Below are 143,518 nucleotides of genomic sequence, written 5' to 3' on the forward strand. Positions count from 1 at the left end.
CCCCGGTCCCTGGCACTGTGAGACAGTAGTGTTAACCCGGGTCCCTGGCACTGTGAGACAGCAGTGTTAACCCGGGTCCCTGGCACTGTGAGGCAGCAGTGTTAACCCGGGTCCCTGGCACTGTGAGACAGCAGTGTTAACCCGGGTCCCTGGCACTGTGAGACAGCAGTGTTAACACGGGTCCCTGGCACTGTGAGACAGCAGTGCTAACCTGGGTCCCTGTCACTGTGAGACAGCAGTGTTAACCCGGGTCCCTGGCACTGTGAGACAGCAGTGTTAACACAGGTCCCTGGCACTGTGAGGCAGCAGTGCTAACCTGGGTCCCTGGCAATGTGAGACAGCAGTGTTAACCCGGGTCCCTGGCACTGTGAGACAGCAGTGTTAACCCGGGTCCCTGGCACTGTGAGGCAGCAGTGTTAACCCGGGTCCCTGGCACTGTGAGACAGCAGTGCTAACCCGGGTCCCTGGCACTGTGAGGCAGCAGTGTTAACCCTGTGTTCCTGGCACTGTGAGACAGCAGTGTTAACCCGGGACCCTGGCACTGTGAGACAGCAGTGTTAGCCGGGTCCCTGTCACTGAGAGACAGCAGTGTTAACCCGGGTCCCTGGCACTGTGAGACAGCAGTGTTAGCCCGGTCCCTGTCACTGAGAGACAGCAGTGTTAACCGGGTCCCTGGCACTGTGAACAGCAGTGTGTAACCCCGGGTCCCTGGCACTGTGAGGACAGCAGTGCTAACCTGGGTCCCTGTCACTGTAGACAGCAGTGGTTAACACAGGTCCATGACACTGTGAGATGGCAGTGTTAACCCGGGTCCCTGGCACTGTGAGACAGCAGTGTTAACCCGGGTCCCTGGCACTGTGAGACAGCAGTGTTCACCCGGGTCCCTGGTGCTGTGAGGCAGCAGTGCTAACCCAGGTCTCTGGCTCTGTGAGGCAGCAGTGCTAACCCGGGTCTCTGACACTGTGAGACAGCAGTGTTAACCCGGGTTCCTGGAGCTGTGAGGCAGCAGTGTTAACCCGGGTCTCTGGCACTGTGAGACAGCAGTGTTAACCCGGGTCCCTGGCACTGTGAGGCAGCAGTGTTAACCCGGGTCCCTGGCACTGTGAGACAGTAGTGTTAACCCGGGTCCCTGGCACTGTGAGACAGCAGCGCTAACCCGGGTCCCTGGCACGGTGAGGCAGCAGTGTTAACCCGGGTCCCTGGTGCTGTGAGACAGCAGTGTTAACCCGGGTCCCTGGCACAGTGAGGCAGCAGTGTTAACCCGGGTCCCTGGTGCTGTGAGACAGCTGGGAGACACAAGTAATTGTTCCATTAAGCAAAGTGGTTCTGGGGTAAACATTATATGAACATTTCCTCCAAATACTCCGAAAACTATCCGGGGTTGTGGGCAGGGGCTTTGTGAGGGGAGGAGAGGAGTGGGGCATGACGTTGGCCTCCTGGTAGCCGATTCAAATGGTCGAAGATCTGCAGGAACCCTGGCAATGTTTTGAAAGCTTTGATGGAAGGAAGATAGAAATAATTTCCAGAGAAATATTGATGGGTTTAGTGAGGGGGCAGAAAATTGGCAAATGGAATTCAATGTGAGGAAGTTGTGAGATTGTTCATTTTGGAAGAAAGAGTGAGAAGGTGGTTTATTATTTAAATTGAGAGAAATTTTAGAAAGCTGCAGTGCAAAGGGATGTTGGCGCAATAGTTAGCACTGCTGCCTCACAGCACCTGGGACCTCAGCTGACTGTCTGCGTGGGTTTCCTCTGGGTGCTCCGGTTTCCTCCCACAGTCCAAAGATGTGCAGGTTAGGTGGATTGGCCATGCTAAATTGCCCTTAGGGTGGGGTACCGGGCAGGGGATTGGGTAGTCTTTCAAAGTGTTTGTGCAGAGTCGATGGGCCAAATGGCCTCTTTCAGCACTGTAGGGTTTCTATGGTTCTATGATTAATGAGGTCACGTTTAGAATACTGAGTACAGTTTTGTTTCCCTTATTTAAGAAAGATGTATTATTGGATTGGATTTGTTTATTGTCACGTGTACCGAGGTACAGTGAAAAGTATTTTTCTGCGAGCAGCTCAACAGATCATTCAGTACATGGGAAGAAAAGGGAATAAAAGAAAATACACAATAGGGCAACACAAGGTACACAATGTAACTACATAAGCACCGGCATCGGATGAAGCATACAGGGTGTAGTGTTAATGACGTCAGTCCATCAGAGGGTTGTTTAGGAATCTAATAACAGCGGGGAAGAAGCTGTTTTTGAGTCTGTCCGTGCGTGTTCTCAGACTTCTGTATCTCCTGCCCGGTGGAAGAAGTTGGAAGAGTGAGTAAGCTGGATGGGAGGGGTCTTTGATTATGCGGCCCGCTTTCCCCTGGCAGCGGGAGGTGTAGATGGAATCAATGGATGGGAGGCAGGTTTGTGTGATGGACTGGGCGGTGTTCACGAATCTCTGAAGTTTCTTGCGGTCTTGGGCCGAGCAGTTGCCATACCCAGGCTGTGATGCAGCCCGATAGGATGCTTTCTGTGGTGCATCTGTAAAAGTTGGTAAGGGTTAATGTGGACATGCCGAATTTCCTTAGTTTCCTGAGGAAATATCAGCGCTGTTGTGCTTTCTTGGTGATAGCGTCAATGTGGTTGGACCAGGACAGATTATCATCTGATGTGATACAGAGGAGGTTTACTGGGATGATGTCGGATGTAGAATCACTACAGTGCTTAAGGCGCCCATTCGGCCCATCGAGTCTGCATTGACCCTCTGAAAGAGCACCCTACCTCGGTACAATCACCTGCCCTTACCCATAACCTGCCTCGGGGCAATTTAGCTTGGCCAATCCACTCAACCTACACATCTTTGGGCTGTAGATGGAAACCAGAGCACCTCATGTCTTGCACTAAAGGTACTGAAGGTTGGAGGTCAATCATCTCAGCTCCAGGACATCACTGCAGGAGTTCCTCAGGGTCGTGTCCTCGGCCCAACCATCTTCAGCTGCTTCATCAATGACCTCCATTCCATCATAAGGTCTGAAGTGGGGATGCTTGTGGATGGCTGCACAATGTTCAGCACCGTTTGCGACTCCTCAGATAATGAAGCAGTCCATGTCCAAATGCAGCAAGACCTGGACAATGTGGCAAGTTACATTCGCACCACACAATTGTCAGGCAATGACCATCTCCTACAAGAGAGGATCTAACCACCGCCCATTGACATTCAATGGCATTACCATCGCTGAATCCCCCACAATCAACATCTGGGGGGTGAACATTGACTAGAAGTTGAACTGGGCTAGCCATATTAATACTGTGACTACCAGGGCAGGTCAGAGGCAAGGAATCCCTCAGCGAATAACTCACCTCACCTCCCAAAACCTGTCCATCATCGATAAGACACAAGTCAGGAGTGTAATGGAATACTCTCCACTTGCCTGGATGAGTGCAGCTCCAACAACACTCGAAAAGCTCGACAACATCCAGGATAAAGCAGCCCGCTTGATTGCTCCTCCGTCCACAAACATTCACTCCCTCCATCACTAACAGTGGCAGCCGTGTGGACCATCTACAAGATGCACTGCAGGAACTCACCAAGGTTCCTGAGACAGCACCTTCCAAACTAGCATCTAGGACAAGAGCAGCAGATACCTGGGAACCCCACCACCTGGAGGTTCCCCTCCAAGTTGCTCACCACCCTGACTGGGAAATATATCGGCCGTTCCTTCACTGTCACTGGGACAACATTGTGGAACTCCCTCCCTAACAGCACAGTGGGTGTACCGACACCTCAAAGATTGCAGCGGTTCAAGAAGGCAACTCACCACCACCTTTGAAGGGCAACTAGGGATGGGCAACAAATGCTGGCCTAACAGATCCCAGACCCGTGTTATGCTCCTCGTGCTCAATGTGGGAGTTCAGGGACGCGGTCGATGCCCCTGACTCCTTCAGGTGCAGGAAGTGTGTCCAGCTGCAGCTCCTGTTAGACCACATGACGGCTCTAAAGCTGCAGATGGACTCACTTTGGAGCATCCGCGATGCTGAGGAGGTCGTGGATAGAACGTTCAGTGAGTTGGTCACACCGCAGATTAGGATTGGTGAGGGAGACAGGGAATGGGTGACCAAAAGGCAGAGAAAGAGCAGGAAGGCAGTGCAGGTGGCCCCTGCGGTCATCTCCCTCCAAAACAGGTATACCGTTTTGGATACTGTTGGGGGAGATGACTCACCAGGGGAAGGCAGTAGTAGCCAGGCTCATGGCACCATGGCTGGCTCTGCTGCACAGAAGGGCGGGAAAAAGATTGGCAGGGCTATAGTCATAGGGATTCAATTGTAAGGGGAGGAGACAGGCGCTTTTGTGGTTGAAAATGAGACTCCCAAATGGTATGTTGCCTCTCGGGTGCACGGGTCAGGGATGTCTCAGATCGGCTGCAGGACATACTGAAGGGGGAGGATGAACAGCCAGTTGTCATGGTGCATATAGGCACCAACGATATAGGTAAAAACGGGATGAGGTCCTACAATCAGAATTTAGGGAGTTTAGGAGATAAGTTAAAAAGTAGGACCTCAAAGGTAGTAATCTCAGGATTGCTACCAGTGCCACGGGACAGTCAGAGTAGAAATTCAAGAATAGTCAGAATGAATACGTGGCTTGAGAGATGGTGCAGGAGGGAGGGGTTCAGATTTTTGGGGCAATGGAACTGGTTCTGGGGGTGGTGGGACCACTACAAACCGGATGGTCTACACCTGGGCAGGACTGGAACCAATGTCCTAGGGGATGCTTTTGCTAACACTGTTGGGGAGGTTTTAAACTAATGTGACAGGGGGATGGGAGTCAGATTAGGAAGTTAGAGGTCAGTAAAGAGGCAGCAACTAAAGCCAGTAAGGTACTGGATAATAAACTCAATGTGACTAAGGGGAAGAGTAGACAGGGAAGAGATGATTAACGCAAAGGGACACGTGATCTGAGGTGCATTTGTTTTAATGCGAGAAGTGTAGCAGGTAAGGCAGATTAACTTAGGGCTTGGATCAGTACCTGGGAATATGATGTTATTGGTATTACTGAGATTTAGTTGAGGGAAGGGCAAGACTGGCAACTAAATATCCCAGGGTATAGATGCTTCAGGAGGGATAGAGAGGGAGGTAAAAGGGGTGGAGGAGTTGCATTACTGGTTAGAGATGATATCACAGCTGTGATTAAGGAGGTCACGATGGAGGATTCGAGCACTGAGGCAATATGGGTAGAGCTAAGAAATAGGAAGGGTGCAGTAACATTGTTGGGACTTTACTACAGGCCTCCCAAAAGCGAGCGTGAAATAGAGGTAAAAATATGTAGACAGATTATAGAAAAATGTAGGAGCAATAGGGTGGTCGTGTTGGGAGATTTTAACTTCTCCAATATTGAATGGGACTCATGTAGTGTTGGAGGCGTAGATGGAGCAGAGTTTGTAAGGAGCATCCAGGAGAGTTTTTTAGAGCAGTATGTAAATAGTCCAACTCGGGAAGGGGCCATTCTGGACCTGGTATTGGGGAATGATCCCAGCCAGGTGGTTGATGTTTCAGTCGGTGATTACTTTGGAAAATAGACTTATCAGTGATAGGCAGCATGGTTTTGTGCAGGGAAGGTCATGTCTTGCAAACCTAATAGAATTCCTTGAGGGAGTGACAAAGTTAATTGATGAGGGAAGGGCTGTAGATGTCATATACATGGACTTTAGTAAAGCATTTGATAAAGTTTCCCATGGCAGGTTGATGGAAAAAGTGAAGTCGTATGGGGTTCAGGGTGTACTAGCTAGATGGATAAAGAACTGGCTGGGTAACAGGAGACAGAGAGTAGTGGTGGAAGGGAGTGTCTCAAAATGGAGAAGGGTGACTCGTGGTGTTCCACAGGGATCTGTGTTCGGACCACTGTTGTTTGTGATATACATAAATGATCTGGACGAAGGTATAGGTGGTCTGATTAGCAAGTTTGCAGATGATACTAAGATTGGTGGAGTTGCAGATATCAAGGAGGACTGTCAGAGAATACAGCAAAATATAGATAGATTGGAGAGTTGGGCAGAGAAATGGCAGATGGAGTTCAATCCAGGCAAATGCGAGCTGATGCATTTTGGACGATCTAATTCAAGAGCGGACTATACGGTCGATGGAAGAGGCGCACCCCGCCTGGACACTCCCCCCTGCCCCCCCCCCCCCCCCCTCCCCGGACAACCCCCTCCCCCCACAAAAGCATCATTTCCCTTCATGTGAACACTGTGAATTTGGTAATTAAGCAACATGTGGAGCAGAAAGGGAGAGAGAGGTTGCTGACGGCGAGGGATGTCAGTAAATAGCTCAAACGTCTCAGACATGCCATGGTTTGTTTGTGCTGAATCGGTTAACACTTTCAGTTCAGCGGAGGTTGTGGGTTGTGGTGAGGCAGAATGTGTTGTCAGGTCTGTATCTAGGCCAGGCTGACATAGCAGGCTCCCTGCCCCAGGGACAGTGTGTAGGGGGCTTTTGGTAAAACCCCCGTCCTGCAGCGCTCGTCCCGCCCATCCAGCTTCCTGGCAGGCAGGAGGCAGGCCGGAGGCAGGCAGGCAGGAGGCAGGCAGGCAGGAGGCAGGCCGGAGGCAGGCAGGCAGGAGGCAGGCCGGAGGCAGGCAGGCAGGAGGCAGGCAGGCAGGCAGGCAGGCAGGAGGCAGGCCGGAGGCAGGCAGGCAGGAGGCAGGCAGGCAGGAGGCAGGAGGCAGGAGGTAGGCAGGCAGGAGGCAGGAGGCAGGCAGGAGACAGGAGGCAGGAGGTAGGCAGGCAGGAGGTAGACAGGCAGGAGGCTGGCAGGAGGCAGGCAGGCAGGAGGCAGGCAGGCAGGAGGCAGGCCGGAGGCAGGAGGCAGGAGGTAGGCAGGCAGGAGGTAGGCAGGCAGGAGGCAGGCAGGAGGCAGGCAGGCAGGAGGCAGGCAGGCAGGAGGCAGGCCGGAGGCAGGCAGGCAGGCAGGCAGGCAGGCAGGCAGGAGGCAGGCAGGAGGCAGGCAGGCAGGCAGGCAGGAGGCAGGCAGGCAGGAGGCAGGAGGTAGGCAGGCAGGCAGGAGGCAGGCAGGCAGGAGATAGGAGGCAGGCAGGAGGCAGGCAGGCAGGCAGGAGGCAGGCAGGAGGCAGGCAGGCAGGAGGCAGGCAGGAGGCAGGCCGGAGGCAGGCAGGCAGGAGGCAGGCAGGCAGGAGGCAGGAGGTAGGCAGGCAGGAGGCAGGCAGGCAGGAGGCAGGCAGGCAGGAGGCAGGCAGGCAGGCAGCAGGAGGCAGGCAGGAGGCAGGCAGGCAGGCAGCAGGAGGCAGGCAGGCAGGAGGCAGGCAGGAGGCAGGCAGGCAGGAGGCAGGCAGGAGGCAGGCAGGAGGCAGGCAGGAGGCAGGCAGGTGGCAGGCAGGAGGCAGGCAGGCAGGAGGCAGGAGGCAGGAGACAGGCAGGCAGGAGGCAGGCAGGCAGGAGGCAGGCAGGAGGCAGGCAGGCAGGCAGGAGGTAGGTAGGAGGCAGGCAGGCAGGAGGCAGGCAGGCAGGAGGCAGGCAGGCAGGAGGCAGGCAGGCAGGCAGGCAAGCAGGAGGCAGGCAGGCAGGAGGTAGGCAGGAGGCAGGCAGGCAAGAGGCAGGCCGGCAGGAGGCAGGCAGGCAGGAGGCAGGCAGGCAGGAGGCAGGCAGGCAGGCAGGAGGCAGGCAGGAGGCAGGCAGGAGGCAGGAGGCAGGCAGACAGGAGGCAGGAGGCAGGCAGGAGGCAAGAGGCAGGCAGGCAGGAGGCAGGCAGGAGGCAGGAAGGCAAGAGGCAGGAAGGAAACAGGCAGGCAGCAGGCAGGCAGGCAGGAGACAGGAAGGCTGGAGGCAGGCAATGCTCTGGAGTTGGTTGCCTGGAGGGATGGAGAGATGACAACTGACCACTTTCGGATTGCTAGATCCCCACCACCTGGAGGTTCCCCTCCAAGTCACTCACCATCCTGACTCGGAAATATATCGGCCGTTCCTTCACTGCTGCTGGGGAAAAATCGTGGAACTCTCTCCCTAACAGCACAGTGGGTGCACCTACACCTCATGGATTACAGCGGTCCAAGAAGTCAGCTCACCATCGCCTTCAAGGGTAATTAGGGATGGACACCAAATGCCGGCCTAATCAGCGAAGCCCACATCCCATAACTGAATAAAAAAAGCACACTCACGGATACACTCAGTAAAGTCACCACAGTCCCAGATGACCATCGGCTGCTTTCCCCTTTGAGGGGGGAGAGCTGACTGGTGGTGATTTAACCTGAGGGTCACCCACACCTCAGGCGAGGGGTAAGGTTGGGAAGGCGGGGCCTTCATGAATAACCCCAGCCAGTACGGGAATTGAACCCACGCTGCTGGCCTCGCTCTGCATCACAAACCAGCTGTCTGGCCCACTGAGCTAAACCAGCCCCCACAGATATGTATGCATCTGCACCGGTACGCAAACAGGTATACACACACAGATGCACACAAACATGCACATGCGCATAGATGCACACTCACACACCGATACATATACACACACACATATTGAAACATATACACACATATACATACATTGGGGCCTCACGGTAGCATGGTGGTTAGCATCAATGCTTCACAGCTCCAGGGTCCCAGGTTCGATTCCCGGCTGGGTCACTGTCTGTGTGGAGTCTGCACGTTCTCCCCGTGTGTGCGTGGGTTTCCTCCGGGTGCTCCGGTTTCCTCCCACAGTCCAAAGATGTGCAGGTTAGGTGGATTGGCCATGCTAAATTGCCCGTAGTGAAAGTTACGTGGGTTTAAGTAGGGTGATCATTGCTCGGCACAACATCGAGGGCCGAAGGGCCTGTTCTGTGCTGTACTGTTCTATGTTCTATTACCATCACTTCTCAAAGGGCAATTAGAGATGGACAATAAATGCTGGCCCAGCCTGCAACACCCACACCCCATGATTGAAAACAAATACAGACACATAGACAAACAGATACATACATAGAGATAAAGGGGTATATGTACAGAGGGGTATGTTCAGCATCCCCGGGGTGAACAGGAACCAGCTTGGCTGGGTAAGGGTATCGTTCCGAGACCGTGTGGACATTTCAGTCTCCTGGGTGAGATAACGAGAGAGGGCCTGGGGCGAAAGAGACCGGTCGCCCCTCTGTCGGTTAACGCTAGGAGATTGCAGAGTCACACTGGGGACTGTGCGGATGATTCAGCTTTGTAAATCTTTGATCTGAGAGGGACAGGGAGCTGGGTGAGACGGGCCAATTGTCCTGGAGTTTAAAAGAAAAAACACAAACTGGATTGGGAGGATTCTGCCTCCGTCGGTTATTTAAAAATGGGGACACAACTGGCTGGAAGGGAAACAGTTTGGAAGTTCTGTTTTTCTTTGATGATCACTGCACGGTGATTTTTACTATTCATCAGCTTTCAGGCTGATACTCCTATCCTCCTGATTTCAAAACACACCGCACTGAAATTAGTTCAGGTATTTTATAATCCGTACCTTTGCCAGGTGTCATTATTTATTGTGTTTAAACCTGAACCCTGGTACAGGTTCTCATGCTGCAGACATGTTACAGACATGGGTTCCTCGCCCTGTTGTCCTCTGGGGCACGGCTTGTTCAATCTCAGCTGGCAGCCAACGGTGTGTTCACCGTCCTGGCTTTCATCCCAATTCGAATCGTAACAAAACACGAATCAATGGGCGGCACGGTAACATAATGGTTAGCCCATTTGCTTCACAGCGCCAGGGTCCCAGGTACGATTCCCGGCTGGGGTCACCGTCTGTGCGGATCTGCACGTTCTTGCCGTGTCTGCGTGGGTTTCCTCCGGGTGCTCCCTTTTCCTCCCACAAGTCTCGAAAGACGTGCTGTTAGGTGAATCGGACATTCTGAATTCTCCCTCCGTGTACCCGAACAGGCGCCGGAATGTGGCGACTAGGGGCTTTTCACAGTGACCTCATTGCAGTGTTAATGTCAGCCTACTTGTGACAATAAAGATTATTATTAAAAAAGGGAGAAATTTCTTCACCCAGAGAGTGGTGAATCTGTGGAATAATTTCAAGAAGAAATTAGACATAGCTCTTGGGGCGAAAGGGATCAAGGTATATAAGGGAAGTCAATAAAAGATTATTATTAAAAATCTGCGGTGAATTCGTTTTTTCTAGTCAAGGCGCCATTTTTAGTGTGGAAATGCTTTGTTGACAGTGAGAAGTCGTTCTGCGGAGGGGCTGTCAACATTCAGGCTCTTTCTGAGGTCATCTTTGTTTGGTAGAATTCTGTGTTGGCGAAACGGCCAGGTGAACCCGATGACAGTGGAGAAAACCTCAGTCTAGAGCCATCCGGATTATAACAATTCAGCAGTGGGCCCTGAGTGTGGCTGTGCAGTCACGTCCAGTTTAAACACCACGCTTAAAGGAACAGTCCAGTGAGGGTTTGCAGAGCTGAATGTTCTTTTTGGTTTAGCTCACTCGGCTAATTCGCTGGCTTTTAAAGCAGACCAAGCAGGCCAGCAGCACGGTTCGATTCCCGTACCAGCCTCCCCGAACAGGCGCCGGAATGTGGCGACTAGGGGCTTTTCACAGTAACTTCATTGAAGCCTACTCGTGACAATAAGCGATTTTCATTTCATTTCAGTACGTCGGAACGCGCAATTTCTTGTCAATATTCTGGGGGTACAATGACTGTCAGAGCCCCTCCTGTTTCCATGGAACTCCTGGTGTGTGTGTGTTTGGATGTGTGTGAGTGGGTTTGCGTGAGTGTGTGTGAGTGAGTGAATTTGTGTGTGTGAGTGAGTGTGTTTGTGAGTGAGTGAGTTTGTGAGTGTCTGTACGTGGATGAGTGGGTATGTGTGAGTGAGTTTGCGTGAGTGTGAGTGTTTCTGAGTGTGCATGACTTAACCTGTGTGTATATGTGTTTGGGTGTGTGTGTGTGTGAAAGTGTGTGACTGAGTGAGTGTGTGAGTGAGTGAGTTTGCATGAATGTGTGTGAGTGTTTGAGTGTGTGTGTGTGTTTGGGTGTGAGTGTGTTTGTGTGTGTGTTTAGATGTGTGTGCGTGAGAGTGAGTTTGCGTGAATGTGTTTGAGTGTGCGTGTGTGTAAATGAGTGTGTGTGTTTGGGTGTGAGTGTTTGTATGTGTGTTTGGATGTGTGTGTGAGTGAGTTTGCGTGAATGTGTTTGAGTGTGTGTAAGTGTGTGAATGAGTGTGTGTGTTTGGGTGTGAGTGAGTTTGTGAGTGTGTGTCTGAGTGACTTTGAATGTGAGTGAATTTGAGTATGAATGGGTTTGTGAGTGTGTGAGTTTGTGAGCGTGTGAGTTTGTGAGTGTGAGTGTGTGAGTTTGTGAGTGTGTATGTGTGTGAGTGTGAGTGCGTTTGTGAGTGTTGAGTGTGAGGTGTGTGTACACTGATTCATGCTTTATATTTTTATTTGTTGTTGATTTGTATTAGATTGTTTTTTGCCTGACCATGTTCAGTGGGTAACACTCTCACCTCCGAGTCAGTAAGTTGTGGGTTTGAGTTCCCTTCCAGACACATGAGCACAGAGCTACAGGCTGACAGTCCCAGTGCAGTCCTATGGGGGTGCTACCCTGCCCGTGTAATGGGGGTACTAAAAGCAAGGCCCCTTCTGCCCCCCAGGGACGGGGGAATTCAGTGGCATGCTATGCCCAACAACAGAGCTGGAAGTGAGCACCTCCTCCACTCACTTCCTTTTACCCATTTCCAATGTGGTTCCAATTAAAGTTTGAAATACCGGCAGCTTGGGTGGGAAACGTGGAATTCTGTATCGGAGAAGGGTTTCCATTGGTGAGACCCACCCTCAGCTGTTTACGAGGGGATTCTCAAAGAAGAGAAGAGGTTAAAAGAGGAATGTTCCTGCCCAGCAACATTCCCATTGACATAGAACAGTGAGAGCTCTGGAGACCGGCCTGTTTAGCTCAGTGGGCTGGACAGCTGGTTCCTGATGCACAGCGAGGCCAGCAACGTGGGTTCAATTCCCGTACCGGCTAAGGTTATTCATGAAGGCCCTGCCTTCCCAACCTTGCCCTTCGCCTGAGGTGTGGTGACCCTCAGGTTAAATGACCACCAGTCAGCTCCCCCCCCCTCAATGGGGAAAGCAGCCTATGGTCATCTGGGACTATGGGGACTTCACCTTTATTGTGATTCACCTGAGGAAGGAGCTGGGCTCCAAAAGCTAGTGATTTGAAACAAACCTGTTGGACTTTAACCTGGTGTTGGAAGACTTCTTACTGTGCTCACCTTTATTGAAAGCAAGGGTGTAGTTTCAAATTTAAATTTCACTTCAAAATATTCCCTCATCCACATGTACATCACTGCTCTATGGGCAGCACTGTTGCTTCACAGTGCCAGTATGCCAGGTTCGATTCCCGGCTTGGGTCACTGTCTGTGCGGAGCCTGCACGTTCTCCCCGTGTCTGCGTGGGTTTCCTCCGGGGGCTCCGGTTTCCTCCCACAAGTCCCAAAAGACGAGCTGATAGGTGAATTGGACATTCTGAATTCTCCCTCTGCGTACCCGAACAGGCGCCAGAGTATTGGGACTAGTGGCTTTTCGCAGTAACTTCATTGCAGTGTTTATGTAAGCCTACTTGTGGTAATAATAAAGATTGATTTATTTGTTGAAATTAGTTTGGTCAGAGACTTAAATGCACCTTGTGTGGTTGGCGCACATTGCTGGTTTCAGGGGAATTCGGGACACTTCCCTGTTTGTGGAAGGTACAATGTTGTGTTTTTTGTTCACTCTTTAATGAATGTCCACGTTAGTGTCCAGTGTTGTACTCGCCAATCTGTGGGACATGGTGGAGCTGGCTGATTCAGCTGGCTCTCCATTCTATACCGTGTGAAGCACATTGTCAGACATCACCCTCAGTGGGGGTCATTGGAATGTTGTTGGTGAACTCAAAGCCCCAGAGACAACACCCTGAGATGGACACACGTGTGGACGGTTTTAATATTTGCACCGTAGGCTCCTCGTTCCCTCACCTTGACTGACTGATTTCACTATCCCCCCAACACACTCAGAATGCCAGATCCTTCCCACCTCACTCCTCCATGTCCCTGACCCCATCCTCTGACCTCCCCCTTCCATTTTTTCATGCACCCTGACTTCAATCTTTCAGCCCCCAGCTCCAGCTCCCCCCACCCCTCTACCCCCCTTTGCTGCTCTTGGGTTGCCATGCAAACCACCTTTCTCCAGCTCCCTTCCCTTGTAGAGTTCGACAAGGAAAAGCACTGATTCCCATCTTGGATCACTGTCTGTGCGGAGTCTGCACGCTCTCCCCGTGTGTGCGTGGGTTTCCTCCGGGTGCTCAGGTTTCCTCCCACAGTCCAAGGACGTGCAGATTAGGTGGATTGGCCATGATAAATTGCCCTTAGTGTCCAAAAAAGGTTAGGTGGGGTTACTGGGTTAGGGGGATAGGGTGGAGGTGTGGGCTTCAGTGGGCTGCTCTTTCCAAGGGCTGGTGCAGACCCGATGGGCCGATTGGCCTCCCTCTGTGCTGTAAATTCTATGATTCTATGACCCCAGTCACAACTGCACAGTCACCTTACACCAGAGGTGAATCTGGTGCCATCAGATTCTCACTCACCGCTGACTGTATCTTGATGGTAAGATTTAATTTTGTCAGGTTTTATGCTAATGAGTATCCATGTCATGCAAATATTAGCAATATGAACTCATCACAGATTGGCGTAATGCTCACATGTCATAAGCACACCGCTGACTTTATCTCTCCATCTCAGTCTGCTGTCAGGAAACTGAGGTTTCACATCCCTGCTCATTAACTCCCCCCCACCCACCCCACACGGCGTGTTGCCTGATTGTCAAGGCTTCACAAAATCCCCCCGCCCGTCCCACCAAGCTCATGACACTATTCTGTCAAAGAGCAGGAGAACTCGCCTGGGAGTGTCGGCCAATTTTTATCCAGCATCCTTCATTAACATTCCAAAAGCGGGGGGGCGGGGGGGGGGGGGCGAAATCCTCCGCCTCGCCCCATCGGTAGCGGAGTTCCCGGTCAGGCAGAGAATCCGGCATCGTGATAGAAAACAGGAACGCTGCCGGGTGCCAACCTATTTCCCATCCTCTGCCCCTCCCTCCCCCCCTCCCGACGGTGGGCTCGAGGTCTGTGCTCCGTGCCAGCTGGAGCATGTAAATCGGTCGTTACGATCCATCCACTTACCGTGCCAGGCACCGTATTCCGCGGTCCTTTGGGCCAGAACCCCATGGGTGGGATCCCGGTGGGGTAACTATTGAAGGGTGTTGACCCCAAAGTCCATCCAAGGGCCACCCCCTCTCCCCCCCCCCCCACCCCCACAATTCCACATCTTCCCACCCCACCCTCACCTGACCTCCCCTCCACCCCTGCGAGAGCCCCTAAATAAGGAGACCCCCAAAATAAAGAGACCACCCTCAGGGATAAGGGGGGTGTCTTCATATAGGGAGTCTCGAAGAGGGGGGGTCTCTACAGTTAGGGGGTCTCGAAGGGGTGCCTTTATTCAGGGGATCTCTGTGTGGGGGGGGGGGGTGGGCAAGACAATTTGGGTCACTGAGAGGGAACCTGTAAAATCCAGGGGTGGGGGGCTGAATTGCGCTGTGGGGGGACGGGGGGTTTGCATGATAACCAACCTTGCCACTGGGCCGCCTGCTCAAAATGGCGGATCAATAGCGGGTTCCCTAGAGAACACCTCGCAATAATTTGCATGGCTAAGGATTGGGAATCGCTCCCTGATTTTCACTCCCAGCGTCAGTGCGAATCAGGGTGCAATTTAGCTCCGACGGGATAACATAGTCTCCCAAATGGAATGTTTTGCCAGGATGGTCTGCTCATTACCACATTGCTGGCTGTGAGTACATTGGCTTCTGGAATTACTGCCTCAAAACAGTGACTAGACTTCAAAAACAGTCCATTCACTGTAAAAAGCAATTAGATCAAGGTGAAATAAAAATCTTTGGCAGTGTCTTCAATCTGTTAAATGGATCTCGTCTTGTGGGCGTGAGTTCAAGCAATTGAGTTCAGTGACGAGGGCTGTCTATTCGACGGCAGGTTCATTCTACTCCCCCAAACATTGGAGCCACCTGAAGGAGAATTCTGGGTCACAGGGGACCCTGAGAGTCACTCCAGAAGAATGGGCAATGCCTGATCTAAAGGAATAAGAGATAGCGGTGACCCAGGGGTGCGCCTGACTCCGAGGAGAGCGAGGTCAAGTCTCATAGTGCAGAATGGAACTTTCCATTGGGGTCACTGAGTGAGTGACTGGAGCTCACGGAGTGGAAATTAATGATTGTTTCGGAACAGATCATTTTCGGTCAACACACACATAAACCTCTCGGCACCATCACCCTCGGAGTTAACCCTCGACACCGCCCACTCAGAGTTAACCCTCGCAACGCCATCACCCTCGGAGTTAACCCTCGACACCATCCCACTCAGAGTTAACCCTCTCGGCACCATCACCCTCGGAGTTAACCCTCGACACCATCACCTTCGGAGTTAACCCTCGACACCATCCCACTCAGAGTTAACCCTCGCAACGCCATCACCCTCGGAGTTAACCCTCAACACCATCACCCTCGGAGTTAACCCTCAACACCATCACCCTCGGAGTTAACCCTCAACACCATCACCCTCGGAGTTAACCCTCGACACCATCACCCTCGGAGTTAACCCTCGACACCATCACCCTCGGAGTTAACCCTCAACACCATTACCCTCGGAGTTAACCCTCGACACCATCCCACTCAGAGTTAACCCTCTCGACACCATCACCCTCGGAGTTAACCCTCGACACCATCACCCTCGGAGTTAACCCTCTCAACACCATCACCCTCGGAGTTAACCCCCTCGACACCATCACCCTCGGAGTTAACCCTCGACACCATCGCCCTCGGAGTTAACCCCCTCAACACCATCACCCTCAGAGTTAACCCTCGACACCATCGCCCTCGGAGTTAACCCCCTCAACACCATCACCCTCGGAGTTAACCCTCAACACCATCACTCTCGGAGTTAACCCTCAACACCATCACCCTCGGAGTTAACCCTCGACACCATCACCCTCGGAGTTAACCCCCTCGACACCATCACCCTCGGAGTTAACCCTCGACACCATCACCCTCCGAGTTAACCCTCGACACCATCACCCTCGGAGTTAACCCTCGACACCATCACCCTCCGAGTTAACCCTCGACACCATCACCCTCGGAGTTAACCCTCGACACCATCACCCTCCGGGTTAACCCTCAACACCATCACCCTCGGAGTTAACCCTCGCAACGCCATCACCCTCGGAGTGAACCCTCGACACCATCACCCTCGGAGTGAACCCTCGACACTATCACCCTCGGAGTTAACCCTCGACACCATCCCACTCAGAGTTAACCCTCGCAACGCCATCACCCTCGGAGTTAACCCTCGACACCATCACCCTCGGAGTGAACCCTCGACACTATCACCCTCGGAGTTAACCCTCAACACCATCACCCTCGTAGTTAACCCTCGACACCATCACCCTCGGAGTTAACCCTCGACACCATCACCCTCGGAGTTAACCCTCGACACTATCACCGTCGGAGTTAACCCTCGACACCATCACCCTCGGAGTTAACCCTCAACACCATCACCCTCGGAATTAACCCTCGACACCATCACCCTCGGAGTTAACCCTCGACACCATCACCCTCGGAGTTAACCCCCTCGACACCATCACCCTCGGAGTTAACTCTCTCAACACCATCACCCTCGGAGTTAACCCCCTCGATACCATCACCCTTGGAGTTAACCCTCAACGCCATCACCCTCGGAGTTAACCCTCAACGCCATCACCCTCGGAGTTAATCCTCTCAACACCATCACCCTCGGAGTTAACCCTCAACACCATCACCCTCCGAGTTAACCCTCGACACCATCACCCTCGGAGTTAACCCTCAACACCATCACCCTCGGAGTGAACCCTCGACACTATCACCGTCGGAGTTAACCCTCGACACCATCACCCTCGGAGTTAACCCTCAACACCATCACCCTCGGAGTTAACCCTCAACACCATCACCCTCGGAGTTAACCCTCGACACCATCACCCTCGGAGTTAACCCTCGACACTATCACCCTCGGAGTTAACCCTCGACACCATCACCCTCAGAGTTAACCCTGTCAACACCATCACATTTGGAGTTAACCCTCTCAACACCACTTGGGACTTAATCCCTGAAATGTATTGGACACCTTTAATTGCCTCTTCGTCCATGATAATTGGACTGAAAATCTTCTTACACTCAAAATAAAGCTGGCACGATGGCACAAGTGGTTAGCACTGTGGCTTCACAGGGCCAGGGTCCCAGGTTCGATTCCTATCTTGGGTCACTGTCTGTGTGCAGTCTGCACGTTCTCCCCTTGTCTGTGTGGGTTTCCTCCGGGTGCTCCGGTTTCCTCCCACAGTCCAAAGATGTGCAGGTTAGGTGGATTGGCCATGATAAATTGCCCTTAGTGTCCAAAAAAGGTTAGGGGGGGTTATTGGGTTACGGGGATAGGGTGGAAGTGAGGGCTTAAGTGGGTCGGTGCAGACTGGATGGGCCGAATGGCCTCCTTCTGCACTGTATGTTCTATAAAATACCAGACACAATCTTATCTTTGGAAATGCTTTTCCAGTTACATATGGATTTAGGAAGCAGATAAGCCACAATTTCATTGAATTCCAAAACAGACTTCAAGGATTAAAGTTGAGTCCAAAGTTGACTCAGGGGCAGGAAATATAGGTTAACGATTGAGGGGCATTTTTTGGACTGGATGGTTGTTTCCAGTAGGGTTCCTCAGCGCACATGGTTTTTATGGTATATATTAATTTTTTTGAAAATTTAGAGTCCCCAATTCTTTTTTCCCAATTAAGAGGCAATTTTAGCGTGGCCAGTTCACCTACCCTGCACATCTTTGGGATGCAGGGGTGAGACCCACGCAGACACGGACAGTGGCCCAGGGCCAGAACCAAACCCAGGTCCTCGGTGCTGTGAGGCAGCAGTGCTAACCACTAACCGTGCCACCCCCGTGGTACATATTAATGATTTGCATTTGAAGGTAGAGGCGATGATACAAGAAGTGTTCATGAGGTTGAGAATGAGGATAACAGCTGTGTGCAGCAGGAGGATATCAATGGGCTGGTCATGTGGGTGGATCTATGACCAATGGAGTTCACTCTGAAACAAAGAACCCGATTGAATGGCCACTCGCGAGATCTGCCATGCTCGGGAAGTCCTTGAAGGACCTAATGAAGGTAAGTGCGGTCTTATAACCCCAGTGGGGGGCACGGGAAACCTGATGGTTCCTATCCCGTGCCCCCATGAGAATATGAAGCCGGGGGGGCCAGGGAGAAGGTCCAAGTTCTCCGCCAAGCCCTGTGCCGGGGGGGGGGGGGGGGGGGGGGGGGGGGGGGCAGGGAGAAGGTCCAGTTTCTCCGCCAAGCCCTGTGCCAGGGGACGAGGGAGAAGGTCCAAGTTCTCCGCCAAGCCCTGTGCCAGGGGGCGAGGGAGAAGATCCAGATTCTCCACCAAGCCCTGTGCCAGGGGACGAGGGAGAAGGTCCAAGTTCTCCGCCAAGCCCTGTGCCAGGGGGCCAGGGAGAAGATCCAGATTCTCCACCAAGCCCTGTGCCAGGGGACGAGGGAGAAGGTCCAAGTTCTCCGCCAAGCCCTGTGCCAGGGGGCGAGGGAGAAGATCCAGATTCTCCACCAAGCCCTGTGCCAGGTGGCCAGGGAGAAGGTCCAGGTTCTCCGCCAAGCCCCGGTACTGGGATCCACACCGCTCCGGGGGACACACACCTCTCCGGGATCCACACCGCTTGGCGGCCCCCGCTCTGAGATCCACATACCCTACATGGATGCTTTGAGCCGTTACCGCTGCCCACTAAACCACTGGCTCCCACCGTGGCTGATGGGGTCACAGCTGCCTCCATTTCACTGCCGGTCACAGCATCTGGGATCTGTGGATGGATTCGGACCAACCCACAGCTCTCTTGGGTCAGGCACATGGTGCAGTTTGGGGCCCAGCCCCAGGCTTTGCCCGAGGACCCGCAGGCTCACACAGGGAAGATATAAGAAGTGAGCATCGAAGACGGTGTGTTTGCATGGGACACCCACGAGGTGGTCTCCGAGTGTGGACGTGTGGCACTGGGACCTCCACAATAGGTCCAGGAGTGTCTCAAACAAAGATGCTCGCTGGCTCAGAGCCACGTCTAGAGTTCTGCCATTGGCACGGACATTGAACGGGTAGGCCAGCGATGCCACCAATGTCAAACGCAGCAACGATTACCCCCGGCATCCCCGCTTCGCCCTTGGGAATGGTCTGGAAGGCCTTGGACCCGGGTCCATGTCGCATTTGCAGCCCTTCCCCAGGGGCAGCGTTACTCCTCCTGGCCGACACTCGCTCAAAGTGGCTGGAAGTTGTGTGGATGTAGACGCCAGCCTCCCGGGCCACAGACCAAAGCCCTCCAACTGAGGATGGCGAGATGTTCGACGAGGATCCACTCAGCCCTCACTCAGAGACCGAGATGGACACGATGCCCAGCTCACGAGGCACCGGCAGCTGTGCCAACAACACCGCCCCGCCTCGCCGATCGTCACACAAGCACCTTCTCCAGTTTGGCGATCAGGAAGGTTTATGGGATGCTTGCCTTTGTTAGCCGAGGGAGAGCTGGGAGGTGAGCCCGGAACCGTATAAAACACTGGTTAGGTCACAGCAGGAGTGTTGAGTGCCGTTTCAGTTACCACGTTATAGCAAAGGGTGTAATTGCTCTAAAGAGGAGATTTGCGAGAACATTGTCAGGACTGGAGAGTGTTAGTGACGAGAAAAGTTTAGATAGTCTGGGGACCTTCTTGAACGAGAAGAGGCCGAGGAGAGACTTCACTGAAGTGGGCAGCACGATAGCACAAGTGGCTAGCTCTGTTGCTTCACAGCTCCAGGGTCCCAGGTTCGATTCCCAGCTTGGGTCACTGTCTGTGCGGAGTCTGCACATCCTCCCCGTGTCTGCGTGGGTTTCCTCCGGGGGCTCCGGTTTCCTCCCACAGTCCAAAGATGTGCAGGTTAGGTGGATTGGCCATGATAAATTGCCCTTAGTGTCCAAAATTGCCCTTAGTGTTGGGTGGGGTTACTGGGTTATGGGGATAGGGTGGAAGTGAGGGCTTAAGTGGGTCGGTGCAGCCTCGATGGGCCGAATGGCCTCCTTCTGCACTGTATGTGTGTAAAATGATGAGAGGCCGCGGAAGACTGGATAAGAAGGCCTTGTCCCTCTTAATGGAGGAGTCCATGACCATGGGGCGTAGAGGTAGGGTAAGAGGTTGGAGGTCAGAGGGGATTTGAGCAAAAGTATTTGCACCCAGTGGGGGCGGGAGGGGGGGCAGAGTGATGGGAATCTGGAACTCATTGACTGTAAAGACAGAAACCCTCACTTAAAAAAGATTTGGTTAATCACCGGAAGTGTCAGAATCTACAAAACCAGGGACAAAGAGCCGGGAAATGGGGCTGGGCTGATAGCTACTAGTCAGCCAACACAGACACGATGCAGCGAATGGCCTATTTCCAGACTGTAAATTTCTCTGATTTCTATGACCTCCGAGACAAAATTGAGGCCAAAGTGTGTTGAGCATCGAGATGACCCAATTATCAGCATCATCGACTGTGTGTGTGCCTGCTGACATCATCGCGCCCACTCAGTGATCAAATGAGTATCTTTCCACCTTTACAGCGAGATGAATAAACAAACTGATCTCTTATCATTCAAAGATTGGAGTAGGGCCAGGTTCCTGGAGATAGAGCAAAGTTCACACTGCAGCCCTGCCACTGTACCGCTGTCAACGTCAATCCTGACCGAGCAGCTCGCGGATTTATCATCGTCTGCCCGGCCCACTCTTGTGGGGGAGACGGGAACAGAGCGTCCAGGTGCTCACATAGGCCGAGACCCTTCCTGACCACACAGCCCCTCCCGAGCTTCTCAATCACCCTCCCACGGGGGACAGGCGCAGACTATTAAATTACTCCCCAGACTCTCATTCTCTCCCACACATTCCCTTGCTCTCCACGGCGGGTGTTGTCTACGCCACCTCCATTGGCGATGCCGTTCTCTGTCCCTCCCTCGCTCGGCTAACACTGAAACCCTCCCTCCTACTCTTTTCTGACTCCTGCTGCTCTCACTTTGGGTGAAACTTTGGACACCTGGTTAAAGGATTCTGTCAAAATGGCACGGTTGCATTGGGGGGGGGGGGGGGGGGGGTCAGGGGCACTCTCCACCCATTGATGCCAGGCACAGGGTTTGACAATCAACACAAAGGAAAGTTCAGAAGCAGGCACTGACCCAAGATGCAAGATACCAGACAATACTTTATTGAGATGAAGTAACAGTTGTGAGCAGGCAGTGAAGAGAGAGTTAGAGAGCGCTCAGTCACATTTATACACAGATTGCAAGTACATGAAGTCTCTTCTTTCAATGCTAACTGTCTTGGGGTCAGTACCGAGGGAGTGTCGCCCTGTCAGAGGGTCAGTACTGAGGGAGTGCCGCTCTGTCAGAGGGTCAGTACTGAGGGAGTGCCGCACTGTCAGAGGGTCAGTACTGAGGGAGTGCTGCCCTGTCAGAGGGTCAGTACTGAGGGACTGCCGCACTGTCAGAGGGTCAGTACTGAGGGAGTACTGCACTGTCAGAGGGTCAGTACTGAGGGAGTGCTGCCCTGTCAGAGGGTCAGTACTGAGGGAGTGCTGCCCTGTCAGAGGGTCAGTACTGAGGGAGTGCCACACTGTCAGAGGGTCAGTACTGAGGGAGCGCCGCACTGTCAGAGGGTCAGTACTGAGGGAGTGCCGCACTGTCAGAGGGTCAGTACTGAGGGAGCGCCGCACTGTCAGAGGGTCAGTACTGAGGGAGTGCTGTACTGTCAGAGGGTCAGTACGGAGGGAGTGCCGCACTGTCAGAGGGTCAGTACTGAGGGAGCGCCGCACTGTCAGAGGGTCAGTACTGAGGGAGTGCCGCACTGTCAGAGGGTCAGTACTGAGGGAGTGCTGCACTGTCAGAGGGTCAGTACTGAGGGAGTGCCGGACTGTCAGAGGGTCAGTGCTGAGGGAGTGCCGCACTGTCAGACGGTCAGTACTGAGGGAGTGCCGCACTGTCAGAGGGTCAGTACTGAGGGAGTGCCGCACTGTCAGAGGGTCAGTACTGAGGGAGTGCCGCACTGTCAGAGGGTCAGTACTGAGGGAGTGCTGCACTGTCAGAGGGTCAGTACTGAGGGAGTGCCGCACTGTCAGAGGGTCAGTAATGAGGGAGTGCCGCACTGTCAGAGGGTCAGTACTGAGGGAGTGCCGCACTGTCAGAGGGTCAGTACTGAGTGGGTGCTGCACTGCCAGAGGGTCAGTACTGAGGGAGTGCCGCACTGTCAGAGGGTCAGTACTGAGGGAGTGCTGTACTGTCAGAGGGTCAGTACTGAGGGAGTGCTGCACTGTGAGAGAGTCAGTACTGAGGGAGTGCTGCACTGTCAGAGGGTCAGTACTGAGGGAGTGCTGCACTGTCAGCGGGTCAGTACTGAGGGAGTGCCGCACTGTCAGAGGGTCAGTACTGAGGGAGTGCCGCTCTGTCAGAGGGTCAGTACTGAGGGAGTGCCGCACTGTCAGAGGGTCAGTACTAAGGAAGTGCTGCACTGTCAGAGGGTCAGTACTGAGGGAGTGCCGCACTGTCAGAGGGTCAGTACTGAAGGAGTGCTGCACTGTCAGAGGTGTGGTGAATGAGATTCACACGGTATCATAAGTTACCAATGTCACTCTGTTCCCAGTAAGAAGTCTTACAACACCAGGTTAAAGTCCAACAGGTTTGTTTCAAACACGAGCTTTCGGAGCACGGCTCCTTCTTCTGTTCCCAGTATATATATGTACCAATATTGTAAGTGCAGGGGGAGTAGCTCTGGGAGTACTCGAGAGTTTGTACTTGGCTCCCAACTTGGTTCCGCCCAGAACTTCTCCCCCCGGAGCTGCTGTATAAAGATCCGTGCCACAGAGTCAGCCAGCCAGTTCACCGAAAGTTCAATGGCTAACAGGCTGGCTCTGTTGTAAGTATATTAAAACCGCTATTCTAATCCTACAAGCATGTGTCCGTAGAATTGTTCGTTCCAACAATTTAATACACTTACGAAACAATCAAAGTAAATCATGGAAGCAGCCCTCAAGCCCGGACGCCTAGAACTCGACCCGCAGGATGCAGAGGCTAAGGACATTTTTTCCCCACTGGCTGAGATGTTTTAAGGCCTACCTGGCAGAAGCCAGCACCGCCGGAACAACGGAGGAACAAAAGCCTACTGCACGCAAGGGTAAGACACAGAATCTCCACACAGCTAAACCCAACCGGTTCTTACACCGCAGCGCTGGCAATATTGGACAAAATGTACGTTAGGCCCATTATCAAGGTTTATGCACACCACTTGTTTACGACTCGCCATCAGCGGCCTACAGAAACGCTAGCCAAATTTGTACGGGAACTGAACAATCTCTCTAATGACTATAATTATCAAGAGGGTCAGTACTGAGGGAGTGCTGCACTGTCAGAGGGTCAGTACTGAGGGAGCGCTGCACTGTCAGAGGGTCAGTACTGAGGAAGTGCTGCACTGTCAGAGGGTCAGTACTGAGGGAGTGCTGCACTGTCAGAGGGTCAGTACTGAGGGAGTGCCGCACTGTCAGAGGGTCAGTACTGAGGGAGGGCTGCACTGTCAGAGGGTCAGTACTGAGGGAGTGCTGCACTGTCAGAGGGTCAGTACTGAGGGAGTCCTGCACTGTCAGAGGGTCAGTACTGAGGGAGTGCCGCACTGTCAGAGGGTCAGTACTGAGGGAGTGCTGCACTGTCAGAGGGTCAGTACTGAGGGAGTGCTGCACTGTCAGAGGGTCAGTACTGAGGGAATGCCGCACTGTCAGAGGGTCAGTACTGAGGGAGTGCTGCACTGTCAGACGGTCAGCACTGAGGGAGTGCCGCACTGTCAGAGGGTCAGTACTGAGGGAGTGCTGCACTGTCAGAGGGTCAGTACTGAGGGAGTGCCGCACTGTTAGAGGGTCAGTACTGAGGGAGTGCCGTACTGTCAGAGGGTCAGTACTGAGGGAGTGCCGCACTGTCAGAGTGTCAGTACTGAGGGAGTGACACACTGTCAGAGGGTCAGTACTGAGGGTGTGCTGCACTGTCAGAAGGTCAGTACTGAGGGAGTGCCACACTATCAGAGGGTCAGTACTGAGGGTGTACTGCACTGTCAGAAGGTCAGTACTGAGGGAGTGCCGCACTGTCAGAGGGTCAGTACTGAGGGAGTGCTGCACTGTCAGAGGGTTAGTACTGAGGGAGTGCCGCACTGTTAGAGGGTCAGTACTGAGGGAGTGCTGCACTGTCAGAGGGTCAGTACTGAGGGAGTGCTGCACTGTCAGAAGGTCAGTACTGAGGGAGTGCCGTACTGTCAGAGGGTCAGTACTGAGGGAGTGCCGTACTGTCAGAGGGTCAGTACTGAGGGAGTGCCGCACTGTCAGAGTGTCAGTACTGAGGGAGTGACACACTGTCAGAGGGTCAGTACTGAGGGTGTGCTGCACTGTCAGAAGGTCAGTACTGAGGGAGTGCCACACTATCAGAGGGTCAGTACTGAGGGTGTACTGCACTGTCAGAAGGTCAGTACTGAGGGAGTGCCGCACTGTCAGAGGGTCAGTACTGAGGGAGGGCTGCACTGTCAGAGGATCAGTACTGAGGGAGTGCTGCACTGTCAGAGGGTCAGTACTGAGGGAGTGCCGCACTGTCAGAGGGTCAGTACTGAGGGAGTGCTGCACTGTCAGAGGGTCAGTACTGAGGGAGTGCTACACTGTCAGAGGGTCAGTACTGTGGCTGTCCCAGAGATATTATTTAAACAAAAGCAATGGGGCCTCCTTGACATCCTGGTAAAAATCCATTCCTCATCCAACATCACCAAAACATTGTTGTTTGCGGGATCTTGCTTCGGACAGATCGCAGCCTCATTTCCCTACATTACCATTGTGGCTGCATTTCCAACTGACTGAAATGAAAATCGCTTATTGTCACAAGTAGGCTTCAAATGAAGTTACTGTGAAAATCCCCTAGTCGCCACATTCCGGCGCCTGTTCGGGGAGGCTGGTACGGAAATCGAACCGTGCTGCTGGCCTGCTTGGTCTGCTTTCAAAGCCAGCGAATTAGCCCTGTGCTAAACAGACTGTAAAGTGCTCCTGAATGTTCAGATGATGTGACAGGTGCTATGGAAATGCAGGTTCTGTGTTCTTTGCAGCTTATTATGAGTAGTACACAGGGCAACCACAATGTGCTGATGGTGGAGGCACGGACATTTCAGGTGTGTGTCCGTGTGTCAACATCTGTATTATGTATGACCCCATGTAAATATTTTCATTTCCATTTATATTTTTATGTGCGTGTGTCACATGTGTGCTGTTGACGACCGTGTTAGTGTGTTACTGTGTGCAATGGACCGGGTGTTCCATGTGTGTGTGTACGGTCGCGATATCCCGCCCACGCTGCCCCAGGAAATAGCTCGCCGTGGCACAGTGTGGCTAGTGGAAGCTGGGAGACCCGCCGTTCCCGGGATGTAACTGGCTCGCAACATCACGAAGCGGGTCACTCTTTAACGAGACGGTAAGCCTGACTCTAATGTGCAGATTGCCGAGGTACATGAGGCTTTGGGATTCATTCCTTTCGCCTTGGAGATCTCGGGCAAGTGCCCAGCTGGCATTGTTTGTGCATGCGTGATTGGGCTGGGGTGTCCCAGTGTCGGTGTTGGCTTTGGGGGCAGGTCGGGGATTGTTTTGGGGGGTCTGGGATGTGTGGCCGTGGCCTCGCGTCCCTGTGCAGCCCCCTTATTCAAAGCGAGGTCTGTTCAATGGCCATGCAGTTCTTGCACTGCGAGTGCCAGGAAACACACGGCTAAACGCGCTCGCTCGGGGACTTTGTTCCCATTTGGGAAGGTCGCGGCCTACATGTATGACTTGAATTTGAACAGTGGTGATGCTTAACATCAATGAAGAAGATGTTAAAGCGGGAGTGGTGGCTGAATTGAGCTCAATAGGGCGGCTGGCCTCAAGGCTGTTGTGACAGACAGACAACATTTAGAGATGCAGGTTGGGAGTATTTGTGTGTGTGAGTGTGTGTGAGAGCGCGTGTGTGTGAGTGTGTGTCTGAGTGTGTGTGTGAGAGCGCGTGTGTGTGAGTGTGTGTCTGAGTGTGTGTGTGAGAGCGCGTGTGTGTGAGTGTGTGTCTGAGTGTGTGTGTGAGAGCGCGTGTGTGTGAGTGTGTGTCTGAGTGTGTGTGTGAGAGCGCGTGTGTGTGAGTGTGTGTCTGAGTGTGTGTGTGAGAGCGCGTGTGTGTGAGTGTGTGTGAGAGTGTGTGTGCGAGAGTGTGTGTGTGTGTGAAAGTGTGTGACTGAGTGTGTGTGACTGTGTGTGACTGTGTGTGTGAGAGTGTGCGAGAGTGTGTGTGTGAGTGTGTGTGTGTGAGAGCGTGTGTGTGTGAGAGCGTGTGTGTGAGAGTGTGTGTGTGAGAGCGTGTGTGTGAGAGTGTGTGACTGTGTGTGTGCGAGAGTGTGTGTGTGAGTGTGTGTGACTGTGTGTGTGCGAGAGTGTGTGTGAGAGTGTGTGTGTGAGAGTGTGTGTGTGAGAGCGTGTGTGTGAGTGAGTGTGTGAGAGTGTGTGTGAGAGTGTGTGTGAGAGCGTGTGAATGAGTGGGTGAGAGTGTGTGAGAGACTGTATGTGTGTCTGACTCTGTGTGTGTCTGAGTATGTATGTGAGTGTGTGTGAGAGAGTGTGTGTGAGTGTGTGTGAGTGTGTGTGAGTGTGTGTGAGTGTGTGTGAGAGAGTGTGTGCGACAGATTGTGTGAGAGAGAACAAGAACATAGAAAAATACAGCCCAGAACAGGCCCTTCGGCCCACGATGTTGTGCCGAACCTTTATCCTAAATTAATCATAGATTATAATAGAATTTACAGTGTAGAAGGAGGCCATTCGATCGAGTCTGCACCGGCTCTTGGAAAGAGCACCCGAACCAAGGTCAACACCTCCACCCTATCCCCATAACCCAATAACCCACCCAACACTAACGGCAATTTTGGACACGAAGGTCAATTTATCATGGCCAATCCACCGAACCTGCACATCTTTGGACTGTGGGAGGAAACCGGAGCACCCGGAGGAAACCCACGCACACACGGGGAGGATGTGCAGACTCCGCACAGACAGTGACCCAGCGGGGAATCGAACCCGGGACCCTGGAGCTGTGAAGCAATTGTTCTAACCTCTAAGCTACCATGCTGGCCCGTGTGGGGGTGTGGGGAGCAGGGGGGTCAGTGCATTGGAGAGTGTGTGGGGGTGTGGGGAACAGGGGGGTGTGGGGAGCGGGAGTGTAAGTGTGTGGGGGAGTGTGTGGGGGTGTGGGGAGTGGGGGGTCAGTGTGTTGGGGAGTGTGTGGGGGTGTGGGGAACAGGGGGGTGTGGGGAGCGGGGGGGTCAGTGTGGGGGTGTGGGGAGCAGGGGGGGTCAGTGTGAGGGTGCGGGGAGCGGGGGGGTCAGTGTGAGGGTGCAGGGGGGGTCAGTGTGGGGGTGGGGAGCGGGGTGGTCAGTGTGGGGGTGTGGGGAGCGGGGGGGTCAGTGTGTTGGGGGTGTGTGGGGAGCGGGGGGGGGGTCAGTGTGTTGGGGGGGTGTGGGGAGCGGGGGGGTCAGTGTGGGGGTGTGGGGAGCGGGGGGGTCAGTGTGGGGGTGTGGGGAGCGGGGGGGGGTCAGTGTGGAGTGTGGGGAGCGGGGGGGTCAGTGTGGGGTGTGGGGAGCGGGGGGGGTCAGTGTGGGGGTGTGGGGAGTGGGGGGGTCAGTGTGAGGGTGTGGGGAGCGGGGGGGTCAGTGTGAGGGTGTGGGGAGCGGGGGGGGTCAGTGTGGGGGTGTGGGGAGCGGGGGGGGGTCAGTGCGGGGGTGTGGGGAGCGGGGGGGTCAGTGCGGGGGTGTGGGGAGCGGGGGGAGTCAGTGTGGGGGTGTGGGGAGCGGGGGGGGTCAGTGCGGGGTTGTGGGGAGTGGGGGGGGTCAGTGTGGGGGTGTGGGGAGCGGGGGGGGGTCTGTGTGGGGGTGTGGGGAGCGGGGAGAGGGAGGGGGTCAGTGTGGGGGTGTGGGGAGTGGGGGGGGTCAGTGTGGGGGTGTGGGGAGTGGGGGGGGTCAGTGTGGGGGTGTGGGGAGCGGGGGGAGTCAGTGTGGGGGTGTGGGGAGCGGGGGGGGTCAGTGCGGGGGTGTGGGGAGCGGGGGGGTCAGTGTGGGGGTGTGGGGAGCGGGGGGGGGGTCTGTGTGGGGGTGTGGGGAGCGGGGGGTCAGTGTGGGGGTGTGGGGAGAGGGAGGGGGTCAGTGTGGGGGTGTGGGGAGTGGGGGGGGTCAGTGTGGGGGTGTGGGGAGCGGGGGGGGTCAGTGTGGGGGTGTGGGGAGCGGGGGGGTCAGTGTGGGGGTGTAGGGAGCGGGGGGGTCAGTGTGGGGGTGTGGGAGCGGGGGGTTCAGTGTTGGGAGCGAGGGGGGGGGGGTCAGTATGGGGGTGTGGGGAGCGGGGGGGTCAGTGTGGGGGTGGGGAGCGGGGGGGGGTCAGTGTGGGGGTGTGGGGAGCGGGGGGTGTCAGTGTGGGGGTGTGGGGAGCGGGGGGGTCAGTGTGGGGGTGTGGGGAGCGGGGGAGGTCAGTGTGGGGTGTGGGGAGCGGGGGGGGTCAGTGTGGGGGTGTGGGGGAGCGGGGGGGTCAGTGTGGGGGTGTGGGGAGCGGGGGGGGTCAGTGTGGGGGTGTGGGGAGCGGGGGGGGTCAGTGTGGGGGTGTGGGGAGCGGGGGGGTCAGTACGGGGGTGTGGGAGCGGGGGGGGTCAGTGTGGGGGTGTACATGTTTGGGTGTCAGAGGCTGTATGTGCAGTGTGTCTGGACGAGGAGGTTATATCTTTAAAAACATTTCTACCTTGACAGGAGGGGTGAATATTAGAAAATACAAATGTACAGACTGAGCATTGAGACGGACGGGATGAAGCAATTGGGAGTGGGATTGTGCCTTTGTGTTGTTAAACTCAGTGTAAACACAGGAATTACGGAGCGGTACAGTTTACTCAAGACTGTGTGAAATCTGTGCTTTACTCCAGCTTTGTAGCTTTTTAAAAAGATGCAGTTTCAGTGTGAATAAAAAACCCTTTCGAATCATCGGTGTGTATATTGATCAGAGAGATTGGACGAGAGACAGGGCCGAGACCAGAGCACAGTGTGTTTTTATTCAGGATTGGGATCTGCTGCTCACAATGACGGAATGTATCGTCAATCCCTAATTACCCTTCAGATGATCATTGAGGATTGGGCAATAAATACAGACCTTGTTAGCAGAACTCCCATTCCCAGGATGAAGAATAGAAAATGAGCCAAATCAGATCAGACCCGCACAAGCTGAAAGAATGGAATTGATGTTTTGTTTAAATTTCTCTGTTGACGGAGTTTCCTCCCCGCCCAAACCAGCTACAATTTTTATCTTCTGATCAAATATTTACAAATAAATCCTTCATGGGGATGTTCAAACTGCAGCCGGTCCAGATCCAGGAACCTCTATCTCGCTGCATTGGCTCTCACTCTTTTATTTTCTCGGACCTCCTCTGCACGCCTGTCCTGGAATAAAATAACCAGCTATTAGAGATTTCATCAAAACTTAGAACCCATGGTTAGATACCGAGTAAGGCTCCCTCTACCCTGTCCCCATCAAACACTCCCAGGACAGGTACAGCACGGGGTTAGATACAGAGTAAAGCTCCCTCTACCCTGTCCCGATCAAACTCTCCCAGGACAGGTACAGCATGGGGTTAGATACAGAGTAAAGCTCCCTCTACACTGTCCCGATCAAACACTCCCAGGACAGGTACAGAACGGGGTTAGATACCGAGTAAGGCTCCCTCTACACTGTCCCCATCAAACACTCCCAGGACAGGTACAGCACGGGGTTAGATACAGAGTAAAGCTCTCTCTACACTGTCCCCATCAAACACTCCCAGGATAGGTACAGCACGGGGTTAGATACAGAGTAAAGCTCCCTCTACACTGTCCCCATCAAACACTCCCAGGACAGGTACAACACAGGGTTAGATACAGAGTAATGCTCCCTCTACACTGCCCCCATCAAACACTCCCAGGACAGGTACAGCACGGGGTTAGATACAGAGTAAAGCTCCCTCTACACTGTCCCCATCAAACACTCCCAGGACAGGTACAGCACGGGGTTAGATACAGAGTAAAGCTCGCTCTACACTGTCCCAGTCATACACATGAGCAGGCACAGCACCTATTAGCTGTTGAGAACCTCGCCCTTATTATTTCTCTCGGACTACTGCACGTTAAACTATTTACTAACACGTGCAATTGTATTTTTGCTATTTACTTCCATGGATGCTCATCAAACATCCTCTGGAAGTCAATCTGAATATTGTGGATGAAACCTTCTCATTGCTCTGGCTAGTGATGTTTTTCTATAAACCATGATTCCCAATTCCGTGCTGAACCCTCCCTGTTCCCCTGCCAGTGAACAGGGTGCCCCTCCCCTGGGCCCTTGCGGAACCCTCCCTGGCTACTATGTGTCTCTGATGATCTGGCAGAAACCGTCCCTCACCCTGGGATTTATACACAAAGCTCAATGCGATTAATGAGGCTGAGAGATCAATATCCCTCTCGCTGGCTCCCTTCACTGTGAGCAGAGTCCACAGCTCCGGTAACAATCCCAATTTGGTCTCAATCCAGTTTCTAGACTGGATCATCCGTATCAAATTCTGACTCATTCCAGACTGAATGCTCCTGACGAGGCAGAGGAAGTCTTTGAGAATTATCAAGGATAGAAACCTCTTGATTCCAGAATCCAGACGGGATAATAGAACCAAAACATCTCACCTTCTCCTGCAGACGCTCTAACATGGCTGCCAAATGGGCGTCACGGTTTTCCTTCTGGATCTCGTTCCTTTGTTCCAGTTTCTCCTTGGCCATCTTGATGAAGTTGTTATTTTCCTCGATGGCTTTCTGCATCACCTCTCGCTCGTGTTCCCTTTGTTCTGCCAGGTGCTTGAGTAATTCTGCCTCTTGATACTAACGCAGGGAAATTCATTGAAAATGGAAACAAAAAGAAAGAGTTGGACCATCTCCCTGAGACAGACAAACATATGAACACGCAAATTAGGATCATGAATGGGCCATTCGGCCCCTCGAGCCTGCTCCAACCATTCAGTTAGATCATGGCTGATTGGATTGTAGTCTCAACTATACGTTCCCACATACCCCTGATACCCTTGTACTCCTCATCAATCAAGAATCTTCCAACTCAGCCTTGTAAATATTCAATGACCCTGCATCTAGCATCCTCTGGGTAAGAGAGCTCTACAGACCAACAAACCTCAGAGAAATAAATTGTCAGCTTCGTCTTAAACTGTGCCCCCCCTGGTTCGAATCACTCCCACAAGAGGAAATCTCCTCAGCATCCATTCCGGCAACAACCTATTTGTTTCTTTTACAGGACAGACAGACAGAAAATGATCTGTTCAACTCTGCCGCTGTACCTGGATTCCCATTATTAATTCCCCTTTAGAGAATCATCACTCACGTTCAATATTCTTTTCCTTTTCAAATACTTGGAGAAACTCTTATTATCTGCTTTCTATTTCAAGTTAGCTTTCTCTTACTCTTAATTTCTCGCTCCCTGTTTCTTTTATTTCCATTGTTTATTGTTCTATATTCTGTCCAATCTTCTGACCTTCAGTGGGGGAGCATTTTGGAGATAGTGATCACAATTCTGTGACTTTCACTTCAGTAATGGAGAGGGATAGGTGCGTGCAACAGGGCAAGGTTTACATTTGGGGGAAGGGTAAATACAATGCTGTCAGACAAGAACTGAAGTGCATAAGTTGGGAACATAGGCTGTCAGGGAAGGACACAAGTGAAATGTGGAACTTGTTCAAGGAACAGATACTACGTGTCCTCGATATGTATGTCCCGGCCAGGCAGGGAAGAGATTGGTCGAGTGAGGGAACCGTGGTTGACAAGAGAGGTTGAATGTCTTGTTAAGAGGAAGAAGGATTCTTATGTAAGGCTGAGGAAACAAGGTTCAGACAGGGCATTGGAGGGATACAAGATAGCCAGGAGGGAACTGAAGAAAGGGATTAGGAGAGCTAAGAGAGGGCATCAAAAATCTTTGGCGGGTAGGATCAAGGAAAACCCCAACGCCTTTTACACATATGTGAGAAATATGAGAATGACTAGAGCGAGGGTGGGTCCGATCAAGGACAGTAGCGGGAGATTGTGTATTGAGTCTGAAGAGATAGGAGAGGTCTTGAACGAGTACTTTTCTTCAGTATTTACGAAGGAGAGGGGCCATATTGTTGGAGAGGACAGTGTGAAACAGACCGGTAAGCTCAAGGAGATACTTGTCAGGAAGGAAGATGTGTTGGGCGTTTTGAAAAACGTGAGGACAGACAAGTCCCCCGGGCCTGACGGGATATATCCAAGGATTCTATAGGAAGCAAGAGATGAAATTGCAGAGCCGTTGGCAATGATCTTTTCGTCCTCACTGTCAACAGGGGTGGTACCAGGGGATTGGAGAGTGGCGAACGTTGTGCCCCTGTTCAAAAAAGGGAATAGGGATAACCCTGGGAATTACAGGCCAGTTAGTCTTACTTCGGTGGTAGGCAAAGTAATGGAAAGGGTACTGAGGGATTGGATTTCTGAGCATCTGGAAAGACACTGCTTGATTAGGGATAGTCAGCACAGATTTGTGAGGGGTAGGTCTTGCCTCACAAGTCTTAATGAATTCTTTGAGGTGACCAAGCATGTGGATGAAGGTAAAGCAGTGGATGTAGTGTCCATGGATTTTAGTAAGGCATTTAATAAGGTTCCCCATGGTAGGCTTATGCAGAAAGTAAGGAGGTTTGGGATAGTGGGAAATTTGGCCAGTTGGATAACGAACTGGCTAACTGATAGAAGTCAGAGAGTAGCCTGGAGTTCAGTTATCAGTGGCGTACCGTAGGGATCAGTTCTGGGTCCTCTGCTGTTTGTGATTTTTATTAATGATTTGGATGAGGGAGTTGAAGGGTGGTTCAGTAAATTTGCAGACGATATGAAGATTGGTGGTGTTGTGGATAGTGAGGAGGGCTGTTGTCGGCTGCAAAGAGACATAGATAGGGTGCAGAGCTGGGCTGAGAAGTGGCAGATGGAGTTTAACCCTGAAAAGTGTGAGGTTGTCTATTTTGGAAGGACAAATATGGATGCGGAATACAGGGTTAACGGTAGGGTTCTTGGCAATGTGGAGGAGCAGAGAGATCTTGGGGTCTATGTTCACAGATCTTTGAAAGTTGCCACTCAAGTGGATCGAGCTGTGAAGAAGGCCTATGGTGTGCTAGTGTTCATTAGTAGAGGGAGTGAATTTAAGAACCGTGAGGTGATGATGCAGCTGTACAAAACCTTGGTAAGGCCACATTTGGAGTACTGTGTGCAGTTCTGGTCACCTCATTTTAGGAAGGATGTGGAAGCTTTGGAAAGGGTGCAAAGGAGATTTACCAGGATGTTGTCTGGAATGGAGAGTAGGTCTTCCGAGGAAAGGTTGAGGGTGCTAGGCCTTTTCTCATTAAAATGGAAAAGGGTGAGGGGCGACTTGATAGAGGTTTATAAGATGATCAGGGGAACAGATAGACAGTCAGAAATTTTTTCCCCGGGTGGAACAAACCATTGCAAGGGGACATAGATTTAAGGTGAATGGTGGAAGATATAGGGAGGATGTCAGAGGTAGGTTCTTTACCCAGAGAGTAGTGGGGACATGGAATGCACTGCCTGTGGAAGTAGTTGAGTCGGAAACATTAAGGACCTTCAAGCGACTATTGGATAGGTACATGGATTACGGTAGAATGATGGGGGTGTAGATTAATTTGTTCTTAATCTAGGACAAAGGTTCGGCACAATATCGTGGGCCGAAGGGCCTGTTATGTGCTGTATTTTTCTATGTTCTAGGTTCTATGTTCTTCCACTAAACTTTGCAGAACTGGACACTTTTCGTTTCAATTTGATATTATCCTCAACTTCCTGAGTTAGCCACGGATGGTGCATTCATGTCCGAGAGTTTCTTTTTCGCGGGAATGCATCTTGGTTGAATGTTACGAAATGTCTACTTCAATATCTGCCACTGCATTCCTGCAGACCTAACCCTTAACCTCATTTCCCAGCTCACTTTAGCCAGCACCTTCTTCATACCCCTGTCATTGCCTTTGTAAAGTTTGAAGCACTAGTCTGAGACCCACTCTTCTCTTCCTCAAACTGACTGTGAAATTCAGTCATATTATGATCACTGCTGCCAACGGGTTCTTTATGGGGGGTCCTTAATTAATCCTGAGGAATTGCACATTACCAGGTTTAGAATAGCGTGCTCTCTGGTTGGCCGTAGAACATGCCGCTCGAAGAAATTGTCCTGAAATGCTCTACAAACTCATTTTGTCTCCTACCTTTGCCAATCTGATTTACCCAATCTACATGTAGATTAAAGTAAACTATGATTATTGCAGTGTCTTTCTTGGAGGCTCCCATTATTTCTTCCTGTACGCCCTGTACTACAGCATTATTACTATTAGGGGGCCGATAAACTACTCCCACAAGTTACTTCTTACCTTTGCTATTTCTTATCTCTACCCAAATTGACCTCACATCTTGACCTTTCAAACCATGTTCATCCTCTCACCATTGTACTCATGCCATCCTCAATGAACAGATCTAACCCCCCACCCTTTCCCAGCTTCCTGTCCTTCCAAACTGTCAAGTACCTTTCAATCTGAAGGTCCCTTCCGTGGTCACCTTGCAACTATGTCACTCTAAAGGCTCATCCATGTTTATTTCTATTTGAGCTGACAATGGATCAGTTTTGTTCTGAATGCATTCTTGCTTTGTTACATACATTTAGGTCTGGAGACTTTAGTCTTGTCTTTTGACTTGTCTTTGCAAATTCTGGCTTTCTCTGCCATCGCACTCTCAAGTTTGTGCACCCTGTCCCTTCCTGCCACCCTCTGATTATCATTAGCCTTATTGCTAGCTAGCTCTCCTGCTTTCTTCATTGCCATTAATTTACCACATCTTCTTTTGTGTGATCCCTTCCGCCCAGGATTCATTTTAAAAACCTCTCTACCATCATAGTTAATCAACTTGCCCTGAACGCTGGTCCCAGACTGGTTCAGGTGAAGACTACCTGAATGATACAGCTTCCACACTCCCCAGTGTAATGATATGTAGCATATCATCTTTGTATATATGAATGATCATGTAGAATAGTGTGTAATTACAGCATCCAGCCATGAGATGGAGTAAGAGCACATCTCACATAATCCAGAGATTATGACCCTTGAGATTCTGCATTTTAATTCAGCCCCTAGCTGCCCGTAATCCCCAAACTGAACCTCTTTCCTTCATTCTACCTATTTGTTGGTATCTACATGGACCAGAGTAACTGGAGACTCCCCCTCCCACTGCAAGTTCCTGTCCCGCTCATAGCTGGGAATAATAATAATCTTTATTATTGGCATGATGTGGAGATGCCGGCGTTGGACTGGGGTGAGCACAGTAAGAAGTTTTACAACACCAGATTAAAGTCCAACAGGTTTGTTTCAAACACGAGCTTTCGGAGCGCAGCTCCTTCCTCAGGTGAATGACGAGGTATGTTCCAAAAACATTTATATTATTTATTATTGTCACAAGTATGCTTACATCTCCTAGTCACCACATTCCGGCGCCTGTTCGGGTACACAGAGGGAGAATTCAGAATGTCCAATCCACCTAACAGCACATCTTTCGAGAGAAGAAACCGGAGCATCCGGAGGAAACCCATGCAGACATGGGAAGAACATGCAGACTCCACACAGATACTGACCCAAGCCGGGAATCGAACCCAGGTCCCTGGCAATGTGAAGCCACAGTGCTAACCGTTGTGCTACTGTGCCCCGTATCCTGAACCCTGGCACCAGGCAGACAACACATCGGTCTGGATTCCCACTCTCGCTACAGAGAACTGTGTCAATCCCACTCGCTGCACTCTCTCCTGCTACCATTGCATTCTGACTAACTCCCCGGCTTAAATTGCTCCCTGTAGCAGAGTGGCCCAGTCAGTCTGCTTACCCACCCTGCACTGCCCCGATACCTCCCCCAGGGAGAGGGGGCTTCAGGTTAACCCTGGGCCGTACCTTCCTCCTCTCTTCAGCTGCCTCCAGCTTTTTCTGGATCTCTTCCAGGGACGGATCCCGCTTCTTCGGAAAGGCAGCATGGAATTCCGGGATTCCCTCGAATGACGGTGGTCTCAGGATCACTTCGAATGACAGTCCTGATGCTCTCTTATTCAATTCCTTCACCTCCATGTCAGATATAAAACACCAGTTCAGGTCAACTGGATCTGAAACGAAAAGGACTCAGTTGTCACGCAAGTTACACAGAGGCAGAAGGGAGGCCGTTCAGCCCCTCGAGCCTGTTACACAGGAACAGCAGGAGGCCATTCAGTCCCTCGAGCCTGTTACACAGGAACAGGAGGAGGCCCATTCAGCCCCTCAAGCCTGTTACACAGGAAGAGGAGGCGGCCCATTCAGCCCCTCGAGCCTGTTACACAGGAACAGGAGGGGGTCCATTCAGCCCCTCGAGCGTGTTACACAGGAACAGGAGGAGGTCCATTCAGCCCCTTGAGCCTGTTACACAGGAACAGGAGGGGGTCCATTCAGCCCCTCGAGCGTGTTACACAGGAACAGGAGGGGGTCCATTCAGCCCCTCGAGCGTGTTACACAGGAACAGGAGGAGGTCCATTCAGCCCCTCAAACCAGTTACACAGGAACAGGAGAAGGTCCATTCAGCCCCTCAAACCAGTTACACAGGACCAGAAGGAGGCCATTCAGCCCTTCGAGCCTGTTACACAGGAACAGGAGGAGCCATTCAGCCCCTCAAGCCTGTTGCACAGGAACAGGGGGAGCCCAATTCAGCCCATCAAGCCTGTTACACAGGAACAGGAGGCGGCCCATTCAGTCCATCAAGCCTGTTACACAGGAACAGGAGGAGGCCCATTCATCCCATCAAGCCTGTTACACAGGAACAGGAGGCGGCCCATTCAGCCCATCAAGCCTGTTACACAGGAACAGGAGGGGAACATTCAGCCCCTCTGGAGTCTGTTACACCATTCAATTAGATCATGGGTGATCTATATCACAACTTCATTTTCTCACTTTTGCTCCAAATTCCTAACTCTCTTGCCCAACAAAAATCTATTGATCTCAGTCACGTCCAGCATCAAGAGAATGTTGGGGTGAGGGTTCCAGATTCCCACTCCCTCAGTGGCTTCGCTCCAATTGGACGATTATTTGGGTTCAGGATTCCCCCCTCCCCCTGCAAAGGGAAAGGTTTCCCGTCACCCAGTCAAATCCCTTTATCATTCCAAACACCTTCATTAGATCATTACTCAGCTTTACAAACTCCGTCTATCCTCATCGTTTAATTCCTTTGTCCTGCTGCCATTATGTTCAAATCTCTGCTCTCCATTTCCTCCCTGAGATGTGCTAATCCCTCAGCGAATAGGGTCTAACCTGATTTAACGTTAATTCCTCCTCTGGAGATAGAAGCCAACGTTCCATTGTTTTACCTGCTTCCTGGATTTAGTGACCTGTTAACCTGGAAACCCAACATCCCTCCCCATCGCCATTTGCAAAATATTCCCTCTTTATTTCCTTCATGTTCACAGGGAGCTGGCCTCGCATTTTCCTGAGTTGAATTCCAACTTCTGCAGTTTAATCCACTTATTCAATCTGTTTGAGCCCCTTTGCAAATTCCGGTCTGACCTACACTAATTACTCTCCTTTGTTATTAAAAAAATAACGATCTTCATTATTGTCACAAGTAGGCTGACGTTTACACTGCAATGAAGTTACTGTGAAAAGCCCCTAGTCGCCACATTCCGGCACCTGTTCGGGTACACAGAGGGAGAATTCAGAGTGCCCAAATTACCTAACAACACATCTTTCGGGACTTGTGGGAGGAAACCGGAGCACCCGGAGGAAACCCATGCAGACACAGGGAGAACGTGCAGACTCCGCACAGACAGTGACCCAAGCTGGGAATCGAACCTGGGACCCTAGTGCTGTGAAGCAACAGTGTTAATTTAGAATAATGAGTAAACCTGGATATATATTGCTCCTCATTCCTTCAGACATCTTGACCAATAGTTTTTTCCTATAAATTTAGAGTACCCAATTCATTTTTTCCAATTAAGGGGCAATTTAGCGTAGCCAATCCACCTACCCTGCGCATCTTTGGGTTGTGGGGGCGAAACCCGCGCAGACACAGGGAGAATGTGCAAACTCCACACAGACAGTGACCCAGAGCCGGGATCGAACCTGGGACCTCGGCGCCGTGAGGCAGCAGTGCTAACCCACTGCCCCACTGTGCTGCCTCATCTTGACCAATGTGGTAAGAGATGCAGGCCTTTGTCACGATACTAAGCTCACGTGCAGGGAAATTAAGTGACCGGGACGTGGCACATTTAAAAAAAAGCTGTGTTCATTCCCAATATAAATCCCTGGGTCCACATTTAGGACGAGAGTTGGTTATGTGAATGAGGTCACGCTGTCGTGGTTCCCACTCTGCTAGCGGTGCCGCTGTTGCAATGCTGTTCCTCACACTGCACTGTAGCTATCTGTGTCTGATCCCCAGCGTGTGGCACTGCCCTCACAGCAGGAACCCCCGGCCCCCATCACTCACCGTCAAATTTATACACCGTCTTGTTACGCGGCTCCGGGTTGAAGCAGGAACAAAGTAAGTTGAAGAGAGGCAGTTCCCTCATCTTCTGTCTGTAAGCTGGAAGGGGAAGGAGACGGAACAGTGAGAATCCGCGGGGTGTGGGGCAATGGACCCCTTACCCTCAGTCACCCAAACACATCAATCTTTTAATATTCTGCTGTGATGATGTTAACGATATCGTGGGTGCGGTTCTCCCACTGAGGTGCGCCCGGCGCCAATCCCGTAACGTTGGGTGCAGAGCGGGTTTCGCACTGGGCAGCGATCCGCTACGCCCCACACCATCTGCATCGCACCCTCACCGGGCGTGACCCAGGTCAACATATTTAAAAGAGTCGTTAAGCTTATTTTAAAAATGCACAGCAGGTTCCAGCCCGCAGTCTCCCGGCTCCTGGTAGCCACCGCCACAATCTGGTGAAAATTAGTACCAGACCCAAAAAACGGAAACCAGATGTGATGGTCACACTGGGGGGGGGGCACGGTGCGGGGGGCGTGGTGCGGGGGGCGGCTCGCAGGCCACTGGAGCCCCCGGGAGATCGGGGACAGGGCACAGCCAAGCCCCTGGCAGTGCCCCCGGTACCATGACAACACCAACCTGGCACCCTGCCTCTGCCAAACTGGGAGGGATGTATGGTTGGCACTGCCAGGGTACCAGGCTGGTGCTGCCAATGGAAGGGGTCTGAGGGGGCCCTTGCCCATGAAAGGGGGGGGCTGAAATTTGAGAGACTGAAATGGGGCCCTTTAAAGTGTGAGGGGCGGGGGGGGGGGCCTTAGCCTGGCATGCTCACTGAATGGGGGGTGGGTGATGTCTCGATGCCGATGAGGATGAATGGGTGGGAGGTTGGGTCACCCTCATGTCTGGGTGCTGCGGGGTGGTGGGGGGTGGCGCAGACCTTCACTGATGGCGGATGGTGGAGAGGGAAGGTTGCTCCTCGTGGGTCGAGGGTTGGGGGTGTTCCTCATGTCTGTCGGAGGGTGTGATCTTTCAATAAGGGCGCCTCGCTCTCTGAGGAGCCGGTCTTTTCGACGATTTTAGTTTCTCACTGTCGGAATAAATTCAAAGTGTGGGATTTACCGGTGAGAATCTCCCCAAACTCCAAAAATATCGGTGAGGATCGCACCCAAACACCCAACGGGAATCACCCCACAGAACCCGCCCAAAACGACACTTGGTCATTTTGGTGAGAGTTAAGGCCCATGTTAGTGTGTAACTGGAGTTAGAACAATATTCGGAAGGGACCCTGACTGATTAGTGCAATCTGAAACCATCGGCTGCGACGATTAGCAACCCTGCTACTGTGCAGAGTCAGTGCTGGGGAATGAATTCTGCACTCTCTCTCATTCTTTTCAATCCCATACTTACCCCCCCCCCCCACCCCCAACCCCCCCTGCTCCCCCCCCCCCCCCCCCCCCACACCCCCCAAACCCCCCTGCTCCCCAGCTGCAGGGACCTGGTTAACATAATGATGGAATGCCACCGTGAGAGCCAGGGTGATACATACCAGACAGCGACATGGTAACTGGATCAGTCAGTGACACCTACAAGGAACAAGCACGGACGATAGCTCAGGGTGAACGCCTGTGGAAACAGGAGGGAGAAAATGAGAACCGGCTAAAGGTTCTGAACCAGCAGTAGACCCGCAAACCACAACAATGCACCTGGGAATGCTGAGGAAATCCGCTGAATATATCTGTGAAATCCTGGGGATCTAATGCAGAATTGGAGGAGACCCATCCCTGTGACAGGTCTGGCAGAGAGTGAAAGCTCACAGGGCAAGAAACTCAAATCCCACACAGTTTCAGCAGGCAGCATTTGGATATTACAGTCCCTGTTACACCAGTCAGTATTTGGATATTACAGTCCATGTTACAGCCATCAGTGTTTGGATATTACAGTCCCTATTACAGCCGTCAGTGTTTGGATATTACAGTCCCTGTTACAGCCATCAGTGTTTGGATATTACAGTCCCTGTTACAGCAGTCAGTGTTTGGATATTACAGTCCTAGTTACAGCAGGCAGTGTTTGGATATTACAGTCCCTGTTACAGCAGTCAGTGTTTGGATATTACAGTCTCTGTTGCAGCAGTCAGTGTTTGGATATTACAGTCCTAGTTACAGCAGGCAGTGTTTGGATATTACAATCCCTGTTACAGCAAGCAGCATTTGGTTATTACAGTCCCTGTTACCACAGCCAGCGTTTGGTTATTACAGTCCCTGTTACAGCAGCCAGCGTTTGGATATTACAGTCCCTGTTACAGCAAGCAGCATTTGGATATTACAGTCTATGGTACGCAGTGTTTGAGACTGGACATATTATAGGTCCTGTAATGCAGTACACCTTTGGGACTTGTGGATATTACAGTCCCTGTTACAGCAGTCCGTGTTTGGATATTACAGTCCCCGTTACAGCCGTCAGTGTTTGGATATTACAGTCCCCGTTACAGCAGTCAGTGTTTGAATATTACAGTCCCCGTTACAGCCGTCAGTGTTTGCATATTACAGTCCCTGTTACAGCAGTCAGCATTTGGATATTACAGTCCCCGTTACAGCCGTCAGTGTTTGGATATTACAGTCCCTCTTACAGCCATCAGTGTTTGGAAATTACAATCTCTGTTGCAGAAGTCAGTGTTTGGATATTACAGTCCCTGTTACAGCAGTAAGTGTTTGGATATTACAGTCCCTATTACAGCTGGCAGTGTTTGGATATTACAGTCTCTGTTACAGCCGTCAGTGTTTGGATATTACAGTCCCTGTTACAGCAGTCAGTGTTTGGATATTACAGTCCTTGTTGCAGCCGTCGGTGTTTGGATATTACAGTCCCTGTTACAGCCGGCAGCTTTTGGATATTACAGTCCCTGTTACAGCCGGCAGTGTTTGGATATTACAGTCCCTGTTACAGCCGGCAGTGTTTGGATATTACAGTCCCTGTTGCAGCCGTCAGTGTTTGGATATTACAGTCCCTGTTACAGCAGTCAGTGTTTGGATATTACAGTCCCTGTTACAGCCGTCAGTGTTTGGATATTACAGTCCCTGTTGCAGCAGTCGGTGTTTGGGTATTACAGTCCCCGTTACAGCCGGCAGTATTTGGATATTACAGATTGTATGGATCAATGTTGCGCTGGAGATTGTGTGGGGTCAGCGTTGTGCTGGAGATTGTGTGGATCAGTGTTGGGGTGGAGATTGCGTGGATCAGTGTTGGGGAGGAGATTGTGTGGATCAGTGTTCGGCTGGAGATTGTGTGGATCAGTGTTGGGCTGGAGATTGTGTGGATCAGTGTTGGGGTGGAGATTGTGTGGATCAGTGTTGGGGTGGAGAGTGTGTGGATCAGTGTTGGGGTGGAGATTGTGTGGATCAGTGTTGGGGTGGAGATTGTGTGGATCAGTGTTGGGGTGGAGATTGTGTGGATCAGTGTTGGGGTGGAGATTGTGTGGATCAGTGTTGGGGTGGAGATTGTGTGGATCAGTGTTGGGCTGGAGATTGTGTGGATCAGTGTTGGGGTGGAGATTGTGTGGATCAGTGTTGGACTGGAGATTGTGTGGATCAGTGTTGGGCTGGAGTTTCTGTGGATCAGTGTTGGGGTGGAGATTGTGTGGATCAGTGTTGGGCTGGAGATTGTGTGGATCAGTGTTGGACTGTAGATTGTCTGGATCAGTGTTGGGGTGGAGTTTCTGTGGATCAGTGATGTGCTGGAGATTGTGTGGATCAGTGTTTGACAGGAGTTTCTGTGGATCAGTGTTGGGGTGGAGATTGTGTGGATCAGTGTTGGACTGTTGATTGTCTGGATCAGTGTTGTGGTGGAGATGGTGTGGATCAGTGTTGGGGTGGAGATTATGTGGATCAGTGTTGGGCTGGAGATTGTGTGGATCAGTGTTGGGCTGGAGATTGTGTGGATCAGTGTTGGGGTGGAGATTGTGTGGATCAGTGTTGGGCTGGAGATTGTGTGGATCAGTGTTGAGCTGGAGATTGTGTGGATCAGTGTTGGGGTGGAGATTGTGTGGATCAGTGTTGGGGTGGAGATTGTGTGGATCAGTGTTGGGGTGGAGATTGTGTGGATCAGTGTTGGGGTGGAGATTGTGTGGATCAGTGTTGGGTTGGAGATTGTGTGGATCAGTGTTGGATTGGAGATTGTGTGGATCAGTGTTGGGCTGGAGATTGTGTGGATCAGTGTTGGGGTGGAGATTGTGTGGATCAGTGTTGGGCTGGAGATTGTGTGCATCAGTGTTGGGCTGGAGATTGTGTGGATCAGTGTTGGGCTGGAGATTGTGTGGATCAGTGTTGTGGTGGAGATGGTGTGGATCAGTGTTGGGGTGGAGATTGTGTGGATCAGTGTTGGGCTGGAGATTGTGTGGATCAGTGTTGGGGTGGAGATTGTCTGGATCAGTGTTGGGCTGGAGATTGTGTGGATCAGTGTTGAGCTGGAGATTGTGTGGATCAGTGTTGGGGTGGAGATTGTGAGGATCAGTGTTGGGCTGGAGATTGTGTGGATCAGTGTTGGGGTGGAGATTGTGTGGATCAGTGTTGGGGTGGAGATTGTGTGGATCAGTGTTGGGCTGGAGATTGTGTGGATCAGTGTTGGGCTGGAGATTGTGTGGATCAGTGTTGGGGTGGAGATTGTGTGGATCAATGTTTGGCTGGCGATTGTGTGGATCAGTGTTGGGTTGGAGATTGTGTGGATCAGTGTTGGGCTGGAGATTGTGTGGATCAGTGTTGGGCTGGAGATTGTGTGGATCAGTGGTGGGCTGGAGATTGTCTGGATCAGTGTTGGGGTGGAGATTGGGAGGATAAGTGTTGGGCTGGAGATTGTGTGGATCAGTGTTGGGCTGGAGATTGTGTGGATCAGTGTTGGGGTGGAGATTGTGTGGATCAGTGTTGGGGTGGAGATTGTGTGGATCAGTGTTGGGCTGGAGATTGTGTGGATCAGTGTTGGGGTGGAGATTGTGTGGATCAGTGTTGGGGTGGAGATTGTGTGGATCAGTGTTGGGGTGGAGATTGTGTGGATCAGTGTTGGACTGGAGATTGTGTGGGATCCGTGTTGGGCTGGAGATTGTGTGGATCAGTGTTGGGGTGGAGATTGTGTGGATCAGTGTTGGGGTGGAGATTGTGTGGATCAGTGTTGGGCTGGAGATTGTGTGGATCAGTGTTGGGGTGGAGATTGTGTGGATCAGTGTTGGTGTGGAGATTGTGTGGATCAGTGTTGGGCTGGAGATTGTGTGGATCAATATTGGTCTGGAGATTGTTAGGAATCAGTGTTGGACTGGAGATTGTGCGGATTAGTGTTGGATTGGAGATTGTGTGGATCAGTGTTGAGCTGGAGATTGTGTGGATCAGTGTTGGGCTGGAGATTGTGTGGATCAGTGTTGGGCTGGAGATTGTGTGGATCAGTGTTGAGCTGGAGATTGTGAGGATGAGTTGGGCTGGAGATTGTGTGGGGTCAGTGTTGGGGTGGAGATTGTGTGGATCAGTGTTGGGCTGGAGATTGTGTGGATCAGTGTTGGGCTGGAGATTGTGTGGATCAGTGTTGGGGTGGAGATTGTGAGGATCAGTGTTGGGCTGGAGATTGTGAGGATCAGTGTTGGGCTGGAGATTGTGTGGATCAGTGTTGGGCTGGAGATTGGGAGGATAAGTGTTGGGCTGGAGATTGTGTGGATCAGTGTTGGGGTGGAGATTGTGTGGTCAGTGTTGGGCTGGAGATTGGGAGGATAAGTGTTGGACTGGAGATTTTGTGGATCAGTGTTGGGCTGGAGATTGTGTGGATCAGTGTTGGGGTGGAGATTGTGTGGATCAGTGTTGGGGTGAAGTTTCTGTGGATCAGTGTTGGACAGGAGATTGCGTGGATCAGTATTGGACTGGAGATTGTGTGGATCAGTGTTGGGGTGGAGATTGTGTGGATCAGTGTTGGGGTGGAGATTGTGTGGATCAGTGTTGGGCTGGAGGTTGTGTGGATCAGTGTTGGGCTGGAGATTGTGTGGATCAGTGTTGGGGTGGAGATTGTGTGGATCAGTGTTGGGGTGGAGATTGTGTGGATCAGTGTTGGGGTGGAGATTGTGTGGATCAGTGTTGGGGTGGAGATAGTGTGGATCAGTGTTGGGCTGGAGATTGTGTGGATCAGTGTTGGGCTGGAGATTGTGTGGATCAGTGTTGGACTGGAGATTGTGTGGATCAGTGTTGGGCTGGAGATTGTGTGGATCAGTGTTGGGGTGGAGATTGTGTGGATCAGTGTTGGGGTGGAGATTGTGTGGATCAGTGTTGGGGTGGAGATTGTGTGGATCAGTGTTGGGGTGGAGATTGTGTGGATCAGTGTTGGGGTGAAGTTTCTGTGGATCAGTGTTGGACAGGAGATTGCGTGGATCAGTGTTGGGGTGGAGATTGTGTGGATCAGTGTTGGGGTGGGGATTTTGTGGATCAGTTTTGGGCTGGAGATTGTCTGGATCAATGTTGGGCTGGAGATTGTGTGGATCAGTGTTGGGCTGGAGGTTGTGTGGATCAGTGTTGGGGTGGAGATTGTGTGGATCAGTGTTGAGCTGGAGATTGTGAGGATGAGTTGGGCTGGAGAGTGTGTGGATCAGTGTTGGGGTGGAGATTGTGTGGATCAGTGTTGGGGTGGAGATTGTGTGGATCAGTGTTGGGGTGGAGATTGTGTGGATCAGTGTTGGGGTGGAGATTGTGTGGATCAGTGTTGGGGTGGAGATTGTGTGGATCAGTGTTGGGCTGGAGATTGTGTGGATCAGTGTTGGGGTGGAGATTGTGTGGATCAGTGTTGGACTGGAGATTGTGTGGATCAGTGTTGGGCTGGAGTTTCTGTGGATCAGTGTTGGGGTGGAGATTGTGTGGATCAGTGTTGGGCTGGAGATTGTGTGGATCAGTGTTGGACTGTAGATTGTCTGGATCAGTGTTGGGGTGGAGTTTCTGTGGATCAGTGATGTGCTGGAGATTGTGTGGATCAGTGTTTGACAGGAGTTTCTGTGGATCAGTGTTGGGGTGGAGATTGTGTGGATCAGTGTTGGACTGTTGATTGTCTGGATCAGTGTTGTGGTGGAGATGGTGTGGATCAGTGTTGGGGTGGAGATTATGTGGATCAGTGTTGGGCTGGAGATTGTGTGGATCAGTGTTGGGCTGGAGATTGTGTGGATCAGTGTTGGGGTGGAGATTGTGTGGATCAGTGTTGGGCTGGAGATTGTGTGGATCAGTGTTGAGCTGGAGATTGTGTGGATCAGTGTTGGGGTGGAGATTGTGTGGATCAGTGTTGGGGTGGAGATTGTGTGGATCAGTGTTGGGGTGGAGATTGTGTGGATCAGTGTTGGGGTGGAGATTGTGTGGATCAGTGTTGGGTTGGAGATTGTGTGGATCAGTGTTGGGTTGGAGATTGTGTGGATCAGTGTTGGGCTGGAGATTGTGTGGATCAGTGTTGGGGTGGAGATTGTGTGGATCAGTGTTGGGCTGGAGATTGTGTGCATCAGTGTTGGGCTGGAGATTGTGTGGATCAGTGTTGGGCTGGAGATTGTGTGGATCAGTGTTGTGGTGGAGATGGTGTGGATCAGTGTTGGGGTGGAGATTGTGTGGATCAGTGTTGGGCTGGAGATTGTGTGGATCAGTGTTGGGGTGGAGATTGTCTGGATCAGTGTTGGGCTGGAGATTGTGTGGATCAGTGTTGAGCTGGAGATTGTGTGGATCAGTGTTGGGGTGGAGATTGTGAGGATCAGTGTTGGGCTGGAGATTGTGTGGATCAGTGTTGGGGTGGAGATTGTGTGGATCAGTGTTGGGGTGGAGATTGTGTGGATCAGTGTTGGGCTGGAGATTGTGTGGATCAGTGTTGGGTTGGAGATTGTGTGGATCAGTGTTGGGTTGGAGATTGTGTGGATCAGTGTTGGGTTGGAGATTGTGTGTATCAGTGTTTGACAGGAGATTGTGTGGATCAGTGTTGGGCTGGAGATTGTGTGGATCAGTGTTGGGGTGGAGATTGTGTGGATCAATGTTTGGCTGGCGATTGTGTGGATCAGTGTTGGGTTGGAGATTGTGTGGATCAGTGTTGGGCTGGAGATTGTGTGGATCAGTGTTGGGCTGGAGATTGTGTGGATCAGTGGTGGGCTGGAGATTGTCTGGATCAGTGTTGGGGTGGAGATTGTGTGGATCAGTGTTGGGCTGGAGATTGTGTGGATCAGTGTTGGGGTGGAGATTGTGTGGATCAGTGTTGGGGTGGAGATTGTGTGGATCAGTGTTGGGGTGGAGATTGTGTGGATCAGTGTTGGGGTGGAGATTGTGTGGATCAGTGTTGGGGTGGAGATTGTGTGGATCAGTGTTGGGGTGGAGATTGTGTGGATCAGTGTTGGGGTGGAGATTGTGTGGATCAGTGTTGGGCTGGAGATTGTGTGGGATCCGTGTTGGGCTGGAGATTGTGTGGATCAGTGTTGGGGTGGAGATTGTGTGGATCAGTGTTGGGGTGGAGATTGTGTGGATCAGTGTTGGGCTGGAGATTGTGTGGATCAGTGTTGGGGTGGAGATTGTGTGGATCAGTGTTGGTGTGGAGATTGTGTGGATCAGTGTTGGGCTGGAGATTGTGTGGATCAATATTGGTCTGGAGATTGTTAGGAATCAGTGTTGGACTGGAGATTGTGCGGATTAGTGTTGGATTGGAGATTGTGTGGATCAGTGTTGAGCTGGAGATTGTGTGGATCAGTGTTGAGCTGGAGATTGTGTGGATCAGTGTTGGGCTGGAGATTGTGTGGATCAGTGTTGAGCTGGAGATTGTGAGGATGAGTTGGGCTGGAGATTGTGTGGGGTCAGTGTTGGGGTGGAGATTGTGTGGATCAGTGTTGGGCTGGAGATTGTGTGGATCAGTGTTGAGCTGGAGATTGTGTGGATCAGTGTTGGGGTGGAGATTGTGTGGATCAGTGTTGGGCTGGAGATTGTGTGGATCAGTGTTGGGCTGGAGATTGTGTGGATCAGTGTTGGGCTGGAGATTGGGAGGATAAGTGTTGGGCTGGAGATTGTGTGGATCAGTGTTGGGGTGGAGATTGTGTGGTCAGTGTTGGGCTGGAGATTGGGAGGATAAGTGTTGGACTGGAGATTTTGTGGATCAGTGTTGGGCTGGAGATTGTGTGGATCAGTGTTGGGGTGGAGATTGTGTGGATCAGTGTTGGGGTGAAGTTTCTGTGGATCAGTGTTGGACAGGAGATTGCGTGGATCAGTATTGGACTGGAGATTGTGTGGATCAGTGTTGGGGTGGAGATTGTGTGGATCAGTGTTGGGGTGGGGATTGTGTGGATCAGTGTTGGGCTGGAGGTTGTGTGGATCAGTGTTGGGCTGGAGATTGTGTGGATCAGTGTTGGGGTGGAGATTGTGTGGATCAGTGTTGGGGTGGAGATTGTGTGGATCAGTGTTGGGGTGGAGATTGTGTGGATCAGTGTTGGGGTGGAGATAGTGTGGATCAGTGTTGGGCTGGAGATTGTGTGGATCAGTGTTGGGCTGGAGATTGTGTGGATCAGTGTTGGACTGGAGATTGTGTGGATCAGTGTTGGGCTGGAGGTTGTGTGGATCAGTGTTGGGGTGGAGATTGTGTGGATCAGTGTTGGGGTGGGGATTTTGTGGATCAGTTTTGGGCTGGAGATTGTCTGGATCAATGTTGGGCTGGAGATTGTGTGGATCAGTGTTGGGCTGGAGGTTGTGTGGATCAGTGTTGGGGTGGAGATTGTGTGGATCAGTGTTGAGCTGGAGATTGTGAGGATGAGTTGGGCTGGAGATTGTGTGGGGTCAGTGTTGGGGTGGAGATTGTGTGGATCAGTGTTGGGCTGGAGATTGTGTGGATCAGTGTTGAGCTGGAGATTGTGTGGATCAGTGTTGGGGTGGAGATTGTGAGGATCAGTGTTGGGCTGGAGATTGTGAGGATCAGTGTTGGGCTGGAGATTGTGTGGATCAGTGTTGGGCTGGAGATTGGGAGGATAAGTGTTGGGCTGGAGATTGTGTGGATCAGTGTTGGGGTGGAGATTGTGTGGTCAGTGTTGGGCTGGAGATTGGGAGGATAAGTGTTGGACTGGAGATTTTGTGGATCAGTGTTGGGCTGGAGATTGTGTGGATCAGTGTTGGGGTGGAGATTGTGTGGATCAGTGTTGGGGTGAAGTTTCTGTGGATCAGTGTTGGACAGGAGATTGCGTGGATCAGTATTGGACTGGAGATTGTGTGGATCAGTGTTGGGGTGGAGATTGTGTGGATCAGTGTTGGGGTGGAGATTGTGTGGATCAGTGTTGGGCTGGAGGTTGTGTGGATCAGTGTTGGGCTGGAGATTGTGTGGATCAGTGTTGGGGTGGAGATTGTGTGGATCAGTGTTGGGGTGGAGATTGTGTGGATCAGTGTTGGGGTGGAGATTGTGTGGATCAGTGTTGGGGTGGAGATAGTGTGGATCAGTGTTGGGCTGGAGATTGTGTGGATCAGTGTTGGGCTGGAGATTGTGTGGATCAGTGTTGGACTGGAGATTGTGTGGATCAGTGTTGGGCTGGAGGTTGTGTGGATCAGTGTTAGGGTGGAGATTGTGTGGATCAGTGTTGGGGTGGGGATTTTGTGGATCAGTTTTGGGCTGGAGATTGTCTGGATCAATGTTGGGCTGGAGATTGTGTGGATCAGTGTTGGGCTGGAGGTTGTGTGGATCAGTGTTGGGGTGGAGATTGTGTGGATCAGTGTTGGGGTGGGGATTTTGTGGATCAGTTTTGGGCTGGAGATTGTCTGGATCAATGTTGGGCTGGAGATTGTGTGGATCAGTGTTGGGGTGGAGATTGTGTGGATCAGTGTTGGGGTGGAGATTGTGTGGATCAGTGTTGGGGTGGAGATTGTGTTTATCAGTGTTGGAGTAGAGATTGTGAGGATCATTGTTGGACTGGAGATTGTGTGGATCAGTGTTAGGCTGGAGATAGTGTTTATCAGTGTTGGGCTGGAGATTGTCTGGATCAATGTTGGGCTGGAGATTGTGTGAATCAGTGTTGGGCTGGAGATTGTGACGATCTGTCCCAGGGCAGTCTTGTATTTTCTGGTTCTCTGCTGCCACTTTGTGGTCAGATTTATATGAAAGGACAGATCGGTTTTGCGTCTGAACTTGTTTTTTTTTGGTACAATATGTACCCAGGGAGGGGGGATGAAAATGGGGTGTGACCCACATGGGGTCTTGTCCTAATGTGGGACACCCGTAAACAAGCTGGTCCATTTCTGGTTAGAATTATCATTATCCATTGTAAATTAACAGGACACATTGTCTTCTTGGAACATTGGACACTTGGGGTGTTTGTGGTTGGGACGGGAACATTTATTTGTGTGTTGGTGTGTTGGCGGGGTCACCTCTCATTATTCTGCGCTCCAATGGACATAGGTTCCCCCTTTCCTCATGAGATAACCTCTGGTCACAAAGTGGCAGCAGAGAACCAGAAAATACAAGACTGCCCTGGGACAGATCGTCACAATCTCCAGTCCAACACTGATCCACACAATCTCCAGCCTAACTGGTTGATACTGATCCACAAAATCTCCAGCCCAACACTGATCCACACAATCTCCAGTCCAACACTGATCCACACAATCTCCAGTCCAACACTGATCCACACAATCTCCACCCCAACACTGATCCACACATTCTCCACCCCAACACTGATCCACACAATCTCCACCCCAACACTGATCCACACAATCTCCACCCCAACACTGATCCACACAATCTCCAGTCCAACACTGATCCACACAATCTCCACCCCAACACTGATCCACACAATCTCCACCCCAACACTGATCCACACAATCTCCAGCCCAACACTGATCCACACAATCTCCAGCCCAACACTGATCCACACAATCTCCACCCCAACACTGATCCACACAATCTCCAGTCCAACACTGATCCACACAATCTCCACCCCAACACTGATCCACACAATCTCCACCCCAACACTGATCCACACAATCTCCACCCCAACACTGATCCACACAATCTCCTCCCCAACACTGATCCACACAATCTCCACCCCAACACTGATCCACACAATCTCCACCCCAACACTGATCCACACAATCTCCACCCCAACACTGATCCACACAATCTCCACCCCAACACTGATCCACACATTCTCCACCCCAACACTGATCCACACAATCTCCAGTCCAACACTGATCCACACATTCTCCACCCCAACACTGATCCACACAATCTCCACCCCAACACTGATCCACACAATCTCCAGCCCAACACTGATCCACACAATCTCCACCCCAACACTGATCCACACAATCTCCACCCCAACACTGATCCACACAATCTCCACCCCAACACTGATCCACACATTCTCCACCCCAACACTGATCCACACAATCTCCACCCCAACACTGATCCACACAATCTCCAGCCCAACACTGATCCACACAATCTCCACCCCAACACTGATCCACACAATCTCTAGTCCAACACTGATCCACACAATCTCCACCCCAACACTGATCCACACAATCTCCACCCCAACACTGATCCACACAATCTCCACCCCAACACTGATCCACACAATCTCCACCCCAACACTGATCCACACTATCTCCAGTCCAACACTGATCCACACAATATCCACCCCAACACTGATCCACACAATCTCCACCCCAACACTGATCCACACAATCTCCACCCCAACACTGATCCACACAATCTCCACCCCAACACTGATCCACACAATCTCCACCCCAACACTGATCCACACAATCTCCACCCCAACACTGATCCACACAATCTCCACCCCAACACTGATCCACACTATCTCCAGCCCAACACTGATCCACACAATCTCCACCCCAACACTGATCCACACAATATCCACCCCAACACTGATCCACACAATCTCCACCCCAACACTGATCCACACAATCTCCACCCCAACACTGATCCACACAATCTCCACCCCAACACTGATCCACACAATCTCCTCCCCAACACTGATCCACACAATCTCTAGTCCAGCACTGATAAACACAATCTCCAGCCCAACACTGATCCACACAATCTCCAGCCCAACACTGATCCACACAATCTCCAGCCCAACACTGATCCACACAATCTCCAGCCCAACACTGATCCACACATTCTCCACCCCAACACTGATACTGTGTTGTCCCAGTATCAGACCAGTGAACTTTTTCTGAATTACTTCTAATGTATGTCCATGTTGAGCATTCCTTATCCAAAATTCCAAAATCCACACTTTTTATCGAGCGCGCCACACATGCACCGTTCCCAACCTCCCGCATATGTGCAGTTTCCAACGCGCACCACACTTGCGCAATTCCGAATGTTCCGCACATGCGCAGTTCTCAACGTTCCGCACATGCGCAGTTACCAACGTTCTGCACATGCGCAGTTACCAACGTTCTGCACATGCGCAGTCACCAACGTTCTGCACATGTGCAGTTCCCCATGTATGCCGTACCTGTGCAGTATATTCCGAAACCCGAAAAATTCCAAAATCCGATACATACTCGGCCCCAAGCATTTTCAACCTGCTATTTCCTCTCTTCAATAAGGAGGCCAACACTGTACACAATACTCCAGATGTGGTCTCACCAATGCCCTGGACAACTGAATCATAACCTCCTGACTTTTGTAATCAATTCCCCCTCACAGTAAACAATAATGTTCCGTTAGTGGAGAGCTTTTTCCTTTTGTCAGAGGATCTAGAACTAGGAGTCACTGTTTAAAAATAAGGAGTCGCCCATTTAAAAAATGAGAGAGATGAGGAGAAATGGAAGCAGAATCTTTGAATATTTTTAAGGCAGAACAAGAGAGATTCTTGATTAACAAGAGGGTGAAAGGTTATCGGAGGTCAGCAGGAGAAAGGTTATCAGGGGTCGGCAGGAGAAAGGTTATCGGGGGTCGGCAGGAGAAAGGTTATCGGGGGTCAGCAGGAGAAAGGTTATCAGGGGTCAGCAGGAGAAAGGTTGTCGGGGGTTGGCAAGAGAAAGGTTATCGGGGTCAGCAGGGGAAAGGTTATTGGGGGTCGGCAGGAGAAAGGTTATCAGGGGTCGGCAGGAGAAAGGTTATCGGGGGTCGGCAGGAGAAAGGTTATCGGGGGTCGGCAGGAGAAAGGTTATCGGGGGGTCGGCAGAAATGTGGGGTTGAGGTTACAATCAGATCAGTCACCATTCTATTGAATGGTGGAGCAGGCTCGAGGGGCCGAATGGCGTCCTCCTGCTCCTTTTTGATTAGCCTTCCTAATTACCTACTGTTCCTTCATGCTAACCTGTTGTGATTCATGTACCAAAAAGCCCTCTGTACCTTAATTCTGCAATCTCTCTTTGTTTAAATAGTATTGTTTAAATAGTATTGCCATAGTGGTGAGATTGCATTTTCCCACTCCAGCTACTAAATGTTTTGCTCACTCACTTAACCAACCTGAGCCCCTTTACAAGCCTCTTATGTCCTCTTCCCAACTTACTTTCCTACTTGTCATGTTTGTATCGTCTGTTAATTTAGCAACCATTCCTTAAGTCTCTTCATCCAGGTCATTTATATAAATTGTTAACAGTTGGGGTCCCAGCCCTGATCCCTGTGACACGCCACTCGTCACATCCTGCCAACATGAAAGTGACCTATTAATGCCTACACTCTGTTTCCTGTCCATGATAATATGTTGACTCCTACACCATGAACTCTGATTTTGCATGGGAGGTCTTTGATGTGGCACCTTCCTAAACACCTTCTTAGACAGCACACCACAGGTTCTTCGTAATCCACATTGCTTGTTACTTCCTCAAAGTGTCCAATAAATAAATCAAATGTGGTTTATCTTTCAAAAGATCACGCTGCCGGCCCTGAGATTTTCTAAATGCGCTGCTATAACTTCCTGTATAACATATTCCAGAGATTTCCCCATGACAGATATTAGACCAACTGGCCTGTCGATTTCTGCTTTCTGTCTCCCTCCTTTCTTGAATAGAGGAGGCACATTCGCTATTTTCCAATCATTTGGGACTTTGCCAGTATCGAAGGAATTTGGGACAATTAAAACAGATGCAGCAACTACCTCAGCAGCAACATCTGACTTTCACAGAAACTCGGAACAGAAATATTTAGAGTTCGGAGTCCAGGAGTCATTGAAATCCAATTGGCTGCTCTTGTATTGGCCTCCAATCTACTTTCCTGACTGCCCCCATACCCTGTGACTCCCTCATCAGTCGAAAATCTGTCTAACTCAGCAGTGAATATGTTCAGTGACCCGACTTCCACTGTGTGATGCTATGCGTAAAGCAGTTCTGTACATAACGTTACTCACGACCACCAAGCAGAAGGTGGCAGTGTAAGTCCATCATGCAACTCTGTGCCTCGAGTCAGTTTGGAGTAAGTTGTATTGGAGGATAGACGTATTTTGCAGTAGTTCAATAATAGTTAGTTAGTGTTAGTAGTTTGTTATTTAGTTATTCCAGTTATCATTACCCTGCAGTTGTTTTTCATAATAAGTTATTTAAACTAGATGTTCTGCAGTGCGCCATTCATATTGGCCTGTCTCCTGAACACGGCATACTGCTCTTTGTTTGGTGGGGGGGGGGGAGGGGGTGGGGGGTGGGGGGGGGGGGGGGGGGGGGGGGGACCTCTGAGAGAAAAAATTCTCCTCATCTCAATCTGAAATGAGAAACTCCTTTGGCAGGATTCTCCCGTCCGCCAACATAGAACAGAGAACATTACAGCGCAGTACAGGCCCTTCGGCCCTCAATGTTGCGCCGACCTGTGAAATCACTCTAAAGCCCATCTACACTATTCCCTTATCATCCATATGTCTATCCAATGACCACTAAAATGCCCTTAATGTTGGTGAGTCCACTACTGTTGCAGGCAGGCATTCCAAGCCCTTCCTACTCTCTGAGTAAAGAACCTACCTCTGATATCTGTCCTATATCTATCTCCCCTCAATTTAAAGCTATGTCCCCTCGTACTAGCCATCACAATCCTAGGAAAAAGGCTCTCACTGCCCACCCTATCTAATCCTCTGATCATCTTGTATGCCTCAATTAAGTCACCTCTTAACCTTCTTCTCTCTAACGAAAACAGCCTCAAGTCCCTCAGCCTTTCCTCATAAGATCTTCCCTCCATACCAGGCAACATTCTGGTAAATCTCCTCTGCACCCTTTCCAATGCTTCCACATCCTTCCTATAATGTGGCGACCAGAATTGCACTCAATACTCCAAATACGGCTGCACCAGAGTTTTGTACAGCTGCAACATGACCTCATGGCTCCGAAACTCAATCCCTCTACCAATAAAAGCTAACACACCGTACGCCTTCTTAACAACCCTATCAACTTGGATGGCAACTTTCAGGGATCTATGTACATGGACACCGAGATCTCTCTGCTCATCCACACTACCAAGAATCTTACCATTAGCCCAGTACTCTGTATTCCTGTTACTCCTTCCAAAATGAATCACCTCACACTTTTCTGCATTAAACTCCATTTGCCACCTCTCAGCCCTGCTCTGCAGCTTATCTATGTCCCTCTAGAACATAGAACATAGAACGATACAGCGCAGTACAGGCCCTTCCGCCCTCGATGTTGCACCGACATGGAAAAAATCTAAAGGCCATCTAACCTACACTATGCCCTTCTCATCCATATGCTTATCCAATAAATTTTTAAATGCCCTCAATGTTGGCGTGTTCACTACTGTTGCAGGTAGGGCATTCCACGGCCTCACCACTCTTTGCGTAAAAAACCCACCTCTGACCTCTGTCCTATGTCTATTACCCCTCAATTTAAGGCTATGTCCCCTCGTGCTAGCCACCTCCATCCGCGGGAGAAGGCTCTCGCTGTCCACCCTATCTAACCCTCTGATCATTTTGTATGCCTCTATTAAGTCACCTCTTAACCTTCTTCTCTCTAACGAAAACAACCTCAAGTCCATCAGCCTTTCCTCATAAGATTTTCCCTCCATACCAGGCAACATCCTGGTAAATCTCCTCTGCACCCGTTCCAAAGCTTCCACGTCCTTCCTATAATGAGGCGACCAGAACTGTAAGCAATACTCCAAATGCGGCCGTACTAGAGTTTTGTACAACTGCAACATGACCTCATGGCTCCGGAACTCAATCCCTCTACCAATAAAGGCCAACACACCATAGGCCTTCTTCACAACCCTATCAACCTGGGTGGCAACATTCAGGGATCTATGTACATGGACACCGAGATCCCTCTGCTCATCCACACTACCAAGAATTTTACCATTAGCCAAATATTCCGCATTTCTGTTATTCTTTCCAAAGTGAATCACCTCACACTTCTCCACATTAAACTCCATTTGCCACCTCTCAGCCCAGCTCTGCAGCTTATCTATGTCCCTCTGTAACCTGCAACATCCTTCCGCACTGTCTACAACTCCACCGACTTTAGTGTCGTCTGCAAATTTACTCACCCATCCTTCTGCGCCCTCCTCTAGGTCATTTATAAAAATGACAAACAGCAACGGCCCCAGAACAGATCCTTGTGGTACGCCACTCGTAACTGAACTCCATTCTGAACATTTCCCATCAACTACCACTCTCTGTCTTCTTTCAACTAGCCAATTTCTGATCCACATCTCTAAATCACCCTCAATCCCCAGCCTCCGTATTTTCTGCAATAGCCGACCGTGGGGAACCTTATCAAACGCTTTACTGAAATCCATATACACCACATCAACTGCTCTACCCTCGTCTACCTGTTCAGTCACCTTCTCAAAGAACTCGATAAGGTTTGTGAGGCATGACCTACCCTTCACAAACCCATGCTGACTGTCCCTAATCATATTATTCCTATCTAGATGATTATAAATCGTATCTTTTATAATCCTCGCCAAGACTTTACCCACCACAGACGTTAGGCTCACCGGCCTATAGTTACCGGGGTTATCTCTACTCCCCTTCTTGAACAAAGGGACCACATTTGCTATCCTCCAGTCCTCTGGCACTATTCCTGTAGCCAATGATGACCTAAAAATCAAAGCCAAAGGCTCAGCAATCTCTTCTCTGGCTTCCCAGAGAATCCTAGGATAAATCCCATCCGGCCCCGGGGACTTATCTATTTTCACCTTGTCCAGAATTGCCAACACTTCTTCCCTACGCACCTCAATGCCATCTATTCTAATAGCCTGGCAACATCTGTAACCTGCAACATCCTTCCGCACTGTCCACTGTCCAATCTCCACCCCAATGTACATGGACACCGAGATCCCTCTGCTCATCCACACTACCAAGAATTTTACCATTAGCCAAATATTCCGCATTCCTGTTATTCTTTCCAAAGTGAATCACCTCACACTTCTCCACATTAAACTCCATTTGCCACCTCTCAGCCCAGCTCTGCAGCTTATCTATGTCCCTCTGTAACCTGCAACATCCTTCCGCACTGTCTACAACTCCACCCACTTTAGTGTCGTCTGCAAATTTACTCACCCATCCTTCTACGCCCTCCTCCAGGTCATTTACAAAAATGACAAACAGCAGTGACCCCAAAACAGATCCTTGTGGTACACCACTAATAACTGAACTCCAGGCTGAACATTTCCCATCAACCACCACCGTCTGTCTTCTTACAGCGAGCCAATTTCTGATCCAAACCGCTAAATCACCCTGAATCCCATGCCTCCGTATTTTCTGATGTGGAGATTCCGGCGTTGGACTGGGGTGAGCACAGTAAGAAGTCTTACAACACCAGGTTAAAGTCCAACAGGTTTGTTTCAAACACTAGCTTTCGGAGCACCGCTCCTTCCTCAGGTGAATAAAGAGGTTTGTTCCAGAAACATATATATAGACAAATTCAAAGATGCCAGACAATGCTCCGAATGCGAGAATTTGCAGGTAATTGAATCTTTACAGATCCAGAGATAGAGGTAACCCCAGGTTAAAGAGGTGTGAATTGTCTCAAGCCAGGACAGTTGGTAGGATTTCGCAAGCCCAGGCCAGATGGTGGGGGGTGGAAGTAATGCGACATGAATCCCAGGTCCCGGTTGAGGCCGCACTCATGTGTGCGGAACTTGGCTCTAAGTTTCTGCTCGGCGATTCTGCGTTGTCGTGCGTCCTGAAGGCCGCCTTGGAGAACGCTTACCCGGAGCTCAGAGGCTGAATGCTCTTGACTGCTGAAGTGTTCCCCGACTGGAAGGGAACATTCCTGCCTGGTGATTGTCGCACGATGTCCGTTCATTCATTGTCGCAGCGTCTGTATGGCTCGCCAATGTACCACGCTTCGGGACATCCTTTCCTGCAGCGTATGAGGTAGACAACATTGGCAGAATCGCACGAGTATGTACCGCGTACCTGGTGGGTAGTGTTCTCACGTGTAATGGTGGTATCCATGTTGATGATCTGGCACGTCTTGCAGAGATTGCCCTGGCAGGGTTTTGTGGTGTCGTGGACGCTGTTCTGAAGGCTGGGTAATTTGCTGCAAACAATGGTTTGTTTGAGGTTGCGCGATTGTTTGAAGTTTGGAGCAGTGCTCCGAAAGCTAGTGTTTGAAACAAACATGTTGGACTTTAACCTGGTGTTGTAAGATTCCATATTTTCTGCAATAGCCTACCGTGGGGAACCTTATCAAATGCTTTACTGAAATCCATATACACCACATCAACTGCTTTACCCTCGTCCACCTGTTTGGTCACCTTCTCAAAGAACTCAATCAGGTTTGTGAGGCAAGACCTACCCTTGTGCTGACTATCTCTAATCAAATGATTCCTTTCCAGATGATTATACATCCTATCTCTTATAAACCTTTCCAAGACTTTGCCCACAACAGAAGTAAGGCTCACTGGTCTGTAGTTACCGGTGTTGTCTCTACTCCCCTCCTTGAACAAGGGGACAACATTTGCTATCCTCCAGTCCTCTGGCACTATTCCTGGAGACAATGACGACGTAAAGATCAAAGCCAATGGCTCAGCAATCTCCTCCCTAGCTTCCCAAAGAATCCTAGGATAAATCCCATCCGGCCCAGGGGACTTATCTACTTTAACACTTTCCAGAATTGCTAACCCCTCCTCCTGATGCCCTCAAGCCCTTCTAGTCTAGTAGCCTGTATCTCAGTATTCTCCTCAACAACATTGTCTTTTTCCTGCGAGAATACTGACGAGCCGCGTTTTCCTGCCTGGCGCACCCTCTCTGGCAGCGGGACCCTCCGTTCCGGCAGTGGCCAGTGGGGTTTCCCATTGTGGCCACCCCACGCTGTCGGCAAGCCTGCGGGTGTGAGCGTGCCGGAGCGGAGAATCCCGCCGACAGAGAATTCCGCTGCTTATTTTTAAAACCTGCCCCACCCCAGTTTTCGATTTCCCCCAAGGGATGGGGGGGGGGGGGCGTCATCTTCGCAGCATCTACCCTTAGAATCTCAGATGTCTCAATAAGATCATCTCTCATTCTTCTAATCCATTGAGAATAGACCCATACTATGATCTCTCCACCCCAGGTATCAGCCTGATGAATCTTCTCTGAACTGCCTCCAATGTAAATAGATTCCTTGTTAAATAAGGAGGTTAAAACTGTGCACAATACTCTAATCTCATCAACACGCTGCACAGTTCAGACTCCCCTATTTTTATGCTCCATTCTCTCTCGCAACTCAGGTTAACATTCCTAATTACGTGCTGTACCTGCAGTCGAACCTTCTGTGACTCATGTTTAAGGCCACCCAGATCCTTCAGCACTGCGGCATTTTGTCGTCACTCCGTGTCAATAATATTTCACTGTTCTATTCCCCCCGCCACAATGCCACAATACCCTGGACCTTAACCCCGACACAAGTAAAGTGAGATTTTATTTTAAAATACCCGAGGACCTTGGCTGAGCTAATAAACTGCAGTCAGCAGGGTTGAAACGTTAGCACAAGTGACCTTTTATTATGTACCGCATTAAAATTAAACTGACAGAACCCCTTTCCCAACTCCCCTCTCCCCTTTTCTAACGACCCTACTCTCTATACACACACACACACACACACAACACAGAGGGAACAGGGTGTTGAGAGTTAAAGAAATTATTCCTAAAAATAAAAAGAGAAAAAAGATCTTTGATGCCCTGGGATGACATTCAGTTAATGTCTTTCTGAAGTTCAGCTTTCGTTTTGGTACTTCTTCCCTTCCAGGTTTCAGATGGGTTTCCGATGGTTTTCTCTGGCAAGGTTGTTTACTTTCACTATCGGATCCTTTCAGGCTTACAGCGAGGATGTGTTTGGCACTCACTGGTTTTAGAACAATAAAGCAGTTCTTTCACACTTCCCCACATTACACTCCATCTGCCAACCTTTTCTCCATTCACTAGCCTATCTCCACCGTTTTGCAGAGCCTTTGCTTCCTACTCATAACTTGCTTCCCTACCTACCTTTGTATTATCACCAAATGTGGGACAGTCGGTCTCTTTATCCAAGTTATTAATATAGATGGTAAATAGGGTGGGACGTAGGACATCATTTTAGTGTGACAAAGCTCTGGTTTCACCTCGACTAGGGCAGCATTCAATTCTGGGCGTGGCTCAGAGAGGGAGAGAGATCATTGCGCTCCTGATTGAGCCTAACGAGACCGGTGAATAGCGGGAGAGGCCGAAAACAAGAACCGTGGCAGGCGCTAAACAGTTTGCAATGCAGCTCGCCCGCTCTCGTAGACAAAATTGGGATCTCACTGTGGCGTAACGAGAAATCAATTATCACCACTTAAGCCCCACCTCTGTACAATTAACGGGAGCGACCCCATATCCAGCAGCCTCCCGTCACTCTGCGGCCTCCCTAGCGGGTGGTCACGCTGGCGCCGATTAGTACCCCTTAAAACGTGATCCTGGTGGAAGGGCTTCTGTGGGGAGCCGAGGAGGGGAGTAGCCATCTTTGCTCACAGGTAAAGAGCCCGGGGATGCTGGGATTGCCGCTCCAGTGCTCGGACGGGAGTGTATGGGGGACCCTTGGCTGAGGGGGCTTTGACTCTCCGCAGGGGTGGGCCACCGGAAGGGGGGAGGGGGGGGGTGAGGTCCTGGAGAGCAACCGGGGGCAACCGCGTGTGTCACCACCATGCCAACCCCTGGATCGTGTTTACCCATTCCAGGGGCAACCCTTGTCCCTGCCTGTCTGTCCCAACGATCACCCAATACCTCCCGCCAACTGCCGAGGCCTCTGGCTGTGCAGCTGGAGGCTATTGCTGATAGAGAACTGGCAATCGTGGTTAAGTGAGTACTTCACACAACCCAAGTAGATTCTTGTGGGTGGGTGGGTCTTGTAGCCTGTGGGAGTCATTGCTTTGAATCCCAGTCACACTTTGATGCCTGGACACGGTGTGGGGACCAACAACACACACGCAGCTGCCAACATCCAAACACCCAAAGGATGGGACACAGCTCCGGGGACATGTCCATGGCCGGACGGTGGATTAGTCCCCAGTATGAAACAATATGTCGATCGCCCAACTAGGAAAGGGGCCGTGCTGGACCTGGTATTGGGGAATGAGCCCGGACAGGTGGTCGACGTTTCAGTAGGGGAGCATTTCGGGAACAGTGACCACAATTCAGGTCTAATGCAGGTGGGAAATAGACAGTAGATGGCAGAACCCGTAAGTGTATTGATAGGCAGAGGGATCTGGGTTCACAGGTCATTGAAAGAAGGTAGTCAAGAAGGCATATGGCATGCTTGCCTTCATTGGCTTGGGTATATAGGTTACAAATTGGCGAGTCATGCTGCAGTTGTATAGAACCTTAGTTAGGCCACGGAGTATAGCGTTCAATTCTGGTCACCACACTACCAGAAGGATGTGGAGAAGGTACAGAAAAGATTTACCAAGATGTTGCCTAGTATGGAGAGCATTAGCTATGAGGAGAGGTTGGAGAAACTTGGTTTGTTAACACTGGAATGATGGAGGTTGAGGGGCAACCCAATAGAGGTCTACAAAATTATGAGGAGCATAGACAGAGTGGATAGTCAGAAGCTCTTTCCCAGGGTGGAAGAGTCAATTACTCGGGGGCATAGGTTTAAGGTGCGAGGGGCAAGGTTTAGAGGTATTGTCACAGGACGAATAAACCAGAGACCCAGGTTCAAATCCCGCCACTGCAGATGGTGCAATGTGAATTCAATCAAAATCTGGAATTAAAAGTCTAACGATGACCATGAAACCATTGTCGATTGTCGTAAAAACCCATCTGGTTCACTAATGTCCTTTAAGGAAGGAAATCTGCCGTCCTTACCCGGTCTGGCCTGCATGTGACTCCAGGCCCACAGAAATGTGGTTGACTCTTAACTGACCCTCTCAAAGTCAATTAGGGATGGGCAATAAATGCTGGCACAGCCAGCGACGCCCACCATGATGTGGTCATTGACGGTTTTCCCGCACTGGAGGTCAGTCCTCCAGGTCACACCCCCAGCACTCACAATCACCATCACCTCGTCCCAGGCAGCACTGGCTGTCCAATTACTGACCCTCCAGCTCCCTCGGTGAACAGGACACCCCTCCCTGGCCTCCACTGCGTCTAGGAGCCTGGTCAGATCGGCATCCCGGAATCCTGGGGCCGACCTCCTGGGTGCCATTGTTGCTGGCTGGCTGGGGTTGGCTCAGCAAGTGCTTCATTGTACTTGTGGGATGGAACATCAGAGTACCACGTACCGAGGCTGCACTGGTTGTAAGCAATGGTGCATTTGTTATGGAATGTACCGTTACAATGGTACAAACAAAATATATTTTGAAGGAAACGAGCAGGCATCTCCACCGCTCTGACATCACCGGTCTGTCCCTGCCTCGGTTCAGCTGCCACAGAAACCCTGACCCATTTCTCCGTTACCTTTAGACGGGATTATTCCAATACTCTCCAGGCAGCCGTCCATCTCCCATCTTGTCCAAAACTTTGCAGCCTGCACCCTGACCAGCAAACCACTCTTTCAAACGGCTACACCACACAAAGGCCATCGCCGGCTCTCCACCACCTTGTGAAGGGCAATTAGGGATGGGCAATAAACGGTGCTCTGTGACTGAGAAAGAGGTTCCTCTCCCAATCCCCACGGGCTTTGGTCAATCAATGGATTGTTCCTTCCCATCATCCATCCAGCTTTTTAATGTGACTTCGTTCTGGCTTCTCATCAATATTCCCCCAGGTCAGCCAGGTCAGAACTGAATAAAATCCCTCAACACAGGATCAGCTCAGGAATATCGGGAAAAAAGCTTGAGGGTCACAAAAGGAAAATTTACCACAATGAAAATCTTTGGAAGCAGGAATTTTGTAACAAGCTGATGTCATGTGAGTGTACATTTAAGAAATGGATGTTTATCAAATAGCAGTAGTGGATTTACCTTTAAGAAATGGGTGTTTATCAAATAGCGGGTGTGGGTGGAGCTGGGCTGTCTGTCTGTTTTACTTTCGCTTTGAGCCAGCAGCTACAGGGTGCGTTTAATTTCGTTTTGCAGATTGGGAGCTGCATCCAGCCAAACAAGGTGTAATTTTGATCTCTCTGCATGAAAGGAATGTCTTCAGATCACTTGCTAATTTAAAAGTGATAACTGCTCTCAGTAGAGAATTTAAACCTGCTGTCTTTGTTAAAGAGGGTATTTGTCTTATGGATCTTGCTGGGAGAGATTAAGGGTTACTTATAGAGTACTGTATTCTTTGTGGGGATTATTGGTGTTGATAGTTGTTAAGACGTTGACTGTGGGTTTATACAGTGTTAACTGGTTTCATAAATAAACATTGTTTTAATTTAAAAGTATTTTAGCTCTCTGTCACATCAAACCTGTAAAGTGGGCCCTTGTGCTCCCCATACCACAATCTATTAAACGTAGTGGGTCAGGTGAACTCCATAATACACTTTGGGGTTCTCTAAACCCTGGCACAAAACACTGACAATATGGACAATATTCTTCACTCACTACCCAACAGAACTCTTGAAGAAAAATGCGAACCATCTCCCCAAATATACTCAAACCAAACAATATCGTTTTCAGCATATCTGATACCGTTTTATGATGATCCAACCGTCAATCACAGGGATGGTACCAGAGATCACAGTCAGGACAATGGAAGAATCTACAGGGGGGTTGTGGTGTCGTACTATTGTCACTGCTCTAGTCATCGACAGACTCAGGGTAATGCTCCAGAGTCTTGGCAATCCTGCCAAGGCATTTCAAATGAATTTGTCAAATCTAAAAATTGAAAGCTAATCGAGTAATGCTCTCCGTGAAACTCAAATAAAAACTCTTGGTGTTGACGAATGTCCTTTCGGAAAGGAAATCTCCCTCCCTGACCTCGCATGACTGAGATGTGTCTCCACACCCTCCGAAATAGCCGAACAGGTCCCTCAGTTCAAGGGCATTTAGATAAGGGCAACAAATGCGAGCTTAGTCTCCAGCCGCACCCACATCATATGAGAGAATAAAGAAGATTGGTTGGATTGAGTGGGGCGGTCAGTTAGGCCCCTTCCTGAGGTCACGACCTCCAGCGTCCACACCAGAATGGTCTTTGAAAACTGAATCTCAGGCCAAGTCCAAAACTGAACAAATAACTTTGTCCAGCGATCAGGGGACGTGAACTCGCCACTCCTGTGTCTGCTTTCACACACAGTTAAATAATGGAAACGCAAGTGTTAGGCTTGTGTTATTTGTGGAATTCGGATTTCACACAGAAAGGGCAGTGCAGAGGGAGCTTTACTGTGTATCTAACCCCGTGCTGTACCTGTCCTGGGAGTGTTTGATGGGGACAGTGTAGAGGGAGCTTTAGTCTGTATCTAACTCCTGTGCTGTACCTGTCCTGGGAGTGTTTGATGGGGACAGTGTAGGGGAGCTTTTACTCTGTATCTAACCCCAGTGCTGTACCTGTCCTGTGAGTGTTTGATGGGGAGCAGTGTAGAGGGAGCTTTACTCTGTATCTAACCCCGGGCTGTACCTGTCCTGGGAGTGTTTGATGGGGACAGTGTAGAGGGAGCTTTACTCTGTATCTCACCCCGGGCTGTACCTGTCCTGGGAGTGTTTGATGAGGACAGTGTAGAGGAGAGCTTTACTCTGTATCTAACCCCGTGCTGTACCTGTCCTGGGAGTGTTTGATGGGGACAGTGTAGAGGGAGCTTTACTCTGTATCTAACCCCGTGCTGTACCTGTCCTGGGAGTGTTTGATGGGGACAGTGTAGAGGGAGCTTTACTCTGTATCTAACACCGTGCTGTATCTGTCCTGGGAGTGTTTGATGGGGACAGTGTAGAGGGAGCTTTACTCTCTATCTAACCCCGTGCTGTACCTGTCCTGGGAGTGTTTGATGGGGATAGTATAGAGGGAGGTTTACTCTGTATCTAACCCCGTGCTGTCCCTGCCCTGGGAGTGTTTGATGGGGACAGTGTAGAGTGAGCTTCACTCTGTATCTAACCCCGTGCTGTACCTGTCCTGGGAGTGTTTGATGGGGACAGTGTAGAGCAGGGATGGGCAAACTACGGCCCGCGGGCCGCTTGCGGCCCGCCAAAGGTCTTTATGTGGCCCACCAAGTCATTAAAAAAAAAAAAATTTTTTTAAAAATTTTTTTTTTTAATTTTTAAATATTTTTTTTAAGGTTAATGGGGGGGGGCTGTTGGGTTACTTACTGGTATAGGGTGGATACGTTGACTTGAGTAGGGTGATCATTGCTCGGCACAACGTCGAGGGCCGAAGGGCCTGTTCTGTGCTGTACTGTTCTACGTTCTATATGAGGCGCCCAGAATCATAACCTGGTGAAGTAATTATTTTACTTAATATACTATGCGGCCCTTTAAAATTGTGAATTTCTGAATGTGGCCCTTGCACGGAAAAGTTTGCCCACCCCTGGTGTAGAGGGAGCTTTACTCTGTATCTAACCCCGTGCTGTACCTGTCCTGGGAGTGTTTGATGGGGACAGTGCAGAGGGAGGTTTACTCTGTATCTAACCCGTGCTGCACCTGTCGTGGGAGTGTTTGAGGGGGACAGTGCAGAGGGAGCTTTACTCTGTATCTAACCCCGTGCTGTACCTGTCCTGGGAGTGTTTCATGGGGACAGTGTAGAGGGGGCTTTACTGTGTACCTAACCCCGTGCTGTACCTGCCCTGGGAGTGTTTGATGGGGACAGTGCAGAGGGAGCTTTACTCTGTACCTAACCCGTGCTGTACCTGTGCTGGGAGTGTTTGATGGGGACAGTGTAGAGAGAGCTTTACTCTGTATCTAAACCCGTGCTGTACCTGTCCTGGGAGTGTTTGATGGGGACAGTGTAGAGGGAGCTTTACTCTGTATCTAACCCCGTGCTGTACCTGTCCTGGGACTTTTTGATGGGGACAGTGTCGAGGGAGCTTTACTCTGCATCTAACCCCGTGCTGTACCTGTCCTGGGAGTGTTTCATGGGGACAGTGTAGAGGGGGCTTTACTGTGTATCTAACCCCGTGCTGTACCTGCCCTGGGAGTGTTTGATGGGAACAGTGTAGGGGGAGCTTTACTCTGTATCTAACCCCGTGCTGTACCTGTCCTGGGAGTGGTTGATGGGGACAGTGTAGAGTGAGCTTTACTCTGTATCTAACCCCGTGCTGTACCTTGCCTGGGAGTGTTTGATGGGGACAGTGCAGAGGGAGCTTTACTCTGTATCTAACCCGTGCTGCACCTGTCGTGGGAGTGTTTGATGGGGACAGTGCAGAGGGAGCTTTACTCTGTATCTAACCCCGTGCTGTACCTGTCCTGGGAGTGTTTCATGGGGACAGTGTAGAGGGAGCTTTACTCTGTATCTAACCCCGTGCTGTACCTGTGCTGGGAGTGTTTGATGGGGACAGTGTAGAGAGAGCTTTACTCTGTATCTAAACCCGTGCTGTACCTGTCCTGGGAGTGTTTGATGGGGACAGTGTAGAGGGAGCTTTACTCTGTATCTAACCCCGTGCTGTACCTGTCCTGGGACTTTTTGATGGGGACAGTGTCGAGGGAGCTTTACTCTGCATCTAACCCCGTGCTGTACCTGTCCTGGGAGTGTTTCATGGGGACAGTGTAGAGGGGGCTTTACTGTGTATCTAACCCCGTGCTGTACCTGCCCTGGGAGTGTTTGATGGGAACAGTGTAGGGGGAGCTTTACTCTCTGTTTAACCCAGTGCTGTACCAGTCCTGGGAGTGGTTGATGGGGACAGTGTAGAGTGAGCTTTACTCTGTATCTAACCCCGTACCTGTCCTGGGAGTGTTTGATGGGGACAATGTTGAGAGAGCTTCACTCTGTATCTAACCCCGTGCCGTACCTTGCCTGGGAGTGTTTGATGGGGACAGTGTCGAGGGAGCTTTACTCTGTATCTTACCCCGTGCTGTACTTGTCCTGGGTGTGTTTGATGGGGATAGCGTAGAGGGAGCTTTACTCTGTATCTAACCCCGTGCTGTACCTGTCCTGGGAGTGTTTGATGGGGACAATGTAGAGGGAGCTTTACTCTATCTAACCCCATGCTGTCCCTGTCCTGAGAGTGTTTTATGGGGACTGTGCAGAGTGAGCTTTACTCTCTATCTAACCCCATGCTGTAACTGTCCTGGGAGTGTTTGATGGGGACAGTGTAGTGGGAGCTTTACTCTGTATCTAACCCCTTGCTGTACCTGTCCTGGGAGTGTTTGATGGGGATAGTGTTGAGGCAGCTTTACTCTGTATCTAACCCCTTGCTGTACCTGTCCTGGGAGTGTTTGATGGGGATAGTGTTGAGGCAGCTTTACTCTGTATCTAACCCCTTGCTGTACCTGTCCTGGGAGTGTTTGATGGGGACAGTGTAGAGGCAGCTTTACTCTATATCTAACCCCGTGCAGTACCTGTTGTAGTGAATGTAATATATGTTAATATATATGTTAATTCACACTGTTGTTGTAAGCACAGTAGCGCCATCCTACCACTAGGGGGAGTAGCGCTGGGAGCACTTAGGAACTTGTACTGGGCTCCACCCTTGGTTCTGCCCACGACTCCTTCCCCGAGTGCAGCTGTATATGTACCCGTGTCCAGAGTCAGCCTGGGTCACTACGGGTTCATCGACAGGTAACAGGCTGGCTCTGAAGTAAGTTGATTAAAACCTGGATTCACATCGGAAACACGTGTCTGGTGAATTGATGGTTCCATCAATTTAATCGACTTAAGAACAGTAAGATCGATTATGGAATCGGCCCTTAAGCCTGGACGCCTGGAACTCAACCCGTAGGAGGCAGAGGTTAAAGGGGGCAGCACGGTAGCATTGTGGATAGCACAATCGCTTCACAGCTCCAGGGTCCCAGGTTCGATTCCGGCTTGGGTCACTGTCTGTGAGGAGTCTGCACGTTCTCCCCGTATGTGCGTGGGTTTCCTCCGGGTGCTCCGGTTTCCTCCCACAGTCCAAATATGTGCAGGTTAGGTGGATTGGCCATGATAAATTGCCCTTCGTGTCCAAAATTGCCCTTAGTGTTGGGTGGGGTTACTGGGTTATGGGGATAGGGTGGAGGTGTTAACCTTGGGTAGGGTGCTCTTTCCAGGAGCCGGTGCAGACTTGATGGGCCGAATGGCCTCCTTCTGCACTGTAAATTCTATGTATTTGGATCCGGTGCTTCAAGGCCTACCTGGCCGAAGCGAGAACAGCCGAAACTACAGAGGATCAGAAGTTGAGTCTACTGCACGCGAGGGTGAGCCATAGAATCTCAACGCAACTAAACTTGGCTAGTTCATATTCTGCGGCGCTAGCAGTTCTCGAAAAAATGTATGTAAGGCCCATTAATGAAGTTTACGCTCGCCATGTGTTCACGACTCACCGTCAGCGGCCTACGTAATCACTCGCCGAATTCCTGAGAGAACTTAATAATTTGTCCAATGACTGTAATTACCAAGCGGTTACCGCGGCTGAACACAGGGAATTGGCGGTACGCGATGTTTTTGTAGCGAGCCTCAGGTCTAACTATGTGCGCCAACGACTGCTGGAAAAGGGGGCCCAGGACTTAGAAACGACTGTGGAAGCTGCGACCACAATGGAGGTCTCCTTCCGCAGCCTTAACTCGTTCCCCGCGGACCCCGCGAACCCATAATGGACCCCCGACCAGCGACTCCCCCAGGCCTGTGCTACACGGCCGCCCAGCCACCATGCTGCCATTTTTGCGGCCAGAACCAGCACCCACGGCAGCACTGCCCGGCCCGCAACGCGACGTGCAGCAGCTGCGGGAGAAAAGGGCATTACGCTAGTGTGTGCCTCGCAAAAAGGGCCCCAGCTTCCAACTCCCCACGGGGCACGAAACGCTGCGGCCTATGCCCCGACTCCGCCCCCTCCAGCCACATGCGATTCATGGGGGCCGCCATCTTGGAAAACCTCCATCATGCGGCTGGCTACGTGCGACTCATGGGGGCCGCCATCTTGGACGCCATCTTCCTTGCCGCCCGCCACGTGCGACTCATGGGGGCCGCCACCTTGGACGCCATCTTCCTCGCCGCCCGCCATGTGCGATCCACGGGCCCGATCGGCATCTCCGCGCTCGGACAACTCAGCGAAGGAATTAGAACAAGACTATGAACTCAGAGGGCAGTCATCACGGGGCCACTCCAGCACAGCTGATCGAGCCGCCGACTACCCGCAACTCAGCGCAGTCACCCTGGATCAATCCCGACCGAAGAACTACGAAACTCGATGGCAGAGGTCCATATCAACGGGTACAGAATGCCATGCCTCTTCGACTCCGGGAGCACGGAGAGCTTCATACACCCAGACCTGGTAAGACGCTGTTCGCTCCCCGTTTTCCCCGTGCAGCAAACTATCGCGCTCGCTTCAGGCTCCCACTCGGTCCAGATCCAGGGGCGCACCGCCGCAACACTCACAATCCGAGGCGCTAGCTACTCAAAATTCCAACTCTACGTTTTGTCTGACCTCTGCGTGCCACTCTTATTAGGCCTAGACTTTCAATGTAACCTCAAGAGCCTCACCCTCAGCTTCGGAGGGCCCCTGCCCCCACTCACTATCTGCAGCCTCGCTACGCTGCGAATCCCACCCCCTCCTCTCTTCGCCAATCTCACAAAGGTCTGTAAACCCATAGCCACTCGTAGCAGGCGGTATAGCCTGCAGGATAGGGTATTTGTCAGAGCAGAGGTCCGAAGGCTACTCAGTGAGGGGGTTATAGAGGCCAGCAATAGTCCCTGGAGAGCTCAGGTGGTGGTCGTTAAGACCGGGGGAAAATTCCGTATGGTGGTCAACTACAGTCAGACTATAAATAGATTTACACTCCTCGACGCGTATCCCCTCCCCAGGATTGCAGACATGATAAATCAAATTGCCCAGTACCGGCTCTTTTCCACGGTGGATCTGAAGTCTGCATACCACCAGCTCCCAATCCGCCCGGAGGACCGCCATTACACGGCATTCGAGGCCGATGGCCGCCTCTTCCAGTTCCTCCGGGTCCCCTTCGGCGTCACTAATGGGGTCTCGGTGTTCCAACGAGCAATGGACCGAATGGTGGACCAGTACGGGCTGCGGGCCACGTTTCCGTATCTGGACAATGTTACCATCTGCGGCTATGACCAGCAGGACCACGACACCAACCTCCACCATTTTCTCCAGACGGCCCAGAAGCTTAATCTCACGTACAACAAGGAGAAATGCGTTTTCCGCACATCCAGACTAGCCATCCTCGGCTATGTCGTGGAAAACGGAGTCCTGGGCCCCGACCCGGACCGTATGCGCCTCCTCTTAGAACTCCCTCCCCCTCATTGTCCCAAGGCCCTCAAACGGTGCTTGGGATTTTTTTTTACTACTCCCAGTGGGTCCCTCAATATGCGGACAAAGCCCGCCCACTCTTTAAGGCCACACGATTTCCCCTGTCAGCTGAGGCACGCCAGGCCTTCGACGGCATCAAGGAGGACATCGCCAAAGCAGCCATGCGGGCGGTGGATGAATCCACCCCATTCCAGGTAGAGAGCGATGCCTCAGAGGTAGCTCTTGCAGCCACGTTAAACCAGGCAGGGAGGCCCGTTGCATTTTTCTCCCGTACCCTCTCCGCTTCAGAACTCCGACACTCCTCAGTCGAGAAGGAAGCACAAGCCATTGTGGAGGCTGTCCGTTACTGGAGGCACTACCTCACAGGTAGGAGGTTCACCCTCATCACCGACCAACGGTCGGTTGCCTTCATGTTCGACAACTCGCAAAGGGGCAAAATTAAAAACGATAAAATTCTGAGGTGGAGGATCGAACTCTCCACCTACAATTACGATATCAAATATCGACCCGGGAAGCTCAACGAGCCCTCGGATACCCTATCCCGCGGGACATGCGCCAGCACGCAGATCGACCGATTAAAAAGTATCCACAATGACCTCTGCCACCCGGGGGTCACCCGGCTCGCCCACTACATCAGAGCCCGAAACCTGCCTTTCTCCAACGAGGAGGTAAAAGCGGTCACCAGGGACTGCCCGATCTGTGCGGAGTGCAAACCGCACTTCTATAGACCAGACAGGGCCCACCTGGTCACAGCTTCTAGGCCCTTTGAACGCCTCGTGATTGATTTCAAAGGGCCACTCCCCTCAACTAACAAGAACATCTACTTCTTAAACGTCGCAGACGAGTTCTCCCGTTTTCCATTCGCTATCCTGTGCCCCGACATGACCTCTCACACAGTCATTAGGGCCCTGCATAGCATCTTCACCCTGTTTGGTTTCCCCAGCTAACTACACAGCGACCGGGGTTCGTCCTTCTTGAGCGACGAGCTGCGTCAGTACCTGCTCGACAAGGGCATCGCCTCGAGCAGGACTACCAGCTCCAACCCCAGGGGGAACGGGCAGGTGGAGAGGGAGAACGCGACGGTCTGGAAGACCGTCCTACTGACCCTCCGGTCTAGAAAACTCCAAGTCTCCCAGTGGCAGGAAGTCCTCCCAGACGTGCTCCACGCTATCAGGTCCCTCTTGCGTACGGCGACCAACCAGACCCCTCACGAGAGGCTCTTCATTTTTTCCAGGGGCACTACCACGGGGGTCTCACCTCCGGCGTGGCTGAGAACGCCGGGCCCCGTACTTCTGAGGAAACACGTCAGGGCGCACAATACCGATCCTCTTGTTGAGAAGGTGCGCCTGCTTTTCTCCAACCCCCAGTACGCATTCGTCGAGTTCCCCGACGGCCGTCAGGACACTGTATTCCTCCGGGATCTGGCACCCACCGGATCCAGCGCCCCCTCTGCCCCCACAGAGGATCCAGCGCCCCCTCTGCCCCCACAGAGGGATCTCTCACCCTACACCCCATGCTGCCGCCCCCTTGCGCTCCCGAGCCCACGAGCTCGCTCCACCAGCCCTGCGCACCCACGCCGACCAGCCCCCAGCGCGCCCAGTTCCCAGTCGAACCAGGAGAGTATGAAGCTCGAATCCAACCCTCCCTGGAGTCCGCCATCGTACCCCAACACACTACACCCATCCAGCCACCGCAAGAGGCTGCAACCCCGGTGCTCCGCAGATCGCAGGGGACAATCCGACCGCCGGACAGACTGACGTTATAGACTAGGCCATCACCCCCGCCGGACTTGATTTTTCTGCAGGGGGTGAATGTGGTGAATGTAATATATGAATGTATATATACTAATTCACACTGTTACTGTAAGCACAGTAGCGCTATCCTACCACTAGGGGGAGTAGCGCTGGGAGCACTTAGGAACTTGTACTGGGCTCCACCCTTGGTTCCGCCCATGACTCCTCCCCCTAGTGCAGCTGTATAAGTATCCGTGTCCAGAGTCAGCCTGGGTCACTACGAGTTCATCGACAGGTAACAGGCTGGCTCTGAAGTAAGTCGATTAAAGCCTAGATTCACATCGGAAACACGTGTCTGGTGAATTGGTGGTTCCATCACTTGTCCTGGGAGTGTTTGATGGGGACAGTGCAGAGGGAGCTTTACTCTGTATCTAACCCCGTGCTGTACCTGTCCTGGGAGTGTTTGATGGGGACAGTGTGGAGGTAGATCTACTCTGTGGTCACGATTTAATGGGAAACAAACAGAGTTCTATATTGGGCCCAGTTAGCGGCAAGTCTGACCCCGCTATAACCGGAAAGCCACTCCCAGGTTTCACTGAAACCTGTTTCCTCTTCATCACCTCAGGAAGAGACCGGGTGCCATTTTTAAATGCCGCCCTGTTCTCCCGACCCCGCCACTGCAGCCTCCGGACCATCACCGCTCCTCAAAAGGTCAGTCCACCCCCCCCCCCCCCTCAGGCCCAATCCCCGACAATCCAAACCCTGGAGACCCCCCCACCCGGGGAGATCCACCCCTCTGATCCCCAGGGAGACCCCCCCCCCCTCCGATCCCCTGAGAGAACTCTACTCCGATCCTTGGGGAGACCCCATCTCCGCCCCGGGGAGATTCCCCCCCCCCCCATCCCCGCCCCGGGGAGAGTCCCCCCCCCCATCCCCCATCCCCACCCCGGGGAGATTTCCCCCCCCCCCCCATCCCCGCCCCGTGGAGATTCCCCCCCCCCCATCCCCGCCCCGGGGAGATTCCCCCCCCCCATCCCCGCCCCGGGGAGATTCCCCCCCTCCATCGAGATTCCCCCCCCCCCCCATCCCCACCCCGGGGAGATTCCCTCCCCCCATCCCCACCCTGGGGAGATTCCCCCCCCCCCATCCCCGCCCCGGGGAGATTCCCCCCACCCCGCCCCCCCCCCATCCCCGCCCCGGGGATATTCCCCCCCCCATCCCCGCCCCGGGGAGATTCCCCCCCCCATCCCCACCCCGGGGAGATTCCCCCCACCCCCTCTCTGATCCCTGGGGACTCCCTCCCCCCCAGGTGCTGTTCTGCCTGGTCTACGCCATGGTGAGATCTCCAAGGCGTGGGCCTTCAATGCCGGGCCTAGGGAGACTCAGGCGTAGACATATTTAAGTGAGCCGAACTGTTCACAGAACGTGAGGGGTCCCAAGCATCGTAAATCCTGTGAGAGACATCCCCCGAGATTTACCAACTTCATCACATCACCAAGCCAGGCGCGACGAGGCTGTTCGATGACGCCCTGTATCTAACCCCGTTCTGTACCTCTGCTGTGTTTGACGGGTCAGTGCGGAGTGAACTTTACTCTGTATCTAACCCCGTTCTGTACCTCTGCTGTGTTTGACGGGTCAGTGCGGAGGGAACTTTACTCTGTCTCCAACCCCATGCTGTACCTCTGCTGTGTTTGACAGGTCAGTGCGGAATGAACTTTACTCTGTATCCAACCCCATGCTGTACCTCTGCTGTGTTTGACGGGTCAGTGCGGAGTGAACTTTACTCTGTATCCAACCCCATGCTGGAAGTGGATTAATACCAGTTTGGAGGAATTAACAATTGATACTTGGCTGAATTCACAGCCAAGTGACAAGAGCTTGGAATGAGTTTGTATCTGATAGTTCCCTGTGGACAATAACACTCTCTCTCTCTGATGTCATCCTGTCTGCATATTCATCAACAGGTCCAGGAATTTGTGTAAAAATGAATCGAGGGGTTTGATATTGGAGCCAACTTTGCAGTTCAGGCACCAAAAGACCAGACCGGTTTCACCATGGTGATGATTCAGCACCTCGAACTGAATGTGGCACGGTGCAATCTGTAAGCTAAAACAGAACATTACAGAGCTCTTCTTGTGTCTCAGAGTGAGGCATAAGTCCAGGAGTAACTGAGAGGTCAGTGGACACCGCGCTTAACACCCAAGGCAGGGGTCTGATCTGGGGGACAGAAATTACATTTTAAAAATTGTCTTGAGAGAACGTCAGTCATCGACCCCCCCCCCCCAAACCCAACCACCAACCCACCCACTGACAAACACGTACACAGCCAGACACAGACAGGCAGACACAGACAGACAGACACGGTTTATCCGAACAGTCTCATTTCTTTTCCCCATTTGTACCGAAACACATCTTTTTCAGAATTTAATTTAAATCTCCATCTTTAGTCAGAAGATGTATCTGGAAATCTCTACCCCCCACAATAATAAACAAAATATACAGCAGTTTCTCTTAAAGGCAGCATCTCTCCCAACACACAATTAAACCTCACAGAATTCAATCCAATCCTTTACATTTCATACAAAAACTGACCAGATTCATTAACGCACTGACTGTCAGATTCTGGTCACAAATCATTTTCCCTACTCAATGCCTCTGACCAGCTCACAGGAAAAAGCCTGTCGCCGACAAATATTAAACACTGTAAAGATCAATCTCACACAAAGCACAGGCCAGAAAATCCAAATTAAATGTATTGAAAACCAGGCAACAGTGCAGTTACTGCAACGGCAGAAGCTGTTTGCATCTGACTGCAGAATGGCTAAATGCTGCCTTTTGTCTTGTGTGTACTTACCACAGCCCTCAGACAGTGAAGGAGCAGAGAGAGAATCTGGGTCCCAATCAGCTCTTAAAACCCAGCCTCCTCCATTACATCACATCTCCACCGCCTGATTGGCCCACCACCTGCCTGAACAGTGATTGGCCACTGGATTAAAGGCTGGGCCTTGGTGTTGAACCCTCCTGAGGTCCAGCATCAGCCCCCTCGAAATCCACAGGGGTCCAGTGAGAAATTATCCTGTGATGATGTGTGTGGGCCAGATCGGGAGGTCAACACTGGCAGTGTTCCACAGGAGAGACCCAACTCTCACAGCTGGACCCCCCCCCCCCCCCGATAAAATGATCAATCTCCAACTGACCCCTCATCCCAGTCCCTTTTAGATCCCTGGGTGCTGAGTGAATTGAGGGATAATGAGGGATATTGATGAGGAAGATCAGCTATGATTGTATTGGATGGTGGAGCAGACTCGAGGGGCTGAATGGCCTTCTCCTGCTCCTTATTTGCACCTTGTTATTCCTCCATTTCTCAGTGGGTAAGAGCCCTACTTCCTGATTGGAGAGTGATGTTTCACGTCTTTCAGCCCGGCTGGCCAGGATGTTTCAGTTCAGACAGCGTAAAGCCCGACTCGGGAAACAATAAGGCCGTTAAATCTCACAAGAGGCCTCTCGCGAGGTGAGCGATGCTCCGGACATCGCGGGAGACCCAATGAAATCCTGTCAGACGTCGCGATCTGAAACCGGCCTCGTTGGGCGGGGTCCAGATTTGCATATTTAAGTGAGCAGTTAGGCTCACTTGGAGATGGCGGCGCCAGAATCTCTGAAGGCCGGGATCGAACACCCGCGCCTGGATGATCTCGCCATGGCGCCAACACAAACGGGGCAGGCGTAATGGCACCATGGAAGGGGGGTTCCCAGAGCATTGGGGCCCCCAAGCGGTCGGCCTCTGAGCAGGGTTCACAAGGGGACACAAGGTGAGGGGTAGGGAGTTTATGGGGGATTTGAGGATAAACCTTTTTACCCAGAGGGTGGTGATGGTCTGGAACGCCCTGCCTGGGAGGGTGGTAGAGGCGGGTTGCCTCACATCCTTTAAAAAGTGCCTGGATGAGCACTCAGCACGTCATAACATTCAAGGCTATGGGCCAAGTGCTGGTAAATGGGATTAGGATTGGCAGGTCAGGTGTTTTTCATGTGTCGGTGCAGACTCGATGGGCCAAAGGGCCTCTTCTGCACTGAATTATTCTGGGGTGTTGGGGGGGGGGGGGGGGGGGGGGGGGGTGTTACGGTCATGGTGGGGGGGTCCAGAGATTGGGAGATTGGGTCGGGATTTAAGAATGGCACTCCGATCTCTAGCTGTGCTGACGAGCTGAGCTCAGTGCAGGAAACGGAGGTAAGTGCGGCCTGGGCGAGGGTTTCCTCACTGAGAAACAGCTCACTAAACACACCCACAGCTCACTAAACACACCCACAGCTCACTAAACACACCCACAGCTCACTAAACACACCCACAGCTCACTAAACACACCCACAGCTCACTAAACACACCCACAGCTCACTAAACACACCCACAGCTCACTAAACACACCCACAGCGGGATTCTAAACACACCCACAGCTCACTAAACACACCCACAGCTCACTAAACACACCCACAGCTCACTAAACACACCACAGCTCACTAAACACACCCACAGCTCACTAAACACACCCACAGCTCACTAAACACACCCACAGCTCACTAAACACACCCACAGCGGGATTCTTTTCTCCATTAAATCGCGCACACTGATTCTATCAGGAAGGTGTTTGGGGGTTGGAAGCAGGGGGAGATCAGATTGAGATCATCTCTATGCCCACCCCTGACATCCGCACCCTCACCCCACATTCACCCCCTGCCACCTCACACTTACACTCTCGACCCCTGTCCCCTCATTCCCAAACCCACTCCCTCCCCACCCACCCCCACTCCCTCACCACCCACCCACTCCTCCTCACACCCACCCCCACTCCCTCACCACCCACCCACTCCCTCCTCACACCCACCCCCACTCCCCCTCACCCCCACCCCAACTCCCCTCACACCCACCCCCACTCCCCCTCACACCCACCCCCACTCCCTCTCACACCCACCCCCACTCCCCCTCACACCCACCCCCACTCCCTCCCCTCCCACACTCTCACCCTGACACCCACCCCCACTCCCTCACACCCACCCCACTCCCTCCCCACCCACACCCACTCCCTCACCACCCACCCCACTCCCCCTCACCCCCACTCCCACACCACCCACCCACTCCCCCTCACACCCACCCCACTCCCTCACCACCCACACTCTCACCCTGACACCCACCCACTCCCCCTCACACCCACGCCCACTCCCTCACCACCCACACTCTCATCCTGACACCCACCCACTCCCCCTCACACCCACCCCCACTCCCTCCCACCCACCCACTCCCCCTCACACCCACCCCACTCCCCCCCCACCCACACTCTCACCCTGACACCCACCCACTCCCCCCTCCCTATCCTCCCCCTCCCTCACCACCCACTCCCACTCCCTCACCACCCATCCACTCCCCCTCACACCCACCCCCACTCCCTCACCACCCACCCCCACTCCCTCACCACCCACCCCACTCCCCCTCACACCAACCCCCACTCCCTCCCCACCCACCCACTCCCCCTCACACCCACCCACTCCCCCTCACACCCACCCCACTCCGTCCCCACCCACACTCTCACCCTGACACCCACCCCACTCCTCACCACCCACCCCCACTCCCTCACCACCCACCCACTCCCCCTCACACCCACCCCCACTCCCTCCCCACCCACTCTAACCCCCATACCCACCCCCACTCCCTCACCACCCACCCCCACTCCCTCACCACCCACCCCACTCCCCCTCACACCCACCCCCACTCCCTCCCCACCCACCCACTCCCCCTCACACCCACCCCCACTCCCTCACCACCCACACTCTCACCCTGACACCCACACCCACTCCTTCCCCACCCACACTCTCACCCTGACACCCCCACTCCCCTCACACCCACCCCCACTCCCTCACCGCCCACACTCTCACCCTCACACCCACCCCCACTCCCTCACCACCCACACTCTCACCCTGACACCCACACCCACTCCTTCCCCACCCACACTCTCACCCTGACACCCACCCACTCCCCTCACACCCACCCCCACTCCCTCACCGCCCACACTCTCACCCCAACACCCACCCCCACTCCCTCACCACCCACCCACTCCCCCTCACACCCACACCCACTCCCTCCCCACCCACACTCTCACCCCAACACCCACCCACTCCCCCTCACACCCACCCCCCCCTCCCTTACCAGCCACCCACTCCCCCTCACACCCACCCCCACTCCCTCACCACTCACCCACTCCCCCTCACACGCACACCCAGTCCCTCACCACCCACCCACTCCCCCTCACACCCACCCCCACTCCCTCACCACCCACCCACTCCCCCTCACCCACCCCACTCCCTCCCCACCCACACTCTCACCCCAACACCCACCCACTCCTCCTCACACCCACCCCCACTCCCTCACCACCCACCCACTCCCCCTCACCACCCACCCACTCCCTCACCACCCACCCACTCCCCCTCACACCCACCCCCACTCCCTCACCACCCACCCACTCCCCCTCACACCCACCCCCACTCCCTCCCCACCCACACTCTCACCCTGACACCCACCCACTCCCTCTGAAGTTAAAACTCACCACTATTCTTAGAATTCCCCCTATACCAAAAAAAGGTTGATATTCTAAATGGTGAACAGGGATTCTCACTCCCTGACTCCAATGCAGGCTTCTGTGGGTGCCATTCAGGTCAAACTATCTTTTCAAGTTATCCCCCGGTATAACCCATACCTTCACCGAAGAATTTTACCTACTTACCCTTTAATCGCATCGATGTCCTGGGTCCTGCGTTATTAAGGAAGTGAAGTAAGCTAATAACCACTTTTTCAGGTTAAGTTATTTTTATTATTATATTATTTCTTTTAAAAGCTGCAAACACTTTCTTTACAGAAAGGAAAAAAGATCTTGCTTCTGGCTGCTGTGGTTGTAGAAACCTTCAGGCCCACCTTGGCAATCGATCTTCTTAAAATCTGGTCTTCTTGAGTTGTATTCGCTGGTGAACTCGGTTGCTGTGTCCTGTCCTTCCCATGCACCGAGCTGTGAGAGCTGGCTCTGGCTCTGTCCCCTTTCTTCGGGTTTATATTCTCTTTCGAAGAGTCACCAAGTTTTAACGACTTTATTGTAAATGAGCTTGTTTCACTTTGATTGTCAAAAAGTATACTTGATGCAAACATCCAAATACAACCAACTATTCACTTTGCGCACAACGTCACCTCTCAGATCTGATTACAAAATGCTTTGGTTTCAATAGGTGTTACCTCCACTTCTGTGCTTTCGAATCGCTTAATTTTCCAATTGTCCCCAGCTCATAACTTTGTCTTTGATTTTGACTTTAAATTGTGTCTCCCCTAGACAGGTCGTCTCCAATTTTCTTTTAATTGACTTGATGTTCATAGAATTTTACACTTTAGAATTGACACCAAATTCGACTGAGCATCATCGATCCTTACCAGCTGTTTACTAAGAGAGTTATTTCAATTAAGGTGTGAAACTTTGCTTTTAGCTGTATGCTAAAATTTAACTTGGTTATGACTTGAAAGACTTGCCTGTTTTAAACATTCGTCACTTAATGCAATTGAAACTCTCATCCATGCTTTTTCAGATGCTTCCTGAGATAGTTACATTCCATGAAGGTGTGAGCCATTGTTTTAGCTTACCACATGAAACCTGTGTGTCTGCTAAACCTGCTTGTGAGCAAGAATCTGCATTTTACAACCCTGCTCTTTGAAGCTGCTATGAAACTTTTGTGGGATCTTTCCCTGTATCCTCTCAAACCAGATATTGCCAGACTTCCATGTTTCAAATGACACATTTTTCTGTATTTTCAAGAACACCCCTCACACCCACCCCCACTCCCTCACCACCCACACTCTCACCCTGACACCCACCCACTCCCCCTCACACCCACCCCTACTCCCTCACCACCCACACTCTCACCCTGACACCCACCCACTCCCCCTCACACCCACCCCCACTCCCTCACCACCCACACTCTCACCCTGACACCCACCCACTCCCCCTCACACCCACCCCTACTCCCTCACCACCCACACTCTCACCCTGACACCCACCCGCTCCCCCTCACACCCACCCCCACTCCCTCACCCCCACTCCCTCCCTCATTATTCCTCTGACTGAGTGGGCGCCCGAAGCTAAGTATAGGCTTTAGTAGTAGTGATAGTTTAGTTGGTAGAGTTTGTGCAAGAGTATAATTGACTGTGTGTGTAAATAAATGAGCATTGATTTTGACCTTACTAACTGGTGTATTGAGTCTGATCAGTATTCGGTTTTGAACCTTGTGGCAGTATCGAAAGATACCTGGCGACTCTTGAGCAAACGTAATTAGAATTAAGGAAGGTGACCATATTAACCGCCATAAACAGAGCCAATTAGAGAGAGAACACAGCGAGCAACAACAGTTGAAATAGAAAGTGACTGGCAACATGGCTCTCTCAGTGACTAAGGCTTTCCTAGGTGTGGAAGAAGTCACTCTGGTAGATTTGCAAAGGGTGGGTAAAACAAAGATTTTGGATTTGCCGGTCAAGCTGCAGTTGACTTTACTTAAAGGGGTGAGGAAGGTGGAAATAATTCAGAAATGGGTCAGCATTTAAATTTGCCAGGAACACAGTCTGAATCATTGGAATTAGGTAAAATTCAATGGCAAATTAAACAATTGCAACATGATAAAGAACCTGGCAACTTGAATTGGAATTAAAGGCAAAGGAAAAATACAAGGAGAGAGGCAAAATAAAATGAGAGAGGATTTGAACATTCAGTAAATGGAACCCCAAATTATCCGCTTAGAATGTTGGCGTTAAAGGCAGAGGTTGAGGAACGTTTAAGGAAGGGGTAAACCAGTAAAAAGCCAGTGGGGATATGTTTACATATATTGAAACACTTTAAGGTTTGACGAGAAAGATGTGAAAGCCTTTTTTTAAATCACATTTGAAAAGTAGCTAAACACTTGAATTGGCCAAAGACTGTATTGGTGTCGTTGGTTCAAACAGAGTCAGTAGGTAGGGCTAGTGAAGCTAATGAACATTCACTCCCTCCACCACCGACGCACAGTGGCAGCCGTGTGTACCATCTACAAGATGCACTGCAGGAACTCACCGAGGTTCCTTAGGCAGCACCTTCCAAACCCACGGCCATCACCATCTCGAAGGGCGAGAGCAGCAGATACCTGGGAACCCCACCACCTGCAGGTTCCCCTCCAAGTCGCTCACCATCCTGACTTGGAAATATATCGCTGTTCCTTCTGGGGCAACATCCTGGAACTCCCTCCCTAACAGCACAGTGGGCGTACCTACACCATATGGTTCAAGAAGACAGCTCACCACTACCTTCTCAAGGGCTATTAGGGATGGGAAATGAAGGCTGGTCTTGTCAGCGAACCCCACATTCCACACAATGAATTTATCAAATGTCCCAAGGGGCTTCACAAGAAAATTCTAAAACAAAATATGAGGCCGAGACACACAAGGAGATATCAGATCAGGTGACGGAAAGCTAGGTCAAAGAGGAATGGCTGGAATGGTGCAAAGTGACTGAAGGGAGACGGTGTAGTTTAGGAAATGAATTCCAGGGCTGGTGACCCAGCCAGCTGAAGGCACGGCTGCCAATAACGGAGCGATTAAAGTCAGGGGTCAGATTTGGAGGACACAGAGATCTCGGAGGGTTGTGGGGCTGGAGGAGATCTCACAGAGAGGGAGGGCTGGGACCAGGGAGGGATTAGAAAACAAGGATGAGAATTTTGAGACCGAGGCCCTGCCGGATTGGGAGCCGGGTGCGGTTCAGTGAGCTCAGAGAGGACAAGAGAACGTCAGTTGCAGTGAATAAGTAGATGTACAGATCTCAGTGGAGGCTGGAATGTGGGAGAGTGTCCAGGAATGAACTGGAATAATGAAATTAACGGAGTTACCACCCTCCCTTGTGATTCCATGGAATGATGATGTCACTGCTGTCAATGATGGATTTCCTGAAACACTGAGATCAGACAACAGCTTAGTCCACAAAAAACAAATCAGAAACCTTCCATCAGCGTGGAATACACAGCCAGAAACAGGAAGTGATCTGTCTCCTCATCCACTTCGATCAATTACAATAGAAATAGCTTGAAAACAAATGACATCAACCCATAGCACTCAGCTTCGGAATGAATGAATAAATAATTGGGGAATCTGGGAATGTTAAACAGGGAACGCCAAGGGGGAACCCATTTGAGATGCTGGGAGCATTGACAGGGGAAGGTTTATGCCAGTGTCTGACCCCCAGGGGCACTGATTGACCCCAGAGAGAGTGACTGACGCCCCCCCCCCCCCAGGGGCACTGATTGACCCCAGAGGGAATGACCCAGAGGGAGGGGGGGTGGGTGTGAGGGGGAGTGGGTGGGTGGTGAGGGAGTGGGGGTGGGTGTGAGGGGGGAGTGGGTGGGTGTGAGGGGGAGTGGGTGGGTGGTGAGGGAGTAGGGGTGGGTGTGAGGGGGAGTGGGTGGGTGTTGGGGTGAGAGTGTGGGTGGGGAGGGAGTGGGGGTGGGTGTGAGGGGGAGTGGGTTGGTGGTGAGGGAGTGGGGGTGGGTGTGAGGGGGAGTGGGTGGGTGGTGAGGGAGTGGGGGTGGGTGTGAGGGGGAGTGGATGTGTGGTGAGGGAGTGGGGGTGGGTGTGAGGGGGAGTGGGTGGGTGGTGAGGGAGTGGGGGTGGGTGTGAGGGGGAGTGGGTGGGTGTTGGGTTGAGAGTGTGGGTGGGGAGGGAGTGGGTGTGGGTGTGAGGGGGAGTGGGTGGGTGGGGAGGGAGTGGGGGTGGGTGTGAGGGGGAGTGGGTGGGTGTTGGGTTGAGAGTGTGGGTGGGGAGGGAGTGGGGGAGGATGGGGTGGGGGGAGTGGGTGGGTGTCAGGATGAGAGTGTGGGTGGTGAGGGAGGGGGGAGGATAGGGAGGGGGGAGTGGGTGGGTGTCAGGGTGAGAGTGTGGGTGGTGAGGGAGTTGGTGTGGGTGTGAGGGGGAGTGGGTGGGTGGTGAGGGAGTGGGTGGGTGGTGAGGGAGTGGGGGTGGGTGTGAGGGGGAGTGGATGTGTGGTGAGGGGGTGGGGGTGGGTGTGAGGGGGAGTGGGTGGGTGGTGAGGGGGTGGGTGTGAGGGGGAGTGGGTGGGTGTTGGGTTGAGAGTGTGGGTGGGGAGGGAGTGGGTGTGGGTGTGAGGGGGAGTGAGTGGGTGGTGAGGGAGTGGGGGTGGGTGTGAGGGGGAGTGGGTGGGTGGTGAGGGAGTGGGGGTGGGTGTGAGGGGGAGTGGGTGGGTGTTGGGTTGAGAGTGTGGGTGGGGAGGGAGTGGGGGAGGATAGGGAGGGGAGAGTGGGTGGGTGTCAGGATGAGAGTGTGGGTGGTGAGGGAGGGGGGAGGATAGGGAGGGGGGAGTGGGTGGGTGTCAGGGTGAGAGTGTGGGTGGTGAGGGAGTGGGGTGGGTGTGAGGGGGAGTGGGTGGGTGGTGTGGGAGTGGGGTGGGTGTGAGGGGGAGTGGGTGGGTGTTGGGTTGAGAGTGTGGGTGGTGAGGGAGGGGGGAGGATAGGGAGGGGGGAGTGGGTGGGTGTCAGGGTGAGAGTGTGGGTGGGGAGGGAGTGGGTGTGGGTGTGAGGGGGAGTGGGTGGGTGGTGAGGGAGTGGGGGTGGGTGTGAGGGGGAGTGGGTGGGTGTCAGGGTGAGAGTGTGGGTGGTGAGGGAGTGGGGGTGGGTGTGAGGGGGAGTGGGTGGGTGGTGAGGGAGTAGGGGTGGGTGTGAGGGGGAGTGGGTGGGTGGTGAGGGAGTAGGGGTGGGTGTGAGGGGGAGTGGGTTGGTGTCAGGGTGAGAGTGTGGGTGGGGAGGGAGTGGGGGTGGGTGTGAGGGGGAGTGGGTGGGTGGTGAGGGAGTGGGGGTGGGTGTGAGGGGGAGTGGATGTGTGGTGAGGGAGTGGGGGTGGGTGTGAGGGGGAGTGGGTGGGTGGTGAGGGAGTGGGGTGGGTGTGAGGGGGAGTGGGTGGGTGTCAGGGTGAGAGTGTGGGTGGTGAGGGAGTGGGTGTGGGTGTGAGGGGGAGTGGGTGGGTGGTGAGGGAGTGGAAGCTTTTAAAGCAGACCAAGCAGGCCAGCAGCACGGTTCGATTCCCGTAACAGCCTCCCCGGACAGGCGCCGGAATGTGGCGACTAGGGGCTTTTCACAGTAACTTCATTTGAAGCCGACTCGTGACAATAAGCGATTTTCATTTCATTTCATTTCCTCCAAGTCACTCACCACCCAGACTTGGAAATATATCACCGGTCCTTCACTGTGGCTGCGTCAGACTATGGAACTCCACCCTCCCCTAACAGCACTATGGGTGTACCTACGTAACATGGAAAGCAGCGGAACAAGGAGGCTGTTCACCACCCTCTTCTCAAGGGTACTTAGGAATGGGCAATAAATGCTGGCCTGGCCAGCAACGCCCACATTCCATGAAGCTATTTAAAAATATACTCTTACATGTTTGTCTGGATCTATGGTAAAGGCTCCAATGTTCCTTCCATCACACAGCTGCCCAGGACTCTCTCACACTCTGCTGCCTGCCATTGGTGTTGGAAGGATTTACAAATTGCTATTCAGCCTATTCAGTGATCAGGTCACAGTGTAGGACTCAAAGCCAGAGTTTCCAGCTCCAACATGGAGACACTACCCTCTGCATCACTGTGGCTTTGATCGATAGCGTCAGGTCTATGTGCTGTGTGTGTGTGTGTGTGATAGAGTGTTCTGTTAACACTCAAGTAAAATGGAAATAAAATCGATGTTTATTTAAAGTAGTATTATTGGCAAACCATAGAATTTGTTGATTTTGCTCCGATGAAGATTTGCCACTCGTGCTGAGGATTGAACATTTGCCATTCTCAGCGTCAAGCGCGTCCATCGTGCAGACTCGAACACTCTACACAGGTTCAGCTGCGCAGAGGCAGTGGCTGAAACCTTTTCTGGTTTTGATGGATATTCCCAACAAAACCGTAGACGTGTTCTAAAGAATGTGCTTCCGACATTCCCAGAGGGAACAGTAAATATTGAACGCCTGCTCACGATGCAGTGTGACCCAAGGAAACCACTTCACACTGACATCCTGCAGACCTTCCTCTGGTCCAGTATCATCCGGTAGACCTTGCCTATCACAGACGCTGTTACATCCCACACATCGCACCCCATTCTCTGTGGGCCTTCTACTTCAAAGGAGGCAGCATTGATCTTTCAACGTCATAACGTCATAATTTAGTGGATGATACTACACAATGGAAATCTACTTCCTTTTCCTGCCTCTGCCCACCCTTCATTTCAATCAGCATTCTTTCTGGATTTGTTACGTGGATTTCACCAAAGATGGCCTTCCTGCTACTATTTTATTTTATTTTTTATATATTTAGAGTACCCAATTCATTTTTTCCAATTAAGGGGCAATTTAGTGTGGCCAATCCACCTAGCCTGCACATCTTTTGGGTTGTGGGGGTGAAACCCACGCAGACACGGGGAGAATGTGCAAACTCCACACGGACAGTGACCCAGAGCCAGGATCGAACCTGGGACCTCGGCGCCGTGAGGCAGCAGGGCTAACCCACTGTGCCACCGTGCTGCCCTCCCTTCCTGCTACTATAACCATTTCCACAAATAACACATTTACCCAGGCCGGGGACTGACTCTGAAAGATGCCCCTTGTCCTGCACCAGTTACTGCGTTATTCTGTGGGGAACTCAGATCGCCTGCTGCCTGAGAGTCAGGAGGGTCACTGACTGAGCGCTCAAACAGGGCGCCAATCCAATCCGAAACAGTCATCGTGAGAAAAGAAAGGTGATCCCACTCAAACCTACAAAATACGTCAAAGGTTCGATACAGGTCAGCTGCTTCCCCTCGATGGGGATCTAGAACCGAGATGCCTGTGTGGGGGGGGGGGGGGGGGGGGGGGGGGGCAGGTTGGAAAACAATAAATCACAAAATGGAAAAGGGAGTTCATGATCCACGTTGTTGAACTCCCTCCTCCATTTTGATTGTTTATTTTATTTTTTTTACCCACCCTCTCCCCCACAGGGCCGTCTGTAACTTGTTTTGCTTTCACAGAGCGCTGACCCTCTATGCTATTGACTCATTCTGTTATCCTACCTTTATGCCACCATCAGTACCTTCTTTAGTCTTTAACAATCCCCTTTAACACTCCCTTTGTCTCGTGATCGTGATATCATCGTCAATCTCTCCTTAGCTCCGACCTGCCCCATTCCCTCTGTTCTGCTCACAATTTCTCCCACTCTTCATAGAACTTACAGTGCAGAAGGAGGCCATTCGGCCCATCGAGTCTGTGCCGGCCCTTGGAAAGAGCACCCCACTTAAGCCCACATCTCCACCCTATCCCCCTAACCCCAACTAACACTCAGGGCAATTTATCACGGCTAATCTGCACATGTTTAGACTGTGGGAGGAAACCGGAGCACCCGGAGGAAACCCACGCAGACACGGGGAGAACGTGCAGACTCCACAGAGACAGTCACCCAAGCCGGGAATCGAACCTGGGACTCTGGAGCTGTGAAGCAACAGTGCTAACCACTGTGCCAGCGTGCATTCCGCTTGCTGGGTTTTTCCACCATTTTAGTAAGGTAAGAAATTGAAATGACCAATCAGCCGTGATCATATCGAGCAGCAGAGCTGGCTGGATGGGCTGAATGGCCTGATCCCGTTGACATGATATCAGATTTGCAGCTTCTTTCAGAGTGGCTCAAATTCCAGTATGACTGGGCGAGGACTGTGAGCGTCTAATGGAGAGTATGGCTGGGTGATCAGCAGGAATGTCAGTTTGTCAGTCTCCGGGGACACTGGGTCAAGGGAGACGGCCGTGGAATTCTGTACAATAGAAAGGAATGGGAAGGAATTTGGTCCGTCAGTGTGGCAGGCAGTGGGAGTAACTGGAATGGAATTGAATCCACTGGCCTTCAATACTTGGGTTGACCAATTCACACAAACTGGGAGTCTCCAGCAAGGGATCTGCTCTGCGCTGAACCATCTACTCGGCCACAGTCAGCACCAAAGAATGGACAACTCGTGGATTGCAGTAACTCAATGGTTTTTATTTATATTAGGCTCTGCACTTTCACAGGCTTAAATGCAAAGACCAGGCCTAACGGCTGATGATGTCACTAGTGCTTACGTGACTCACCTCTTAAAGGGACATTGCCCCAACATTGCTTATACTACACACCAGGAGCCGCTGTGGGATTAAATTAATTACATTCAGTTCAATAACCATCCAGCACCCTGATGTCCCCAAATCACTTCACCTCTCCTCAATTCTGCTTTGAAAACCTTCTTAAAATCCAGCAGGCACGGAATGAAAATGAAAATCGCTTATTGTCACGAGTAGGCTTCAATTAAGTTACTGTGAAAAGCCCCTAGTCGCCACATTCCGGCGCCTGTCCGGGGAGGCTGGTACGGGAATCGAACCGTGCTGCTGGCCTGCTTGGTCTGCTTTATAAGCCAGCGATTTAGCCTTGTGAGCTAAACCAGCCACCTGTGACGCATTCTCCATTTCCATACCTACCAACCACTTCCTAACTCCACAAACTCTGTCCACCATCAGCTCAGGAGTGTGTCGGAATACTCCCCACTAGCCTGGATGGAGGCAGCTCCAATAACACTCAGGAAGCCCGACGTCACCCAGGACAAAGCAGCACAAGTGTTTGGCACCCCATCCACCATCTTAACCATTCACTCCATTCACCACTGACGCAGAGTGTGGACCATCGACCAGGGGCACAGCAGCACCTTCCAAACCCACGGCCACTACCATCTAGAAGGACAAGGGCAGCAGATACCTGGGAACCCCACCACCTGGAGGTTCCCCTCCAAGTCACTTACCCACCCTGACTGGGAAATATATCGGCCGTTCCTTCACTGTTGCTGGGGCAACATCCTGGAACTCCCTCCCTAACAGCACAGTGGGTGTACCTACACCTCAGGGACTGCAGCGGTTGAAGAAGGCAGCTCACCCCCACCTTCTGATGGGGCAATTAGGAATGGCAATAAATGCTGGCCTAACCAGCTAACTCAGCAGTGAAGACACAATTCCTTGTTCCTTGTTTGCCCCTCCATGTCTCGGTGAAGCCCCTTTGGGATGTTTCCGACACTACAGTCCGGTGCTCAGATTGTGAATCAGTTTTGAACCAGGAGCCTTTTCAAAGTGAAGCCGGAATCCACTTCATTCATTCCCTTTTTCATTTCATCAAACTGACAGTCATCAGCGTTTGAATAACCAGTCCTGACATTTTCAGAGTGGTAAAGTAAGTTTCAGCAGAGATTGCAATCTCTCACAGGAGCACTAAACGGATTGTCATTTCACTTGGTCACAAAGCTGCAAATTAAATTCATACTGCACTGGATAAATTATTTCCCAACGTCAGTGACACTCGATTGGTTTGCCAGTGGGCTCAGTGAGTGTGACATTTGATTTTGACTTTCTGGGTGGAATATATCAGGGAGCGGTTTGTTCCTGACTGAGGAACCTCTGCTTCATTTCGATTTGTCTGAACTCAGGTTCTGGACAGAGGCGCAGGTTCCTCGGGTTGTGATGTCAGTGGGTTATGAGGGATTGTCCCAGCATTGTCCCTGGGCTGGGGGTAACAGTGTGGGGAGAGGGGAGGGTGCCTGACTGGAATAGAGAAGATGGCACCATTGTAATTTCAGGTGCATCACAGGTGGGGAGTAGGGGGGGGGGGGGGAAGGTACCAAGAGTCACCCACATCAACACTACGTTGGTTCAAATATTCCCACTGCGTTGCACCCACCCCCAATCCCATGAGGTCGGTGCAGAGGGGAGGGGCCACAAATGGCTTCAACACTGAGCCACAAGTGATGCACCCAACCCGCTGTCTCCAATGCAGTCCGGATCGCACCCTCGCTGGCTCCAATGCAGTCCGGATCGCACCCTCGCTGGTTCCAATGCAGTCCGGATTGCACCCTCGCTGGCTCCAATGCAGTCCGGATCGCACCCCCTCTGGCTCCAATGCAGTCCGGATTGCACCCTCGCTGGCTCCAATGCAGTCCGGATCGCACCCTCTCTGGCTCCAATGCAGTCCGGATCACACCCTTGCTGGCCCCAATGCAGTCCGGATCACGCCCTCGCTGGCTCCAATGCTGTCCGGATCACACCTCGCTGGCCCCAATGCAGTCCGGATCACGCGCTCGCTGGCCCCAATGCAGTCCGGATCACGCCCTCGCTGGCCCCAATGCAGTCTGGATCACATCCTTTCTGGCCCCAATGCAGTCTGGATCACACCCACTCTGGGTCCAATGCAGTCCGGATCACACCCTCACGGTCTCCAATGCAGTCCGGATCACGCCCTCGCTGGCCCCAATGCAGTCCAGATCATTCCATCGCTGTCTCCAATGCAGTCCGGATCACACCTCGCTGGCCCCAATGCAGTCCGGATCACGCCCTAACTGGCCCCAATGCAGTCGGAACACGCCCTCACTGGCCCCAATGCAGTCTAGATCACGCCCTCGCTGGCCCCAATGCAGTCTGGATCATGCCCTCGCGGGCCCCAATGCAGTCCGGATCACATCCTCGCTGGCCCCAATGCAGTCTAGATCACGCCCTCGCTGGCCCCAATGCAGTCTGGATCATGCCCTCGCGGGCCCCAATGCAGTCCGGATCACACCCTCACTGACCCCAATGCAGTCTGGATCACATCCTCGCTGGCCCCAATGCAGTCTGGATCATGCCCTCGCGGGCCCCAATGCAGTCTGGATCACACTCTCGCTGGCCCCAATGCAGTCTGGATTACACTCTCGTTGGCTCCAATGCAGTCCGGATCAAACCCTCGCTGGCCCCAATCAACTCTGGATCACGCCCTCGCTGGCTCCAATGCAGTCCGGATTACACTCTCGCTGGCTCCAATGCAGTCCGGATCACACCCTCGCTGGCCCCAATGCAGTCCGGATCACACCCTCGCTGGCCCCAATGCAGTCCGGATCACGCCCTCGCTGGCCCCAATGCAGTCCGGATCACGCTTTCGCTGGCCCCAATGCAGTCCGGATCACGCTTTCGCTGGCCCCAATGAAGTCCGGATCACGCCCTCGCTGGCTCCAATGCAGTCCGGCTCGCACCCTCGCTGGCTCCAATGCAGTCCGGATCACGCCCTCGCTGGCCCCAATGCAGTCTGGATCACACCCTCGCTGGCCCCAATGCAGTCCGGATCACGTCCTCGCTGGCCCCAATGCAGTCCGGATCACGCTCTTGCTGGCTCCAATGCAGTCTGGATCACGCCCTCGCTGGCCCCAATGCAGTCTGGATCACGCCCTCGCTGGCCCCAATGCAGTCCGGATCACGTCCTCGCTGGCCCCAATGCAGTCCGGATCACACCCTCACTGACCCCAATGCAGTCTGGATCACGCCCTCGCTGGCCCCAATGCAGTCTGGATCACACCCTCGCTGGCCCCAATGCAGTCTGGATCATGCCCTCGCTGGCCCCAATGCAGTCTGGATCACACCCTCACTGGCCCCAATGCCGTCTGGATCACATCCTCACTGGCTCCAATGCAGTCCGGATCACGTCCTCGCTGACTCCAATACAGTCCAGATCACACCCTCGCTGGCTCCAATGCAGTCCGGATCACATCCTCGCTGGCCCCAATGCAGTCCGGATTACGCCCTCGCTGGCTCCAATGCAGTCTAGATCACACCCTCGCTGACTCCAATGCAGTCCGGATCACATCCTCGCTGGCCCCAATGCAGTCCGGCTCGCACCCTCGCTGGCCCCAATGCAGTCCGGATTACGCCCTCGCTGGCTCCAATACAGTCCGGATCACATCCTCGCTGGCCCCAATGCAGTCCGGATTACGCCCTCGCTGGCTCCAATGCAGTCCGGATCACGTCCTCGCTGGCTCCAAAGCAGTCCGGATCACGTCCTCGCTGGCTCCAATGCAGTCCGGATCACGTCCTCGCTGGCCCCAATGCAGTCCGGATCACGTCCTCGCTGGCCCCAATGCAGTCCGGATCACACCCTCGCTGGCCCCAATGCAGTCCGGATCACACTCTCGCTGGCCCCAATGCAGTCCGGATCACGTCCTCGCTGGCTCCAATGCAGTCCGGATCACGTCCTCGCTGGCTCCAATGCAGTCCGGATCACGTCCTCGCTGGCTCCAATGCAGTCCGGATCACGCCCTCGCTGGCCCCAATGCAGTCCGGATCACGCTCTCGCTGGCCCCAATGCAGTCCGGATCACGCCATCGCTGGCTCCAATGAAGTCCGGATTATGCCCTCGCTGGCCCCAATGCCGTCTGGATCATGCCCTCGCTGGCCGTGATCCAGATCAGCATATTTAAATGAGGTATTCAGCTCATTTAAATACTCGCAGCCGACTCGAGGTCGCAGTCTCAGGATTCAGCGGATCCACCAGCGAGGCCTCAGGCCAGAGTGAGTTAGCACTGGGCTAGATAACGGGAACGAGTCACGATGGCCACGCTGAGGGGTTCGGAGGCCATTGGAGCCCCTTGTGGTCAGGGACAGGGCAGGACCCAGCCACCGCTCCTGCCATCTGGGGTGTCAGGTCAGCGGCACTCAGGGGCCTGGTGCCAGGCTGTCTTTGAAAGGCGGGGTGAAGGGGAGGGTATGAAGGGTGGGAGAGGGCCCTGAAAGGGGATGGCTGAAATGGGGGGCACTGAAAAGTGGGGGGGGGCTAAAAGATGGGGGGCCCTCAGTGTGGCCCCATAGCGGGGTGTGCTCACTGGGGGGTAGGGGGTGTGGAGGCCATGCCATGATGCATACGAGGATGGATGGGGGGGGGGGGGTTGCTGGGTCACCCTCATGCCTGGGTTGTGTGGGGGAGCGGTCACACAGACGTGATGGGGGGTGGGAAGGTTGCCCCACTGGGGCGAGGATTGGGGGTAAGGGTCTGCGGGGTTCACAATGTCTATGGGTGGGGGAGGAGGGGGCGTGATTCCTGAGGAGCCGGTCTTGCCGGCGGGTTTAGTCCCTCAGTGCAGAAATATATTGTGCGTGGGATTCTCCATTTGGGAGACCCTATGGGCAGCACGCTAGCATTGTGGATAGCCCAATTGCTTCACAGCTCCAGGGTCCCAGGTTCGATACCGCTTGGGTCACTGTCTGTGTGGAGTCTGCACATCCTCCCCGTGTCTGCGTGGGTTTCCTCCGGGTGCTCCGGTTTCCTCCCACAGTCCAAAGATGTGCAGGTTAGGTGGATTGAGGGCAGCACGGTGGCGCAGTGGGTTAGCTCTGTTGCCTCACGGCGCCGAGGTCCCAGGTTCGATCCCGACTCTGGGTCACTGTCCGTGTGGAGTTTGCATATTCTCCCCGTGTCTGCGTGGGTTTCACCCCCACAACCCAAAAAGATGTGCAGGGTAGGTGGATTGGCCATGCTAAACTGTCCCTTAATTGGAAAATGAATTGGGTAATCTAAATTTAAAAAAAAAAGGTTAGGTGGATTGGCCATGCTAAATTGCCCTTAGTGTCCAAAATTGCCCTTAGTGTTGGGTGGGGTTACTGGGTTATGGGGATAGGGTGGAGGTGTTAACCTTGGGTAGGGTGCTCTTTCCACGAGCCGGTGCAGACTCGATGGGCTGAATGGCCTCCTTCTGCTCTGTAAATTCTATGATATCTACGATATCTACCGCCAGAGGAAAAATTGCTTCCAATTTACGCTTCCCCTGGGAGTGCAAATTGGGATGTAATTTCAGGAAGCAATTCAGGAGCCCTTCCCATGCAAATTTATGCAAGGTGAGAAATACGAGAGATTCTTCAGGAAATCCCGCTATCGGTCCACCATTTCATGCTTGAGTGATTAGAATGCATATAGTGGTTGAAATGCATTGACGTCTCTTTGATGTGGTTGATGTTTGTAAACACTGGGGTGTCAGCACATAGAGTCACTCATCCATGAAGGGAGATGAATGAATCAAGGTTGCAGTTGTTTTGTGGGAGCTGTCAATCACAGCCCACTACGAGAACGTTAGGAATGGCTTCCAGTTGATGGATCTGTGGGTTGAAACACAGGCCACATCTGTTCTCGTCCAGGAATGGACTCATAGAGCTTCCATGTGAGTATTACAACTGTTGCTTTTCACTGCCTCCGTCTGGACTGCTTTCTAGCCTCCAGACATGTGTCCCTTTTCTGGGCAGGACATGTGGGGGGTTCCTTTAGTTAGGGGTCTTTGTGGGGGGGGGGGTTCCATCTGTCAGTGTGCCTGGGGAAGCCTTCCTATTAAGGGGATCTGTTGGGTGGGTCCGCCCATTTACGGATCTGTGGGGGTGTATCTGGTAGTGGAGCGGTGGGCAGCTAGTGTATTGTGCGGAGCTGGGTGACCCTTGGACGTACTATGGCCCACCGTGAGGTCCACCACATCAGGCTGTAGTAATCCCACCCACGTGATGTCCGTACGAGACGACCAGAAAATTGCAGAGGTCCGGAGAATAGGGTGCCGGGCTTGCTAAATCCTATCCTCCCGTTGGTATGCGGGAGTGAACCGTGACCCCGATCCAAGCAAGAAGGTTGGAGCATCGCACTCGGACGGGGTGCCCGCCAACACCCAGCGCCAATCCCCATTTTCTGATTCATCCCCGTATTGGGGACCCCGATACTGGCGGCTGGTAGCGGAGATTTCCAGCCTCAGCGATGGGATTTACCTGTGAGAAACTCCCCAAGCTCCAGAAAACCACAAAGGGTGGGTCAGCACGGGTCTGGATCGCACAGAAACACCCGGGGAAATCACCCAACCAAAACCACCCAAAATGGGACTCAGGGTGGGATCCAACTCCCCCAGACCCAGAACGGGAAAAATGTCAGCCTGGCAGTGCCCTTGGCAAGCGGCACCCAGGTGGCACTGCCAGGGTGTCACCCTGCCCAGAGGACAACCACCTTGGGGGCCTCCAATCCCCAGGCAGACCCTCGCCTGCCCCAACAGTCTGGCCCCTGTTTGTGTGGACCGACACTGAACGGTGCTTGCTGGAGGTTTCCGAGGTGAAGTGGATAGACACCAGGACCTCGGTAGATCAGGTGAGTGGCACATTAGAGTGAAGCCGGCTGTCTCGTGGGGCTGCGGTTCTTTAGTAAGTGGTGCTGGGTGATCAGTTGATTGATGAACTTTAGATGGGGCAAGTCTAATGCAGTAACCACAATTTACTGGGACATAATGATAAGGCCATGTGCTCCTCCCTTACAGAAACAATGGATTGAAAGTGAATGGCTGAGTGAGTATCAAAACCTTTGGCAAAACAACAGAGGAATTAAATGCTGTTAGCTCATCTCTCGAAGTGTGATTGGAGGGGGAAGTTTCATTGTCGAAAGAGTGCTTGTGAAATTATCCTGACAGTTGATTGTCTTCCATTGTGTCTAATTCAATTATCTTAATCCTGTAGAACCACCTTCTGAGGGCAGATTTTCATTCCTGAAACATTTTTAGTGTCTGGCACTAGATACGGACAGAAGTAGGGATACAGTTTCTCGGTGAATACGTCTGTGAAGGTGTAGAGCAGGCCCATATTTTCAAGGTTGTAAAAGGAGACCTTTCCAGATTTGTAATCCAGGTAAACCCGGATGATGTTGGGAGCAATACTCAGCTCTGTGCGCCAGGGGGACGTGTAGGCGTAACATTCATTGCCATCCATCAGCCCGATGGTCCAGAAGCCATTCTCCGGATCCACTTTGATGATGCCTTTCCTTTGAATGGATTCCTTGGCGACCCCTAGACACCAGCTGCTCTGTCCCGTCACGTCCACATCCCAGTGATGCCTTCCTGAAGTGAATCCCTCCAATCCGAGTACGGAGACACAGGAGTCAAACCTCTCTGGGTTGTCTGGGAGCTGTAGCTTGATTGGGCTGCACCCCATCATGGTCAGGTCCTCGGACAGGCAAAGCCAAGGAGCTGCCGTGTTTGGATCCAGGGTCACAGAGGCTGAAGAGACGAGAAACAGCGAGTTAAACATGAGTTGTCCAATGTGCCATGTATGTAAATGAAGAGTACAGCACAGGTCAGGTGCACATGTATGTCTGAATGTACTGCGTACACCTGGAGTGTGGGAGGTGATTCTCACACACCTGGAGTGTGGGAGGTGATTCTCACACACCTGGAGTGTAGGTGGTGATTCTCACACACCTGGAGTGTGGGAGGTGATTCTCACACACCTGGAGTGTAGGTGGTGATTCTCACACACCTGGAGTGTGGGAGGTGATTCTCACACACCTGGAGTGTGGGAGGTGATTCTCACACACCTGGAGTGTGGGAGGTGATTCTCACACACCTGGAGCGTAGGAGGTGATTCTCACACACCTGGAGTGTACAAGGCTATTCTCACACCTGGAGTGTAGGAGGTGATTCTGACAGTCTGGACAGTGGAGCCCGAGAAGTGGATTGTGTGTGTGTGATGGACCCAGCCTCTTTTCATTTCTATTGATCCCAATAACAACTGAATTCATCCAGCATCAAAAACATAGTAAAATATCTCAAGGTGAATCACAGGAAGCTAATTAGACTCAAACGGACACCCAATCTTTGTCAAAACGATAGATTTAAGAGATGAGAGAAAGGTTAAGGTTGGAAATTTCAGACTTTAGGTCTCCAGCAGCTAAAGGTACAGATGTTGGGGGTGGGGCGGGGGGACAGGGGTGTGGGTGGGGCGGGGGGATAGGGGTGTGGGTGTGTGTGGCGGGGGGACAGGGGTGTGGGTGTGTGTGGCGGGGGGACAGGGGTGTGGGTGGGGCGGGGGGATAGGGGTGTGGGTGGGGCGGGGGGACAGGGGTGTGTGTGGGGCGGGGGGCAGGGGGACAGGGGTGTGTGTGGGGCGGGGGGCAGGGGGATAGGGGTGTGGGTGTGTGTGGCGGGGGGACAGGGGTGTGGGTGGGGCGGGGGGATAGGGGTGTGGGTGTGTGTGGCGGGGGGACAGGGGTGTGGGTGGGGCGGGGGGATAGGGGTGTGGGTGTGTGTGGCGGGGGGGACAGGGGTGTGGGTGTGTGTGGCGGGGGGACAGGGGTGTGGGTGGGGCGGGGGGATAGGGGTGTGGGTGTGTGTGGCGGGGGGACAGGGGTGTGGGTGGGGCGGGGGGATAGGGGTGTGGGTGTGTGTGGCGGGGGGACAGGGGTGTGGGTGGGGCGGGGGGATAGGGGTGTGTGTGTGTGTGTGGGGGGGGGGGTTTGGGAGTGGTTAAATTTGGGGATTCCCAAGAGGCCGGAATTAGAGGGGTACAGAGATGTTGGAGGGTTGTAGGGCTGGAGGAGATTACTGAGATAGGGAGGGGGTGAGGTCATGTGGAGGGATTTGAAAACAAGGAGGTGAATTGTAACGTTGAAGCCGGGATGGCACTGCCAGTGTGAAAGCCTGGCAGTGCCAAGGTGTTAGGGGGATTGCCAAGGTACCTCCCTACCCTGTCCCTGACCACCCGGGGGATCTGCAATGGAGTGCAGGACCCCCACCCCGCACGTATATGTGGACCAGTACTAAACGGCACCCTGGCGATGTCTCCCTGGCACGGGCGTTGAGTCCCGGGCGCCCTGGCACGGGCATTGAGTCCCGGGCGCCAGGTGAAATGAGCCATTAGGTTTATTGAAATATGCAGGTCTGGATCGCGCCTGGCTGGGTTCAATCCAGATCGCACCAGGCAGAGCAAGTCGGGTGACCAGCGATGGGCCAGACACGAAGCCCGATTCGGGGCGTGATTCACCCGTTGCGCGCAGCTCCGTGCCAGACGCAATAGGGGCGCTGAATGGCGCCTGGATGATGTGGAGAAATGTGAACTTTTCACTTTGAAGAATAGAGAAGCAGCAAATTATTATAACGGAGACAGGTTACAGAACGCAGGTTCTGGGGTCCTGGGAAATGAATCACAGGATGTCACTTTGCAGGTACAGCAAGTGATATTAATAATCTTCATTGTCACAAGTAGGCTTACATTAACACTGCAATGAAGTTACTGTGAAAAGCCCCTAGTCGCCACATTCCGGCGCCTGTTCAGGTACACGGAGGGAGAATTCTGAATGCCCAATTCACCTAACAGCACGTCTTTCGGGACTTGTGGGAAGAAACCGGAGAACCCGGAGGAAACTCACGCAGACTCGGGGAGAACGTGCAGACTCCGCACAGACAGTGACCCAAGCCGGGAATCGAACCTGGGACCCTGGAGCTGTGAAGCCACAGTGCTAACCACTGTGCTACCGTGCTGCCAACTAGGAAGGCAGATGGAATGTTGGCATTTATTGCAAATTTGGAATTTTTTTCTGCAGCTGTACAGGACCCTGGTGAGACCACGTCCGGAGGTTTGTGAATCGTTTTGATATATATAATTGCTTTTGAAGCGGTTCAGAGAGACCCTGGGATGAAGGGATTGCCTTAGGCAGAAAGGTTAAGCAGGTTGGGGCTGTACCAATTGGGGTTTAGAACAATGAGAGGTGAGCATGTGGAAACATACAAGATCCTGAAAAGATTTGATAGGCTGGATTCTGAGAGGATGTTTCACTTGTGGGTGAGATGAGAACGCGGGGACACAGTTTAAGGGGTTTCCTATTTAGGGTAGAGATGAGGAGATATCTTTTCACTCAGAGGGTTGTTAGTCACTTTAATTACAGGGTGTGGGTGTCGCTGGTCAGGCCAGCATTTATTGCCCATCCCTAGTTGCCCTTCAGAAGGTGGGGGTGAGCTGCCTTCTTGAACTGCTTCAGTCCTGAAGGTATAGGTACACCCACTGTGCTATTAGGGAGGGAGTTCCAGGATTTTGCCCCAGCGAATGTAAAGGAACGGCCGATATATTTCCAAGCCAATGGTGGTGAGTGACTTGGAGGGGATTCTCCCAGGGTGTTGATTGTGGGGGATTCAGCGATGGTAATGCAATTGAATGTCAGGGGGTGATGGTTAGATCCCCTCTTGTCGGAGATGGTCATTGCCTGGCACTTGTGTGATGCAAATGCCACTTGTCAGCCCCAAGCCTGGATATTGTCCAGGTCTTGCTGCATTTGGACAGGGACTGCTTCATTATTGGAGGAGTCGCGAATGGTGCTGAACATTGTGCAGTCATCTGCAAACATCCCCACTTCTGACCTTCTGATGGAAGGGAGGTCATTGATGAAGCAGCTGAAGATGGAAGCAGTGGAGTCTGGTCATTGAATTTATTTGAGGCAGAGTTGGAGAGATGTTTGATGGGTAAAGGAGCTGAGGGTTCTGAGTGGAAAGGAAGCTGAAACCATAACTAGGCCAGCTCCGATGTTACTGAATGTTGGGACAGGCACGAAGGGCCGATTGACCTATTCCTTCTCCCATGTCCTGCATTCCCCTAACACACACCTGTATTGATAATGTTCAGCATCTTCTTCCAGACTTTGTACTGTAAGGATCCCACATAGCGTCCCACATTAATCACAGCAGAGACAATCACTGGATCTCGAGGAGTGCAGTTAGCTCTGTAAAGAGGATGTTGGGAGATTTAAATGTGCGTCACTTCAGTGTGGATTGTGAGAGGCGAAGAATGCATATATCAGAAAATTCCTCTCTTAATGCCCAACGTTGGATGTTAAGCGAGGAACTCTCTGGCTGAAGCTAACCTCAGTGAGGCCTTAACTGGTCATTTCTGAATAGGAATAAAGGCAAAAGATTCACTTCACTGGAGCCTGAACCCTACCTAAGGATTACTCATACATTCCAAACCCTGATCCTAATGCTAACCCATTCAGTCCTTTGTCATATCCTCCAGCTGGGTGTGAGCTGACAATCTTTGCAAGAGAAGAAGATTTGTCGTCACACAAAAATTTCCATAACCCCAGAACCTCACAATTTACAAACCCTTTGCTGTACTCCAGAATGGAGACACATTGTAGTCACAGAATCTCCCATCCAGCCAATGTCCGTCTGTTGGATCTTTAATAGTCAGTCCAGTTTTAAATCTCACATTCTTGCTTTTTAACCCGTTATCCTCATCCCAACTCTCCTTTCACAATGATTTCGGGAATCATGTTCCAACACATTTTCAGGTCAAGGAATCCTGGGCGGGATTCTCTCATCCCGGAGTCGGGCCGGGGAATCTCCGGGACCGCCGCGAATCGCCCCGACTCAGGGACGTGATTCTCCACAGAGCGGACAATTGGCCTGTGGGGGGGGGGAAGGGGTGTCCGACCCGGGGGGAGGGAGGGGGGGCCTCCGATGTGGTCTGGCCCGCGATCGGGGCCCACCGATCGGCGGGCCGGCCTCTCTGGCTGGGGGCCTCCTTTCTCCCGTGCCGGCCCCTGTAGCCCTGCGCCATGTTGTGTCGGGGCATGCACACGTTGGCGCTGGTGCCACTGTGCCTGCGCGGACCCCACGGTGCCCAGTTCACACCAGGATCAGCAGCTGGAGCGGGGTGGGCTGCTCCAGTGCCGTGCTGGCCCCCTGTAGGGGCCGGAATGGCTGATCCTGAAGCCGTGTTAACACCGTCGAGAAACTCAGGCTCAGGGTCTCCCGCTCCCAGCCTCAGGGTCAGGGAATCCCGCTCCCAGCCTCACGATCAGGGAATCCCGCTTCCAGCCTCAGGGTCAGGGAATCCCGCTTCCAGCCTCAGGGTCAGGGAACCCCGATCCCAGCCTCAGGATCAGGGAATCCCGCTCCCAGCCTCACGATCAGGGAATCCCGCTTCCAGCCTCAGGGTCAGGGAATCCCGCTCCCAGCCTCAGGGTCAGGGAATCCCGCTCCCAGCCTCACGATCAGGGAATCCCGCTCCCCGCCTCACGATCAGGGAATCCCGCTTCCAGCCTCAGGGTCAGGGAATCCCGCTCCCAGCCTCAGGGTCAGGGAATCCCGCTCCCAGCCTCAGGGTCAGGGAATCCTGCTCCCAGCCTCAGGGTCAGGGAATCCCACTCCCAGCCTCAGGGAATCCCGCTCCCAGCCTCAGGGAATCCCGCTCCCAGCCTCAGGATCAGGGAATCCCGCTCCCAGCCTCACGATCAGGGAATCCCGCTCCCAGCCTCAGGGTCAGGGAATCCCACTCCCAGCCTCAGGGAATCCTGCTCCCAGCCTCAGGGAATCCCGCTCCCAGCCTCAGGATCAGGGAATCCCGCTCCCAGCCTCACGATCAGGGAATCCCGCTCCCAGCCTCAGGGTCAGGGAATCCCGCTCCCAGCCTCAGGGTCAGGGAATCCCGCTCCCAGCCTCAGGGAATCCCGCTCCCAGCCTCATGATCAGGGAATCCCGCTCCCAGCCTCAGGGTCAGGGAATCCCGCTCCCAGCCTCAGGGTCAGGGAATCCCGCTCCCAGCCTCAGAGAATCCCGCTCCCAGCCTCAGGATCAGGGAATCCCGCTCCCAGCCTCAGGATCAGGGAATCCCGCTCCCAGCCTCACGATCAGGGAATCCCGCTCCCAGCCTCAGGTTCAGGGAATCCCGCTCCCAGCTCCTGACTATTATTTCTCCCCATCTCTCCCTCTGCACCTTTTTCCAATGAATTAAAATCTTTGAGGTTGTGACTCACTTTCTTTCTTTATTAAAAACTCTCCTAATATTGAAAACCTTTACAATGCCACCTCTGAACCTTCTCTATTCAACAAAGAACAGTTCCAACTTTGTAATCCCTCCAAATACCTGCAGTCCCTCCTCCCTGGTGACATCCTGCCTAACCTCCTCCAGACCTGGGGGCGACACGTAGGATTGTAAACAACACTGACGTTTAACTGTACTCGTTTGGGACGGTACTCAGTGGAATTTAGAAGGATGCGGGGGGGGGAATCTTATAGAAACATATAAAATTATGAAGGGAATAGATAGGATAGATGCGGGCAGGTTGTTTCCACCGGCGGGTGAAAGCAGAACTAGGGGACATAGCCTCAAAATAAGGGGAAGTAGATTTAGGGCTGAGTTTAGGAGGAACTTCTTCACCCAAAGGGTTGTGAATCTATGGAATTCCTTGCCCAGTGAAGCAATTGAGGCTCCTTCATTAAATGTTTTTAAGATAAAGATAGATAGTTTTTTGAAGAATAAAGGGATTAAGGGTTATGGTGTTCGGGCCGGAAAGTGGAGCTGAGTCCACAAAAGATCAGCCATGATCTCATTGAATGGCGGAGCAGGCTCGAGGGGCCAGATGGCCGACTCCTGCTCCTAGTTCTTATGTTCTTAACCAGTAATTTATAATTGTTCCTGCATCATCTCTGCTTCAATTCCTCCAATTACAAACTCAAGTAACTCATATTTTTTTGAACCACCCTTTTAACTTTATCTATCTTGCTATCTTTAAGTATTTGTGCAGGTGGGTACCGGTTGAACATCAGCACAGTTATTCAGTTTCCAGCCCACCGACGCACTCACCGAGAACACCCCAATGTCCTGAAGGCTGGTGTGGCCACAGAAGGACTCTCAGTGAACACTCACTAGTTGTCAGAACTGCAGCTGTATGGTTTGTGCACACCTTACAACACAACAGGAGTGACGCACCTAAAATACTTCATTAGCTGTAACTTACTTTGGGGTGTACTGTGGCGATAAAAGATGCTTTGCAATTTCAAGGCTTCTTTTTGCAGAAATAAGGAGGAGATAACGGCCAGTGAACAGGGTCAGGACACCGGAAAGGACATCCTGTTCTTGGCTGCTTAGGGATCTGTCCTGTCTACCTCAGAGGACAGACACATCCTCAGTTTTAACATCTCATATGGAAGATTCTTATTCGTTCGTGGGACTTGGCCATCCCAGGCTGTTCCAGTATTTATTGCCCGCCCCTAATTGCCCTTGAGGAGGGGTTAAGAGTCAACCACATTGCTATGGGTCACATGTAGGCCAGACCGAGTAAGGACGGCAGATTTCCTTCCCTAAAGGACATTAGTGAACCAGATGGGTTTTACCAGAATCAACAATAGTTTTATGGTCATCATTAGACTTTTAATTCCAGATATTTTATTGAGTTTAAATTCCATCACCTGCCATTGTGGGATTCGAACCCGTGTACCCAGATCATTACCCTGGATCTCTGGATTACGAGACCGGTGACAATACCACTGTGCCACCCCCTCCCCAATGGTACCCCTGAAGGTGCGGCGCTCCCTCGTTACTGCAGTGGAGTGTCAGCCTGGGTTATGCAGGAAAGTTGGAGGTGGAATTGAACCCACGGCCTCGATGGAAATACCACCATTGCACAATAAGGGCCCCTCTGAAAGGCATCGCCAAGGTTATACTGTCCAAATCTCCATGTCTGGTGTTACCCACCTGGAGCACTTGACGGGAATTCAGACAAGGTGGTCAGCTGGCCTCACTTAACCTCGAGCCAAAGGGTCGGGGTGTGGTGTTCACCTGCATGACCCCTCACTAAATAACAGGGAGTGGGAAAGGGAAGAAGACAAATAGGAAGGTCAGGAATGTCCAGAGAGAGCGACGGATGATCAGGTGCTGTGCATACCTTTGTCTCGTTGCTGGAAGATTCTGAAAGAAAAGAGAGAGAATAATTTTGACCAACTGGACGCAGAATGTTCATCCAATACCGAGCATGAAGGATCTCTGTAAAATGGTTGATTGACCAATACACTGTCATTAGTAAGTTTACTGCAGAGGAAGAGGTGACGTGGACCATTGTGCCTATCCCGGCCAGAAATCGAGCGCTCCCGGCCTCATCCCACTTTGCAGCGTTCTGTCCGGGGCTTTGCAGGTTACTGCCCCTTGAGGTTGATATCCAGAACCCTCTTAAATGGAGTTGAGGGTCTCCAACTCTGCCACCCTCTTCAAATAGGGAGGTCCAGCTCCCTCCTTAACCCTCTGGGTGAAAGAATATTTTCTTCATTTCCCTCTGATCTTTCGACCAATCCATTTTAATCTGTGCCCCCTCATCACTGGCGCCTCTGCTTAGGGAAGTGGGCCCTTCCCAGATACTCTATCCAGCCCACTCACATTTATCTGCAACTCCATCAAATCTCCCTCAGCCTCTGTTCCATTGAGAACAACCCCAGGCTGTCCAATCTCTCCTCACTGCTGCAATATTCCAGTGCTGGCAACATGGGTATAAATCTCCTCTGTCCCCTCGCTAATACATTGGCTGAGCTGTCAATGATATTCAACTCAACCAATAGCTGAATGGAAATGCAAATACGGAAACCGAAGAGCAAGGGTACGATTAGAAATTATAAGAATTAATATTGGATGCATCTGATTAAACATAACTCCACAAGAGACAATGATAACTGTGGTCTGAAATGTTACCTGTGAAATAACTGTTGATCCAGGTTGAGTTTTGTAGCTGGCAATGTTGCAATGAGTATTTCAGACTCTTTGATCCATGATTTAGGTTAGAGAATTTTAAAAACAATTTTAGGGTAAGATTTCTGGAGATGAGACAGCACGGTAGCACAGTGGTTACACAGCTGCCTCACAGCTCCGGGGTCCCAGGTTCGATTCCCGGCTTGGGTCACTGTCTGTGTGGAGTCTGCACGTTCTCCCCGTGTCTGTGTGGGTTTCCTCCGGGTGCTCCGGTTTCCTCCCACAGCCCAAAGGTTAGGTGGATTGGCCATGATAAATTGTCCTTAGTGTCCGAAAAGGTTAGATGTGGTTACTGGGTTAGGGGATAGGGTGGAGGCGTGGGCTTAAGTAGGGCGCTCTTTCCAAGAGCCGGTGCAGACTCGATGGGCCGAATGGCCTCCTTCTGCACTGTAAATTCTGTGCTTCTATGATGGAATGAATGATGATGATTTGCCAGGTTTTTAAAATTCATTTTTACCAGATGTGGGCTTCGCTGGCTGGGGCAGCATTTATTTCCCATCCCTAATTTCCCCTCGAGAAGGTGATGGTCAGTTGCCGCCTTGAACTGATGGACTCCCTGAGGTGTAGGTACACCCACTGTGCTGTTAGGGAGGGAGTTCTAGGATTTTGATCCAGCGAAAATGAAGGAACGGCGATATATTTCCCAGTCAGGATGATGAGTGACTGGGAGGGGAACCTCCAGGTGGTGGGGTTCCCAGGTATCTGCTGCTCTTGTCCTTCTAGATGGCAATGGTCGTGGATTTGCTGCCGAAGGAATGTTGGTGAGTTACTGCAGTGCCTCTTGTCGATGATGTACACAGCTGCCACTGTTTGCCGGTGGTGGAGGGTTTGAATATTTGTTGAAGGGGGAGCAATCAAGCGGGGCTGCTTTGTCCTGGATCATGTTAAGCTTCTTGAGTGTTGTTGGAGCTGCACTCATCCAGGCAAGTGGAGAGTATTCCATCACACTCCTGACCTGTGCCTTGTAGATGGTGAACAGGCTATGGAGGGGTCAGGACGTGAGTTACTTGGCGTAGGATTCCTAGCCTTTGACCTGCCCTGGTAGCCACAGTATTAATGTGGCTGGGCCCAGTTCAGTTTCCGATCAATGGTAGCTCCCAGGATGTTGATTGTGGGGGATTCAGCGATGGTAATGCCATTGAATGTCAAGGGGCGGTGGTTAGATCCTCTCTTGTAGGAGATGGTCATTGCCTGGCACTTGTGTGGCACGAATGTAACTTGCCACTTGTCAGCCCCAAGCCTGGATATTGTCCAGGTCTTGCTGCATTTGGACAGGGACTGCTTCATTATCTGAGGAGTCGTGAATGGTGCTGAACATTGTGCAGTCAGCCGCAAACATCCCCACTTCTGACCTTCTGATGGAAGGCAGGTCATTGATGAAGCAGCTGAAGATGGTTGGGCCTAGGACACGACCCTGAGGAATTCCTACAGTGATGTCCTGGAGCTGAGATGATTGACCTCCAACCACCACAACCATCTCCCTTTGTGCCGGGTATGGCTCCAACCAGCGGAGAGATTTCTCCCTGATTCCCATTGACATTTGGTGAGATTACTTCCTCCACAGACGAGGCGCAGTCTTTTCTGCCAAGCCCTCCCTCTCACTGGAGGGCATTGTATAACCACCAATGACCTCCCAATCACCCCAAACTCCGTGCAAGGGTGAGTGAATGTAAACACCAGACTATCACTATAACACAGTGATCAGCCGGCTCAGGTACTGTCCACAGGTACCATCCATATAACACAGTGATCAGCCGGCTCAGGTATTGTCCACAGGTACCATCCATGGGGCCTCACGGTAGCATGGTGGTTAGCATCAATGCTTCACAGCTCCAGGGTCCCAGGTTCGATTCCCGGCTGGGTCACTGTCTGTGTGGAGTCTGCACGTCCTCCCCGTGTGTGCGTGGGTTTCCTCCGGGTGCTCCGGTTTCCTCCCACAGTCCAAAGATGTGCGGGTTAGGTGGATTGGCCATGCTAAATTGCCCATAGTGTAAGGTTAATGGGGGGATTGTTGGGTTACGGGTATACGGGTTACGTGGGTTTAAGTAGGGTGATCATTGCTCGGCACAACATCGAGGGCCGAAGGGCCTGTTCTGTGCTGTACTGTTCTATTCTATTCTATTCTATCCATATGTGTCAGAAAGATGGCACCCACTCTGTGGAATATAGCAACATACGGGACAGGATATCCCATTCGACCCTCCTCATCTCAGCCTTAAACAGTCCGCCCCTTATCCTGAGATTTTGTACCCCATTCCAATATCTGCCCCACTGTCACAACCAACCAGCCCAGGGAGGTATTGAACTTTATTCCCCATCTCCAGTACCTGTCCTCACTCACCAGTAAGAAGCGTGCGGAGTCCTGTTGGGCGAGCTGGTTCTCGATGGACTGAATGGTCGCGTTTAGAGAGGCCATTTCCTCCGACACTTCCTTCATTTTCTGCCGCATTAACAGAAGGTGACGTTCCTCCTCCTTTCGGAGATTATTCATCAGCGTCTTCTCCTCATTGTGAAGAAAACAATGAAGCTTTTGGAATTCCTGCTTGATTTGTTTCTCAGCTCTCAAAGCCTGGCTCTGTTAGAGACAAAATCGATTTCAGTCAACAGAGTTTACAGTTAGCCACTCCTCACATCCTCGGCCCGAATGCCTGCCCCAGGGTCAGATGTTTCAGACGTTGGGGCAGATGGAATGAGTCTTATAGTTAGGGAGTGATTGCAATTACAGGATGTTACATTTGAGGGAGCGCTATATTCGTGTGAGAGTTATCAGTGGCAAATTGCTGGTGCCTGGGTCTGGGTCAGTCACAGCTGGTCGCATGAGTCAGACATCGAACATCGCCAAGGGACACACTCAACAATAACTAGTCTTTCAATTCTCAAATCCAAACAAGCCCAGTCTGAATGCTGTGGGTAGAGGGTGGTGCAGGGCGGAGTGGCAGGGGAACACGGGGTACAGACGGACAGTCTGTCCATCCTGAGAAGGAATAGAATGATGCATTGTGCTGGCCACTGTCCATTCTCCTTAATGTCATAGAATCATAGAATTTACAGTGCTGAAGGAGGCCATTCCACCCATCGAGTCTGCACCGGCCCTTGGAAAGAGCACCCTACCCAAGCCCGCACCTCCACCCTATTCCCGAAACCACACCTAACCTTTTTTGGACCCCGAGGGCAATTTATCACGGCCAATCCAGCTAACCTGCACATCTTTGGACTGTGGGAGGAAACCGGAGCACCCGGAGGAAACCCACGCACACACGGGGAGAACATGCAGACTCCGCACAGACAGTGACCCAGCCGGGAATCGAACCTGGGACCCTGGAGCTGTGAAGCGACTGTGCTAACCACTGTGCTACCGTGCTACCCGTATTCTAAACCTATGCTCATCGGGTTTAAAAGTGGGACTAACTCCAAAGTGAGGTGCAGAGAGACTCCATTTGCTGCACCTCAGTAGTGATCAGTCCGTTATACTCTCACCTTTGGGTTCACAGTTTGTAGGTGTGGCAGTATGAAATGAAATGAAAATCGCTTATTGTCACGAGTAGGCTTCAATGAAGTTACTGTGAAAAGCCCCTAGTCGCCACATTCTGGCGCCTGTTCGGGGAGGCCGGTACGGGAATTGAACCGTGCTGCTGGCCTGCTTGGTCTGCATTTCAAAGCCAGCGATTTAGCCCAGTGAGCTAAACCAGCCCCTGACTAGGGGTATTACGGCACCTGGGAGTGTGAGCTGCCATTGGTGCAGAGGGCTCGCTGCCCATTGGCCCAAGTATCGTGTTCTCTGTATTCCTATTGGCCAAGAGGAAGGTAGCTCCGCCTACAAGGCAGGGTATAAGAACCCGTGTTCCCCAGCAGCCAGGCCACTTCTGTATGTCTGCTGCCGGGCTCACTTCTTGCTGATTAAAGCGTTTAGTTTCGGACTTCACCTACGTTTCCTGTCCATTGATTGTGCATCAGTAGGTTCCAGTCCCACGCCAGAGATTTCAGCATAAAATCTGCACTGACCCTCGCACGGCAGGACTGAATTGGTGCTGCGCTGTCAGAAGTGCCGTCCTCTAGATAAGATATTAAATAAAAGGCCTGGGTACCCTCTCAGTCCCCTGTGGTCACTATCGGACCAGCGCAACAGATAATTGTGCTTCAGCCAACATCTTTGCAACAGATAATCCGGCTTTCCATCTCACCGTGGGATCTTGCTCTGCAGGAATTATCTGCCTCATTTCCAACAACAGTGGCCACACTTCACAAGTATTTCATTGGCTGCAGACTGCTTTGGGCCATCCTGACATCATGAATAATGTGAGCCCCCCCTATCCGGGTCAGACCCTGACATTAGACACAGGAGGACGGTGCATTTGAACAGCAGCAAAAATCATCCCGGTTGGAGTGCAAGTTGGTGAATCCCACATCTGGGGCCTGGGCCGCTGATGGCGGCGATGGGGCGCCCAAGAAGCTGGAGTTGGACGCTCGGAGGGTTTAGGAAAGCTAACGGGGCTAGAGGAGCTTACAGAGGCAGAGCACGCAGGCGACAGTATAACTACGGCATGGTGGGGCCCGGGAATTGTTAGCTACTGACATCAGCTACAGTGCAAATACACTCAAAAACATTTCAAAAAGGGCAGCACGGTGACGCAGTGGTTAGCACTGGTGCCTCACGGCGCTGAGGTCGCAGGTCCGATCCCGGCTCTGGGTCACTCCGTGTGGGGTTTGCACATTCTCCCCATGTCTGCGTGGGTCTCACCCCCACAACCCGAAGACATGCAGGGTAGGTGGATTGGCCACGCTAAATTGCCCCTTAATTGGAAAAATGAATTGGTTACTCTAAATTTATAAAATAAAAAAAAACATTGAAAGAACTCAACGGACAAGCAGGCATGCCATATAATACCCAACAACATTTCAGCAATAGAGGGAGGGGGGGAAGAATGAAGAGAGAATTTCAGAGGGAGAATTGGAAGAATGATAAACTAATTGTGGCTCTGTGTGGGTTTCTGGGGGAGGCAGTGTGGGGGGAGGGGAGGGGGGGTGCCTGGTCGAGGGACCTGGCCTCAGGAAGCCTGGGCCCTGCTGAGAGCCACATCCCTGCCCTCGCTGCTGACCCACCCCCTCCGCAATCCCCACTCTGGGATCCCCCTACCCGCCATCATTCACCTGTGGCCTGGCTCCCTCAGAGAGCTTGGGCTTTGGGTGGTGCTTTACTGGCATCAGCCACCTGGTGGCACTGCTGAGCAGTGCACAGCTCACAGATGTTGACAGCATGAAAACAGGCCCTTCGGCCCCGCTTATCCATGCCGACCCAGCTTGTCCAAAAAGCCTTTGATTGGCTTGGTAATTCTCAGTGGGCAAGACGGCTGTGCCCAGAATGTTTGGTCTCCGGGAAGGCCCCCCCCCCCTCCCCCCCCCCCCTCCCCCCCCCCGCTGCCCAGTTGAGTGCCTGATTGGCATTTACACTGTGGGTCTTCCTCAAGAAGGACGAGATGGGGGTCCGACTGGCTCCCCTGTCACCTGAACTGAATTCCACCCAATAATTCACTGAGAACGTGGTTAATCTATGGGACAGGTATGAAACCATTCTCTGATTCTATGATCAGATTTGTGAAACCGTCGGGGAGGTTAAACAGGTTTTAATGAAGCATTGGGTGAGGGCGAAAGGGGGTAAAGAAGGAATAGAAGGGCACCGAGGAAACCCACGCAGATACGGGGAGAGTGTGCAGACTCCGCACAGACAGTGACCCAAGCCGGGAATCGAACCTGGGACTCTGGAGCTGTGAAGCAACAGTGCTAACCACTGTGCTTCCGTGCTGCCCTTAGGACGATGGTGCTTTTCAACCCATGCATTCGGTGTCTCCGATTATTTACGGTGCTCATTTACCGTTGCTTTGCATTCAAAAAACATTTATTTGCGGCGGCTATAATTCATGCACATTGATCCGACTCAAGATTTAGCGGAATCCATGTTCACGTATTGATCAGATCTGATTTCAGCTCTTCTGTTCAAGTGTAACATTTGGACTGTTGGTGCAAAGAGTGAAGATTCACTTTGTGAATGAGTGAAGATTGGACCCTGCTAAACAGCAAACACAGGTTTACCCGAGACTTATAACCGCACTGTAAAGGGTAGAAAACGGTATGCGATCACCGACTGCAAGCGGCAATTAATCCTAACCTTTCGGAACTTACTTTAATATGCTTCACATTTAGCTGATATTCATTTCTAACACCACCGAATTTCTCCACCTTGACTTTCAGAGACTTCATCAAGATCTTCAGCTCTTCCTGAAAGAAACGTTCCATTTTATAAGACAGAACAAGTGGAAGAAATGATAATGACACATTAGTGTTGGGGATTTGGGTTACATATCAGGGTGATATGTTCAACAGAGGTTAACAAGGGCTAGGCATGTACTTTTATTTTTTTTTACATCTGTACAGGATGCAGCTGCAAACTATAACAAGGTTTTGGTGCTTCACGGGTTACTCGTCACAATGTGAAAAGGATATAAAAAGCTGCAAGGTATTATTGCTGAAATTAGCGAGAATATTGACCACACTTTCACCAACCATTTCTCTGCTACTCCAATACAGCTGGATTCCAGTTCAAACAAGACGGTTAATAGAGTGAGTGATGCGTGCTGCAAGGATAATAGTTTGAGAAGCAAAGGCTGACTTTGGATGTGAGTTTCTGTTCAATAAAGCGGCAACACTAAAAAATGAAGCGACGCTGTGCAGCCGATTCAGAAATGTTGGCCAGAGAGCGGATAAATAACGCAGCCTGTGACGTGAAAACTAATCTTCCCATGTGCTTGTAAAATAAGTTGTGGCTGCAGCCAAAATCCACTCACTTGTAAAGGAGGAGATTAAAAACATGAGCAAGGATTTAGATTCGAAGAGCTGGCTATAAAGGGGATGAGGAGAGGGGATGGGTGGGTGCATTAAATAGGGTTTAAATAGACCAGCATCTAAGAGCTGGAGGAAAGTGGTGCAGGGGAAGCTTTAACCTTAACGATTAAGGGTGAAATCACTTCAATGGGGAGGAAGGATATAAGGAGGGGTAAGAGACAGAAAAGGATTTAAGACTGCAGGGGTGGGCAAACTTTTCTGTGCAAGGGCCACATTCAGAAATTCACAATTTTAAAGGGCCGCATAGTATATTAAGTAAAATAATTAATATTTAAAATAGCCAAAATAAAAGGTTTTTAAAGAAAAAAAAAGCAATTAATTTTTATTAATTAATATTTTAAAGTAGAAACTTTACATGAAACACATTTATTTGAAAAACAAAGTAACTCAGTTTAAAGGAAAAAAAGCAATTAATTTTTATTAATTAATATTTTAAAGTAGAAACTTCACATGAAACACATGTTGTGCCGAGCAATGATCACCCTACTCAAGTCAACGTATCCACCCTATACCAGTAACCCATTTTTTTTTATGGCTTGATCTTGGTGGGCCGCATAAAGATCTTTGGCGGGCCGCATGCGGCTCGCGGGCCGTAGTTTGCCCACCCCTGCTGTAGCGGGTGGGCCCCTCTGGTGGAAGCTGTTGAGCAGTAAACTGTACTAATGCTGAGGTGAGACAAACATGTAGCAAAGGCATGGGAATTTCAACGTGGACTTTCAGCTTCCATATAGATTGGGAGTTTAATTCAACTTAATGAGTGTGTGCAGAATAGTTTTCTACAAGGGCAGTTAGCACTGCTGCCTCACAGCGCCGAGGTCTCTGCCCTGCATCACTGCCCTGGAGTTTGCACATTCTCCCCGTGTCTGCGTGGGTCTCAACCCCACAACCCAAAGATGTGCCGGGCAGGTGGATTGATCACACTAAATTGCCCCTTAATTGGGGGAAAAAAGAACTGGCTACTCAATAGTTTTCTGCAGCAGTCAAAGGTCATATTGGATTTAATGTAATGAATACAAATCCAGATTTAGTTAACAGTCATGAGCATTTAACAAATAGTGATCATAATATCATCAAATTCAACATGAAGCAACTTTGATTCTTGATTTAGGGAAGGCTGATTTCAGTATGAGAGGTCGGAGGTTACCAACTGGACTAATCTGTTCACCAGTGGGAAGTGGGAAAAAAAATGAACGTGTCACAGAACCAGATTCAAAAAATGGGCAATTAAAGAGGTAAGAGGACACATCAAATTAAAATAAAGCACAATCAGAAAGGCAACTGGGAAAGGTGCAACAAAACCCAGATAGCAGGAGATACAAAAAGGGAGTTTGAAAATAAACTGACCAGAAAGATCAAAATCAACACCAAAACCTTTTACAATTGCATTGCAACAAGAATGGTCAGGAGCAGTGTGAACTCTATGAACAACAATGACACAATCACAAAGCCTGAATCTGACCCAAGACCCAGAAGCATTGTGAACCGCGCGGACAATGGTGTTAAACTTCCAAAGGACCTATTCTTATAGAATTTACAGTGCAGAAGGAGGCCATTCGGCCCATCGAGTTTGCACCGGCTCCTGGAAAGAGCACCCCAGCCAAGCCCACACCTCCACCCCATCCCTACAACCCAGCAACCCCACCCAACACTAAGGGCAATTTTGGACACTAAGGGCAATTTATCATGGCCAATCCACCTAACCTGCACATCTTTGGACTGTGGGAGGAAACCGGAGCACCCGGAGGAAACCCACGCACACACGGGGAGGATGTGCAGACTCCGCACAGACAGTGACCCAAGCCAGGAATTGAACCTGGGACCCTGGAGCTGTGAAGCGATTGTGCTATCCACAATGCTACCGCATTGCTTGGAGTGGGCAGACGAGAGGCAGATGGAATTTATTGCAGTGGGTAGGACGAAAATGGGCAGTCAATATAAAATAAAGAGCAGAATTCTACAGGAAGAGCAGGGGTAACGGGGGGGGGGGGGGGGGGGGGGGCTGTACGTATCTGGGTCATCGAGGCTGGTGGACAGGGTGAGAGAGTGGATGACAAAGCCAGTGCGGAGAGGATTGAGAAGCTGAAGGAGTTTCCAGGTACTTCCTTGCAGGGGGACGAGGGGTAAACTCATCTCCCCTCGAGGCATCTGGAACCACATTCCTGCACTACTGGAATGCAGGTTTGAACCAGATAATTGCTGCACTGCAGAAGGAGGCCATTCGGCCCATCGAGTCTCCCTGACCCTCTGAGAGAGCACCTGACGTAAGCCCGCCCTATCCCCGTAACCCCTGTAAAATAAAATGGGAAACGATCCCATGAACGTAAATGTAATGAAATGCGAAAAAATGATAAAGCAGAAGTCCCTCAAAGGGTGAACTGCAGACAAAAGTTCCTTAGAATGCAGACAGCCGTTATCACACAGGCCTCGAGATAACCAAACAGCTCGTGCTGTAACCTGATATATTCAGTTCAAAACGCAGACATTGTTATCAAAGTTAAGTTTTAAGTTACATAAAGGAAATGAGTTTTCTACCCTCTAATAGAAGTTAATTAGTTTAGCAAACAATTGATTGGAATTGCCAGAATCTTAAGTTTGAATTATTTGAAATAAAATTTATTTGTGAATGATAGAAACTTCGTGACACCAGTTAAAAGTGGAACTCTGGAGAGAAGAGTTGATTTAATGCGGCACAATTCACCGCAGCGAACTGCATCTATTCTAAAAGCAGTCAACACCTTTTTGTAAAGTTGTAAAATGGGAAGAATATAACTTGCAACATTTAGGAATACAACAAAAAATACAATGCTTAAAAAAGATAAGGGGCTGGTTTAGCACACTGGGCTAAATTGCTGGCTTTGAAAGCAGGCCAGCAGCACGGTTCGATTCCCGTACCAGCCTCCCCGAACAGGCGCCGGAATGTGGCGTCTAGGGGCTTTTCACAGTAACTTCATTTGAAGCCTACTTGTAGCAAAAACCGATTTTCATTTCATTCAGATAAGGGATTGAAAGGCTGGAATGTAACAGAATAATTAGCAAGAAGCCTCCCTGCCAGTGAGCTGACAAACTAAGGTCAAGTTTAACATTAAAGCATTGTCATGTTAGACATTACAGAAACTCGATGTCGAAACAAATGGACAGAAAAAGTATTACATTAAGGAGCAGAAAACAATACTTTAAAATAATGTCATGTAATCAGCAAGGCTGTAAGAAGGGTGATATATACCCTGAATCGCTGTCAGCCAGGCTCTCATTCTCAGCTAGCAGGGTGATCCCGGTCATGGGAAGGACTGGGAGGCCCAGGAAGATCTGATCAGCCAACCTGGACAATCCAGAAGCAAGATCTTTTTACTTTTCTGTGAAGACAGTGATTTTATCTTTTAAAAGGAAAAAAAAATAACTTAAAGTTTTAACCTAAAACAGTGGTTATTACAAAGTCTACTTTACTTACTTAGCAATGCGGGACCCAGGATCGATGCTACTGAGTGGTAAGTAACTAAAATCTTCTATGAAGATGTGGGTTATGCCAGGGGATAACTTGAAGCACTAGTTTGACCTGATTAGCACCCACCTAAGTCTGCATCAGAGTCAGGGAGTGAGAATCCCTGTTCACCATTTAGAATGTCTGATTGACCGTTTTTGGTATAGGGGGAAATCTGAGAATAGTGATGAGTTTTTTACTTCACCCCACAGAACCCACACATCTTTGGACTGTGGGAGGAAACCAGAGCAGCCGGAGAAATCCCACGCAGACACTGGGAGAAGGTGCAGACTCCGCACAGTCACCCGAAACTGGAATCGAACCCAGGACCTTGGCACTGTGAGGTAACAGTGTTAACCCGGCTCCCTGGCACTGTGAGACAGCAGTGTTAACCCGGGAACCCTGGCACTGTGAGGCAGCAGTGTTAACCCGGGTCCCTGGCACTGTGAGACAGCAGTGTTAACCCGGGCCCCTGGCACTGTGAGGCAGCAGTGTTAACCCGGGTCTCTGGCACTGTGAGGCAGCAGTGTTAACCCGGGTCCCTGGCACTGTGAGGCAGCAGTGTTAACCCGGATCCCTGGCACTGTGAGACAGCAGTGTTAACCCGGGTCCCTGGCACTGTGAGGCAGCAGTGTTAACCCGGATCCCTGGCACTGTGAGACAGCAGTGTTAACCCGGGTCCCTGGCACTGTGAGGCAGCAGTGTTAACCCGGGAACCCTGGCACAGTGAGGCAGCAATGTTAACCCGGCTCCCTGGCACTGTGAGACAGCAGTGCTAACCGGGTCCCTGGCACTGTGAGACAGCAGTGTTAACCCGAGTCCCTGGCACAGTGAGACAGCAATGTTAACCCGGCTCCCTGGCACTGTGAGACAGCAGTGTTAACCCGGGTCCCTGGCACTGTGAGACAGCAGTGTTAACCCGGGTCCCTGGCACTGTGAAACAGCAGTGTTAACCCGGGTCCCTGGCACTGTGAGGCAGCAGTGTTAACCCGGGTCCCTGGCACTCTGAGACAGCAGTGTTAACCCGGGTCCCTGGCACTGTGAGACAGCAGTGTTAACCCGGTCGGCACTGTGAGACAGCAGTGTTAACCCAGGTCCCTGGCACTGTGAGACAGCAGTGTTAACCCGGGTCCCTGGTGCTGTGAGACAGCAGTGTTAACCCGGGTCCCTGGCACTGTGAGACAGCAGTGTTAACCCGGGTCCCTGGCACTGTGAGACAGCAGTGTTAACCCGGGTCCCGGCACAGTGGGACAGCAATGTTAACCCGGCTCCCTGGCATTGTGAGACAGCAGTGTTAACCCGGATCCCTGGCACTATGAGGCAGCAGTGTTAACCCGGGACCCTGGCACTGTGAGACAGCAGTGTTAACCCGTGTCCCTGGCACTGTGAGGCAGCACTGTTAACCCGGGTCTCTGGCACTGTGAGGCAGCAGGGTTAACCGGGGTCCCTGGCACTGTGAGGCAGCACTGTTAACCCGGGCCTCTGGCACTGTGAGGCAGCAGTGTTAACCCGGGTCCCTGGCACTGTGAGGCAGCACTGTTAACCCGGGTCCCTGGCACTGTGAGGCAGCAGTGTTAACCCGGGTCCCTGGCACTGTGAGACAGCAGTGTTAACCCGGGTCCCTGGTGCTGTGAGACAGCAGTGTTAACCCGGGTCTCTGGCGCTGTGAGACAGCAGTACTAACCCGGGTCCCTGGCACTGTGAGACAGCAGTGCTAACCCGGGTCCCTGGCACTGTGAGACAGCAGTGTTAACCCGGGTCCCTGGCACTGTGAGACAGCAGTGTTAACCCAGATCCCTGGCACTGTGAGACAGCAGTATTAACTCGGGGCCCTGGCACTGTGAGACAGCAGTGCTGGGGCAGCACGGTAGCATTGTGGATAGCACAATCGCTTCACACCTCCAGGGTCCCAGGTTCGATTCCGGCTTGGGTCACTGTCTGTGCGGAGTCTGCACATCCTGCCCGTTTGTGCGTGGGTTTCCTCCGGGTGCTCCGGTTTCCTCCCACAGTCCAAAGATGTGCGGGTTAGGTGGATTGGCCATGATTGTATCCAAAATTGCCCTTAGTGTTGGGTGGGGTTACTGAGTAATGGGGATAGGGTGGAGGTGTTGACCTTGGATAGGGGGTAGGGTGCTCTTCCAAGAGCCGGTGCAGACTCGATGGGCCGAATGGCCTCCTTCTGCACTGTAAATTCTATGTAAAACCCGGGTCCCTGGCACTGTGGTGCAGCAGTGTTAACCCGGGTCTCTGGGACCGTGAGACAGCAGTGTTAACCCGGGTCCCTGGCACTGTGAGACAGCAGTGTTAACCCGGGTCCCTGGCACTGTGAGACAGCAGTGCTAACCCGGGTCCCTGGCACAGTGAGACAGCAGTGCTAAACCGGGTCCCTGGCACTGTGAGACAGCAGTGTTAACCCGGGTCCCTGGCACTGTGAGGCAGCAGTGTGAACCCGGGTCCCTGGCACTGTGAGGCAGCAGTGTGAACCCGGGTCCTGGCACTGTGAGGCAGCAGTGTTAACCCAGGTCCCTGGCACTGTGAGGCAGCAGTGTTAGCCTGGGTCCCTGGCACTGTGAGGCAGCAGTGTTAACCCCGGGTCCCTGGCACTGTGAGACAGCAGTGTTAGCCTGGGTCCCTGGCACTGTGAGACAGCAGTGTTAGCCTGGGTCCCTGGCACTGTGAGGCAGCAGTGTTAACCCGGGTCCCTGGCACTGTGAGACAACAGTGTTAACCCGGGTCCCTGGCACTGTGAGACAGCAGTGTCAACCCGGGTCCCTGGGACTGTGAGACAGCAGTGCTAACCCGGGTCCCTGGCACAGTGAGACAGCAGTGTCAGCCCGGGTCCCTGGCACTGTGAGACAGCAGTGTTAACCCGAGTCCCTGGCACTGTGAGACAGCAGTGTTAACCCGGGTCCCTGGCACTGTGAGACAGCAGTGTCAACCCGGGTCCCTGGGACTGTGAGACAGCAGTGCTAACCCGGGTCCCTGGCACAGTGAGACAGCAGTGCTAACCCAGGTCCCTGGCACTGTGAGGCAGCAGTGTTAACCCGGGTCCCTGTCACTGTGAGACAGCAGTGTTAACCCGGGTCCCTGGTGCTGTGAGACAGCAGTGTTAACCCTGGTCCCTGGCACTGTGAGACAGCAGTGTTAACCCAGGTCCCTGGCACTGTGAGGCAGCAGTGTTAACCCAGGTCCCTGGCACTGTGAGATAGCAGTGCTAACCCGGGTCCCTGGCACTGTGAGGCAGCAGTGCTAACCCGGGTCCCTGGCACTGTGAGACAGCAGTGCTAACCCGGGTCCCTGGCACAGTGAGACAGCAGTGCTAACCCGGGTCCCTGGCACTGTGAGGCAGCAGTGTTAACCCGGGTCCCTGGCACTGTGAGGCAGCAGTGTTAACCCAGGTCCCTGGCACTGTGAGGCAGCAGTGCTAACCCGGGTCCCTGGCACTGTGAGACAGCAGTGCTAACCCCGGTCCCTGGCGATGTGAGGCAGCAGTGCTAACCCGGGTCCCTGGCACTGTGAGACAGCAGTGTTAACCCGGGTCTCTGGAACTGTGAGACAGCAGTGTTAACCCGGGTCCCTGGCACTGTGAGACAGCAGTGTCAACCCGGGTCCCTGGCACTGTGAGACAGCAGTGTTAACCCGGGTCCCTGGCACTGTGAGACAGCAGTGTTAACCCGGGTCCCTGGCACTGTGAGACAGCAGTGTTAACCCGGGTCCCTGGGACTGTGAGACAGCAGTGTTAACCCGGGTCCCTGGCACTGTGAGACAGCAGTGTTAACCCGGGTCCCTGTCACAGTGAGACAGCAGTGTTAACCCGGGTCCCTGGCACTGTGAGACAGCAGTGTTAACCCGGGTCCCTGGCACTGTGAGGCAGCAGTGTTAACCCGGGTCCCTGGCTCTGTGAGACAGCAGTGTTAACCCGGGTCCCTGGCGATGTGAGGCAGCAGTGTTAACCCGGGTCCCTGGCACTGTGAGACAGCAGTGTTAACCCGGGTCCCTGGCACTGTGAGGCAGCAGTGTTAACCCGGGTCCCTGGCACTGTGAGGCAGCAGGGTTAACCGGGGTCCCTGGCACTGTGAGGCAGCAGTGTTAACCTGGAGAGACAGGAACTGCCGTGGGTGGATCCAGGTTGTTTGGAGAGTAGCCAAAAGTCTGTTGGTTGGCGGGGCAGGAACATCCCGGCCAATGTGACTCGGAATTAATACGGAGACCTGGGTGGGATCTCGCCGTCAATCTGTGGAACTGTCTGTTCAGCGAGCAGTGGGGGCAAGCAGCACAGGTGCAGCATAGGACAGAAAAAATACAGAACAGAACAGGCCCTTCGGCCCACGATGTTGTGCCGAACCTTTGTCCCAAGTTAAGAACAAATTAATCTGCACCCCATCATTCTACCGTAATCCATGTACCTATCCAATAGCCGCTTGAAGGTCCCTAATGTTTCTGACTCAACTACTTCCACAGGCAGTGCATTCCATGCCCCCACTACTCTCTGGGTAAAGAACCGACCTCTGACATCCCCCCTATATCTTTCACTCCTCAGGTGGAACAAACCTATTCAAGGAGACGTAAATTTAAGCATAAACATCCAAACAGGCGAGATAGGCTGAATGGGCTGTTTCTATACTATAAATTCTATCGAATATCCGTGCAATAGTCCTCTGGGAAATAGTATATTGTTACACTTTGACATGCTGGAACTTGGTTCTGTTTGCAGTTTCAATCTTACAAAGCAGTCAAGTTGCTTTTCAGCAACCCCCATTGCACTGGTTTTGTTACTGCTGATTCTGCACTCTGTGCTGGGGATGTGTCTCTGCTCAGTGCTCTTTACAGCCCTCACCTTCACTCAACCCTATTCGCCCCATACCTTGGATTCTTTCGCTGCTTCTTCCAGGGGGTGGCATGTATGGTTTTCGTGCTTCCTGGAGTGCAGACAGACAACACAGATCACCTGCTGATCGTCCTGGCAGTAGAGTTTCAGTACCTCCCGGTGTTGGACGCAGACGCTAGCTGCCCCCTCCGCCTCCTGTTCCTTTGGAAACTCCTTGAGGAATGACTCCACAATGTTGGCCAGCGTACGGTTCCATTTCAAATCGTTGCTGGAGTAGGTCCCTCTGCAAACAGGGCACTCAGAGTTCCCCTTCTTTTTCCAGTAGCTCATCAGACAGGCGCAGCAGAAGTTGTGCTGGCACGGTGGGGAAACAGGGTCCCTGAAGATATCCTGGCATATCGGGCAGGAGAGCTCATCCTCCAGCCAGGAGATCTTCCCCCCTGCTTCCATTGCTCTGAAAATGTTCATCCAACTGACTGACTTCCTGTTTACCGAGCAGCCAGCACACATTCACTCCGAGGGAACCATTTCAGTTTCTGTTCCTGCTTTTCATTAAAAGGGCAATGCCTCACTCAGACGACCTGACAGGCCTTCCTGATGCAGAATTGTAAATCACATCATGGAGAAACCATTGAAAGGCAGCATTGGTATTTCATCATTTTGATGGTGTGGTGACGGACAGAGGGCTGCATTGTCCGATTTGCAGTTCTGATGCTGGCGAGGGAACAATGGCGTTTTAGGCCAGAAAAAAACGGGCAAATGCTGCACTGCAGCGGCGCCCAGTGGCGGGGGTGGGGGGGGGGGGGGTGGGGGGGGCTAGCAGCCGTGAAGCCCAGCTTTACCGGTGGATACGGCTGGAGAATTGCCGGGTCCTTGGCCGCTCCTGCGCACGGTGGTGGCCTGCAGCAGCCACGCTCTGCAACATGGTAGCACGTGGACCCGACCTGACAAATACTTCCCCACTGTAATCCCCCTCGCCACCCCCGGACGGCCGGACCACCTGATGGAAACATCAATTCACCAGACACGTGTTTCTGATATGAATCTAGGCTTTAATCGACTTACTACAGAGCCAGCCTGTTACCCGTTGATGAACTCTCAGTGAACTGCAGGCTGACTCTGGACAAGGTTATTTATACAGCAGCACTAGGGGGAGGAGTCATGGGTGGAGCCAAGGGTGGAGCCCTGTACAAGCTCCTGAGCATTCCCAGAGCTACTCCCTCTAGTTGTCGGATAACGCTACTGCGCTTACAAGATATAGTGTGAATTACCATGTTACATTCACCACACCACCCCCCCACCAATGCCCCCAGCCGAAGCACCCCCCTGCCAGCGAAACGCCCCCGCCCCCCCCATTCCCTGACTGTGGAGGTGCTGGACACAGTTCACAGCCACCGCACCGGGTTTGCAATAATAAAAGGGTAAGTGTTCCACGCCGTCGGGAACTGGGCCCAGCACGGGCAGAGCATCGGGGGAGAGCCTCAGGTGGCCTCCAGAGGCTGTCACGATAGCGTCCGGCGTGCTCTTTGAATACGCTGTTTTTGAGGGGCCGGAGCATCACAAAAGCAGCACCTCCCCCCCCTCGGCACAAACGGGGATGTGATTTCGGCATCGCCCAACGGAGACTCCCGCCCTGTGTGTATTGGAGAATCGGACCAGCACAGGCTGCAGGGAGTCACTGATTACAAGGGATTGTGTCTGACCAACTGGAAAGCCAAGGCCAGCTCCTGGTGTAAGGCACTATCTCAGTGCAGTTAGCGGCTAGCCTGTGACCTAACAGCTTCTTACATTGACCCCAGCTTCAAAGTCTCACCATTCTTTCCCAAAGTGAACCTGACTGTGGTGACTTTCCCTTTAAGGGAAACACAGGAGGAGAAGGTCACTCTTGGAAGTCTTCAGTGGAGTGGTGACCACCAAGCAGAGTACTTACAGAATTATACAATACCTATGATCCCCCTTCCACACACATTCACTCCCTCCACCACCGACGCACAGTGACAGCCGTGTGTACCATCTACAAGATGCACTGCAGGAACTCACCAAGGCTCCTGAGACAGCGCCTTCCAAACCCACGGTCACTACCATCTAGAAGGACAAGGGCAGCAGATACCTGGGAACCCCACCACCCGGAGGTTCCCCTCCAAGTCACTCACCATTCTGACTGGGAAATATATCGGCCGCTCCTTCACTGTCGCTGGGGCAACATCCTGGAACTCCCTCCCTAGCAACACAGTGGGTGTACCTACACCTGAAGGACTGCAGCGGGTTCAAGAAGGCAGCTCCCCACCACCTTCTGAAGGTGGGCAATGAATGCTGGACTAACCAGCTGATTTATTACACTCCTGTACTATGTTATGATATACTACTGAGTGTAATATATGTTACTCAACACTGTTGTTGATGAGGTTTTCTGAATCTTGATGAAAAGGATTCGTCCAGAGGCAACAAAAGATTTATTGAGTAACTAAAACAATAATTTTGTGAGTTCTTTACTTCAACATTAATACTAGCAATAAGGTTAACAAGATCTAAATACAGTAACTATGTTTAACTATACTAACACTCTGAGCTAATCTGCACATCTGCTGTCTCGTCACAGTACACCCAAAAGGGAGAGAGGGCAGAATGAGCTTGCCTTTTATACCCCTGTTGGTACTGCCCTCTAGTGATCATCTGATTCTATTGATTACACATTAACCTCTTATGTACATGCACAGACAGAGATCACCACACCAGCGACACCCACGTCCCGTACATTAATTTGAATAAATGTGCAGAGAATGATGATGATGCGACCGATGACTGGCGAGGAAACCCCTCACTCAGCCCCAGGAATCCCGCTCTCCGGCTCGACTGGCTGACCAGGTCATGTGTCCCTCCGAGAATCTGCCTCTTAAAGGGGCACACTACCACATCCTTCCCCCTTTAGGGTCTTGAGGAACACATTTCAATAACAATACAACCATTTACAAATAGATCTCAACACAGTCTCTTTTAGGGTAGGTCTGTCTGGGGTCTCCCTGATTCTTCGGGAGTGTTGTAATTCACTAACCAGCAGTTAGGGTAACATTGGTTTGCACCTCAAGGCGTAGCCCTTGGTATGCTGTGGTACAGGGTGGTACGGTGCAGTACGGATCTGCATGGGGTGGTATGGTGCAGTACGGTGCTGCATGGGGTGGTACGGTGCAGTACGGTGCTGCATGGGGTGGTATGGGGCAGTACGGTGCTGCATGGGGTGGTACGGTGCAGTACGGTGCTGCATGGGGTGGTATGGGGCAGTATGGTGCTGCATGGGGTGGTACGGTGCAGTACGGTGCTGCATGGGGTGGTATGGGGCAGTACGGTGCTGCATGGGGTGATACAGGGCGGTACGGCGCTGCATGGGGTGATACGGGGCAGTACGGTGCTGCATGGGGTGATACGGGGCAGTACGGTGCTGCATGGGGTGATACGGGGCAGTACAGTGCTGCATGGGGTGATACGGGGTGGTACGGTGCTGCATGGGGTGGTACGGGGTGGTACGGTGCAGTACGGTGCTGCATGGGGTGGTACGGGGTGGTACGGTGCAGTACGGTGCTGCATGGGGTGGTACGGGGTGGTACGGTGCAGTACGGTGCTGCATGGGGTGGTACGGGGTGGTACGGTGCAGTACGGTGCTGCATGGGGTGGTACGGGGTGGTACGGGGTGGTACGGTGCAGTACGGTGCTGCATGGGGTGATACGGGGCAGTACGGTGCTGCATGGGGTGATACGGGGCGGTACGGTGCTGCATGGGGTGGTACGGGGCGGTACGGTGCTGCATGGGGTGGTACGGGGTGGTACGGTGCAGTACGGTGCTGCATGGGGTGGTACGGTGCTGCATGGGGTGGTACGGTGCAGTACGGTGCTGCATGGGGTGGTACGGTGCAGTACGGTGCTGCATGGGGTGATACGGGCGGTATGGTGGCTGCATGGGGTGGTACGGGCGGTATGGTGGCTGCATGGGGTGGCACGGTGCAGTACGGTGCTGCATGGGGTGATACGGGCGGTATGGTGGCTGCATGGGGTGGTACGGGGTGGTACGGTGCAGTACGGTGCTGCATGGGGTGGTACGGGGTGGTACGGTGCAGTACGGTGCTGCATGGGGTGGTACGGGGTGGTACGGTGCAGTACGGTGCTGCATGGGGTGGTACGGGGCGGTACGGCGCAGTACGGTGCGGTACAGGGCAGTACGGGGTGATAAGGTGTGGTACGTGGTGATCCGGGATTGTACAGGGCAGTACGGGCGGGACGGTGCAGTGAGGTAGGGACGGTATGGTACAGAGCGATACAGTATGGTACAGTATGGAACAGTACGATGTGGTAAGGTACGGTGTTGCAAGGTATGGTACGTTAGTGTACAGTATGGTAAGGTGAGGTATAGTATGGTGCGGCTCAGGGTGGTATGGTGCGTTGCGATATGGGGAGTTATGGGATGGTACGGGGTGGTACGGTGTGGTATGCGGTGGTACAAGGCGATATGGGTTGTACGGTGTAGTACTGGGCGGTACCCTGCGGTACAGGGTGGTACAAGGCGGTATGCAGCGGTACCGAACAGTACGGCATGATATGGTACATTACGGTACGGTGCGGTACGGTGCAATACGATATGGTATGGGGTGGTATGGGACAGTACGGTGTGGTGTGGTGCGGTATATTGCAGTACGAACTGGTATGGAGTGGAACGGTGCGGTATGGCATGAAACGGTATGGTACAGTATGTTACGGTGCATTACGGGGCGATGTGGTGAGGTGCAGTACAGTACAGTACGATGCAGTACGGTGCAGTATGGTACGGTATCGTGCGGTATGGTACAGTACAGTTCAGTGCGGTAGGGTGTGATATGGCACGGTACAGTTTGGTGCGGTAAGTTACGGTACAATGAGGTATGGTATGGTACCGCCCGGTACGGTATGGTGCAGTATGGCACAGTATGTGGCAGTATGGTATGGTGCGACATGGTACTGTGCGGTATGGTATGGTGCAGTACGGGCTGGTATGGGGTGGTACGGTGTGGTACAGTATTGTGCAGTGTGATATAATGTGGTACGATGTAGTGCAGTGCGGTACTGTGTGTTATGAGGAGGTACGGGGCGGTACGGTGTGGTACAGTGTGGTACGGTACGGGCTGATACTGTGTGAGACGGGATACAGGGCGGTATGGTGCGGTACGGGGCATTACAGGGAAGTATGGTGTGGTACAGGTGGTACAGCCTGGTAAGGGGCGTTACGGTGCGGTACATTGCGGGTACAGGGAGGTACGGTGCTGTATGGTGCAGTACGGTGTGGTACATTGTGGTTCAAGGAGGTACGGTGCGGTACGAGGCGGTATGTGGTGGTACGGGGCGGTATGGTGCGGTACGGTGTGAAACGGGATCGTACGATGCAGTACTGAGTGATACGCAAAGGTACGGGGTGATACGGGGTTGTGCAGGCTGGTATGGGGCAATACGGTGCGTTACAGTGTGGTACGGTGCGGTACGGCACGGTGCAGTATGGTACGGCACGGTGCAGTATGGTATGGCACGGTGCAGTATGGTACAGAACAGTACGGTAAGGTACAGTACAGAGTGGTATGGTGTGATACAGCGCAGTCGGTGTGGTACAAGGTAGTACGGGGCTGTATGGGATGATACGGTGCGGTATGGGGCAGTTCGGTACAGGGTGGTGCGGTGTGGTGTGGTGCAGTGTAGTACGGTACGATTCGGTACGGTGCAGAATGTTACAGTGCGGTGCAGAACGTTACGGTGCGGTGCAGTACGGTACGGCACGGTGCGGTATTGTGTGGTGTAGTACAATGCCATACAGCATAGCATGGTATGGAACAGTACGTTGCGGTAAGGTACAGGTAGTATGGTATGGTGTGGTAAGGTACGTATGGTACAATACGGTATGGTACTATGAGGTACGGTACGGTGCGGTGCGGTACAAGGCGGTGCAGCATAGTGCAGTACAGTACGATTTGGTACAACGCAGAACACTATAGTGCAGTGCAGTACGGTATGGTGCAGTATTATATGGTACAGTGCCATACGGTATGGTACGGTAAGGACAGTACCTTGCAATAAGGTACGGTAGTACAATACAGGGCGGTAAGGTACGGTAAGGTACAGTATGGTACGGTACGGTATGGTACGATAAGGTATAGTACGATGAGGTATGGTACGATGAGGTATGGTACGGGGCGCTGTGGTACAGGGCAGTACGGTATGGTACGGTAAGGACAGTACTTTGCAATAAGGTACGGTAGTACAATACAGGGCGGTAAGGTACGGTAAGGTACAGTATGGTACGGTACGGTATGGTACGATGAGGTATGGTACGATGAGGTATGGTACGGGGCGCTGTGGTACAGGGCAGTACGGTGTGGTACAGGGAGGTACAGGTGGAACAGTGCGGTACGCTGTGTCTGGTGCGGTACGGGCGGTAGGGGGCGGCACGGTACGGGGTGGTGCAGTACCGTACGACTTGGTATGGCAGGGTAAGATATGGTATGGTGCTGTATGGTACAGAATGGTATGGTGCGGTGTTAGGCGTTACGGTGCAGTTAGGGGTGGTACGGTACGATGCAGGGTAATACAGGTTTTACGGGGCGGTTTGGGACAATATGGTGCAGTGCGAGGAGATACGGTGTGGCACAGGGTAGTAAGGTACGATACATAGAAGAAATACCGTACCATATCGTACTGCACTGCACCGTACCGCATTGCACCATAATATACCGCACCCTACCACACCGTATTGGACCGTACCACACCGTACCCCATACTGTGTTATACCGTACCATACGCCACCATACCAAAGCGTACCGTACTGTACCATGCCATAACGTACCGCACCGTACAGCACCGTACTGCAACGTCTCGCCCTGTACAATCCCATATCACCCCATACCGCACCCCACCACCCTAAACTGCACAGTATAACCCAGTACCGCACCATGCATCCACAAATCACCCTTACAGCCCTGTGCCATACCATAACGTACCTTGCAGCACCGTACCATACCCTACCGTAGGTCAGGATTGATCTCGCTGGGGTTCAGAAGAATGAGGGGGGATCTCATAGAGACTTATAAAATTCTAACAGGACTACACAGGGTAGATGCAGGGAAGATGTTACCAATGATGGGTGTGTCCAGAACCAGGGGTCACAGTCTGAGGATTCAGGGTAAACCATTTCAGACAGAGATAAGGAGACATTTCTTCACCCAAAGAGTGGTGAGCCTGTGGAATTCATTACCACAGGAAGTAGTTGATGCTAAAACTTTGAATATATTCAAGAGACGGCTGGATATAGCACTTGGGGAAAATGAAATGAAATGAAAATCGCTTATTGTCACGAGTAGGCTTCAAATGTAGTTACTGTGAAAAGCCCCTAGTCGCCACATTCCGGCTGGTACGGGAATTGAACCCGTGCTGCTGGCCTGCCTTGGTCTGCTTTCAAAGCCAGCTATTTAGCCCTGTGCTAAACCAGACCCGATGGGATCAAAGGTTACGGGGAGAAAGCAGGATTTAGGCTATTGCGTTGGATGATCAGCCATGATGGTGATGAATGGCGGAGCGGGCTCGAGGGGCTGAATTCCCTCCTCCTGCTCCTATCTTCTTTGTATCTGTGTATCTGTGTATCTCTGTATCTGTGTATCTGTGTATCTCTGTATCTCTGTATCTGTGTATCTGTGTATCTGTGTATCTGTGTATCGCTGTATCGCTGTATCTGTGTATCTCTGTATCTGTGTATCTCTGTATCTGTGTATCTGTGTAACTGTGTATCTGTGTAACTGTGTATCTGTGTATCTCTGTATCTCTGTATCTGTGTATCTGTGTATCTGTGTATCTCTGTATCTGTGTATCTGTGTATCGCTGTATCTGTGTATCTGTGTATCTCTGTATCTGTGTATCTCTGTATCTGTGTATAGATCTCTGTATCTACTCCCAACTCCCAGCCACAGTCACGTGGTGGGTTCACACTGCCACCTAGTGGTCAGAGGTAGTGGCTAACATTATGTACAAACTTGCTTTGTGCATATCATGACATGGGCATGTAGTCAGTGGGAGGGATGGGTCAGCCAGTAAAACAATAATAACTCACGTTTGGCAGGTCGTCTGGGTGGAGCCCGGTGGTTCCTCACCTCTGCGGCCCCCACTAGCCTCCGTGTGGGTGACCGCTCTGTCCTCAGCTACACCATCAGCCCCAGGGCCCGCTCCTCGCAGTAGGTGAGGATTCGCAAGTCTGGCACCCCTCCCCCAGTCTGGGCCCTTTCCCGACAATTGTGGGAGAGTTTTTCCTGAGGGGACACAGAAAGGCATCATTATTCACACGCGGCTTTTACAGTGGGGGGGGGGGGGGGGCTGGAGGGAGGATTCAGGGGGATTGAAGGGGGTGGGGCTAGAGGGAGGTTTGCGGGTTGCATGGAGAGTTGGAGGGAGTGGATGCTCCCTTGGGGGGGGGGGGGGGGGGGGTGGGGAGGATTGGTGGCTACTCACTCGTGCTGCCCGGTGTAGGTCGTTGACGTTTTTTCGGCACTGGAGGCCAGTCCTCCTGGTCACACTGCCCGAGCTGGCTGCTGCCCCACCTTGTCCCAGGCAGCACTGGCTGCCGATTGGCTCACTCTCCGGGACCCTCGGGGGAACAGGACATCCCTCCCGGCCTCCACCGCGTCCAGGAGCCTCCCCAGGTCAGCATCCCCGAATCTTGGGGCCAGTCTCCTCGGCGCCATTGTTGCCGGCTGGCTGGGGTTGGCTGGGGCTGGCTGGGATTGGCTGGGGCTGGCTGGGGTTAGCTGGGGCTGGCTGGGATTGGCTGGGGCTGGCTGGGGTTGGCTGGAGCTGGCTGGGGCTGGCTGGGATTGGCTGGGGCTGGCTGGGGTTGGCTGGGATTGGCTGGGGCTGGCTGGGATTGGCTGGGGCTGGGGCTGGGGTTGGCTGGGGCTGGGGCTGGGGTTGGCTGGGGCTGGGGTTGGCTGGGATTGGCTGGGGCTGGGGCTGGGGCTGGGGTTGGCTGGGGGCTGGGCTTAGCTGGGATTGGCTGGGGTTGGCTGGAGCTGGCTGGGATTGGCTGGGGTTGGCTGGGGCTGGGGTTGGCTGGGGCTGGGGCTGGCTGGGGTTGGCTGGGGCTGGCTGGGATTGGCTGGGGTTGGCTGGGGCTGGGGCTGGGGTTGGCTGGGGCTGGGGCTGGGGCTGGCTGGGGTTGGCTGGGATTGGCTGGGGCTGGCTGGGATTGGCTGGGGCTGGCTGGGATTGGCTGGGGCTGGCTGGGATTGCCTGGGGTTGGCTGGGATTGGCTGGGGCTGGCTGGGGTTGGCTGAGGCTGGCTGGGATTGGCTGGGGCTGGCTGGGGTTGGCTGGGGCTGGCTGGGATTGGCTGGGGCTGGCTGGGATTGGCTGGGGCTGGCTGGGGCTGGCTGGGATTGGCTGGGGCTGGCTGGGGTTGGTTGAGGTTGGCTGAGGTTGGCTGGGATTGGCTGGGGTTGGCTGGGGCTGGCTGGGGTTGGCTGGGATTGGCTGGGGCTGGCTGGGGCTGGCTGGGATTGGCTGGGGCTGGCTGGGGCTGGCTGGGATTGGCTGGGGCTGGCTGGGGTTGGCTGGGGCTGGCTGGGGCTGGCTGGGATTGGCTGGGGCTGGCTGGGGCAGGCTGGGATTGGCTGGGGTTGGCTGGGATTGGCTGGGGCTGGCTGGGGTTGGCTGAGGCTGGCTGGGGTTGGCTGGGGCTGGCTGGGATTGGCTGGGGTTGGCTGGGATTGGCTGGGGCTGGCTGGGGTTGGCTGAGGCTGGCTGGGGCTGGCTGGGATTGGCTGGGGCTGGCTGGGGTTGGCTGGGATTGGCTGGGGCTGGCTGGGGTTGGCTGGGATTGGCTGGGGCTGGCTGGGATTGGCTGGGGCTGGCTGAGGTTGGCTGAGATTGGCTGGGGCTGGCTGGGGCTGGCTGGGGTTGGCTGGGATTGGCTGGGGCTGGCTGGGATTGGCTGGGGTTGGCTGGGGCTGGCTGAGGTTGGCTGGGATTGGCTGGGGCTGGCTGAGGTTGGCTGGGGTTGGCTGAGGCTGGCTGGGGCTGGCTGGGGCTGGCTGAGGTTGGCTGGGATTGGCTGGGGCTGGGGCTGGCTGGGATTGGCTGGGGTTGGCTGGGATTGGCTGGGATTGGCTGGGGCTGGGGCTGGCTGGGATTGGCTGGGGCTGGCTGGGGCTGGGGCTGGCTGGGGTTGGCTGGGGCTGGCTGAGGTTGGCTGGGATTGGCTGGGACTGGGGCTGGCTGGGATTGGCTGGGGCTGGCTGGGGCTGGCTGGGGTTGGGCTGGGGCTGGCTGGGATTGGCTGGGGCTGGCTGGGGTTAGCTGGGATTGGCTGGGGCTGGCTGGGGTTGGCTGAGGTTGGCTGGGGCTGGCTGGGGTTAGCTGGGATTGGCTGGAGCTGGCTGGGATTGGCTGGGGTTGGCTGGGGCTGGCTGGGATTGGCTGGGGCTGGCTGGGATTGGCTGGGGCTGGCTGGGATTGGCTGGGGCTGGCTGGGACTGGCTGCGATTGGCTGGGCTTGGCTTGGGCTGGCTGGGATTGGCTGGGGCTGGGGTTGGCTTGGGTTGGCTGAGGTTGGCTGGGATTGGCTGGGGCTGGCTGGGATTGGCTGGGGTTGGCTGGGATTGGCTGGGGTTGGCTGGGGCTGGCTGGGGCTGGCTGGGGTTGGCTGGGATTGGCTGGGGTTGGCTGAGGTTGGCTGGGGTTAGCTGGGATTGGCTGGGGCTGGCTGGGATTGGCTGGGGTTGGTTGGGATTGGCTGGGGTTGGCTGGGGCTGGCTGGGGTTAGCTGGGATTGGCTGAGGTTGGCTGGGGCTGGCTGGGATTGGCTGGGGCTGGCTGGAGCTGGCTGGGGCTGGCGGGGGTTAGCTGGGATTGGCTGGGGCTGGCTGGGGCTGGCTGGGGTTGGCTGAGGTTGGCTGGGGCTCGCTGGGGTTAGCTGGGATTAGCTGGGGCTGGCTGGGGTTAGCTGGGATTGGCTGGGGCTGGGGCTGGCTGGAATTGGCTGGGGCTGGCTGGGGTTGGCTGGGATTGGCTGGGGCTGGCTGGAGCTGGCTGGGGTTGGCTGGATTGGCTGGAGCTGGCTGGGGTTGGCTGGGGTTAGCTGGGGTTAGCTGGGATTGGCTGGGGCTGGCTGGGGTTGGCTGGGGTTAGCTGGGATTGGCTGGGGTTGGCTGGGGCTGGCTGGGATTGGCTGGGGTTGGCTGGGGTTGGCTGGGCTTAGCTGGGATTGGCTGGGGTTGGCTGGGGTTGGCTGGGGCTGGCTGGGATTGGCTGGGATTGGCTGGGGCTGGGTTGGCTGGGGCTGGCTGGGGCTGGGGCTGGGGTTGGCTGGGGCTGGGGCTGGGACTGGCTGGGGCTGGGATTGGCTGGGGCTGGGGCTGGCTGGGATTGGCTGGGGCTGGCTGGGGCTGGCTGAGGTTGGTTGGGGTTAGCTGGGATTGGCTGGGGCTGGCTGGAATTGGCTGGGGCTGGCTGGGGCTGGCTGGGATTGGCTGGGATTGGCTGGGGTTGGCTGGGGCTGGCTGGGATTGGCTGGGGCTGGCTGAGGTTGGTTGGGGCTGGCTGGGATTGGCTGGGGCTGGCTGGGGTTAGCTGGGATTGGCTGGGGCTGCCTGGGGCTGACTGGGGTTGGCTGGGGCTGGCTGGGATTGGCTGGGGTTGGCTGGGGCTGGCTGGGATTGGCTGGGGTTGGCTGGGGCTGGCTGGGGTTAGCTGGGATTGGCTGGGATTGGCTGGGGTTAGCTGGGATTGGCTGGGGCTGGGGTTGGCTGAGGAAATGCAGCCTCAGTGCAGCTCGAACGTGTTAGCGGGGGGCTGGCGATGGCGGTCCCGGCGAATCAGATGGTCAGCCTTCATTTGCGGAGAGAGGCCTTGTTAAGTGGACCAATTAACGTTAAATTGTGTTGCCTGCCTGGCAGGGCCGAGGACCGGGAAGCTCCCGGTAATTCCCGCTCACAACAACATTTAGAATTTTATCCAGAGAATTAATGAGCTTCATTAAAGCGAATGATCTGCAGGGAGTGTCGGTGATAATGATCTTTCTGTATTTATCTGAGTTATTGAAGGTTTTAGTATCAGAACATCCGGACATTCCAAACAGCTGATCAGTTTATATGTGTGGGCGCTGCTGGCTGTTGATAGAATCAGCCTGAGTTTCTCCCCTCCCTCAGACTCCCTTAGCCTTGAAGAAATATTGTGCGTGTTCATCACATTGAACCCAATCCTCCAAATCAGCGCTGACGCCTCAAGCTTTGTGGATGGACGCATTCTGACAATGCACTGACTGCGGAATAGACGTGCTTCCGTACTCTTGTCCACGAGGTCACCTCCATCGTTCTCCCAGGCCCATGGAAAACTCTCGCTTGATTCCCGTCACTCTGGCCTGATCAGGTAAAAGGGCAGGCCACCACAGACATCCGGCTTGAGGGACCAATTGGGGACTCAGAGCGGGTAATGGGCCCAGGGAGATGACAGAGATCATGGCTGCTGGCTGGAGAGACAGTGAGAACCTGTTAGAGTCCTGTGTTGTCTCTTTGAGAATTGCCCCATTGAATCTTCTTCTACTCAGGCACGTGACAGGCCAAAACAGGCCTTCCTCCGACGTCAAGACCCTGAGCATGCAAGTCTCGTCTGCCTAAAGCTGCCAGCCAATCAAAGGCTGTCAAATATATTGAACAACAGTGCCATTGAAGCCTAGGGTCGTTCCTCCATCCCAGACCACGAGGAGGCTCACAGGGCGGGGGTCCCGAGAGAGGGGAGCCATCGGCCAGGGCAGGGGGGGGTGGCTCTCAGTGCCCTTTCCCCCACCCATCCTAACCTCACCACCCCACGATGCTGGTTCCTTGTCTGGGCACCGAGTGCCTTTATATGAGGAAGGCCTCCCCTCCCAGGGACCCACAAGCAATCCTGCCTGGTTTGCTTCTCACTGTAATAAGCCCCACCATCGTGGGTTTCGAGCTTCCCCACTGCTGGGTGGAGGTCCACACAGCTGGGGCTTATAGAAACAGTCCTTAAATGCCGGCCCGGATCGGGACTGGCATGATTGAGAGTTCTGATTGGGACCTACGTGCTGTAGGCTGCCTTGCACCTTTAGTTAGGCCACACTTGGAATATAGTGTTCAATTCTGGTCGCCACACTACCAGAAGGATGTGGAGGTTTTAGAGAGGGCGCAGAAGAGATTTACCAGGATGTTGCCTGGTATGGAGGGAATTAGCTATGAGGAGCGGTTGAATAAACTCGGTTTGTTCTCACTGGAACGACGGAGGTTGAGGGGCGACCTGATAGAGGTCTACAAAATTATGAGGGGCATAGACAGAGTGGATAGTGAGAAGCTTTTTCAATTACTAGGGGGCATAGGTTTAAGGTGCGAGGGGCAAGGTTTAGAGGAGATGTACGAGGCAAGTTTTTACACAGAGGGTAGCGGGTGCCTGGAACTCGCTGCCGGAGGAGGTGGTGGAAGCAGGGACGATAGTGACATTTAAGGGGCATCTTGACAAATACATGAATAGGATGGGAATAGAGGGATACGGATCCCGGAAGTGTAGAAGATTGTAGGTTAGATGGGCAGCGTGGTCGGCACAGGCTTGGAGGGCCGAAGGGCCTCTTCCTGTGCTGTACTTTTCTTTGTTCTTTTGGCTGGAAACAAATCGCCAATTTTATTCACTTCCTGAGCTCATATAGTTGCATTCTCTGTCTGACGAACCCACACCATCCCCCCCTTCCATCTCCCCACCCCGCCACTGGGTTAACACCAGCACTGGCCGGATGAAGCCCTTAACTGGCCGATTAATTAATAAATGTGTCAATGGGCGGTCAGGTGGGAAGGTCGCCCACAGGGCTCCCTGTCACGGACGAATCAGGACGACGGCGGGATTTCTATCTGCCACCCTCCCTCCTGGTTAAAAGTTTCCCCCACTCTGCTGCCCTCCAACGTGCCCTGCTGGGCCTTGGCGTGTTTGTCCACAGATTTCTGAAGGCAGGAGGACCTTTGTCAATCGGGACATCGATTACAAAAGCAGGGAGGTCATGATGGAGCTGCGCAGAAGCTGGGTGAGGTCACAATTGGAGAGCTGTAAAGGTTTGAAGGGCCGGTTACGAGAGGACACAAGTTCAAGGTGAGGGGCGGGAGGGGAGGTTCAGGGGGAGATTTGAGGAAAAACCGTTTTTACCCAGAGGGTGGTGACGGTCAGGAACGCACTGCCTGGGAGGGTGGTGACGGTGTGGAACACACTGCCTGGGAGGGTGGTGATGGTGTGGAACACACTGCCTGGGAGGGTGGTGACGGTCAGGAACACACTGCCTGGGAGGGTGGGAGAGGCTGGAACACACTGCCTGGGAGGGTGGTGACGGTCAGGAACACACTGCCTGGGAGGGTGGTGACGGTCAGGAACACACTGCCTGGGAGGGTGGTGACGGTCAGGAACACACTGCCTGGGAGGGTGGTGACGGTCAGGAACACACTGCCTGGGAGGGTGGGAGAGGCTGGAACACACTGCCTGGGAGGGTGGTGACGGTCAGGAACACACTGCCTGGGAGGGTGGTGACGGTCAGGAACACACTGCCTGGGAAGGGGAAGGTAGTGACGGTCAGGAACACACTGCCTGGGAGGGTGGTGACGGTCAGGAACACACTGCCTGGGAGGGTGGTGACGGTCAGGAACACACTGCCTGGGGGGGTGGTGACGGTCAGGAACACACTGCCTGGGAGGGTGGTGACGGTCTGGAACACACTGTCTGGGAGGGTGGTGATGGTCAGGAACACACTGCCTGGGAGGGTGGTGACGGTCAGGAACACACTGCCTGGGAGGGTGGTGACAGTCTGGAATGCACTGCCTGGGAGGGTGATGACGGTCAGGAACACACTGCCTGGGAGGATGGGAGAGGCTGGAACGCCCTGCCTGGGAGGGTGGTGAGGGTCAGGAACGCCCTGCCTGGGAGGGTGGTAGAGGCGGGTTGCCTCACATCCTTTAAAAAGTGCCTGGATGAGCACTTAGCACAGCTTAACATTCAAGGCTATGGGCCAAGTGCTGGTAAATGGGATTAGGTGGGCAGCTCAGGTGTTTTTCATCCATCGGTGCTGACTCGATGCAGACTTGACTCTTCTGCACTGTGCAATTCTTCAAGGACACAAGAATCTGCTATGTCTCTTTGACACCTTTGACCAATAGAATGAAAAAATGAAAATGAAAATCGCTTATTGTCACGAGTAGGCTTCAATGAAGTTACTGTGAAAAGCCCCTAGTCGTCACATTCCGGCGTCTGTTCTGGGAGGCTGCTACGGGAATCGAACCGTGCTGCTGGCCTGCTTGGTCTGCTTTAAAAGCCAGCGGTTTAGCCCAGTGAGCTAAACCAGCCCCAGTGAGCTAAACCAGCCCCAGTGAGCTAAACCAGCCCCTGTGTCAACCTGTAAGCTAGTGTGTGGACTGCCACTCACTCTAACTGCTGCTTTGGGGAAAATCTTTGCTCCAGGTGTTGTTGTGTTCTCTATTCTGTTTTACCTCGATGGCTCAGATACGTAGTGTTGAATAAAGAACACAAAACTTTGTTAACGAACAAAACTATGAATTTAATGACACCACTAACTAAGATTTGTTCACATTCCTAAAGTACAAGGTTACTATATTAAACTATGCTGTCTCTAACTGCAGAACTCTCAAGTACACAACTGTTCCTTGCTTCACCATCTTCTAATACCTTTCAACTCCCAGAAACCCCCAAGTCCGGTGATATATATATCACTGTTCTGTGGTTCCCTCTAGTGGTAAGAAGCATTATCATTAACTTGTTAACCTTTTACATCCCAGTCAATTTACATATCATTGCAGACGTATCAATAGTGGGCACAGGGGGATTGCGTGCGTTGGGGTAAAATTCATCACTGGCCTGGATGGACAGCAGATGGGCACTGATTGGCTGCTGGCACACGTGATTCCTCATGATATTAATGTGAAGATAATGGAGTGTACGATATAATAGAGAAAGATGCAATTTTTCACAATCACCTGTCTTCGCATTGTGCCCACACACAACCCCACTCGATCACTCTCAGAACTGCCTCTGATTTAATTCACTCAGAATCCACAATCTGCATTAAAGCCTTGTGGGACATGAGTGACTCACACTGATTCACTCACAGCTACACAGCATTAATCAGCTTCTTAAACAGCTAAGATCACGCACCGGCTTGCCTCGTCTCAGCTCTCTACTGTCCTCCTGCTGTTTGCTTGATCTCAGTGCGAGGAAACGAACCTCGTCGATTCCCATCAGCCTCGCTCTCTCCTCCACCCTCTTCCTGCTTCCAGTAAGAGCAGCAATCAGCTGATTGAAATCATGCCAGTCAAACTAAACTGAGCAACACTTGAAATGAAAAATGAAAATCGCTTATTGTCACGAGTAGGCTTCAATGAAGTTACTGTGAAAAGCCCCTAGTCGCCACATTCCGGCGCCTGTCCAGGGGGGATGGTACTTGCTGTCAAAGATTTAACAAAGTATCCAGCCAGGTTCCCAATAAGCTGATTGTCGCACAATTAGGTTCAAGAAAGCTTCGACATTCTCTGGTATAGTTAGCAGGTAAAAATATGAAAACAATATCCCATTGTACAATTTATAAAAATCCTTACGTAATCTGACATTGCAGAATAGCTGATTGCAGTTCATTCTCTGTTAGTTTAGTATGTGACAATCTGACACTCTAGGTGCAGCACGCTAGCATAGCGGTTAGCACTGTTGCTTCACAGCGCCAGGGTCACAGGTTCGATTCCCGACTTGGGTCACTGTCTGTGTGGAGTCTGCATGTTCTCCCCGTGTCTGTGTGGGTTTCCTCCGGGTGCTCCGGTTTCCTCCCACGAGTCCCGAAAGATGTGCTATGATGTGAATTGGGCATTCTGAATTTTCCCTCTGTGTACCCGAACACGCGCTGGAATGTGGCGACGAGGGCTTTTCACAGTAACTTCATTGCAATGTTAAGGTGAGCCTGCTTGTGACAATAAAGATTATTATTATTAGATGCCTCATATTCACATTTACAATATACATTTACATTTCAGGTCGGATATTCTCTGGTGTCTGGAGCCCCGAGGGGTTTTCCGTGGTTTCCAGCCCGTCGATAGGGTTTGATGGGAGGGTCTTAGGCAGCGACCATCCCCCAGTGGGCTTCAATGGCGGCTGCCCCAAGCTTGGGTGTGTCCCTCAGGATGTGGTCCCGGACCCTGCCACAATCGGTTGCACCGGAAGGCCAACGGGTCTCAAACAGCGTGTCTCACGAGCTGCTCGCCCTCCGACATCAGCTGATGTTTGTTTGGGCGTACGTCCCTCGGAACAGCCTGTGGAACACCGAGTCCTGTGTCACAGAATCGCTCAGGGCGATCCTCGGCAGAAATCACTAAATTGACCAGGGTTCGGGAACCAAGAGGAAGCATTACAGAGGGAGACCTGCAAAATACTGGGATGGACAGAGAGCACCAGAATAGAGATTAGTTCATTAAGAAGTGAGTCAGAGTATAAGGAGGAAGTAATGACGTTTAGATCAGGGTTACTGTCCACGTGTGTGTGCACGAAATGTGGTCAATAAGATTGGGAAGTTACAGGCACATTTTGCGATGTGGAAATGTGATGTTGTGGTGACAACAGAGACCTGACTCAGGAATGTCAGGACTGGCTGTTAAATATTCCTGGGTACAAGGTGTTCAGAAAAGAAAGGGAAGCTAGGAAAGGGTGAGGGGTGGCGGTAATGGTGAAGGAGACCATTGCAGAGCTGGAGAAAGAGGATGTCCCAGAGGATTTGGCTGTATCAATTTGGCTGGAGCTAAGGAATAAAAAATTGCAATGACATTGCTGGGGGTAGACCGTCTCCGCCGCCCCGCAAGATCAACCCTCCATGTCTTACGGGGCGCCCGCGGGGAGGACGGCACCGCGCATGCGCGGGTGACGTCATTTAAGCGCCGCCGGCCGCGTCAGTTATGCGCCGTCGCTTTGACGCGGGCGCCAAGGCCTGCCGCATGAAATTGACGTGGCGCCGCTCCTAGCCCCCTGGGGGTGGGAGAATAGGGGGCGTGGAGCGGCCTCCGACGCCGGAGTGAAACACTCCGGTTTTCACTCCTGCATCGGCACTTAGTCTCCCGTTGGGAGAATCATGCCCAAATTTCTCGATAGGCAAATTGTAAAAGGGTGGGAAAAGGAGGAGTAGGGCTGATCGTAATGTAAAATGTACACATGGAATCCGAGGGCATGGCTTAGGTATTAAATTAATACTTTTACATCTGTCATTACCAAGGAAGTAGAGGATACTCAGGACAAGTTGAGAGACGAGGAAAATCTGTCCCGAGAAGGGTTCAAAATTGTTAAGGAGGAAGTGTTGAATAGACTGTCGGCACTGCACCTGGACCAGGAACAATTCCCTATAAGGCAGGGTCCCACTGATGGCCAATGGAAGCTCAGACATTAACAGCCCCTGTAAGGACCATTCATTTTCAACTTCTTCACCACCTGGCTTCTCAGCTGCTATCATTTCCCAAATATTTTCGACGTCATTTGAGTGGCTTCCAAAATTGCAGGTTATTATTTAAATTATATCTGACACTGGGGCTGTGACCTGTTTTTTCCTCACTGCAAATTCTCTCTCCCATCGATCTTTATAGATCACAATCACAGTTGGTTGAGGAGATTGTTTATTCTGCAGCTTTTCAAAGTCTCGGCTGTGCTTTGTACGTAACACACAACCTACCGCGTACAGCGTAACGGCAGACACTGATTTTTAAAAATATTTTTCTTCAAATTTTCAACATTTTTACAATAAGCAGCAGTCTGCCCCCCCCCCCCCCCCCCTCCGCTCCCACCTGCTGCTCCGGCAGGTCTGACACCCCGAATATGGCCCCCAGGGTACCCAGCCCCAAATGCGTGTGTAGAACCGCGGCCGTGGTGCTGAGAAACCTTCCCCAACATTTCTCCAACTTCGGGCAGGACCAGATCAGATGGACATGATTGGCTGAGCCCCTCCCAATGCCACTCACAGGTGCCCGCCACCCCCTCACACAGCCCTCTGATCCTTGCCCCCCGTAAAGTGCGCCCTGTGCACCGCCTTTAACTGAATAACACAGCCTCGCACACGAGGTCGAGGCCTTGGGCCCTCGCAGCACCTCCCACCATAAACCCTCCTCCAACGCCATCCCCAACTCGTTCTCTCACTTGGCCTTAATCCCTTCCATGGACACCTTCTCCTTCTCTATAATCCTACTGTAACTCACTCTGCAGCCCCCCACCAACAGCATCCCCTCAGCAATGAGGGGACTCTGCCACTGGGAAGTGCAGGAAAAATCTTTCTTGCAAAATTCTGCGCCTGCGTTTATCTGAACCCCTCCTCACGCTGGAGCCCCAACTTCACCCCGAGCTCCTCCAAAGTTTCCAATCTCCCCTTCAGAAACACATCCTTCATCTCTTCCACCTTCCCTCTCCTCCCATCCTCAGAACCTCGCACCCCTCCTCCCTGGCTCAAACCCATCATTCCCACTTTTCGGTACCACCCTTGAACCTGCCCTCACCTTGAACTGCTGCTGGAATTGTCCAAATCCTCAGCCTGGCTACCACTATGGATTACCCGAGTACTTCCCCGGGGCAAACGGACACAGCGCCATTGCCAGCACTCACAAAGCCTCCGTCTCTCTCCTCCAGCCCCCGCACCTTCTCCGCATTCACCGCCCAGTGAGCGTGTAGCAAATTCGGAAGGGCCAACCCCCCCTACTGCCACCCCCTTTGGGCACCGCCTTCCTTACCCTCGCCACCTTCCCTGCCCACACAAACAACGAGACCAGCCTGTCCACTCCTCGAAAGAATGACTTTGGCAAAAAGACGGTCAGATACTGGAACAGAAACAGGAACCGTGGCAGAATGTTTATTTAGACTGCCTGCCCCCAGCCTGGCCAGCGACAAGGGGAAACTCTCCATCGCCCCAAATCCCCCCTCACCCTCCCCGCCAGGACTGTGCAATTTAGCTCACAAAGCCGTCCCAGTCCCACACCAGCTGCACCCCCAAATACAGAAACAGAGTTTCCACTACCCGGAATGGCAACCCTCCCCCTCCCCCTCCCCCTCCGCCCGCTACCCCTCCCCCTCCCCTACCCCACCCCCTCCCCCCTTCCCCCTCCCCTCCCCCTCCCCTACCCCTCCCCCTCCCCCTCCCCCTCCCCCTCCGCCCGCTACCCCTCCCCCTCCCCTCCCCCTCCCCTACCCCTCCCCCTCCCCCTCCGCCCGCTACCCCTCCCCCTCCCCCTCCCCATCACCTCCCCCCCTCCGCCCCTTACCCGGAATGGCAACCCTCCCCCTCACCTCCCCCTCCCCCTTCCCCTCCCCTTCCGCCTGCTACCCCTCCCCCTCCCCTACCCCTCCCCCTCCCCCTCCACCCGCTACCCCTCCCCCTCCCCTACCCCTCCCCCTCTGCCCGCTACCCCTCCCCCTCCCCTACCCCTCCCCCTCTGCCCGCTACCCCTCCCCCTCCCTCTCCCCTTCCCCTCCCCTCCCCCCTCCCCATTAACTCCCCCTACCGCTCCCCCTCCCCATCACCTCCCCCCCTCCGCCCCCTACCCGGAATGGCAACCCTCCCCCTCCCCTCCCCTCCCAATCCCCTCCCCTCCCCCATCCGCTCCCCCTCCCCCTTCCCATCCCCTCCCCCTCCCCCTTCACCCCCTACCCAGAATGGCAACCCTCCCCCTCCCCTCCCCCTCCCCCTCCCCCTCCGTCCGCTACAAGGAATGGCAACCCTCCCCCTCCTTCTCCCCTCCCCTCCCTTCCCTCCCCTCCCTCCCCCTCCCTTCCCCCTCCCCTAAACCCTCACCTCCCCTCCCTCCCCCTCCCCTCCCCTCTCCTCCCCTCCCCTCCCCTCCCCTCCCCCTCCCCCTCCACCCGCTACCTGGAATGGCAACCCTCCCCCTTCCCTCCCCGTCCCCTCCCCCTTCCCCCTCCCCCTCCCCTCCCCGTCCCCTCCCCCTTCCCCCTTCCCCTCTCCTCCCCTCCCCGTCCCCGCTCCCTCCCCATCCACTCCCCCTCCCCCTCCGCCCGCTACCTGGGATGGCAACCCTCACCTTCACCTCCCCGTCCCCTCCCCCTTCCCCCTGCCCCTCCCCTCCCCGTCCCCAACCCCATTATGCAGCAGATCCGCGTTCAGAGGCACCCTCTGCTCCATGCCCCCCTCACTACCCCCTCCATAAGTGCAAACCCCTCAGTGCAATGGCCAAGGACTCTATCGCTAGTGTGAATGGAAGGGAGGACACGGGGCACCCCCGCCTCATTCCCTGAAATAATGGAAAATATCCCAAATTCATATCGTCTGTCCGCAGACAAGCTTTTGGCTCTCTGTATAACAATTTCATCCAAGCCACAACGTAGGCCAATCCCAAGCTTCTCCAGTACTACATGCAGATAGCTCTGCTCCACCCTGTCAACCGCCTTCTCCGTGTCTAACAGCAACACCACCCTCCAGCTCCCCTCCCTCTGCTGGGAAAGCACCCCATTCAGCAGCCAGCACATGTTCAATGACAGCTGCCTGCCCTCCATCTGATCCTCCCCCACCACCTTCGGAAGACACCCCTCCAGCCTCACCACCAACACCTTCTCCAATATCTTGGCATCTCAATGGGCCTGTACGACCCGCAGTCCACCGTACCTTCTCCTTTTTCAGTAATAGCGAGATGGATGCCTGCTTCATCGTCTCCAGCAATATTCCCCAAACCCACACGTCCGCAAAGATTTCTACCATCAGCGATGTCAACTTATCCTTGAACTTCTTAAAAAATTCCACCGGGAAGCCATCCGGCCTGGGGTCTTACCTGACTGCACCCTCCCTGCCGCTGCCTGCACTTTTTCCTTCCCCATTGGTTCCTTCAATCTCGCCCTCTCCTCCTCTCCCACCTCCAGACATTCCAGTCGCTCCAGAAATTCCCTCATCTCCGACGCATTTTCCGACAGTCCCTATAAAAGTCCTCAAGACCTTATTTACCTGCTCTGGCAACACTACCACCCCACCCATCCCATCCTGAATGTGCACAATCTCTCTTGCGCTACTGCCTGCCGACAGAGTGGTCACTGCAGCAATCAGCTAGCCTTCTCTCCGTACACATGGACAACCCGTCTTGCCCGCCTCAGCTGTCGTACCGCCCTCCCTGTGGATAGAATGTTCAAAGTTCACCTGCAACTTCTTTTCTTCGCACCAAAAGCCCCGGCTCCGGGTCCTCCGCATATTTCCCGTCTACCTCCAATGTCTCCTCTATCAGTGACTGCCGCTCCTCCTGCACCTCCCTATCCACCTTCACCTTGAATGAAATGACCTTGCCCCTCACTACTACAGTTAAGAAGGCAGCGGGATAGTTGCCTTTATCAGTCGCCGCACAGACGTAAAATTTACAGTGCAGAAGGAGGCCATTTGGCCCATCGAGTCGACACCCGAAAGACCAACCCACCTAAGCCCACACCTCCACCATATCCCCACAACCCAGTAACCCCACCGAACCTTTTTGAACACTATGGGCAATTTAGCATGGCCAATCCACCTAACCTGCACATCTTTGGACTGTGGGAGGAAACCGGAGCACCCAGAGGAAACCCACGCAGACTGGTATAGAACATAGAACAGTACAGCACAGAACAGGCCCTTCGGCCCTCGATGTTGTGCCGAGCAATGATCACCCTACTCAAACCCACATATCCACCCTATACCCGCAACCCAACAACCCCCCCCTTAACCTTACTTTTTAGGACACTACGGGCAATTGATCATGGCCAATCCACCTAACCCGCACATCTTTGGACTGTGGGAGGAAACCGGAGCACCCGGAGGAAACCCACGCACACACGGGGAGGACGTGCAGGCTCCGCACAGACAGTGACCCAAGCCGGGAATCAAACCTGGGACCCTGGAGCTGTGAAGCATTTATGCTAACCACCATGCTACCGTGCTGCCCCATGTATAGTTCACGTGTTTTTATCAGTCGTCACGTGTTTTAAAATACCGAATTGCAGTGGTTTCCAACAAGAAGTATTGCAATGAAGCACGGGAAATAACAGGGCTGCAGATGGTGAAATTCATGCTTTGGAAATGACCCAATTGCAGAATCTTTCCTGCGAATGGCCTTTGCAATGACACATCCTCCATAAGCAGCAGATGGAAGGGGGCGCCGATTATCTAGAATTTCAGTGTGGGGCACGCACAATGCAAGCTCCTTCCGTTAAGGACTCAATGCTCCAAATTCAATTGTGGGGGTACCCCCCTCCCAGGATCCAATCACCATCACAATAACTCCGACACAGACCCCAGCTCAGCTCAATCTGTTTGTCATTTCCTCAACACAACACTCAGCAGCTGAAACGGTATTTACCAACGGGAAAGGTACAAAGTCACCTGCTTTCTGATTTGTGAACTTCAGAAACTGTTTGGCTTTATTCTGGATGATTCATCATGGGGGTCACATGATTCAGCTGTCACATTCTGAATGTCTTCCGAATTCATTTAATGTTTGGAATCCACGATTATCAGTCAGAGTAACTGAGGGAGGAACTGAAGGAGATCAACATCAGTAGAGAAATGGTGTTGGGAAAATTGGTGGGATTGAAGGCTGATATATCCCCAGGGACTGATAATCTACATGAAATGAAATGAAATGAAAATCGCTTATTGTCACAAGTAGGCTTCAAATTAAGTTATTGTGAAAAGCCCCTAGTCACCACATTCCGGCGCCTGTTCGGGGAGGCTGGTACGGGAATTGAACCGTGCTGCTGGCCTGCCTTGGTCTGCTTTCAAAGCCAGCCATTTAGCCCTGTGCTAAACCAGCCCCTTAACCATCCCAGAGTACTGAAGGAAGCAGCTCTAGAAATAGTGGATGCAATGATCATCTTCCAGGACTGTACACATTATGAAACAGTTCCTGGAGATTGGAGGGAAGCTAATGTCACTCCCCTATTTAAAAAGGGAGGTTGAGAGAAAACGGGGAATTATAGACCAGTCAGCCTGACGTCAAGGGTTCATGTAAAGCTCCAGGTGAGCGACCACATGGGAGCGACGGCTGTAAGACAAACTCAAATTTATTTCACCTATTATATTACACCTCCTGCTCCCTGAAGGGTGGCCTGTGTCCAGCCCACACTGGGGCCGGGGTATTTATGTCCCAGAGGACTCTGGCGTCAGGTTGTTCCCCCGCCCTCCTCACCGAGGGAGATCGTACTCAGATGGTGGACTCTGAGGTCACAGGCCCATGGCCTCCGATTGGGTTATAAGAGTCCATTATAAAATATTTACTAGCAGGATCGGATTGAATCAGCATAGATTTACAAAATCATGCTTGACAAATCTACTGGAGTTCTTCGGGGATGTAATTAGTAGAGGTGATGAGGGGGAGCCAGTCGATGTGGTATATTTAGACTCTCCGAAGGCTTTTGGAAAAGTTCTGCACAAGAGATTAGCGTAAAATTAAAGCGCATGGGACTGGGGGTAGTGTTTTGAGATGGATAGAAAACTGGTTGGCAGACAGGGAACAAAGAGTAGGAATTAATGGGTCTTTTTCAAATTGGCAGGCAGTAACTAGTGGAATACCACATAGATCAGTGCCAGGACCCCAGTGACTCAAAATATATACGAATGATTTAGATGAGGGAACTGAATGGCTATAGATTGAGAGAGGAGAGGGTGCCCCGGGACCTGGGTGTCCTTGTGCACCAGTCGCTGAAGGTAAGCATGCAGGTGCAGCAGGCGGTAAAGAAGGCTAATGGTATGTTGGCCTTCATTGCGAGAGGTTTCGAGTATAGAAGCAGGGATGTGTTGCTGCAATTATACAGGGCCTTGGTGAGGCCACACCTGGAGTATTGTGTGCAGTTTTGGTTTCCTTCTCTGAGGAAGGATGTTCTTGCTCTCGAGGGAGTGCAGCGAAGGTTTACCACACTGATTCCAGGAATGGC

The 143,518-nt window shown here is 52.6% G+C and overlaps 2 protein-coding genes across 3 annotated transcripts; both read right to left on the reverse strand.

The window, feature by feature from the left end:
• Nucleotides 1-29,215: 29,215 nt before the first annotated feature.
• LOC119976789 (stathmin-4-like) lies at nt 29,216-75,064 on the reverse strand. Of its 2 annotated transcripts, none has more exons than XM_038817586.1 (6): nt 74,997-75,064; nt 40,283-40,359; nt 38,745-38,840; nt 36,197-36,402; nt 30,888-31,079; nt 29,216-29,616 (listed from the first exon to the last, which is right to left on the reverse strand). In XM_038817586.1, the coding sequence occupies exons 2-6, from the start codon at nt 40,293-40,295 to the stop codon at nt 29,590-29,592; spliced, it is 534 nt and encodes a 177-aa protein (XP_038673514.1). In that variant the 5' UTR covers nt 40,296-40,359; nt 74,997-75,064; the 3' UTR covers nt 29,216-29,589. The 2 variants fall into 2 exon arrangements, with proteins under 2 accessions (XP_038673514.1, XP_038673504.1); XM_038817576.1 differs by having other exon boundaries at nt 29,216-29,621; nt 74,997-75,063.
• Nucleotides 75,065-94,277: 19,213 nt separating this feature from the next.
• Nucleotides 94,278-119,027, reverse strand: LOC119976772 (zinc-binding protein A33-like). The gene is made up of 6 exons (XM_038817534.1): nt 118,595-119,027; nt 109,533-109,628; nt 105,697-105,930; nt 102,505-102,527; nt 98,444-98,559; nt 94,278-95,068 (listed from the first exon to the last, which is right to left on the reverse strand). Exons 1-6 carry the CDS (start codon nt 119,024-119,026, stop codon nt 94,521-94,523), a joined length of 1,449 nt encoding a protein of 482 aa, XP_038673462.1. The 5' UTR covers nt 119,027; the 3' UTR covers nt 94,278-94,520.
• Nucleotides 119,028-143,518: the final 24,491 nt, after the last annotated feature.

Source organism: Scyliorhinus canicula, chromosome 1 (assembly GCF_902713615.1).
Source record: "Scyliorhinus canicula chromosome 1, sScyCan1.1, whole genome shotgun sequence".
NCBI classification, from domain to species: domain Eukaryota; kingdom Metazoa; phylum Chordata; class Chondrichthyes; order Carcharhiniformes; family Scyliorhinidae; genus Scyliorhinus; species Scyliorhinus canicula.

What these genes read in the sequence shown, in the direction of transcription:
- LOC119976789 (XM_038817576.1), bottom strand. An exon ending in GACGGTGTATAAATTTGACG is followed by an intron (nt 36,403 to 38,744) that starts GTGAGTGATGGG and finishes TTTTCGTTTCAG; the next exon opens with ATCCAGTTGACCTGAACTGG. An exon ending in TAGAGCGTCTGCAGGAGAAG is followed by an intron (nt 29,622 to 30,887) that starts GTGAGATGTTTT and finishes ATTTTATTCCAG; the next exon opens with GACAGGCGTGCAGAGGAGGT.
- LOC119976772 (XM_038817534.1), bottom strand. Translation starts at nt 119,026, where the DNA reads ATGAACATTTTCAGAGCAATGGAAGCAGGGGGGAAGATCTCCTGGCTG. An exon ending in ACTCCGCACGCTTCTTACTG is followed by an intron (nt 102,528 to 105,696) that starts GTGAGTGAGGAC and finishes CTTTTCTTTCAG; the next exon opens with AATCTTCCAGCAACGAGACA. An exon ending in CTTCCAGCAACGAGACAAAG is followed by an intron (nt 98,560 to 102,504) that starts GTATGCACAGCA and finishes TCCTCTTTACAG; the next exon opens with AGCTAACTGCACTCCTCGAG.